Source organism: Lolium perenne, chromosome 6 (genome assembly GCF_019359855.2).
Source record: "Lolium perenne isolate Kyuss_39 chromosome 6, Kyuss_2.0, whole genome shotgun sequence".
Taxonomy (NCBI): Eukaryota; Viridiplantae; Streptophyta; class Magnoliopsida; order Poales; family Poaceae; genus Lolium; species Lolium perenne.
The window spans coordinates 63,547,067-63,690,033 of record NC_067249.2 but is presented as its reverse complement, the minus strand read 5'-3'; the positions used below and the strand labels follow the sequence as shown (position 1 = coordinate 63,690,033).

The window sequence follows — 142,967 nt, the reverse complement described above, 5'->3', positions numbered from 1 at the left end:
TGTATTCTTGGAGAGGTCCATACTCAGATATTGGCACCCCACTCGGTGGTGCATTGTTCAACGTATAAACGACCCCGGTGACATAGGCATACCCAATGGGCCTGCCGAAGATGGTACCCGGGGTTTACTGAAGGTCCACGACCCGAAGAATAAGAAGATTCGGAAGCCCAAGATACTATTAAGGAAGGCTAGAGTTGTAATAGGAGTCATCGTTTGTAATCTTGCGGGACGGGTCAGAAACCCTCCCGGACTCTATAAACTTGTGTATCACGAATCCCTCGGCTCCGCCTCCGGTATAAGGGGGAGTCGAGGGACAAAGAAAGAATCGAATCATTATCTCACAAACCCTAGTTTTTACATCGTCGAGTACTTTTCGGCTGAAACTTTCGAGATCTACTTGCCCTCTACATCCAACGAAACCCTAGTCTACTACTTGTAGGCGTTGACAAGTTGATACCTTGTCAATTGGCGCCGTCTGTGGGATCTAGAGGCGACAAGGAGCTGATCTCGATGGCACGTTCAAGATCGTCGACTTCATCGGTGGCAAGCAACATCATGGACAGAGGTAAACAGATCGAAACTGGTCTAGTTAATTTTGTACCTCACCCGCCCTCCCATTTGGATGCATATGCGTATCTGGAGGAGCCCATGGAGATGACGTTTGGAAAGTTCCACTTCCGCGTCGAGAAAGAAGGAGCGTATCGTCTCGAAGTTCCGATCTCGTCGGGATTATCGGCGGTTGATCCTGACTTCTCAAGCTCAGCATCTTCCATTGAGTTAGGCGACGAGGAGATTTCGTCGCCACGCTTCATCGGCACCAAGGCAAGCGAAAAACTCGCCAAGATCTTCAGCGACATGTCCTTCGAGTCATCCGCGGACTCCTATATAAGCGATGATTCGAGTGACACCGACAGCTTCGACTTCATCGACAAATCCATCTCTATTGGAAAGGTCTTCACCAATCTCTATGATGGTGTCACCAAACCAAGCGAAGTTCAGAACTCAAAATATCATCAGATCTACGCCATCGGAGAAACAAGTCGCAATCAGGAGGAGACATCAGAGGCTTTCAACGAATTGGGAAATCCATATGTCGATCCCTCTGACCTAAGGCGAGGCTTGGGCACTAAATATGTCGGGCCTACACCACGTGTTAGAATTCAACTTCCACAAGCAGCATGGGATTGAGCAGCAAGAGCTATGGATGGTTCTGAACCAATGGAAACAACTGCTACGGTCGAAGAATTGCAGGCCTACCAATACAGGCTTGCTCGAGCTGGAAGAGAATTGGAAAAAAGAGACAGCTGCTCTGAATAGAAGAAAGGAGGCAGCTTCCGCGTCAAGCAGGCGAAGAGCGGAGTTAAGTCGACAATCAGGAACTTCGGGAGATAGTCATAGAGAAGCTCAGAGGAGAGCAAGATCTCGGTTGCAAAATATACCGGAGGCTGAAAGAGAGAATCTAATCCAAAACCTCGACATGTCCTTCATGTCAATCGACACGAGGGGGAATATTATCCCAAAAACACCGGAAGCAGGGTACATGGCGACACAAGCTTTCATCCTAGCGTCCAGGCCACCTCCCGGAGATCCAAGAGAAGCGTTGTATAACATGGCCATGGCAGGATGTGGAGCCATGGGAGCAGCGTTCGCAGCTACACCTCCCGAAGGAACTGCAAGGCAAAATAGTCCGAGACCTACAGCAGCAGTGCAAGATCCACCGAAAGCAAGTGGAGCCAGAGACACAACAACTCAGGCCAGAGTAGATAGAGCGCGACAAGAAAGGAGGGAACGTCGGCATTCACCAGAACTTGCAAAAGAAGATATGTGTGGACTCTCGTGTTTCACACGACGAGTCTGAAAAACTCGAGTTCCATCAGGATTCAAGCTACCCGATAGTTTCAAGAAATTCGATGGACTGCAAGATCCCGAGGATTGGCTAGTCGATTACCTCGAGACAGTAAAATTGATAGGCGGAACCAGAGCAACAGCCATGCAGAGCATTCAAATACATCTGAGCGGAGCCGCCAGATCATGGATAAAGAAGCTTCCCCCAGGCTCCATCGACAGCTGGGAGAGTTTTGAGGATGTGTTTATCAAGAATTTCCGATCAACCTGCAAGAAACCTGCGACACTAGAGGAGCTGAGGTCATGTCGACAAAAGCATGATGAATCAATGAGGAAGTACATCCAAAGGTGGAACATCATCAAAAACTCGGCAGAAAATATATCTGACGAGAGAGCGATAGATGCGTTTGTAGCAGGAGTTCGACGAGGAGATTTCGTGGAGGACTTGGGGAGGACAAACCCAAGGACAGTATCAGCATTAATGGAAATAGCAAACAGATGGGCAGATGGTGAAGATGGGGTACATAACAAACGACATAGGTCCCCAGAGGAGGACCGCAGTCGAAATTTTCAAAATAGACGCCGATTTCCTCGACAATTCTCGAGTTACGATGCACCTGGCCAAATATCGGCTGGTTTTCGGGGAAACAATGGAGGAAACAATAGAGATGACTACCAAAGAAGTAATGCACAGCAAGGCGACAATAGAGATAACAGGCAAAATAGCGGGTCAAGGTTTCAGAGATCTTTCGTAACTCCCGAAGATATGATGAACGGGCCGTGCCAGATGCATTTTTATCTCGATAGCAACGGGAAAAGGCAGTCAGGACACCTGCAGAAGGACTGTCGCAATTTTCAGGCAATGTTGCGAGTCGCAGGAATGGCCAATGCTCAAGCAGCAAACAGAAACCCCCAGGGGCCCAGGAGTGAGATCCACTTACCACCTCCTCCTGCAATCACGGACGAAAATCGACATCAGCTCAGAATAGCGGCAGCACCGCAACCACCTCCATATGTTGATCCTAACAACAATGGCGCGGTCTCGATGATTTAGAAAGCTAGGCCATCTAACAGGGCTCAAAAGGTAATCTCGCGGCAAGTGTTTATGGCAGAAAAGATGCCTCCACCAACGGTTGAGTACTTAAATTGGTCAGGGCAAGACATCGGCTTCACAATAGCGGATCACCCGCAGCAAGTTCCTCGACCAGGGCAATCAGCACTTATCTTACCAGCAGTAATTGCAGGATTCGACGTATCTCGAGTGTTTATAGATGGCGGCAGCAGTTTAAACCTTATGTACGCAGATACGCTAAGGAAGATGAACATCTCCCTAGCAAATTTGAAACCAACCGACACACGTATCCGCATCACACCAGAGAAGCCAAGTTGCCCACTGGGGAGGATCAATCTCGACGTTCAGTTTGGGACCCGAGAAAATTACAGGATAGAAAGGTTGGAATTCGAAGTTGTAGATTTCCCGTCGCAGTATCACGCTTTGTTGGGACGACCAGCATATGCCAGATTTATGGCGGTACCACATTACACGTACCTGCTTTGGAGGTTACCTGGACCTAAGGGACCAATCACAGTCAAAGGAAGCTTTGCGCTGGCCGATAAATGTGACAAAGATTTTCATCGACTATCAGAAACTTTCGGGATGCAGGCAGAGTACGCAGCGTCAAGGCTCACTACTGATTATGATGTGCTGCCAGATGTAGGGAGGCCCAACAAGGAATCAACTTTCAATACCGCCAAAGATTCTAAGGAAGTGCAGATCCACCCGACAGATCCGAAGAAAACGACGTCCATCGCAACAAACATGGACCTCGCATAGGAAAGCGCGCTCGTCGAGTTCCTCCGTGAGCACTGGAAAATCTTCGCATGGTGTCCAGCTGACATGCCAGGAGTACCCAGGGAACTTGCCGAGCACCACCTAAACTTGGATCCAATAGCGAGACCAATCAAACAACCTTTGCGGCGTTTTTCGGAACCAAACCGCAAAGCTATGCTGTCGGAGATTGATCGACTGAGAGAAGCTGGTTTCATCAAGGAGCTGCATACAGAGGCCACGTGGGTCGCAAACCCAGTGTTGGTCCCGAAGAAAAACACTAAAGTCCTTCGCATGTGTGTCAACTTTACGTGTCTCAACAAACATTGTCCAAAGGATCACTTTCCCCTCCCGAGGATCGATCAAATTATCGATTCCACGGCAGGATGTGAACGTCTTTCTTTCCTGGATGCTTATTCTGGTTATAACCAGATCAGATTGAAAGAAGAGGACGAGGTCAAAACAGCGTTCATCACACCTTACAGCGTGTTTTGCTATAGAACAATGCCTTTTGGTCTGAAAAACGCGGGAGCAACATATCAGCGGATGATGCAGAAATGCTTAGCAACACAGATTGGGAAAAACGTACAAGTATACATCGATGATGTCGTCATAACATCAAAAAAGGGGGCAACATTAATCGAGGACCTAAAGGAAACTTTCGACAACCTCAATAAATTTTGCCTCAAGTTGAATCCGACGAAGTGTTCTTTCGGCGTCCCTGCAGGAGAACTTCTCGGGTTCCTAGTCTCAGCAAGAGGGATCGAAGCTAATCCCGAAAAAATCCAGGCTATCGTAACAATGAGGAAGCCAACAAAGTTGAAAGAAATACAACAGCTAACTGGGCGAGTCGCAGCTTTAAGCAGATTTGTCGCCAGGCTGGGAGAAAAGGCGTTACCGTTCTACGCCCTAATCAAACAAGGAGATAAGTTCCAGTGGAACGAAGAGGCCGATAGAGCTTTTGAGGATCTCAAACGCGCAATCTCGACACCCCCAATCTTGGTGGCGCCAAAAGAGAAGGAACCCCTCCTGCTATACATTGCGGCTACACCCCAGGTAGTCAGCACGGCGCTAGTTGTCGAAAGAGAAGAAGAAGGGAAACTCCATGGAGTGCAGAGGCCATTATATTTCATTAGTGAAGTATTATCGCCTTCAAAACAGAGGTACCCGCAGTATCAAAAACTAGCATATGGAGTATTCACAACCGCAAGAAAATTGCGGCACTATTTTTCGGCGCATCCGATAATAGTGGCCAATGAGGCGCCTTTATCCAATATACTCAACAATCCAGAAGCTACAGGCTGTGTCTCCCTTTGGGGAATAGAACTTTCTCCTCGGGACATCACGTATGAAAAAAGAAAGGCAATAAAGTCGCAAATTCTACCAGACTTCATCGCAGAGTGGATGGAGTTGCAAAACACAGGACCTCCGGATTTATCGAGAACCTGGACTATGAACTTTGACGGGTCCAAAAGGTTAGAAGGAGCTGGAGCAGGCGTGATACTCATATCACCTGAAGGCGACAAATTGAAATATGTCTTACGGATGACGTTCCCAAATGCATCTAACAATGAGGCAGAATATGAAGCTCTTATACATGGGATGAAGATGGCGAAAGCCTGCGGTGCAACTCGATTAAAAATATTTGGCGACTCACAATTGGTGGCTCAGCAAGTCATGAACCAATGTGATGCAGTCAATGATAGCATGGTGGCGTACAAAGAAATGTATAACGAACTGGAGAAGCTGTTTGATGGATGCGAGGTAAACCACATCAGTAGGTTGAGCAATGATGAAGCCGACGTTCTTGCAAACATCGGATCGCAGTGCCTTGCAATCCCTCCAGGCGTGTTCTGGGAGGAGATAACAGAGAGATCCACAAAGCCGAAGAAATCAACAAAGAAGGAGAAGAACGAGAAACCCTCGGGGGCTGCGAAAGAAACATTGGAAGAAGAAGAAGAGGAACATGATCTAGTACTGATGGTGCAAATCCCATGGATGCAGGCGTACATATCATATATCCTAAGGAAAACAATACCCGACGATCCAGTTGAAGCAAGGCGAGTTATCAGACGATCCAAAACTTTCACGGTGGTTAAAAGGGAGTTGTACAAACGAAGTATTTCGGGTGTGTTACAAAGGTGCGTCACACCCGAAGAAGGAAGGATAATTCTGAAGGACGTGCACGAAGGAGTATGTGGTCATCACGCAAGCAGTCGAGCTATTGCAGCCAAGGTTTTTCGAGCTGGATTTTACTAGTTGACAGCAATTGAGGACGCGAAAGAGATAGTGCGCACTTGCGACGCGTGCCAGAGATTTGCCGCAAAACCTCACTCTCCGGCAGCGGAATTGATGCCCATACCCTTATCTTGGCCCTTTGCTCAGTGGGGTCTCGATATGGTGGGAAAGTTACACAAAGCTTCGCCAGGAGGATAAGAGTATATGCTCGTTGCGGTCGACAAATTTACCAAGTGGATAGAAGCGAAGCCGATAAATTCACCGGATGCAGCGTCAGCAATAAAATTTGTGAAGAACATTGTTTTTCGGTTTGGAGTACCTCATAGCATCGTCACGGACAACGGCAGTAACTTCACATCCAAGGAATTCAAGGCGTACTGTGCAGAGGTAGGCATCAAATTGCACTTCGCGTCAGTTGCGCATCCTCAAATCAATGGCCAAGTCGAGAAAGCCAATGGTATCATCTGCAATGGTATCAAGAAACGCTTGTTAGGGCCATTGGAAAAAGCTCAACATACTTGGCCAGAGGAGCTGCCGAGTGTGTTATGGAGCATCCGAACAACACCAAATACAGCGACACAGGAGACTCCGTTCTTCCTGGTCCATGGAGCAGAGGCGATCGCCGATAGAAATAGAGCACGACTCTCCCAGAGTCACGGAGTACAATGAAGAAGTTTCCAGGAGAGCATTGGAAGACGACGTCGACGCACTCGACGAAGCTCGAGACGAAGTATTGTCAAGGGTAACTAAATATCAGCAGGACCTGAAAAACTACCACAATCGACGTTTGCGACCAAGATCCTTTCAGGTTGGAGACCTAGTTTTGCGACTCAATCAAGAGCGTACTGAAAAACTCGAGTCGCCATGGCTTGGCCCTTACGTCGTCACAGAAGTCATCGAAGGAGGAGCGTACATGATCAAGGACAAGAAGACAGGGAATCCCGAGAAGAACCCCTGGAACGTGGCACAGATAAGCGTTTTTACGCTTAGTGTCGAAATATAGTCCTCCTTGTACAATGTACTGAAACGCCCGCGAGTTTTCAGACGCACTCTTTTCCTTTTTCGGGGCACCGAGTGGGGTCGGGAAAGGTTTTTAATGAGGCGGGCTCGCGGTGCTGCAATATAATAAAGATAGTGGAAATATATATCTTTTCTTCGACACGATCAGGGGCTTACGCCTCGAAGTTACAATATAGATGAATTTAACTGATAAAATTATCTCGCCTTGGTACTGAATACCTCGCCAGATAAAACGAAGTTACAAAATAGCAATCAAAGACAAAACACTCGAGGGCTAGTACCCGCAAATATAGTATAAAAACTTGGTTGCTTTGGTTTAATACCTCGCATACACAATAAAGAGATTTACCACCGAAACACTCGGGGGCTTGAGAAGGAAAAATAGAAATATCTACTAACTTTACAATATAGAATATGTGTACAACATACAAGACGCAATTCCTGAGGAAACTCGACAGGACTAGAAGGAATGTCAATGACGGCTCAATATATTATCTATGGTCATTCGTCCAGTATTGGAAGTACGAGTACTATGTTCAGCATAGCTACCCCTTACGAAAAACTCAGCATCCATCCGAAGAAGTTCATCCATCATATCTTCGGCAACAGGGGTCACATGATCCTCAAGCTTGCTAACATCCCTTTTTCTTTTCGCCATCTTGGCTAAGCACTTGGTAACAATCTGGCTCATGTCAAATTTGGGATAGCAGATTTTGATCATCATCATAGCAAACCTGGCACCGGTAGAAAGTTGAGCTCGCACGAAGTGATGGATACGAGGAGCATCTTGAAATTTCTCCAACAAACCAAGAAGAGTATTGGGCGCCTCGTTCTGAGGAAATAGCGTCTTGTAAACCAGGGTCAATGTTCTGGCGCAGAAATCAAGGAAATCGCGAACCTGACAGGCGCGGTCTTGAAATCTGACAATTTGTCGGGTACGTTCTGGAGTGGCCCAGAAAAGAGAACCATGGTCAAGAGAAAGGTTAAGAAGGAGATTTGTCCTCGTGTTCACCCTTTCGTCTTCAGGAGCAGCGTCGAGAAAGGAACCTATTTGGCGACAGCATAAGAATCTCGGAAAATAAATAACGGGCAAACAGAAGGAGTCTTGGTTTGCAAAAGCATACCTGACATATCCGCACTGGCTTCATTCATCAACTCAAGCATAAAATTTTCTCGAGTGGTCGCTTTTTCAGCTTCAGAAACAGCGGCTTCTTTGGCAGCTATGGCATCTCGAGCCTGTTGAAGTGCAATTTTCTCCCTTTCGGATGATTTTTGAGATTGCTCCATCATCATAGGTGATTGTTTCTTCAAAGATTGGAGTTGTTGGCGAAGTTCTTCCAAATCCTCTGCTGAATTTCTACTCGAAGAATTTTCAACACGTCCGACAGCAACAGGAATTTTCTTCGAACGGGACGACGTAGGTAACACATCAGAAGGACGAGGAGTTGCAGAATAGTTGTCAAAAATCAACTGAAAGAAAAGGCTCGACATCAATCATCAAGCAAAGATAGATTTCCATTGATTTTCAAAGTATGTACATTGCTATTACAAAATAAGGGCCCCTAATGGACTATTGAAGCAGCTGTCGCTAAAACTAACTAGGGTGACAACGTCAAAAGATAGAAAAAACTAAAAAAGAGGACAGGATGGTCTACTTGACCTTCGGCTTGGACGTGCTTGGAGCAGGAGTTAGTTTAACACCAAGGAAAGATAGAATTGGTTTGGAGGGAGGCTTGGCAGCTTTAATCAGAGATTGCCACTCTTTCGTTTCCATCTCCCTTATGTCGCCAACTTTGGTCCAGTCGACGTTTTGTTGGCTATCCGCAATCAGCGCAATGGTGCCCTCAACGCCAATCTTCAGGCCCTCTTGGCGAAGTTTAAGCCCAAGATCTTCTGGCACATTGAACGCCTTGGCAAGAGTGACGAAGGTGTTGGGCTCCTCTTTCTTCGGGAAGAAATAGGGGAAAAGCTTCGACAGACCTGCTTCAGCGTCAGCAAGGCCTTCGCGCGCTTCATCCCCATGAATTTCAAGAAGAGTCAGCGCGTCGAGCAGCTCGTCGCCTACAGGACCATCCACCTCATAGTCTTGATGAGTTCTCCCTGAAGACAAAACAAAGGATAGCTCGTAAATAACATGCTTGGAAAATGTGAAGTAACTCGAGAAAAACAGCAGGGATCAAAGTACTTACTAACAAAACGTCGGCACTGCTATTCCAGGCGACTGAGGATCTCTGTCTCTCGAGCAGATTGCTGTTGAATATTCTCGCTCAGAGAGGTTTCCGCGTCATGAAGTCTTTTTCGAAGATCTTCGACAGCGGCAGCATCGGCTTCAGCTTTCTTACGGGCCTTTTCGCTCTGCTCCAACTTGGTAGCAAGAGCGTTAGCATGCTTATTGGCTTCCGCAAGTTCTCCTGGCAAAATAAGCGACAATCAAATATTTATGACAAAATAGTGGAGTGCATGCAACAAAGGAGGCGGATGAAGATAATACCTTCTAGCTTTTTGGTGTGATCACGATACCCGACGAATTGGGTACCGAGACGGATAAATTCCTTCATTAAAGGCTGAAGAAAGGACCAGAAGAAGAAGAAGTCAATATAACTAGTCTCGATTAGACGACGTATTGCAAGACACAAAGAAGAGATGAAGAGCTCGGAACATGAACAAAAAATAAAAGGTTGAAACACTTATGTCATCTAATGAAGGTGTCGAAGAGTGGCCAGGGAACAGGATGGGTTCCTTGGATGGCTCGACCCTTGCCGTTTTCGGCGAAGGGGCACGGGGGCTTGCAGGTGGAGGCGAATGCTCAACGTTTTGCTGAGGAGGCGAAGTTTCATCCTCATCACACTGAGTTTCGGACACAATTAAAGTACGCGACGTACTCGTTCGAGCAGCCGCGTCAATAGGTTGTTCTTCTTCCTCGTCATCACTACAATAAAAATGGCGACAGTGTAAGAAGCAAAACATTAAAGAGCAAAGAAGTAAGAAGTACGGAGTAACTTACGAGCTGACGAGGGCATCGGTGTATGGATTGAAAGCTGCCTTCCTATCGGAAGGATCAGTTTCTTCGGCATTGGAGGTGCCGGAATCTTTGACTTCACTCCTTTTCCTCTTGTTCTTTGGGGAAGCAGGAGGAGGGGAGTGTGTTGAAGCAGTGGCTTCAGATTCAGCAGAAGCCGCGGATTTGTGAGAACCCGCAACTTCACTGGCAGGGCGCGAGGTGCCTTGGTTGTCATCATCGATGACAGTACGGTCTTCAACTTCTCCACCTTCAGGAAGAGGAGGAAGAGAAGCAAGGACGGGGTGGTTCTGAGATAAAGAAAAGGTGTCGACAAAAAGGCGTTAACAAGATAGCAGTCGACAAATAATAAAGTTCGAATAGACAATATAGCACTTAAAAAGAAAAATTACCTCGGGAAGAGGATTGGCGCTACTGTATGGCGTAATGCGGCAAGAGGATGGAACTGGATCCTTCTTTTTGAGCGATGAGATTTTGCGGATAAGCTTTTCAAAATCCTTCAAAGGAAGATCTTTTGAAAGCATATCGACATCTTTTTCACCAGTATACTTCCAGAAGGGATTTTTGCGAGCCTGGAGAGGCTGCACTCTAGTCCTCAGGAAGTAGGCAGTAATCTCAATACCCGAAAGTTCCTTGCCGCGAGTGTTCTGAAGCTCGTGGATACGAGTCATCAGCGCTTCTGTCACCAACTTCTCATCTTCAGTAGCTTCAGCATCCCAGGAACGGTGGCGAAGGATTTTGGCCTCTCCGTCAAAGGGGGCGATATTTTCCTCCACTGGATTGGAGCTTTCTTCATGGATATATAACCACTTCTTCTGCCAACCTTGGATGGAGTTGGGGAATTTGACGTCAAAATATTCGACGTCAGAACGAACACAAATAACAACGCCGCCAATATTGTAGGCGACGTTGTGGGAGCCATTACGGCGGAGACAGAAGATACGCTTCCACAGAGCCCAATTAGGTTGGACCCCGAGGAAGCACTCACACAGTGTGATAAAAATCGACACGTGGAGGATGGAATTGGGCGTCAGTTGATGCAGCTGAAGCCCATAGACAAAAAGGAGACCGCGGAGAAACTCGTGGATTGGGGGAGAAAGACCTCGGATGAGGTGGTCAACGAAACTGACCCGATAATCGATTGGAGGCCTTGGGTAGCTCTCCTCCTTGGGGAACTGGAGCAAGTTCTCCTTCTTGCTGAATCCCATCTTCTTCAGCATATTGATGTCTTGGGCAGAGATCTTGGATCTCTCCCACTCGGAGCTTCCCAGATCCGTTGTCGCCATCTTTGACTCTGGCGTGCTGTGCCTAGTCAAACGGATGCGAGGCGGCATCAACGGGCTTGGCGGCGAAGGGTGTGAATGTGTTTGAGCGCTTGAAGCAGGGAGAGCAATGGAGGATTTTTGCAGCGGAGCAGCAGAGATGCGGCGTGAGCGAAAGGATTAGAGGAGGAAGACGATGATCTTAAATAGAGGTGCGGTGAACCGTCGCGCCGTTGGATCGAGAGAGTGCGGGACAGATGGTGTACACGTGGACAAGGGGTAAAACATAATTTCATATAGATAAGAAAGTACAGCAGCTACAGTACGTGCGCCAGGAAAAGCGGAGGACGTGTGTCCCCCACTTGCACAACGTGTCAAATTGACAGGACTTCTGGGTCCACAAGGCAGAGAGATAGCAGTTCTCGCGTTTTCCCGATACATTGGTCGTGGCTGTCATCAGCGGTGATGTCACCTTGGTAAAAGAAAATCTCGGCTATGAAGCTTTGCAAGAACGGCGACAACATAAGATTGTTTCGAGAGCTTTTGAACAAATACAAGTTTTTGCCCAAATGCTCGGGGGCTACTTCGGAAAAAATGAAAAAGTTGAGCAAGTCAAAATAGAAATGGCGAGAGTCTATGATCAAATACAAGTATTTGCTCATAGCCTCGGGGGCTACTCCCATCGGGAGCGCTGTTCGCGCACCCGATAGATTTGAAAAATTATGCGACAGGACAAAAATATAGCGACATAAGGTGTGGAGCCTACACTCAAGCACAAGTTCTTGACTGTAGCCTCGGGGGCTACTCCCATTGGGAACGCTGTTCGCGTGCCCGATGAAATTATACAAAAAAGAGAGAAAAAAAAGAAAAAGAAAGAGGAAGTGAGTATATTTCGAGTTATGCAAATAACTCTGCATATACTCCCATCGGGAGAGCAATATAAGTCATCCGTTGACTCAATAAAATGTGCTATTCCAACAGCCGAATAAGCACTCGACAATATATTCTCAGAGCGCCAAAGTTGCGAATAAATCTCTGAATGCCGCAAAAATTTGTGAAGGTAAGACCCCAGATCCGTTCTGTGCGGCGTGGCACCGTCTCTGACGTCGGTTTGCTACTTTTTTCCGTATCAACAGATACGAAGAAAAATCCTAACGGACGCGTTAGGTACCCGATAAAATATGACTGGGGCTCGACAGAATGGTAAGACCTTAAGCGGCACTTGTCGAAGTTTACACCAGTATCCCGAGATCATGTCCAAGGACGTGATCTTGAAGTAGGTTTTTGCGGATTGCCACTAGAGTAGTTAACTAGTACCTGATCCGTCAGATGAACTAGCCCCAATTACCATTATCCCTGTACAATATAGAAATTCGTATGTAAAGATATATGGTAAAGCTTAGAGCTATTGAGAAAATATAAAGGTGGAGATTTTCCCTGACTCTGCGATTCAAGCAAAATCTCGGGGGGCTACTGACATAGGCATACCCAATGGGCCTGCCGAAGATGGTACCCGTGGTTTACTGAAGGTCCACGACCCGAAGAATAAGAAGATTCGGAAGCCCAAGATACTATTAAGGAAGGCTAGAGTTGTAATAGGAGTCATCGTTTGTAATCTTGCGGGACGGGTCAGAAACCCTCCCGGACTCTGTAAACTTGTGTATCACAAATCCCTCGGCTCCGCCTCCGATATAAGGGGGAGTCGAGGGACAAAGAAAGAATCGAATCATTATCTCACAAACCCTAGTTTTTACATCGTCGAGTACTTTTCGGCTGAAACTTTCGAGATCTACTTGCCCTCTACATCCAACGAAACCCTAGTCTACTACTTGTAGGCATTGACAAGTTGATACCTTGTCACCCGGGCCATCGGTTGCAATGCTCAAGTATTGTGCCCCAACGATGATCAAGTGAGCCTTGGGTTCAGTTTGATGGAACGTCGATGGTCTTGTGGTAGTGCTCCTCAATTCTCTTCCAAAACTTATCCTTTGATGCATCAAGTGACACGTTCATCCAAGCATAACATGATACAACATCTTCCTCCTCATTGTAGTTCCTTGACCTTTGGCTCTTGGCGCCTACACGTGGGGTTTTTGTTGATGCCTCCACCTCGGTCACCTCTCCTCATCATCATTCACGTCGGCCACCTCTTCCTTGACAACAAAATACTTTTCCACCTCTTCCTTAGCCATCTCTTCATCCATACCACTAAAATGGATATCATCGATCCCTTGCGGGGATGAGGAATCCAATTGTGACATGAGTTTGGTGATGCCAATCTCGGCCACACTCGGTTGAGAATGGCCGGGCACTTCATCGATCACCTCGCGGGCGAAGACTCGAGCGCAAGCTGCGACAGATGGGCACCCCACCATCCTGGGCATGGAAGAGACGGACGACGGCTTGGCCTTGCAAGTATCCATCGTGATTGACATCACAACCTTCATCTTGTTCTTCTTCTCCGTCAGTGAGCCTTCGTGGCTGATGTCTACGGGTGCTTCTATTCTTGTAGACAGTGTTGGGCCTCCAAGAGCAGAGGTTTGTAGAACAGCAGCAAGTTTCCCTTAAGTGGATAACCCAAGGTTTATCGAACTCAGGGAGGAAGAGGTCAAAGATATTCCTCTCAAGCAGCCCTGCAATCACGATACAAGAAGTCTCTTGTGTCCCCAACACACCTAATACACTTGTCAGATGTATAGGTGCACTAGTTCGGCGAAGAGATAGTGAAATACAAGTGGTATGAATGAATATGAGCAGTAGTAACGGCGCCAGAAAAGTGCTTGCTGGCGTGCAGTTGATGGTAGTAATATTGCAGGAAGTAAAGATGCAAGAAAACAAGAAACAAGCGATGATTGCAGTATTTGGAAACAAGGCCTAGGGATCATACTTTCACTAGTGGACACTCTCAACATTGATCACATAAATAAATAAGTTCTCTTCCTTTGTGCTACATATACTCTTGTTTGATAATGAACACCATTCGTTGTGTAGGGCTACAAGAGCTCCCTCAAGCCGGAGTTAACAAGCACCACAACATTCGGCATTCATATTTAAGTAACCTTTAGAGCATAATAGATATTTGCAAATTAAACCGAGTACTAACATAGCATGCACACTGTCACCATCACATTATGAAGGGGGAATAAATCACATCAATACTATCATAGTAATAATTAACTCCATAACCTACAAGAGATTATGATCATAACCTACGCCAAGTACTACATGATGCACACACTGTCACCATTACACCGTGAAGGAGGAATAGACTACTTTAATAACATCACAAGAGTAGCACATAGACTAATAGTGATACAAAACTCATATGAATCTCAATCATGTAAGGCAGCTCATGAGATCATTGTATTGAAGTACATGGGAGAGAGATTAACCACATAGCTACCGGTACAGCCCTTAGTCTCAAGGGAGAACTACTCCCTCCTCATGGGAGACAGCAGCGTAGATGAAGATGGCGGTGGTGTTGATGGAGAAGCCTTCCGGGGGCACTTCCCCGTCCCGGTGGCGTGCCGCGCGGCGAGGCTGCGGCGGACACGGCGGCGACGGCCGTGGCCGTGGCGTGCGGGTGAAGCAGCTCGAGCGGCCGCGTCGATCGGCGTTGGAGCGCGATCGGGTGCGCGAGCTGAGGGCGTGCGGATCCTGGACAAGAAGATCGGCGTGCGGGGAGGTGACCGCGTCGCCGCACTGGAGACGGCCGCGTCGTTCGCGTCGGAGCGCGACGGGTGCGCTGGCCGGGGAGTGCGGAGCGTGGTGAATGCCGCGGAGGAGCAAGGCGTCAAGACCGCGGCGAGGACACGCAGGGCCGCCGTGCCGATCGCGTTGGTGCGCGAGGTGGACACGAGCTGGGGCGTGCTGGAGCGCGACGACGAACGCCGAGGAAGAAGATGGTGGCATCGTCAAGCGAAGGTGGAGGCCGTTGCAGCGGTGAAGCCGACGTCGACGACGAGCCCTGAGCATGGCTTAGGGCGTGAATGTTAGCAATAAGCCATGTGCGCCATTGCCGTGCGATCGGTGTCAGTGCACCGGGTCGAGGTCCGTGGCGGGCATGGCGTGTGCGTGAGTGTGTTGCGCGTCAGTGCGCGTGTGTGTGCGTAGAGTGCGTGCAGTTAGAGGTAGCGAGGAAGGAGGAGAGGCGACCCAATCCTGGTGCGCGCAGGGCCGGCCCCGTTGATCGCGTCAGAGCGCGATCACCGCGCGAGCTGGGGCGTGTTGGACGTGGGCGTCGTGGGTGCGTGTGTGCGCGGCGTGGCGACGTTTGTGCGAGCCAGCGCCTATAAGAACCCCTCCCTGTACTCGTCAATGTACTGTGAGCTGAAGAGAAAAGTAATTAGGGCGTCTGTGCGCCCACGGCGGCGCCCTGTGCGCCGGCCGGTGACATCCTGTGTCTCCTCTCCGGTCCTCTCTTCCACCTCCTGTCTATGTTCAGATCGAGCTCGAGCGAGGAGAGAGGTTGCAGGGATCAGCTGCAACGACAAGATCTTGGCTTCGCGATGGCGGCGGCTCTGGAAGGTTTCTCGTACCGTGGCTTTTCCGTGTCGAAGATTTAGGTCAGGGAGCTTCTTATAGGCGAAGAGGCGGAGTCGGAAGGGCTACGGAGGGGACACACACCAGGGTGGCGCACCCCCCTCTGGCCGCGCCGCCATATTGTGTGGGGGCCCAGGGCCTCCCCTCTGGTCCCTCTCCGGTGTTCTGGAAGCTTCGTGCAATTATAAGATGCTGGGCGTTGATTTCGTCCAATTCCGAGAATATTTCCTTACTAGGATTTCTGAAACCAAAAACAGCAGAAAACAGGAACTGGCACTTCGGCATCTTGTCAATAGGTTAGTTTCGGAAAATGCATCAAAACGATATAAAGTGTGAACAAAACATGTAGGTATTGTCATAAAACTAGCATGGAACATAAGAAATTATAGATACGTTTGAGACGTATCAAGCATCCCCAAGCTTAGTTCCTACTCGCCCTCGAGTAGGTAAACGATAACAATGATAATTTCTTAAGTGACATGCTACCAACATAATCTTGATCAACATTATTGTAAAGCATATGAAATGAATGCAGCGATTCGAAGCAATGATGAAGACAATGAGTAAACAACTGAATCATATAGCAAAGACTTTTCATGAATAGTACTTTCAAGACAAGCATCAATAAGACTTGCATAAGAGTTAACTCATAAAGCAATAGATTCAAAGTAAAAGGCATTGAAGCAACACAAAGGATGATTAAGTTTCAGCGGTTGCTTTCAACTTCAACATGTATATCTCTTGGATAATTGTCAACATAAAGCAATATAACAAGTGCAATAGGTAAACATGTAAGAATCAATGCACACAGTTTACACAAGTGTTTGCTTCTAAGATAGAAATAAGTAGGTAAACTGACTCAACAAAAAGTAAAAGAAAGGCCCTTCGCAGAGGGAAGTGATACGTCTCCGACGTATCGATAATTTCTTATGTTCCATGCCACATTATTGATGATATCTACATGTTTTATGCATACTTTATGTCATATTTATGCGTTTTCCGGAACTAACCTATTGACGAGATGCCGAAGGGCTAGTTGTTGTTTTCTGCTATTTTTGGTTTCAGAAATCCTAGTAAGGAAATATTCTCGGAATTGGACGAAATCAACGCCCAGCATCTTAGAATCCCCGGGAGCTTCCAGAACACCCGAGAGCCGCCAGAGAGGGGCCACAGGGGGCCCACACATGGTGGCGGCGCGGCCCGTGAGGGCGCGCCGCCCTAGTGTCTGGTGGCCCCAGACCCCTTCTGACGCTGCCCTTCCGCCTATTTAAGGTCTCCGTCGCGAAAACCCTACCACGTTCGATGAAACCAGAGAAAACCTTCCAGAGCCGCCGCCATCGCGAAGCCAAGATCTAGGGGACAGGAGTCTCTGTTCCGGCACGCCGCCGGGATGGGGAAGTGCCCCCGGAAGGCTTCTCCATCAACACCACCACCATCTTCATCAACGCTGCTGTCTCCCATGAGGAGGGAGTAGTTCTCCATCGAGGCTCGGGGCTGTCCCGGTAGCTATGTGGTTCATCTCTCTCCTATGTACTTCAATACAATAATCTCATGAGCTGCCTTACATGATTGAGATTCATATGATGATGCTTGTAATCTAGATGTCATTATGCTAGTCAAGTGGATTTTACTTATGTGATCTCCGGAGACTCCTTGTCCCACGTGTGTAAAGGTGACAGTGTGTGCACCGTGTGGGTCTCTTAGGCTATATTTCACAGAATACTTATTCACTGTTATGAATGGCATAGTGAAGTGCTTATTTATATCTCTTTATGATTGCAATGTGTTTTGTATCACAATTTATCTGTGTGCTACTCTAGTGATGTTATTAAATTAGTTTATTCCTCCTGCACGGTGTAATGGTGACCGTGTGTGCGTCGTGTAGTACTTGGCGTAGGCTATGATTGTGATCTCTTGTAGATTATGAAGTTAACTATTGCTATGATGGTATTGATGTGATCTATGCCTCCTTTCGTAGTGTGAAGGTGACAGTGTGCATGCTATGTTAGTACTTGGTTTGGTTATGTTGATCTGTCATGCACTCTAAGGTTATTTAAATATGAACATTGAATATTGTGGAGCTTGTTAACTCCGGCATTGAGGGTTCGTGTAATCCTACACAGTTAGTGGTGTTCATCATCCAACAAAAGGGTGTAGAGTCTAGCATCTATTTATTTATTCTGTTATGTGATCAATGTTGAGAGTGTCCACTAGTGAAAGTATGATCCCTAGGCCTTGTTCCTAAATACTGCTATCGCTGCTTGTTTACTGTTTTACTGCATCTTTACTTCCTGCAATATTACTACCATCAATCGCACGCCAAAGCACTTTTCTGGCGCCGTTACTACTGCTCATATTCATTCATACCACTTGTATTTCACTATCTCTTCGCCGAACTAGTGCACCTATTAGGTGTGTTGGGGACACAAGAGACTTCTTGCTTTGTGGTTGCAGGGTTGCATGAGAGGGATATCTTTGACCTCTTCCTCCCTGAGTTCGATAAACCTTGGGTGATCCACTTAAGGGAAACTTGCTGCTGTTCTACAAACCTCTGCTCTTGGAGGCCCAACACTGTCTACAAGAATAGAAGCACCCGTAGACATCAAGCTATTTTCTGGCGCCGTTGCCGGGGAGGAAAGGTAAACGGCACTCACACACCGGATCCCGACATCAAGCACTTTTCTGGCGCCGTTGTGTGTGTGCTCGAAGCTATTTCCTTTAGATCCTGCAATTGCATCTTTTTGTTTCTTGTTTACACTAGTTAGGCATAATGGACAACAATGAGCTTCTTATTCTATTTCCTGATTTAAGACATGGATGGTTTGATGCGAAAATTAAAAAAACCTATGGAACATATTAGTATGAACGCTTTGAACACCATTGTTGCTAATGATATGGAAAATTTTAAGCTTGGGGAGGTCGGTTTTGATGAAAATGATCTCTTTAGTCCTCCGGGTATTGAGGAGAAAGTTTATGTTGATTATGATATGCCTCCCATATATGATGATTATAATGATAGTGGTCTTTTGGTGCCGCCTACTATGGAGGATAAGTTTAATTATGATTACAATATGCCTCCTATATTTGATGATGAGAATAATAATGATAGCTACTTTGTTGAATTTGCTCCCACTACAACTAATAAAATTGATTATGCTTATGTGGAGAGTAATAATTTTATGCATATAGATCATGATAAGAATGCTTTATGTGATAGTTATATTGTTGAGTTTGCTCATGTTGCTACTGAAAGTTATTATGAGAGAGGAAAATATGGTTGTAGAAATTTTCATGTTACTAAAACACCTCTCTATGTGCTGAAATTTTTCAAGCTACACTTGTTCTATTTTCCTATGCTTGTTACTTTGCTCTTCATGAACTTGTTTATTTACAAGATTTCTTTTCATAGGAAGCATGTTAGACTTAAATTTGTTTTGAATTTGCCTCTTGATGCTCTCTTTTGCTTCAACTACTAATTCTTGCGAGTGCATCATTAAAACTGCTGAGCCCATCTTAATGGCTATAAAGAAATAACTTCTTGGGAGATAACCCATGTGTTTATTTATATTTGTGTCTTGGAAGTTGTTACTACTGTAGCAACCTCTCCTTATCTTATTTTATTGCATTGTTGTGCCAAGTAAAGTCTTTGATAGTAAGGTTCATACTAGATTTGGATTACTGCGCAGAAACAGATTTCTGTCTGTCACGAATCTGGGCAGAATTATCTGTAGGTAACTCAGAAAAATCTGCCAATTTACGTGCGTGATCCTCAGATATGTACGCAACTTTCATTCAATTTGGGCATTTTCATCTGAGCAAGTCTGGTGCCATTTTAAAATTCGTCTTTACGGACTGTTCTGTTTTGACAGATTCTGCCTTTTATTTCGCATTGCTTCTTTCGCTGTGTTGGTGGATTTCTTTGTTCCATTACCTTCCAGTAGCTTTGGGCAATGTCCAGAAGTGTTAAGAATGATTGTGTCACCTCTGAACATGTGAATTTTTGATTATGCACTAACCCTCTAATGAGTTGTTTTGAGTTTGGTGTGGAGGAAGTTTTCAAGGGTCAAGAGAGGAGCATGATACAATGTGATCAAGGAGAGTGAAAGCTCTAAGCTTGGGGATGCCCCGGTGGTTCATCCCTGCATATTTCAAGAAGACTCAAGCATCTAAGCTTGGGGATGCCCAAGGCATCCCCTTCTTCATCAACAATTTATCAGGTTTCTTCTCTTGAAACTATATTTTTATTCGGTCACATCTTATGTACTTTACTTGGAGCGTCTGTTTGTTTTTGTTTTTGTTTGAATAAATGCTTGTGTGGGAGAGAGACACGCTCCGCTGGTTCATATGAACACATGTGTTCTTAGCTTTTAATGTTCATGGCGAAGGTTGAAACTGCTTCGTTAATTGTTATATGGTTGGAAACGGGAAATGCTACATGTAGTAATTGATAAAATGTCTTGAATAATTTGATACTTGGCAATTGTTGTGCTCATGTTTAAGCTCTTGCATCATATACTTTGCACCCATTAATGAAGAAATACATAGAGCTTGCTAAAATTTGGTTTGCATAATTGGTCTCTCTAAGGTCTAGATAATTTCTACTAAAGAGTTTGAACAACAAGGAAGACGGTGTAGAGTCTTATAATGTTTACAATATGTCTTTTATGTGAGTTTTGCTGCACCGGTTCATCCTTGTGTTTGTTTCAAATAACCTTGCTGGCCTAAACCTTGTATCGAGAGGGAATACTTCTCATGCATCCAAAATCCTTGAGCCAACCACTATGCCATTTGTGTCCACCATACCTACCTACTACATGGTATTTCTCCGCCATTCCAAAGTAAATTGCTTGAGTGCTACCTTTAAATTTCCATCATTCGCCTTTGCAATATATAGCTCATGGGACAAAATAGCCTTAAAAACTATTGTGGTATTGAATATGTAATTATGCACTTTATCTCTTATTAAGTTGCTTGTTGTGCGATAACCATGCTCCTGGGGACGCCATCAACTCTTTGTTGAATATCATGTGAGTTGCTATGCATGTTCGTCTTGTCTGAAGTAAGGGCGGTTTTCACCATCAAATGGTTTGAGTATGCATAATGTTAGAGAAGAACATTGGGCCGCTAACTAAAGCCATGAATCATGGTGGAAGTTTCAGTTTGGACATAAAACCTCAATCTCTTATGAGAATATTATCTGTTGTTGAATGCTTAAGCATTAAAAGAGGAGTCCATTATCTGTTGTCTATGTTATCCCGGTATGGGTGTCTAAGTTGAAGAATGATCAAAAGCGAGAAATCCAATGCGAACTTTCTACTTAGACCCTTGTACAGGCGGCATAGAGGTACCCATTTGTGACACTTGGTTGAAACATATGTTATGCAATGATAATCCGTGTTAACCCAAGCTAATTAGGACAAGGTGCGGGCACTACTAGTATACTATGCATGAGGCTTGCAACTTGTAAGATATAATTTACATGATACATATGCTTTATTACTACCGTTGACAAAATTGTTCCATGTTTTCAAAACCAAAGCTCTAGCACAAATATAGCAATCAATGCTTCCCTCTGCGAAGGGCCTTTCTTTTACTTTTATGTTGAGTCAGTTCACCTATTTCTCTCCACCTCAAGAAGCAAACACTTGTGTGAACTGTGCATTGATTCCTACATACTTGCATATTGCACTTGTTATATTACTTTGCATTGACAACTATCCATGAGATATACATGTTATAAGTTGAAAGCAACCGCTGAAACTTAATCTTCCTTTATGTTGTTTCAATACCTTTTACTTTGAATTATTGCTTTATGAGTTAACTCTTATGCAAGACTTATTGATGCTTGTCTTGAAAGTACTATTCATGAAAAGTCTTTGCTTTATGATTCATTTGTTTACTCATGTCATTACCATTGTTTTGATCGCTGCATTCATTACATATGCTTACAATAGTATGATCAAGGTTATGATGGCATGTCACTCCAGAAATTATCTTTGTTATCGTTATTCGCTCGGGACGAGCAGGAACTAAGCTTGGGGATGCTGATACGTCTCCGACGTATCGATAATTTCTTATGTTCCATGCCACATTATTGATGATATCTACATGTTTTATGCATACTTTATGTCACATTTATGCGTTTTCCGGAACTAACCTATTGATGAGATGCCGAAGGGCCAGTTGATGTTTTCTGCTGTTTTTGGTTTCAGAAATCCTAGTAAGGAAATATTCTCGGAATTGGACGAAATCAACGCCCAGCATCTTAGAATCCCCGGGAGCTTCCAGAACACCCGAGAGCCGCCAGAGAGGGGCTACAGGGGGCCCACACATGGTGGCGGCGCGGCCCAGGAGGGGGGCGCGCCGCCCTAGTGTCTGGTGGCCCTAGACCCCTTCTGACGCTGCCCTTCCGCCTATTTAAGGTCTCCGTCGCGAAAACCCTACCACGTTCGACGAAACCGAAGAAAACCTTCCAGAGCCGCCGCCATCGCGAAGCCAAGATCTGGGGGACAGGAGTCTCTGTTCCGGCACGCCGCCGGGATGGGGAAGTGCCCCCGGAAGGCTTCTCCATCAACACCACCGCCATCTTCATCAACGCTGCTGTCTCCCATGAGGAGGGAGTAGTTCTCCATCGAGGCTCGGGGCTGTACCGGTAGCTATGTGGTTCATCTCTCTCCTATGTATTTCAATACAATAATCTCATGAGCTGCCTTACATGATTGAGATTCATATGATGATGCTTGTAATCTAGATGTCATTATGCTAGTCAAGTGGATTTTACTTATGTGATCTCCGGAGACTCCTTGTCCCACGTGTGTAAAGGTGACAGTGTGTGCACCGTGTGGGTCTCTTAGGCTATATTTCACAGAATACTTATTCACTGTTATGAATGGCATAATGAAGTGCTTATTTATATCTCTTTATGATTGCAATGTGTTTTGTATCACAATTTATCTGTGTGCTACTCTAGTGATGTTATTAAAGTAGTTTATTCCTCCTGCACGGTGTAATGGTGACAGTGTGTGCGTAGTGTAGTACTTGGCGTAGGCTATGATTGTGATCTCTTGTAGATTATGAAGTTAACTATTGCTATGATGGTATTGATGTGATCTATGCCTCCTTTCATAGTGTGAAGGTGACAGTGTGCATGCTATGTTAGTACTTGGTTTGGTTATGTTGATCTGTCATGCACTCTAAGGTTATTTAAATATGAACATTGAATATTGTGGAGCTTGTTAACTCCGGCATTGAGGGTTCGTGTAATCCTACACAGTTAGTGGTGTTCATCATCCAACAAAAGGGTGTAGAGTCTAGCATCTATTTATTTATTCTGTTATGTGATCAATGTTGAGAGTGTCCACTAGTGAAAGTATGATCCCTAGGCCTTGTTCCTAAATACTGCTATCGCTGCTTGTTTACTGTTTTACTGCATCTTTACTTCCTACAATATTACTACCATCAACTGCACGCCAGCAAGCACTTTTCTGGCGCCGTTACTACTGCTCATATTCATTCATACCACTTGTATTTCACTATCTCTTCGCCGAACTAGTGCACCTATTAGGTGTGTTGGGGACACAAGAGACTTCTTGCTTTGTGGTTGCAGGGTTGCATGAGAGGGATATCTTTGACCTCTTCCTCCCTGAGTTCGATAAACCTTGGGTGATCCACTTAAGGGAAACTTGCTGCTGTTCTACAAACCTCTGCTCTTGGAGGCCCAACACTGTCTACAAGAATAGAAGCACCCGTAGACATCAGGAAGCAGGGATTAAATCATGTGCTAGAGCTTTTTAAGTTTTGAAATCATATAGAGAGCATAAAAGTAAAGTTTTGAGAGGTGTTTGTTGTTGTCAACGAATGGTAATGGGCACTCTAACTACTTTATCAACCAGACTTTCAAGAGCGGCTCCCATGAAGGACGTTATCTCTACCAGCAAGGTAGATCATCCCTCTTCTCTTTTATTTACACATGTATTTTAGTTTCATTATTTATAGATGACACTCCTCCCAACCTTTTGCTTACACAAGCCATGGCTAACCGAATCCTCGGGTGCCTTCCAACAATCACATACCATGAAGGAGTGTCTATTTGCAAAATTAAGTTGCTTACTGATAGATCAGGGCAAAGCATGTGAAGAGAATTATTAATGCAAGTTAATTAATTGGGGCTGGGCACCCCATTGCCAGCTCTTTTTGCAAAATTATTGGATAAGCGGATGAAGCCACTAGTCCATTGTGAAAGTCTGTCAAAAGTAAATGACAAGATCGAAAGATAAAACACCACATACTTCCTCATGAGCTATAAAACATTGACACAAATAAGAGATAATAGCTTTTGAATTGTTTAAAGGTAGCACATGAAGTATTTGCTTGGAATGGCAGAGAAATACCATGTAGTAGGTAGGTATGGTGGACACAAATGGTATAGTTTTTGGCTCAAGGATTTGGATGCACAAGAAGAATTCCTCTCAATACAAGGCTAGGCTAGCAAGGTTGTTTGAAGCAAACTCAAGTATAAAACGGTGCAGCAAGACTCACATATGAACATATTGTAAGCATTATAAGACTTTACATCGTCTTCCTTGTTGTTCAAACACCTTAACCAGAAAATATCTAGACTCTAGAGAAACTAATCATGCAAACCAAATTTTAACAAGCTCTATGTAGTTCTTCATTAATGGGTGCAAAGTACATGATGCAAGAGCTTAAACATGATCTATATGAGCACAACAATTGCCAAGTATCAAATTATTCAAGACATTATACCAATTACCACATGCAGCATTTTCCGTTTCCAACCATATAGAAATGAACGAAGCGGTTTTCAACTCCGCCATGAACATTAAAGATAGAACTAAGAACATCAGTGTTCATATGAAAAAGCGGAGCGTGTCTCTCTCCCACACAAGCATGAATTTATTCAAACAAAACAAAAACAAACAGATGCTCCAAGTAAAGTACATAAGATGTGACCGAATAAAAATATAGTTTCAAGAGAAGAAACCTGATAAATTGTCGATGAAGAAGGGGATGCCTTGGGCATCCACAATATTAGATGCTTGAGTCTTCTTGAAATATGCAGGGATGAACCACGGGGGCATCCCCAAGCTTAGACTTTTCACTCTTCTTGATCATAGTATATCATCCTCCTCTCTTGACCCTTGAAAACTTCCTCCACACCAAACTCGAAACAAACTCATTAGAGGGTTAGTGCATAATCAAAAATTTCACATGTTCAGAGGTGACACAATCATTCTTAACACTTCTGGACATTGCACAAAGCTACTGGAAGTCAATGGAACAAAGAAATCCATCCAACTCAGCAAAAGAGGCAATGCGAAATAAAAGGCAGAATCTGTCAAAACAGAACAGTCCGTAAAGACGAATTTTTTAGAGGCACTTAACTTCCTCAGATGAAAATGATCAAATTGAATGAAAGTTGCGTACATATCTGAGGATCGCGCACGTAAATTGGCAGATTTTTCTGAGTTACCTACAGAGAACCCTGCCCAAATTCGTGACAGACAGAAATCTGTTTCTGCGCAGTAATCCAAATCTAGTATCAACCTTGCTATCAAAGACTTTACTTGGCACAATAATGCAATAAAATAAGATAAGGAGAGGTTGCTACGGTAGTAAACAACTTCCAAGACTCAAATATAAAACAAAAGTACTGTAGCAAAATAAAAACATGGGTTATCTCCCAAGAAGTGTTTTCTTTATAGCCATTAAGCTGGGCTCAGCAGTTTTAATGATGCACTCCCAAGAAATAAGAGTTGAAGCAAAAGAGAGCATCAAAAAGCAAATTCAAAACACATTTAAGTCTAACATGCTTCCTATGCATAGGAATCTTGTAAATAAACAAGTTCATGAAGAGCAAAGTAACAAGCATAGGAAGATAAAACCAGTGTAACTTCAAAAATTTCAGCATATAGAGAGGTGTTTTAGTAACATGAAAATTTCTACAACCATATTTTCCTCTCTCATAATAACTTTCAGAGGCATCATGAACAAACTCAACAATATAAGTATCACATAAAGCATTCTTATTCACATGCATAAAAGTATCATTACTCTCCACATAAGCATAATCAATTTTATTAGTTGTAGTGGGAGCAAATTCAACAAAGTAGCTATCATTATTATTCTCATCATCAAATATAGGAGGCATATTGTAATCATAATTAAACTTATCCTCCATAGTAGGCGGCACCAAAAGACCACTATCATTATAATCATCATATATGGGAGGCATATCATAATCAACATAAACTTTCTCCTCAATACCCGGAGGACTAAAGAGATCATTTTCATCAAAACCGACCTCCCCAAGCTTAGAATTTTCTATAGCATTAGAAACAATGGTGTTCAAAGCATTCATACTAATAACATTCCCATTAGCATGCATATAAAGTTCCATGGGTTTTTTAATTCTCTCTTCAAACACATCATGTCCTAATTCAAGATAAAGTTCATAAAGATCTCTCATTGTGTTGTTGTTTTCCATTATGCCTTACTAGTGTAAAACAAGAGACAAAAAGAAGCAATTGCAGGATCTAAAGGAAATAGCTTCGAGCACACACACAACGGCAACAGAAAAGTACTTAGTTACCTGGGACCGGAGTATGAGTGCCTTTTACCTTACCTCCCCGGCAACGGCGCCAGAAAAGTGCTTGATGTCCACGGGTGCTTCTATTCTTGTAGACAGTGTTGGGCCTCCAAGAGCAGAGGTTTGTAGAACAGCAACAAGTTTCTCTTAAGTGGATCACCCAAGGTTTATCGAACTCAGGGAGGAAGAGGTCAAAGATATTCCTCTCAAGCAACCCTGCAATCACGATACAAGAAGTCTCTTGTGTCCCCAACACACCTAATACACTTGTCAGATGTATAGGTGCACTAGTTCGGCGAAGATATAGTGAAATACAAGTGGTATGAATGAATATGAGCAGTAGTAACGGCGCCAGAAAAGTGCTTGTCAAGTGCGATTGATGGTAGTAATATTGCAGAAGTAAAGATGCAAGAAACAAGAAACAAGCGATGATTGCAGTATTTGGAAACAAGGCCTAGGGATCATACTTTCACTAGTGGACACTCTCAACATTGATCACATAAATAAATAAGTTCTCTTCCTTTGTGCTACATATACTATTGTTTGATAATGAACACCATTCGTTGTGTAGGGCTACAAGAGCTCCCTCAAGCCGAAGTTAACAAGCGCCACAACATTCGGCATTCATATTTAAGTAACCTTTAGAGCATAATAGATCTTTGCAAATTAAACCGAGTACTAACATAGCATGCACACTGTCACCATCACACTATGAAGGGGGAATAAATCACATCAATACTATCATAGTAATAATTAACTCCATAACCTACAAGAGATTATGATCATAACCTACGCCAAGTACTACATGATGCACACACTGTCACCATTACACCGTGAAGGAGGAATAGACTACTTTAATAACATCACAAGAGTAGCACATAGACTAATAGTGATACAAAACTCATATGAATCTCAATCATGTAAGGCGGCTCATGAGATCATTGTATTGAAGTACATGGGAGAGAGATTAACCACATAGCTACCGGTATAGCCCTTAGTCTCGAGGGAGAACTACTCACTCCTCATGGGAGACAGCAGCGTTGATGAAGATGGCGGTGGTGTTGATGGAGAAGCCTTCCGGGGGCATTTCCCCGTCCCGGCGGCGTGCTGGAACAGAGACTCCTGTCCCCCAGATCTTGACTTCGCGATGGCGGCGGCTCTGGAAGGTTTCTCGTACCGTGGCTTTTCCGTGTCGAAGATTTAGGTCAGGGAGCTTCTTATAGGCGAAGAGGCGGAGTCGGAAGGGCTACGGAGGGGCCACACACCAGGGTGGCGCGCCCCCCCTCTAGCCGCGCCGCCATATTGTGTGGGGGCCCAGGGCCTCCCCTCTGGTCCCTCTCCGGTGTTCTGGAAGCTTCGTGCAATTATAAGATGCTGGGCGTTGATTTCGTCCAATTCCGAGAATATTTCCTTACTAGGATTTCTGAAACCAAAAACAGCAGAAAACAGAACTGGCACTTCGGCATCTTGTCAATAGGTTAGTTTCGGAAAATGCATCAAAACGATATAAAGTGTGAACAAAACATGTAGGTATTGTCATAAAACTAGCATGGAACATAAGAAATTATAGATACGTTTGAGACGTATCAGTGGCCTCCATCGGCTTACGCGTTCGTGTGCCACACAACAACGGGTGGCCGACACACCTTCTCCTCTATTGCTAATGACTTGCCGGCGGGCAGTCGATTTTCGTAGCATCGCATCAGCAGGAATCTCCAGCAGGGGTGCAAAATCAGGCTCCGGTGCCATTCTGGCCTGGGAAAGGGAGAATGGTGGCAACGGTGATGAGTGGCAGTGAGATTGGAAGGGTCGGATGGAGAAAGTGGCCGGAGGGGAATTTTTGCTCACCAGTTTGTGCGCTGAGCATAAATGGGAGAGTGGGCTCCTAATTTAGGGGGAGCTCTCACATATTTGCTCCTCTAAAGCCAAATAGGAGTTAGGTTAGGTGCGGTTTAGAATTATTGGGTATCGGTTAGAGATGTTCTATAGTCTATCTGTGCCATGGACAGTTCATTAGAACACCATAGCTCCATGAATAGTTCAAAATGTATAATATATATGAGGTATGATACGAAAATCTTCAACTCACCAAAAGGGCTATTTATTTCTTTTCATGTTCGTGACCAGGTGTAAACTATGCGAGATTTTTAGATATTCTGGATTTAATTGAAGTACTTCAACAATTAGAAATTGGATAAAATATGGGAGCTAGCCGTCGTCACAACCGCACCGCAGGTCTGCAACAACAGCCAAAGGAGAGAAACTAGAGAAGGGGATGCGGGCTTGGCACCTCCGCCATGGGCCCCAACGAGAGTCCGACGGTCAAGCCCCTGCGTAACGCGGAGGGTATGGGAGTAAGAGACCCGACCATCGACGAGGACACAACTCGAGGGGTTTTACCTTGCGTCGAGGGAATTGGGGTCTTGGGGAATGGTGACGGGTCGCAACGGAAAAAGTTGCATCTCACTAAAAGAGTAATCTTTTTTTAGAGACACGAAAGCATTAAACTTGGGGATTAATCTCTGGTGATCTGGGTGCCATGACGTATGAGATTTGTAAATGAAAAGAAAAGAAAAAATTTCATTTATTCCCTTTTTCCTAGGGCATTTGCATTTATTCCCAGTTGCGACCCAATTCTACCAGGCCGAGCCTCCGTTTGGCAGTTCGTGAGGCCCAACCAGGCCCAGCCGCCCAGCCGGAGATCCCAAAACTCAACTACTCAGATCTGATTGTCCGGGCCCCACATTGTCTGAGACTAGAACCCCCATCCACGCCGCCGAACTCTCCCTGACTCCGTCCATGGGAGAATACAGCGACGGCGAGGGTTTCTACGACGACGCCACCGACGGCGATGGCTCCTGCGGCGAGGAAGAAGACGTCGACGGATGCCTAGGCTTATCCAGAGGTCCCTCCGACGAGGAGGACGACGACGACAGCAACGGCGAGGGGATGTGCGAAGTCGCTTGCTGCCTCGACGAAGACGACGATATCGACGATATCGAGGAAGAGGACGACGTCGAGGGCGAGGAGGAGTTATGCGACGAGGAGGGAAATGACGAGGAGCTGGTCGACGACCCGTGCGATGAAGACGACTACGAGGGGGACGTGGAGGCCGAGGATCTGTGCGACGACCCCTCCTCCAACGACGGCGAAGAGGGGGAGCGGGAGGTGGTCACCGTCTCCGGCTTCTCTATCGCCGATGGTTCCCACATCTCTGAACCCGTCCTGGATGATTCCTCCTCCTCCTCCTCCTACTCCTCCTCCGACGAGGATGATGATGGCACTGGCTCCGAGGGGTTCATGCCGATCGCGTTGCCGCTGCGACGGACACCATCACCCTGGACCACCGCCCATTTGTTGGAAGCAGTTGCACAACACACCGATTCTGACGACGACATTGGTTACGACACCGATTACGACGACGACGAATATGAGCAACACAGGCTGCCGGCGTCGCGCGCGGCGGTGGAAAGCCTACCCGAATGAACTACTGGAGGCTTTCCACCGCCGCGCGCGACTCCTGCACCGCCTTCTTCCACGCCTACGCCAACGGGAGGCGTAGGAAGTGCCTCATCCCTCGCCTGGTGACTGACGAGGGCGAGATCTCAGAACAGGCTGAGCTGATGGGGCACGTTTACCAGTTCTACCAAGGCTTAATGGGCGCTGAGGGGGAGGAAAGGGCTTTCTCTCTTGCTCAGGGCCTATGGCCACCTAACAAGAGAATTTCTGATGAGGAGAACCGGAGCCTTGAGCTTACCTTTACCCCGGCTGAGTTGGATGAGGTGCTCGCGGGCATGAAACCTGACTCAGCTCCAGGCCCGGATGGGCTTCCGGTCCTCTTCTTCAAGAAATTTTGGGATCTTTTGAAGGGTCCGATCCTCCAGATCCTGAACGACTTCGCCCTAGGGAGGGTGGACATCGCGCGCCTCAATTTTGGAGTCATCAGTCTTATTCCGAAAGTTCAGGGGGCAGACACCATCAAACAGTTTAGACCCATCGCTTTAATCAACGTTATTTTTAAATTCATTGCCAAGGCTTACGCTACCCGCCTTGCCCCGCTTGCGCATAGGACGATTGACCGCAGCCAATCGGCATTCATCAAAGGGAGATGCCTGCACGAGGGCGTGCTTGCACTCCATGAGATCGCCCACGAGTTGGGTTAAGAAACTCAAGGGCCTCCTTCTCAAACTCGACTTTGAGAAGGCCTTCGATCGGGTAAGTTGGGACTTCCTGAGAGAAGTTCTGTTGAGAAAGGGCTTCTCCCCTATGATCGTTCACCGCTTGATGCAACTGGTCTCGGGTGGCCAGACCGCGATCAACGTGAACGGTGTCATCGGGGATAACTTCAGAAACGCGCGCGGAGTGCGACAAGGGGACCCTCTTTCCCCGATCTTGTTCGACTTCATGGTGGATTCCCTGGCTGCTATCATCGTCAGGGCTACCGATTCTGGGCACCTCAAGGGTGTGGTGCCCCACCTGATCCCCGGCGGGATCACCCACCTCCAATATGCGGATGACACCCTGATTATGATCGAACCATCCGACTTGGGGTTGGCCAACCTTAAGCTCCTGTTACTATGCTTCGAGAACATGTCCAGGCTTAAGATTAACTTCGCTAAGAGCGAAGCGGTCGTGACAGGGGTCCCTGACCTGGAACGTCAGCGGGTGGCTGACGCCCTCAACTACAAGCTGGGGAGCCTGCCGTTACACTACCTCGGCTTACCGGTCAGCGATCGCCCCCTCTCTGTTGCGGATCGGAACTTCCTCACGTAAAAGGTTGGCCATAGGGTGGAGCCGTGGCAGGTGGTCTGCTCCTTGCATCCGCCGGCAGGCTAGAGCTCACCAACTCCTGCCTCTCTAGCTTGCCGATGTTTGCAATGGGCCTATATCTGCTACATGACACGACGCATGCGGCAATGGATAGACACCGGTCCCGCTTCTTTTGGGAGGGAGTTGGGACCCAAACGTAAGTACCATATGGTTGACTGGGCTTCGGTGTGCAAACCACGCGAGGTTGGAGGGTTGGGAATCCTCAACACCAAGTTCATGAACATCGCCCTCATGCTTAAATGGATCTGGAAGATCTACCAGAATGAGGAGGGCCTGTGGGCGGTCCTTCTTAGGGCCAAATACCTGGGGGACCACGATTTGTTCTCTCGGCGGTGCCCACCAAAGGATCGCACCGGGAACGCCATCCGTAAGATCAAATGGTACTTCAAAATGGGTGCGAAGCATCAGTTAACAATGGGCGGCGGACCTACTTCTGGTTAGATCGGTGGACGGGCACGGGGCCCCTTCGCTTTACTTTTCCGAGGTTGTTCGCTCGTTGCGATAACCACTTCGCAACTGTTCAGGGGGTTAGATCCAGCGGGGGCTGGAGTATTCGCTTTCGGCGCTCCTTCGGCCTTGCAGAGAGAGTGGAATGGGACAACCTCTGTAGGATCTTTGACCTATCGCCGGTCTCGGAGGGCGATGATGTGGTTCGATGGGCGCTTGAGCAATCTGGGGAGTACTCCACCGGTTTGATGTACTCCAAATTGTCCCGGGGTGGGACGGTCACGCACTTCAAGGAAATTTGGCGCACTAGAGTCCCGCCAAAGATCCGGGTCTTCCTTTGGCAACTCATCCGAGGAAGACTCCCGTCAGGGGACCAATTAGTTAAGCGACACGGGCCATCGAACGGGCGGTGTCCCCTTTGTGGCGAATGGGAAACTTGCGACCACATCTTTTTCACTTGCCACATCGCGAAGTTTATGTGGGCAGGGATAAGGGACCTTCTCTCCTGCTCATGGAACCCGGCAGGCTGCGGACTTCATCGCCATTGCCAACGGCTTGTCGGGTAGACTCCGTAGGATAGCTTGGTTTACTTTCGCAGCGCAATGCGGACGCCTGTGGAACATCCGTAACAAGTTAGCTATCGAGGGCTCTCTCATCTCCAGCCCGGCTGATGCTATCTTCAAAATGTCTATCTACATGCAGAGCTGGAGGGTTCTGGTCAGACCGAGGGACAGAGCACTGCTGGACGTGGCGCTGGACGAGGTTAGGAGGCTACACGCGAGGACCCGGGCTGGAGGACAATGACGCCATCGACGATCGCTTGTTGCCACTAGCACCCGCTCCTCGTGCTTCACCTTCCCTGTCTATCATTTGTGTTGTTCTTGGTATCAGACTTGGCTTATTTGTATTATGGCATCGATCAGTAGAGGCATCGGACTTATGTGGGGTGTGTGTTGTATCGCTACTATGTGGTTGCCGTGATGGCTTTATATATAAAGCCGGGCCAAGGGCCTTCTGTTTAAAAACAAACCAACAAGGAAGAGGCCTGTCTTTGGTACTTGCACGCAACGACAAGTTTCAGCATGCGTTTTAACTCAAACGGACTAACTGTCGCTGCTATCCATGAACAAATTGGTGGTACCAACATTAGGCAATGTGGTTTAATCACCTTTTGTTACCAAGTTATATCTGTGTCGTCAGATTTTTAGTATATATCAATAGCACGTACATCTTTATGTAGTCTTTAGGAATAGAATGCACAGGAGCATACCTATAATGAATGAACTTTTAGTGTACAGGGTTGAACATTGACCAACCAGTCAATATCGATCTATCTATCCAGATTTATGAATTTTTTAGATCCTCGATGCTCTAATATCTCGACAAACTGTGGGCATATGATGATGTCCTATTCTACTGTGCTTGTGTTTGAGATGGGGTAAATTTTGATCCTGCGGTTTATTCCATATAACAATCAGTACCCTCTTTGTCATATATTTACCAATTTTCATCTATTCCCCATCTTTAGCTTCTATTGGACTCGCAACACAATTTTCGTGAAGGCTTAGGGTGTTTGGCTGGTACCCTATCCAGCCCTGTTAAATGTTGGCAAGAATTGGCTTGCCAATTTTTTAGCGAGAGGATTTTTGCGCCTCACTTTGCCAACTATTTGTTAAAATCCTGTGAGAAAGGTGGGTGTGTCTCCATTGGCAGCCAAAATTTTGGCAACAAACCAAACAAGTGGCATAGAATCATAGGCTGCCAATTTTTTGGCATTGCAAATTTTGGCACCAACCAAATTTTGGCACCAACCAATGGTTGATAGTTCTACCATTTGGAGTGAGTTTATCTGTCGGCCATATCCAGGAAGCCTGCTTGGATAGTTTCTCGTATGTAAACGATGTTTGGATCTGATAACTCTTTACATTTCGACAGAGCGGAGACAGAGATGGAGGCGACGGCTAGCCAAGCCACCACAGGTGGTGGGGACATGGATGTGGCCAAGTGGCCACGGCGATACGTAGAGGATTCTGTCGTCCGATGACAGCGTTGCGACCAGGTTAGCGCATAGTAGAATGTACGGTTATTCAAAAACTGTCCGTTCATGACCTCTGTAAAATTCTATGGTGTGCAATGGGATGCTCGTTTTCAGCACCCTGGAGGGTGGAGCTGGTTGATCGAAACCTGACTAGTCCTAATCCGTCTATTCTTCTCAGCCACCTGTAATCAAAAGTAGAGATGATGTTGTACTAGGACTGTTGTTTCCTCAGATTTCAAATTTCAGGCAATTGTGAATAGCAAAACCGAACAATTTATCTGTCTCATAATAATATGTTATATGCTCTATTTCAACATAGGAGGAAAAAAATAATAGGTCGCCACATTAGTAGTACAAGAGTATTATATGTCCATCGGCTCACGAGCCATACGAATGACACGGTGCATTTCTATACCTAAGAGCTATATCTCTGGTCTCTCCTCTGTACACTCGCAGCAGCTAATTCAGCCTCATCCACTCCCATGCCATCGAGCTTCCTCTCGCAGCTCCGACGCTTCCTGCCGGAGCTGGGCGCTCTCGCGGGCCACGCGGCCGTGCTCCGCGATCACACGGTTGAGCTCGACGAGGAGCTTACGGTTCGCCGCACGGAGCCGCGCTGCCCGGGACGAGAGCTCGTCCAGCCGCCTCTGCTTCCTCACCCGCGATCGCTTCGCTTCGCTTCGCTTCGTCAATTCACGTGCGTGCACGCCGCACCAAGAGTCGGACAACTCACTGCTGCGGTGCTGCCTTTTCGATTCCACCCGCCCCCGCTAGCTGCATTCAATGACGCACTTCATTCGCTCGCTCCGCCGCCGAGGTACGTACGTGTCTCTCTTGGCTTAATTTCCTGCACCTCTTTACTCCTTGGCTCCATTATTAATTAATCCAATCCAATCCAATCCTTCCTTGCAAACCCAATCACAACCATGTTCTTCTTTCTTTTGCCCCTCCGTATGGAACACGGAGGTGCCAACCGAATTACCACCATTTCCCTTCGTTTCTGTAAGAAAAATAAAGATGGCCTCGTTTCAGTGGCCTGCCTGCCTGCCTGCCCTGCGTGACTACATCCGCCCAATTAAAACACCACTAGCTTAATTGAGCAACTACATTTTTTTTTCCAAACCATGTTTGTGAAAATGAATAAATATACAGTACGTGCCTCAACAGAGAAGAAATGCAGCATGCCTCTCTCCATCTCCCTTTCAGCAGCACAGAATAAATACATTCCATCACATGAGAAATTTCCTTGCACATCATCCTGTCTCGCTACATCACAATTTTCACAAATCTACGACTTACTAATATTTACAGCCAAAGGAACAGAAATGCAACAATCATTAATTACATGATCAACTTTGAGGACTTCAAAACCACGCACGCAATCAATCTCCGCCAGAGGTATAATCAAACAGAGATACCAAACTGTAAACATCAACCAAATCTGGGACAACAGTTACATACGCAACACATTCATGAGGAGTTACAAGATTCTTAAACCTCCGCTGCTCATGACAGCTAGAAACAAAGCAAAAGCTGCATACAGATTCTTCAAACAACCAAGGCGTATATATATCATCACATCCATTGCCTATTCCCCCCAGGTCTTCCAACTTCCATCCAAGCAATCCGCGTATGCTTCAGCTAAGGCAATACTGATGCCCAATAGCAACAAAAAGCTCCAGCAATCCCATCCTACAAATACCACAAACGTGGCATACGAAACCTGCTGATCATCCCTACAAATATTATCTCGACTACTACTCACCATTATCACAGCAAAATGACCTAGCTACTAGCTATCTGGTCCTTTCCTCTGTCTTCTTCATCTACTTTCTTTCTCATTTTACCTATACCTGAAACGCAAAAACACGGTTCCAAAGTCAGCTAAACCAAGCCCTCAACATATAACATTCCTTTCTTTCTTACTAAGCTATTAACATTTCCAACAAGTAGCACACAACACGGCTCCATCTTTCAATGTGCATCAATGACGAGGCAAAAACAGAGTTCATCCATCTTATCTTATCTTAGGCAGCAGCAAACAACACTTTTAACACAGCTTCTTAACTACAGCCAGCCACATTGATGATCTAGCCTAATTATATAATATCGGCAAAGCAAAGCATGATCCCGGATCTCTTAACACTGCATGCAGGGGTATAAGGCCATCAAGTCCAAAACAGGAGCTGCTTTGCTCGTGAAATAGAAAAACACACAGAGGAGCAAATATGTTTGCCCAAAATAATAACAGCTCATCACAGTCAACGGAGCATCTTAGCATGAACAGCAACCATGGTATCACGGGGCATGCAGACCAGGGAAAGGAGAACCAAAACTCACCCAACCACCTTGGAGTCGAAGAAGATGCCCATCGCTCTCGTTTAGTGCTCCTTGTTATCCTGGAGCAAGAACAAACATATTGGTCAGCAAAGCAACCAATTTGTAAGAAGATACAACCTAAGAGAATACCAGCAGCTTGTTACCCAGATCAAATGCATGCTCAACCATTTTGAAAGGAATTTTTAATGCAACAGCAATCTAGCATTACCAAGAGCAAAAAGTAATACCAGGACATCCCTAGCATCAGCAAAACTAATCCCAGGAAACAAATAATCAGTAAATGAAAACTACAACCATCAGCAACAGCATAAAATATGCCAGGCCGTGGACACCACCATACATATAACATATTCAAATCACATTGAATAAATTGATTCCAAGCATCGAACTCAAGGAAAATTTGCACTAGATGTCAAATCTCTCGGCAAAATAATCCTCGATACAATAATCAACACTCACAGCAGCAAATAAACCAACAAATGCCCCAGCACTATTTTCTGACTCGGGCCATCACTCATGCTATTCAAAAACTGCATGTGAAATACATGCCTCAATACATACCTACCAGGCTCTTGACGGAGGCCTCGTAGTCAATCCGCAGCAACCAGAGCGCCTCCCCACGGCACTCGTGGATGTTGCCTATGACGTCCGCTCCCGCGCCTCCTCCTCCTGGTTCCCCACCGATAGCGCATCCCGGTACACCCACTTCTCACCTTTCAGCTCCTTCTCCAAAATGATTTAAACCTGGAAAAAATGCAAGATTTCATTCAGTGCTGTCTATGGATGATGAGCAGGAAACAATAAACAAAACTGAGCACATACTATTGCCCATGCATCTATTGCCTAAGCGCACAACTAGTTTTCATTGACTGAAACAAGTTCCATCCATACCTGCATGCATACTCTACTGCCTAAAGATCCAATCAGCAGGAAAGGAAACATTTTTTAAAGATGCATGGAAGAGGAGATCGCTCACCAGGCAGAAGCAGCAGGTCAGTGACGTGGACGCCGGCAGCAGCTTCACCACCGGAACAGCAACCTGACATGAGTAAAATCGAATCACAATTGAGAACAAATTCTCACATCTATAGGTTTCTACACTATATACGAAAACAAATGCAGCAACCGACTCGAGTGCAGGGCAAAGAAAGTACCGTTGGATGCCAATATCGAGGAGCTCCTGACAGCGGCGCCGAGGTAAATTCCTTGTCATATGAACACCTGCAGGCGACATAACCAGCTGAGAACAAAGGTTGTTCTAACTCCTAGCGATGAGAAGTCAACAAGAAAATCAACCCAGCTGAGACACAAGTAACTAACATATGACACAGCAGAGCACTTGCCTGCCTTGTTGAGACAAGGACCGAGGAGACAGGGAATCTGCTTCATAATAGCCTCCGAGGCTAAGAAAGCATGATACTTCTTGACAAGCTTCTTGTTCTTGTTCATCTTTGTAAGAGCTTCAACATCCATGGAATCAAAAGAACTGCCTTCTCAGACTGCATTAAGGTGAATAAGCAAATGTAAACATCAAAAAATCCCACTCAAATAAATCTGAAGAAACTCTTTTGGAATAGCAATCCAAAACCTGACATCATAACAAAAACTCTTCCAGAAACTCACATACACGTATTGTACTAATGGATTTATACCACATTCCATTGAATTCACAGGTTCTATCTTTCTATAGTGTAAGAAATTAATATATATCATAACTAAATGCATTACTCTACAGTTTTCGCTTTCAAACAAGTCGGACTTCCTACAGTTTCAATAAACGGTTCAATTTTCACCACAAAATAACACCTCAGAATCTCAAGATTTATATTTTTGCTTACTGCAATGTAAAGAACAGCACCACCAAAGTGAGCTGCTGTAATCACCTAAGTACACAACAGAATTTCCAAACAATACAGAACTACTACATCGATCTGCCTTGCCTACAATTAACAAAGATGCATTTTTTTCAATAGGATAGACGCAGGAAGTGGAAGCAACCTTTGGGACTAGAATCCTTGATGGCGGCTCGGGACGAGCAGCCCCACCCGACCTCCGTTGCTCGCGTCGGCGCCGTGGCGCCCTGGTGGCCGGCAGGGTGTCGCCAGCGTGCAGGCATCTGCACCGCGATGCCTCGGCCCCGCAAGCGACGCGGGCATGCGAACTCGACGGGGCGCCGAGCGCCGGCGAGGAAGCAAGCATGCCGCGCCGGAATAGCTTCTGGGCTGAGGCGCCCTCGCATCTGCAAGGATGTGCCGGCGGCGTAGATCCTAAGCGGGAGAGCGGCGGCCTTGGAACTGGGAGTGGAGGGAAGAGGGGACGTCCAGGTCCGGCGCAGCGCCGAAGCCGTTCCGTCGGAGCGTCGTCGCCTTCCACGCGTTGCAGAAGGTGAGTCGCCTATTGCTTCGTCGATGCACGAATGGAGGCGCGGGGAAGGAGGGTCCTGCGGCTGGGAGGAATGCCGGCGGCGGCGGAGGGGCAGTCGGCGGGATTGGATTGGGTTCAAGGTGGGTGGGGCGAGAGATAAGTGAGATTGGGGATACGACGGGGTGGCGCTGCGTTTTTCTCACTTCTTTTTCTTTTTTTGTTTTCCTTTCCCTTTTTTTCTTTTTGCATTGCGCTACGTTTTGGCCAGCCTGCGTTTTTTCCTCGGATTGTCAAAGTCAAACTTTGTAAATTTTGATCAAATATTTACCAAAATATATTAATACTTAGAGTATAAAGTCTATTGTATAGAATTGCCATAAAGAATGTTTATTTATTTATTATATGTAGTTGGTATTATGGATATTTATATTTTCTTATTACTCTTGGTCAAACTTTTCAAAGGTTGACTTTTCACTCAACCTAGAACGCAAACTTAATAGAAAAGGAGGAAGTATTGCATGCACTATAAGTAGGGTTTTGCATGCACTATAACTTTGTAAGTTTGAAGTCTTCCTATGAGGTAATCATGCTTATGAAGGAGGTGCCACCTCGAGTTGTGTGTATCCGATCTTCCTCTTCGCACAAGCACACCACACCTATATACCACAATAAGACATCATTCAACAGGAGGGCTTATGACCCCCTCTCTCGGTTTAAGTGCGAAACCTTACGTGGGGATAGCGACGTCTACCAACTAGCTTTTGATCCTTAATGGTGATTCCATGTGAATCTTCTTTTTTGTTTGTGTTGTTGTAGCTAGGTACAAGGAACATAGAACCTCCAAAACGAAGCCAAATGCTTACAAGAGTTGGGTCGGTAGCCACGAAGTGGAAATTTTGTACCATATAAGTTTGAAATCTTATGGTTGGGTTCTCATGTTTGCAAGGAGGTGCCACTTCATAGGTGTGTATTGTCTTTAAACCTTCACACCAACTTTATATTCCTTTTGCAAGGAGGTGCCACTTCGTAAATGTCTATTGGCTTTTAACCTCCACACCACCATTATATATCCATAATAGGATCCCACGCAAGACATATGCGGATTTTGACCTTTCCTCTCTCGGTTTCAAGCGAACCCTGTTTCATGGGACCCGCGCCTTTCCTTCCAAAGTGGTAATTCAATGCTACTCTTCTCTTTGGTTGTGTAAGTTTGGGTCCAAGGAACATGAAAACCCTCTTGTAAGATTTGGGCCGATGACCTCGGAGTGACGATTTTGTACTATCATATGAAATCTTCCTTTGAGCTAGTCATGGTTGTGAAGAAGGTGCGACTTTAGAGCTGTGTATTGGATTTTCCTCTTCACACCACCCTTATATATCCATACTAAGACCCCATGCAATATAGGGGGCTTTACGACCCTTCTTCTTCAGGTATTAGGTGAAATCTTGTTCCACAAGCCCCATGACATCTCTACTCCCTGTATTTCATTCCGAAGTAGTGATTCCATGTGAATCTTCTCTTCTTTTTTGTGTTAGAGTAGGTTCGAGTAACATTACAAACCCCCAAAGAGGTTAAGCTTTGCTAGATTTGGTTTGGTGGCCGCGAAGTGGGAGTTTTGCTCTATAAGTACAATTTTTTCCTCAAAGGTAGGCATTCTTGCGAACAATGTTCAAGAAATCGTTAATCTTAACTTATCGGCCATCCTCAAAATGAAGATTAATCGCTTATCGTCCGATTAATCGATTTTATCGGTTGCCCATTTATCAGCTTAATTTTTTGTATATTCTAATTTGCAGCACTCAATTTTGTATAATATGCTATGTAAAAATAATATTGGAGCATTAAGAAGAAGTATTACCTTGATTATTTGCATTTGAATCAATCAAAATGAAAATTTTGAGCTAATGCATAGTTGTACAAGACCATAGGAAGAAAATAACGACTGCCATACAAAATTTCAGTGAAATTTCACGGACAATCACCAAATATATCTGTCACTAGAGTGAAAATCGTGCGAAATATCGGCCCTCGATCGGAAAATCGGCCGAAATATCGGTGCAACGATAAATTAAACGAGATATGATGAAATCTTATCGGTTACCACCGATTCACGATAAATCGGTGATAAATCGGTATCTCGACCGATTTTTTGAACAGTGCTTGCGAATGAAGGCTAATCCAAAGTTGTGTGTTGGTATTTGCCGTTCAAACCACCCATAATAGGATCCCATGAAACAAGGGGAATCAGGTGGTGGTGATAGCGGTCGGGGTAGGGCTTATAACCCTTCCTCTCTGGTTTCGTGCGAAACCTTGTTTCGTGGGATCCGCGACGCATACCCCGTAGTGGTTACAAGAGTTGGGTCGTGGCCACGAAGTGGGAGTTTTGTACTATATGTCGAAAATCTTTATCATGGGTACTCATGTTTGCGAAAGAGGTGCCACTTCATAGTTTGCGAGGGAGGTCGCCGCAACCCTGCCCACCTCACCGTCGCTTGGAGAGGAGGAGACACCCGTTGCCGTCGCGCCCCCACATGGGCTTCGCACAGCGACGGCCCGTCAACGGGTAGGAGGGGTGATGCGGTCGGGAAGGGCTCATGGAGTAGGCGGAGGATGCCCGGTGCGGCGAGGCGGATGCGGGGTAGTTTGATATTAAGCATCTGACTTATACTCCGCCGTATGTAAAACAATGTCTTAGATTTATCTAACTGCGGATGCATGTAAATACTATATAGTGTGTAGATATATATTTAGATTTTGATTTTAAGACATGTTATTCATGGACAGAGGTAGAGGCCATGTAGCATCCGATTACACTATCCTATGCTACTGCTACGTGTTCAGTACAAATGAACTATGAACTACTGTAGTAAAAACAAAATTCCTAGAGAGAAGCAAACATGTTGATGCGAGGGATCATGGTCAAAAGAAGGAGGAGTAGATGCCTGAGATATACACTATAAACGAGGAGTTGCTGCGGGAAGTGGAATGGTTAATTAATTACTACCCGCCTTTGATTGAAGGCACAATTTCCATGGTTAGTTCTGGCAGGTAATTAAGGATTGTGTGATCAGCCAAAAAAAAACTTCTTCGCGTTTTGATCTGAGCAGATCAACAGCTTGCACCCAAAAAGAAACACAAAGCGCATGTCCAGGAAAAAAGTCCCTCTCCTCTCGCCGCCGGCCAGCGAACCCAACTCCCACACGGGCCACACCTCCCCCGGCTACCCATGCCGCCGCCGCTCGCCGGCCAAACTCCGGCGCGCTCTCCCCGCTCCAGTTCCTACGTACGCGTCCCTCCAGCGCCACAAATCGCGCCCTCCGGCGGCGGCGCGACCGCGGCTCTCCACGACGGCGGCCGGCGCAGGAAGACGGGGACGCGCGGAGGACGTGCTGCTGGTCGCCTCCCCGACATTTTGCCTCCTCGCCCTGCTGTGAAACCCTAGCGGCTGGGCTGCCGCCCGGCATACAGGACGACGACTCCCTGCCCCGCGCCATGCGGCTGTCCCTCATCGCCCATTCACCGGCCGTGGGAGAAGCTGCTCGTCCACCGGAACCTCCAAGGTCGCCGCCGTGCGCGAGCTCCGCCAACCGCCTCGCCGGCGTCTTTGCGGGGTCGCCGGACGCCATGGACGCGGCAGCTAGCGCCTAATGGGGTGCGTCCACGACCTGCAGGACTAATCCCCACCTCCACGCGGCCGTCCAACAACACCTCTCGTCTCGCCACCCAAAGGTCGAAAATTCATTCCCCTTTTTTTCGTGCTGGAATCGGCTCTATACTCACTTACCCATTTTTGTATGACCGCGTATTTGCTGAGCTGCTAATGCAAACTGCCTTGCTCTAGACCGCCCTCGGTTTTAATACTAGCATTACGTGATTCAAATTTACCTTGTATGCATCCATATAAATTTCCCAACCAACCGGAAATTGAACTAGTTTTGCATGTATGTTCGTTGTAGCTGTTGTTGTCTAGACAACCCACCTCGTGAGTTCACCGCGGTAGCGTGCGATGGCATCGGGTGGCCTTCTTCTTTGAGTCTGTGGTTTTTGGTAATTTTCTTGTTCCTATCCTTTGTCCTCTACCCTCTCCATGGTAGCATGGCCATCTTGCTCTTCCTATGTGCGTTTGGGATGTTGTGTGTTTGATATTGGAAATTCAGGAAAAATATGATGGTTTGATCATAGTGGGTTTTGTTGGAATTGTTGGAATACCCCCTTCATATTTTGGTGAAGAACGCTGCGGCTAAATGAAAGCTTTAGCTAGTCTCTGTTTGCATTCTGTGTTAGTTTCTTATGTGCGGTAACTCGCTTGAGCAGCATATCACGCTGACACCCCATTCTGCTCTGTCATTGCATTTCCTGATGATATTCATCTGGGGTAGTTCATAGGATCACATCAATGGAGCAGCCTATATTTTCTTCCTCTCAATTGATTTTTGTCCAATGTTGCTTTGCATCTTATAAGCCTTAAGCATTTTTTTTTTTGCTTGTAGATGGCAATTGATTTCACAACTGACATCCAAAACAGCATAGAAAAAGCAAGCGGAACATAGCAGCAATTCAAGATTTGTTCATATTTGAATTGCTGCAGTTGGTGAAAAGCTTATATCTACAATGATGGCTTAGTAACCTAATTATTGATTATATTTTGGTAATTGCACAACTCTGTATATGTATACTTGATCATTAACTTTATTTCCTATGCATACTAACCCTCGTTTCTTTTTTCTAACATGTGAGGTGCACATGTGTATGCGGTCATGTCACCCAGCTGCTGCTACTGGCGATGGCTCTGGTGGCTCAGCTGCTGTTGGGCTGGCCATAGCCTCCGCTGCCCAGAAGCGTGGTATGAACAGAGAAAGACTAACACTGGATTAGTAGACTCGCGTCCATGTGTTTAAATACAGCAAATGCTGCATTTCTTGGTGATTCTTAGTGCTTGCGAAATAATGTCTCAATAACATGCTCTTCTTAATTAGTGGCTTCTATTTGTGTGTGGTAATGAAGTTCTTGTGTTGCTGATATTCATGTATAATTTCTTATGTCATTTCCCATTAGAGGGATGCCATGTGCCAAGCAAAGACAGGATGGGGAAGGCTGCTGGTTGTATTGCGTCACACAAGAGAACTGTCTTACAAGGTTCGTAAATCTGGTCGTTTGCACTTTTGTGTTGTGCACATGTACATTTATCACCCTTTTCTTGATTTGCTCATTGCTTTTGTGTTTTGAATTGAAGGTTGCTCTATTCTATGGATTTATTTGCGGCCCTCATTGTGGTGGGCACACCTGGAAGGATTCTAGCTCTAGCTACCGATAAGGATATTTCTTGTAAGAATGTGAGGTATATATGGTTATGATGTATGCTCTAGATAGCGAGAGCGACATTTATTTGAAGAATGTTCAGTCAAGTACATAATTTGCATTTCATATTGCCATTCAATATACCGTGGTTTTTAGTTAGTTTTTAGTTAGTTCATACTAAAAAACACGGTATATTGAATGGCAATATGAAGTTATATTTATGTCTTTGATATCTATTATTATAAGGAATGTGCATATGTATGCAGGGACGACCAAATCTTCTGGAGTGTCCTCATGCTGCTATCTGGCATGGTTTAGCGCCTATTTGGAGTGTCTGGGTGCGTCTTTTGACCCTGCCGGCGGACAAGACAGGGTGATCTTGCCAAGCAGGGCCTCATCGAGGGCATCACCAAGAAGCTCTAGGAGGCCGTTGATTTTGCAGGTTCTTCTCTGTAATTTTGCAGTACTCTTTCTAATCCGCAATTGCGGTGTCTAGCAACTCAATTATTTTTGTTCTCAGCCAATTCAATTCACTGTAGCAAGCTGTTGATCTGCTGGTTTAGATTTTAGCTTCTAGATTTTTGGGTGCTTCCATCTTGTGTGGGTTAAGTTGGAACCCTACTCCAGTTTGACTTTTGATAAATTTGCTTGAGAGCTGACCATGTTTTGTTCTTGCTCAGTTGTTTCTGCATTATTGTGTAGTAAATCTCTAGCAGTGCAGGTAGATGCTTCAGTTGGAGAGCATCTCATACTGAGCTGAAATTAATAGAGCTGTATGGTGATTTATGTTCTGCTGTTATTTTAAGAGAATGGAAGACATCATTAATAGTAATGTGTGGGCTGTTGGGTGCCCTTTGTAGATATAACTTTTGACATTTGGTATAGTTATCTCAGTGCTTGATGCATGCCCAAGTTTCTTTTTATGGCTGATTGGCATTATTATGCACATGATGTAGCTCTTGATTTGGCCTGTTCAGGTTTATTTCATTCTGGTTGTATGCCTGACTTTCAATCCGGTTTTCCTAGAAGGTGGAGCACTGCTTCAGTAGCTATGCTAAATCTCTATGTATGTGAACTGATCCTTATATGATTGTGATGTCGGTGATCTTGCAGGTGGAGCCGAATGCACAAAAGATTGTGGAGCATCGCAGGAGTTAAGACATGTTGCGGTAAATGGAAGAAGATAAATTTTGGCGTGTCTCGCTTCGTTGTCGTGCAGAGTCACAGGTGATTTTCATACTTCCCACTCCTGGTAAGGGCTTTCTAGGGCTGCCATTTTTCGTGGTTAGATCTGAATTCATGCGGTGTTCTTTCAACAATCTGATTATGAAAAGGCCAAGAAAGAGCAATTGCCAAGCCAATCATATGGAGATGCATCTTGCAGGGGCTTCCCAGGAGGCATGCCTGGATTTGCTGGAGGGGTCCGGTGGTGGTATGCCTGCAGCAATGGTTGGTTCTATGCCTTGAGGAAGGGGCGGTGGTATGCCTGCAACAATTATTGGTGCTATGCTATATATGCCTGCAGGAATGGGTGGTGCTATGCCTCGATGCATGGGTTGTGGTATGCCTGATATCATCCTGAATGTAAGTGCTTGGCCACTACCTATCTTTCTTTATCTTCCTTCTAACCTATTGATAGTGGAGAAACCTCCTTTATACAACTAGTTGACTTTTTTTTTATTTTGTTGTACAGGACCGTGACCTGATGACAACCTTTGGTGACCCTGAGGACATGGTGGCACTTCAAGATGGTACAATTTTCCAACTCAATGGGGTCCCCCGCTTGCTTTATGGGTGCAATTTCATTGTTATTGTTAATAATATGGTGTGCATGACCAGGGGTTTCTTCATTTTTATGGATGATTTGGTTTTGTCATTATGAACATGATTGAGCTTGTAATTTAACCCACCCTGTATGGAATTGTGAGAATGCGCTCTAGCAATGCACATATATGTTTGAGTTGCCAGAATGTGCTCTAATAATCTGCTCGGCTGCAATTGCTTTATTATGGCTGCTATGGCTGTTGAGAAAACCTTTTGTTATTAGTAATAATATGATCCGGATTGAACTGCATGATAAGCATTTGATGTGCAATGCCATAAGAGTAAAACAATCACATGTGTTTTTACTTACGTGTAGAATGCGTTTATTGATATGTAGTACATGTGTCTAAAGTTTTGTTTCTGTTATCTTCCATGGTGCTGCTTAGAAAAGGCCATCGGTCTAAAGTCAGGCAACTTCTAGATTTGGAATTTACGAGTTGGTAATTTTATTTTGCTGTGAACATAATTGTGTTCTATTTGCAAACCCAGGATCTACAAGGGATGCATCGTCGCATCCAGCGGTAGCGAGAGAAGCAACTCTCCTTCTCCCAGGCGCAAGTAGAACTCGTGACATGTGTGCCGCTGGCAGGTAAAACTTCTTTTTCTCTCGACTATAACTATTTATTGCCGATGATGGTGTGTCGCTGTGATCTCATGAAGTGTGACAGGAGCACAAGCCCACTTGACCGCTGTGTTGCATGGGCAAAAGGCGCTATCATATTGCATCGCTATGAGCTTATCCTGTTTTGTCTCTACCCTGACAAAAAAAGAAACTGTGTTGAGCATACAAGGGACCGTTTAGTAGAGATGTGGCAAAATGAATCGAAACAAAAAATGATGTTATGATGTTGTCATCGGGATTAGATGTGGTTGATGGTGATGGTTATTTTTTTTAAATGGTTGAATGAATTCTCGTGGTTTTCGTGGATGATGCTTTCAGTGGTTGTTTTTGTTACTCCTGTTTGGATTGTGTTTTCGGCTTGAATGCAAGAGATCTAGTTACTAGACCGATTGTCGTCTCTTGTAGATGGTTGTTTTGAAATGCCATTTTTGTTTTCTATGGATTTTGCTTTTTGGAACGTTTGGATTCCTACTTGCGGATGACTTCTTTTTTATCGACTCACCATATTGAAATCAATATTTCCTTTGTGTCATAGTCTCATAGATGTGTGGTCGCCTTCATTCATTCAACTATATCTATAGTTACCTTGTGGGAACAGATTCTAGTTTTGTTGACTGGCAGTAACACTGAAACCTATATTTTATTGCGATTTTGAAAAAAGGGAACGAAAGGGAAATTGGTGAAACAAGTTGTGTTGGCATATGATCAACTGCGGTAATGTTCTTGGGTACTTCTCACATTCCACATTAAATTTTATTTCTGCACTTATTATCATTATGAATCTTCCAAAATCCTGGTCCACAAGGAAATTGAAAGTTCTTCCTGAAATAGAGGATAGAAACTTGGAGATTTTGATGTAGCCTATGTTAGTTTAATACTCCCTCCATCCATGAAATGATGTTGGAGATTTGTCTGAATTCGGATGTATCTATACACTAAAGAGTGTCTAGATACACCTAAATTTAGACAAACTTGCCACATCCTTTTTTGCACAGAGGTAGTCGATGCACTTCACGGACTGTGTTCGCATGACTCTATTTTCTATTCATGATTGTCTGCTCGTATCACTTTTGGACGATGTTGTTCTTAGGATTTATTTGGTGCTTCTTCTTTTTAGGGACGATGGATGGATTCTTCTCTTTGAGTTTCATTTAGGGGAAAAGATAAAAACTTTCTGATGTCTCGTCAAAATTTGAGTTATTATGTTGTGTTTGGTTGCAATGAATTGAGCTCTGAATTGAATTGGCAATGGAAAATCAAATCAACCAATTCAATGGAATACCACAAAGAGTGTTTGGATGCGCGTGGTATTCAGCTACAGAATTCAGATTTCAATGGAATACCAAATCCTGTTTGGATGTCACATGTGTGAAATTGAGAGTATTTTTTACTTTGAACAATATAACATATGTAATATGAATGAATATAGCACAAATAGCAGAAAGTGGACAATTATGCTTACAAATAGTAGAAAGTGGATACATTCTGTCTTACAAATAGTTTGTGGGCACCTAAGCCAGCTGAAAATAAAATTGTTGTCAATAGACTCGACACAATGATTCGTTTGTGGGCACCTAAGCCAGCTGAAAATAATAGTAGACCGAGACACCTAAATTCATCAATCATGATAGCACCTGAATGGCTTAGATTAGCTCTGAATCATGCACTGAGATCCCTTGATACAGCTTTCTTTCGGTGAAAGACAGTAAACAGCTAAGTACAGAACAGGCATGAGCGCGTCTGCACAAGGCAGGCTCTCGCTCGTCCACGCAGGGGAGGCCGCCAGGGGACACCGGCGCTCGTCCGCGCCAGGGAAGGCCGGCGCTCGTCCACACCAGGGAAGGCCGGCGCGCGTCCGCGCGAGGGGAGGTCGGCGCTCGTCCGCGCGAGGGGAGGCCGCCACTCGTCCGTGAGAGGGGACGCCGCCGCGCGTCCGCCGCCCGTCGCCTCTCTACCACCGGCGGACCTAGGGCTCGGGTCGCAGTGGGCAACAGTGGGGGAAGGGGACCAAGGGGGAGAGGGAGGGGAGGGGCGGAGGAGGGCGGAGGAGGTCGGCCGGAGAGGGGACGGAGGGAGAGAGGGGCGGCGATGTACCTGGCGGCCGGCGATGCGAACGAAGGCGACGGGAGGATGACGGCCTCGTACTTTTTCGGGAGATTGAGCGAGCCCGTCGCTCGATTCAGAGGCAATACAGAGGTCGGGAGCTCTGAATTGGGCTACGGGTTAAGTTGCCCCGTGCGGGCCTCTCCTTAGAATTGGGCAACAATTCCACACATCAATACCTAGCACATCCAAACAGCAGAATTGGGCCCTCAATTCTAGATTCCCCAATTCAGAGTCCAATTCCTTGCAACCAAACACAGCATTAGAGTACAAGTTAGTATATCTGATTGAACAATATTTGGGATTTAAATATAACATTCTATGTCGCATAAGAGAAGTGAGTTAGCATTTATCACAATTTTGGTAAAGCGTAGGGAGCAATCTCTATAATACTTTGGTAATGCATGTTGACAAAAACATAGAAATTTTCTAACTGTTTCAGCAGCATCACCTCTATTGACAAAAATAAAATCACCAGCTGAACAATATGGCACGAAATTCAAGTTGAGTATGTACCTATCAAAGGATAATCATTCACACTTGAAGACAAATTAACTTACTGTGTGCCATTTGTAATTCTAATAAGACTTTATTTTATTCTTGACCCTTCAACACATAATTCTTGCCCAAGTTCTATCTCCTGAACTATTTAATTTTGTCAGAAGTGAGAATGGAAGGTCGTGCCTATATGACCACATTGTTTGCCTTTGCATGGTCTATATTATTTGATGCTCCTCATTCATATGCCTATCTGCCATTCATTTACTCCAGGGTAGCACTTGTTTGAGATGTGATCCAGAACTGGGTTGTCCCCTGCTTTTCTCTAGTCATATGCTTTGTGATCTCTGATGCATATTTTGTACAGATTATGACAAAAAATTGAAGTAGTTTTGTTCACACAAATGTGCCATCACTCCATCTAGGGTATCTTACTGCTGAATTGTCCGGTGGATTGGTCAAATAGAAGTTGTCCAGCAGTTTTGCTACATTTTATATTTTTGTACTTCAGAAGTCTCTTTAGACTTTGGCTGTAGTTTTGTCCAGGGTGTCTCTGCTGAACTTTTTGGTGGATTGTTCAAACTTGTTCAAACTGAAGTTGTCCAGTAGGTTTGCTACAATGTTGATTTTCGTACTTGAGAAATTTTGTAAATTTTGGGTTCAAGCGCTTTGGGATTCGGCTGTATCTAGACTTAATCTTTGTGAGATTTAAGAGATTGTTCAATATGGTTTGATCTGTCTTTCCTTTCAGTATGCAGGGGATCTTCTAATTTACCCTTGTTTACTACCTTAGTTATCATGCACCTACATGTTATCTTCTCTACAAAGTTAAGACCAATGATGTTGCTTTACATTACAGTTAAATTGTGATAGCAGTTTGATTCTTTTTTCTACCGGCGTTTTAAAGTTCATCCTGCTAGATATTACATTTTATATGGAGGCCCCAAATAGAGCACTTGTGTGACCTTAAACCATTACACTCCCAGACTTCTCACTTCTTGCAACCCTAGGCGGCGGTGGCGGCGGCAGGTTCAGGAACGATGACTTGCTCCACTTGGAGGGCTCTGGGGATAAGAACAACTACGATGACTCATAGTAAGGTGCATCCTGCTATCTTTTATGATAACTTTGTGCTTTTTTGGTGTTGTGTGTAACACAATATTTGGTGCACAGAAAGTTGTAGCTGATTTGGACAAAATACTTGCAAATATAGCTTGTGTGTAGCTGTTGTATCGTGATTGGCTTTGGTAACCTTAAGTTTGACTAATCATTTCCATTTATTTGTATCGATGAAGTGCAATTCCCTTATAGCAAGAAGCTGGATTCTCAGTTGGTTAGTACATAGGCGATTAACGGAAATGTATATTGATGATGAATGAAAATTTTGCGTGAAATGTCACTTGCAGACATGCAAAGTTGTCATATTAGATTTAAGCATTTCTAGTGAAGTTTGCATCTAAATTATTCTAACATTGGCTCATAATTTCAGGGTTACTAGAGGCCTGATTCCTTAAGGATTTTAGTTCCTTTTATACTCTGTTCCAGGTTATTGTCATGTATCTAATGTTCTGCTCATTTCTTTAGCATTAGGCCATGGAGCACCTCCTCCACCTCCAATGTTACCGCGGGCAGCAGATCGTGGTGCTAGTAGTGCAGCCGGCTGGCTGGCCGCCATGAAGAAAATGGCAAGATTCCCAAGCAGCCGCAGCTGTCAAGGCACTAGAGATGGAGGCCCTCCTCCATGGCTTCAATATGCCTGTGTCAAGCTCGGACGCCATGGTAAGCTACCCATCTATGGTCCTCTCTGAGTCTAGACCCAAAAAGGCAAAGATTTTTTCTTGCTCATCTCAAGCCAAGAAGAACCCCTCAATTCCAGGTGCTCGTACAATTTTTTTGTATTGCTATGAGAGTTTGTATATATTGATGTATCTGATAAGATTAATCAATTGGTGGCACTCATCTGGAAATGTTGGCATTGCATACAGGTGGTGCGCTCTCTGGATTGTTTGAGATGGGCCATTTCTGGTGGATGAGGCGCTAGAGCATCATGACTTGTACGCCGCCAGGGAGGAGACGACAGGTAAGCTTTGCCTTTGCACTTGCTTTGCTCCATGAAAGAGATGTTGCATATATGGCTGATTCGCTGCACTCGCTTATATATTTGATGAGTTTGCAAATTGTGCTTTGTGTTTGATGCAATAGATTGTCTTGTTGAGTTTGTGGCATGCTCTTTTGTGGTACAAAAACTTGAAGTTGCTGTAACCGCTATGTTTTTTTTGCATTCATCAAGGTTTTACTTGTTTGTGATGCTTAATTTATTTTCGGGCTTCTTTGATCTGGATAATGAAACCTCAAGAGCGACCTCAAGGACCTCTACATCAACACTGTAATGTAAGTCCTCGGAGGACCAACAGTTCAAACTTTGAAGTCCTCGATTTGTCCCAGGTCACTTGCTGTAGAAAACTGATGTCCGGTGTTTTACCGTACTTTGTATTCACAAGAGTTTCTGAAACTGTGAAAGATAGTGAAATAGTGAACTGATACCGTGCTTCACTTGCTGTCACTTGAGGATTGTATTCATATATATTTTTACATGTAGCAATGATATATCCTGACTATGAGGTTCGAGTTGATGGCTTGTGGCATGTTTGAGGTTACTGTTTTATGGCAGGGGGTCATGTTGAAATCACTCCCTTACTTAGACACACCTGGTATAACTGCATATGTATCAGTTTTTTCTGTTTTCCATTGCTGCTAATTAACATGTAGTACTACATGAGAAAGAATAGATTTATTAGTTGTTTCCTCGCATGATTAATTTGTTCTCGCATTTCCATGTGTCTGTAACTCATCCTTGTAACTTAAAAATACTGTTATGTTTTAGAGTCAGAGAAGTCGATATGTCATTACACCAACTTAGTTCAGAACTTCATATGTTTATATCTTGCAGCCAAGTATCCCCTTAATGCTATCAAGCTACTTCAAATTCCTATTGAACGGAAAGGTGGTATTTTCATGCCATGAGATTCATCTAGTGAAATTATAGTGTTTGATTTGGCTACATATTGAGCTATTTAGTGATTCTCCGGTTGAGCTATTTTTGTGCTAATGTAAAAAAAATTACAAGTCATGCTTAAGTGATATTGTCCTTTCTCTTGACCGTGGATTCCTGACCCCTTCGTGATTCTTGAAACAAAATTGGGTGCCATGTCCTAAGTGTCAAGGAGATGGGCTATAATATTTGCATCTAGAGATTTGTCAAATCACTCTGGAGTATGGCCAAAGTTGCTCTGGCATTAAGCATGTTTTCTAGTAAACTGATGAATGTATTTTTCATGAGCATGACTCTTCATGGTTTAAATATTTCCTTGGGTGTATCATGCCTAGGGAAACTTGATATGTTTTTCTGTTTAAGACATATTTCAAATGCTTCTCTTTAATACATCACGTACAAATACTCAGAGTTGCTAGCTGACTTTTCTATGATTTACATGGAGCCTAGGCATTGGATACTGTCGTCAAATCTGCTTCGTTTGCATTGTACTTCTGCTGCCTGTAGGTCTCACTCCGAGGCAGTGATTTGATTTATTATTGTCATCCAATGCTTCTGCGTAGTGGGGCATGTGGTCCTGTTTCCCTACATGGTCTTTTCTCTTTGTCATCAATCCATGTTTGTTAGTCGTATACCTTTCTATATCTCTGATATTGCCTTGTTTAATGAGAGTAGATATCCAAGTTGAAGAAAATAAATAATGTGATAAATAGCTTAGTAGTATATGACATTTTCGACTCCTTGGACTAATGTTAAGAAAAGGGGTTCTAGGCTAATTAACTAATAAAATAAAAGAGATCATATGTTCATGTTTTTTATTGGTCAATATGCCAATGGAAACAGACATGTTTCTTATATTTTCACATGTGAATATGAAAATTCGTTTTGTTTTGCCTCAAATGATTTTGTGTTGTTCTGTGGTCGTGCAGGTGACGGATGAACAGGATGTGCGAGCTTCTTTAACTGGTGGTAGTCGGACGCGATGGTGGAGCAGTATGCCTCGTAGCAGATTTGTTGTCTTTCCCTCTCGTGAAGGGGAGAAGTGGAGGGGAGGTAGCCAGGAGTGAGGGAGCCATGGATGCAGGTTCCGGCCGGCCAGGCATGCTTTTTGTTTGTTTATTTATTCCACAGATGTTGGAACCAGTTAGGTACTATGCGATGTGGGTCGATACAGTGGGTTGATGCTCTCTTGGCTATAGCATCTTCAACTATTCTTTTCCCGTGCTAGATCAATTGGCCTGTAACATCTTATTTTACCTGTTAGATTCTGCTGTGTGAGGTTGTTTACTTAAGACAAACTACTTTGTAACCTTTAGTCCTGAAGGTGTCGAGTACATTTAAATATCACAATTTGCACATCATTCCTCTCTTTTATCCATTATTTTGCCATGTGATAAAACTGTCTAGAAAAACAGCATATTTGCTGTCAAATTGGTAACATCAGGTCTAGTGGTCTAAGCAATGTTGTACTCCCTTCGATGTTGGGGCATTTTCTTTGGTCACTCATTTTAGTTTGTATTTAGTCTATTTTAGTGTGTAGGTTCACCCACTTTAGTTTAGATCTAGTCTACTTCAAAAGTACCTTTTTCGAAATGGGTTTCCCCAAAGCATCTGCATCAAAATAATGCATACGGCCGTTTTATTAAGATATAAAGCGAATCCAGTTGTACACACGAAAGACTTCAAAAGTACCTAAAATATCTTTGGTAAGTCCACACGACATGCAAATGAGACCCGAGACAACAAGGGAGGCACCCGGGTTTTGGTGTTGATGGTGCTGCATGTGTCCCACGTGTTGCAGTTCGAAGTAGTGGGAAAGATGAAAAACATTATCCGACTTGTAAGTTGAGATGTGGGTGTGATATTTGCAAGGATATTGGTCCCCTATAAATGATATTGTTTTCTTCCATAAAAATATGGTGTGTCACTGGCGCACTCTCTGGAAAAAACTTGTTACAAGTTGGAGGCGAGAGAAAGGTGAAAGATCAAACCGGTGTGGTGTCTAGATAACTGAGTGAAACCATAGTGCTAGCTAAAATCAGTTCTTCCGGCTACGCCTTTGGCTAAACTACTGAGTGAAAGCAAAGAGCTAGATAACATTAGTTGAAGGGTCCAAACGAAAAAAGTAATCCATCAAGTCTGCATGCTTTCTAAGGCTAACTTTTCCACTTCCCCATGCTATGATTAGTCCACCAGCATTTAATATTCAGTCTGGATCAATTCAAGCGTTGGCGTGCCAGGAAGCAATTGAAGAGGTCATCTCGTCTTCCGAAAGAAATTAAAAGACCCAACGCCATGTCACTGATCCGTGGCATTTTTCATCTCTGCACCGTCCATCCCCTAGATGCCTTTCCTACAACAAGCAACTCATCATCTCTCTTCTTCAACCTCCCTCACCTCTATATATACAAGCCACTACCACTCACCGCGTGCGGGTTACGCGTGTGACTTAGACTTTGACTTTTACTTGTCGAGGAGAAGGAGAAGGAGAAGGAGAAGGTATCCTCTTGTCGTGGAGTTCGTCTCTAATCCCAAACGCTTGGTCAGGCGTGGAGTTCTTCCCTACATCCATCAGGTAATTCAACATGCGTGTCTTTTTTCTTGTCATGAGAACCTTGATTCAGCTGATATTCGTCTTCTCCTCCTGATGTTTTTATTCTGGGTGTATTTGTACATCAAGTTTTAGAACACTGATGCGACTGTTGGCATTTGGCTCTATTGCTTCTGCCCATGTCACAACAAGAAGGAAATACAATCTGATAAATAAGTTGATTTGGTAGGTGGATGTGTTTACTCCTACTCCGTCTGTGTGTGCAAACTTCCAAGATCAAACGTAATTGTATTTGGAGTATATGGAAAAAGGCCAGGTCTAGCATGAAAAGTGATTGCTATTTTCATCATTCTTCCTTTCTCATCTTGAGAACATGTCAGGTCATGCATCGGGGTTTTACTTCAAATTTAGACGGAGGGAGTACAATTTTAGAACGAATCGTAAGTTAGGTGAAATGAATACTTCCACTAGATCCTCATTTTTGCCAACTACGCCCCCTATAATCGGGGTGAGATTAGTAAATTGGTTAAATGAATCCAACGGGAGAGGAAATAAAAATCCAAAAGAACGGAGCTAGGTATGCGGCTGCTCAAGAACGGATCTTTATCTTACCTGCTGGAGGGCAGTCTTTCCAGTTTTTCAACAGAGTATCTATCTCTTCGCCGCTTCGCCTAGGTGGAGGTCCCTCGACCTCATCCTTCCCATTGAACAGGTCTCCACGCTTCCTCCACGGGTCATTCTTGGGAAGCCACATTCGATGCCTCATGTAGACGTTTTTGAAGACGCGGGATCCTTACCCAGCTGTAAAAACGGCGTATTTTCCATGCACCTCATGGAACCCAGCAGGGGCTGCGGACTTCATCGCCATTGCCAACGGCTTGTCGGGTAGACTCCGTAGGATAGCTTGGTTTACTTTCGCAGCGCAATGCTGGACGCTGTGGAACATCCGTAACAAGTTAGCTATCGAGGGCTCTCTCATCTCCAGCCCGGCTGATGCTATCTTCAAAATGTCTATCTACATGCAGAGCTGGAGGGTTCTGGTCAGACCGAGGGACAGAGCACTGCTGGACGTGGCGCTGGACGAGGTTAGGAGGCTACACGCGAGGACCCGGGCTGGAGGACAATGACGCCATCGACGATCGCTTGTTGCCGCTAGCACCCGCTCCTCGTGCTTCACCTTCCCTGTCTATCATTTGTGTTGTTCTTGGTATCAGACTTGGCTTATTAGTATTATGGCATCAGTACTGTAGAGGCATCAGACTTATGTGGGGTGTGTGTTGTATCGCTACTATGTGGTTGCCGTGATGGCTTTATATATAAAGCCGGGCCAAGGGCCTTCTGTTTAAAAACAAACCAACAAGGAAGAGGCCTGTGCTGGGTACTTGCCTGCAACGACAAGTTTCAGCATGCGTTTTAACTCAAACGGACTAACTGGTCGCTGCTATCCATGAACAAATTGGTGGTACCAGTCTGTTAGGCAATGTGGTTTAATCACCTTTTGTTACCAAGTTATATCTGTGTCGTCAGATTTTTAGTATATATCAATAGCACGTACATCTTTATGTAGTCTTTAGGAATAGAATGCACAGGAGCATACCTATAATGAATGAACTTTTAGTGTACAGGGTTGAACATTGACCAACCAGTCAATATCGATCTATCTATCCAGATTTATGAATTTTTTAGATCCTCGATGCTCTAATATCTGACAAAACTGTGGGCATATGATGATGTCCTATTCTACTGTGCTTGTGTTTGAGATGGGGTAAATTTTGATCCTGCGGTTTATTCCATATAACAATCAGTACCCTACTGTCATATATTTACCAATTTTCATCTATTCCCCATCTTTAGCTTCTATTGGACTCTGCAACACAATTTTCAGGAAGGCTTAGGGTGTTTGGCTGGTACCCTATCCAGCCCTGTTAAATGTTGGCAAGAATTGGCTTGCCAATTTTTTAGCAGAGGATTTTTGCGCCCTCACTTTGCCAACTATTTGTTAAAATCCTGTGAGAAAGGTGGGTGTGTCTCCATTGGCAGCCAAAATTTTGGCAACAAACCAAACAAGTGGCATAGAATCATAGGCTGCCAATTTTTTGGCATTGCAAATTTTGGCACCAACCAAATTTTGGCACCAACCAATGGTTGATAGTTCTACCATTTGGAGTGAGTTTATCTGTCGGCCATATCCAGAAGCCTGCTTGGATAGTTTCTCGTATGTAAACGATGTTTGGATCTGATAACTCTTTACATTTCGACAGAGCGGAGACAGAGATGGAGGCGACGGCAGCCAAGCCACCACAGGTGGTGGGGACATGGATGTGGCCAAGGCCACGGCAGTACGTAGAGGATTCTCTGTCGTCCGATGACAGCGTTATCGACCAGGTTAGCGCATAGTAGAATGTACGGTTATTCAAAAACTGTCCGTTCATGACCTCTCGTAAAATTCTATGGTGTGCAATGGGATGCTCGTTTTCAGCACCCTGGAGGGTGGAGCTGGTTGATCGAAACCTGACTAGTCCTAATCCGTCTATTCTTCTCAGCCACCAGTAATCAAAAGTAGAGCTGAAGTTGTACTAGGACTGTTGTTTCCTCAGATTTCAAATTTCAGGCAATTGTGAATAGCAAAACCGAACAATTTATCTGTCTCATAATAATATGTTATATGCTCTATTTCAACATAGGAGGAAAATAATAGGTCGCCACATTAGTAGTACAAAGTAGTATTATATGTCCATCTCTGCTACGAGCCATACGAATGACACGGTGCATTTCTATACCTAAGAGCTATATCTCTGGTCTCTCCTCTCGTACACTCTGCAGCAGCTAATTCAGCCTCATCCACTCCCATGCCATCGAGCTTCCTCTCGCAGCTCCGACGCTTCCTGCCGGAGCTGGGCGCTCTCGCGGGCCACGCGGCCGTGCTCCGCGATCACACGGTTGAGCTCGACGAGGAGCTTCACGGTTCGCCGCACGGAGCCGCGCTGCCCGGGACGAGAGCTCGTCCAGCCGCCTCTCGCTTCCTCACCCGCGATCGCTTCGCCGCTTCGCTTCGTCAATTCACGTGCGTGCACGCCGCACCAAGAGTCGGACAACTCACTGCTGCGGTGCTGCCTTTTCGATTCCACCCGCCCCCGCTAGCTGCATTCAATGACGCACTTCATTCGCTCGCTCCGCCGCCGAGGTACGTACGTGTCTCTCTTGGCTTAATTTCCTGCACCTCTTTACTCCTTGGCTCCATTATTAATTAATCCAATCCAATCCAATCCTTCCTTGCAAACCCAATCACAACCATGTTCTTCTTTCTTTTGCCCCTCCGTATGGAACACGGAGGTGCCAACCGAATTACCACCATTTCCCTTCGTTTCTGTAAGAAAAATAAAGATGGCCTCGTTTCAGTGGCCTGCCTGCCTGCCTGCCCTGCGTGACTACATCCGCCCAATTAAAACACCACTAGCTTAATTGAGCAACTACATTTTTTTTCCAAACCATGTTTGTGAAAATGAATAAATATACAGTACGTGCCTCAACAGAGAAGAAATGCAGCATGCCTCTCTCCATCTCCCTTTCAGCAGCACAGAATAAATACATTCCATCACATGAGAAATTTCCTTGCACATCATCCTGTCTCGCTACATCACAATTTTCACAAATCTACGACTTACTAATATTTACAGCCAAAGGAACAGAAATGCAACAATCATTAATTACATGATCAACTTTGAGGACTTCAAAACCACGCACGCAATCAATCTCCGCCAGAGGTATAATCAAACAGAGATACCAAACTGTAAACATCAACCAAATCTGGGACAACAGTTACATACGCAACACATTCATGAGGAGTTACAAGATTCTTAAACCTCCGCTGCTCATGACAGCTAGAAACAAAGCAAAAGCTGCATACAGATTCTTCAAACAACCAAGGCGTATATATATCATCACATCCATTGCCTATTCCCCCCAGGTCTTCCAACTTCCATCCAAGCAATCCGCGTATGCTTCAGCTAAGGCAATACTGATGCCCAATAGCAACAAAAAGCTCCAGCAATCCCATCCTACAAATACCACAAACGTGGCATACGAAACCTGCTGATCATCCCTACAAATATTATCTCGACTACTACTCACCATTATCACAGCAAAATGACCTAGCTACTAGCTATCTGGTCCTTTCCTCTGTCTTCTTCATCTACTTTCTTTCTCACTTTACCTATACCTGAAACGCAAAAACACGGTTCCAAAGTCAGCTAAACCAAGCCCTCAACATATAACATTCCTTTCTTTCTTACTAAGCTATTAACATTTCCAACAAGTAGCACACAACACGGCTCCATCTTTCAATGTGCATCAATGACGAGGCAAAAACAGAGTTCATCCATCTTATCTTATCTTAGGCAGCAGCAAACAACACTTTTAACACAGCTTCTTAACTACAGCCAGCCACATTGATGATCTAGCCTAATTATATAATATCGGCAAAGCAAAGCATGATCCCGGATCTCTTAACACTGCATGCAGGGGTATAAGGCCATCAAGTCCAAAACAGGAGCTGCTTTGCTCGTGAAATAGAAAAACACACAGAGGAGCAAATATGTTTGCCCAAAATAATAACAGCTCATCACAGTCAACGGAGCATCTTAGCATGAACAGCAACCATGGTATCACGGGGCATGCAGACCAGGGAAAGGAGAACCAAAACTCACCCAACCACCTTGGAGTCGAAGAAGATGCCCATCGCTCTCGTTTAGTGCTCCTTGTTATCCTGGAGCAAGAACAAACATATTGGTCAGCAAAGCAACCAATTTGTAAGAAGATACAACCTAAGAGAATACCAGCAGCTTGTTACCCAGATCAAATGCATGCTCAACCATTTTGAAAGGAATTTTTAATGCAACAGCAATCTAGCATTACCAAGAGCAAAAAGTAATACCAGGACATCCCTAGCATCAGCAAAACTAATCCCAGGAAACAAATAATCAGTAAATGAAAACTACAACCATCAGCAACAGCATAAAATATGCCAGGCCGTGGACACCACCATACATATAACATATTCAAATCACATTGAATAAATTGATTCCAAGCATCGAACTCAAGGAAAATTTGCACTAGATGTCAAATCTCTCGGCAAAATAATCCTCGATACAATAATCAACACTCACAGCAGCAAATAAACCAACAAATGCCCCAGCACTATTTTCTGACTCGGGCCATCACTCATGCTATTCAAAAACTGCATGTGAAATACATGCCTCAATACATACCTACCAGGCTCTTGACGGAGGCCTCGTAGTCAATCCGCAGCAACCAGAGCGCCTCCCCACGGCACTCGTGGATGTTGCCTATGACGTCCGCTCCCGCGCCTCCTCCTCCTGGTTCCCCACCGATAGCGCATCCCGGTACACCCACTTCTCACCTTTCAGCTCCTTCTCCAAAATGATTTAAACCTGGAAAAAATGCAAGATTTCATTCAGTGCTGTCTATGGATGATGAGCAGGAAACAATAAACAAAACTGAGCACATACTATTGCCCATGCATCTATTGCCTAAGCGCACAACTAGTTTTCATTGACTGAAACAAGTTCCATCCATACCTGCATGCATACTCTACTGCCTAAAGATCCAATCAGCAGGAAAGGAAACATTTTTTAAAGATGCATGGAAGAGGAGATCGCTCACCAGGCAGAAGCAGCAGGTCAGTGACGTGGACGCCGGCAGCAGCTTCACCACCGGAACAGCAACCTGACATGAGTAAAATCGAATCACAATTGAGAACAAATTCTCACATCTATAGGTTTCTACACTATATACGAAAACAAATGCAGCAACCGACTCGAGTGCAGGGCAAAGAAAGTACCGTTGGATGCCAATATCGAGGAGCTCCTGACAGCGGCGCCGAGGTAAATTCCTTGTCATATGAACACCTGCAGGCGACATAACCAGCTGAGAACAAAGGTTGTTCTAACTCCTAGCGATGAGAAGTCAACAAGAAAATCAACCCAGCTGAGACACAAGTAACTAACATATGACACAGCAGAGCACTTGCCTGCCTTGTTGAGACAAGGACCGAGGAGACAGGGAATCTGCTTCATAATAGCCTCCGAGGCTAAGAAAGCATGATACTTCTTGACAAGCTTCTTGTTCTTGTTCATCTTTGTAAGAGCTTCAACATCCATGGAATCAAAAGAACTGCCTTCTCAGACTGCATTAAGGTGAATAAGCAAATGTAAACATCAAAAAATCCCACTCAAATAAATCTGAAGAAACTCTTTTGGAATAGCAATCCAAAACCTGACATCATAACAAAAACTCTTCCAGAAACTCACATACACGTATTGTACTAATGGATTTATACCACATTCCATTGAATTCACAGGTTCTATCTTTCTATAGTGTAAGAAATTAATATATATCATAACTAAATGCATTACTCTACAGTTTTCGCTTTCAAACAAGTCGGACTTCCTACAGTTTCAATAAACGGTTCAATTTTCACCACAAAATAACACCTCAGAATCTCAAGATTTATATTTTTGCTTACTGCAATGTAAAGAACAGCACCACCAAAGTGAGCTGCTGTAATCACCTAAGTACACAACAGAATTTCCAAACAATACAGAACTACTACATCGATCTGCCTTGCCTACAATTAACAAAGATGCATTTTTTTTCAATAGGATAGACGCAGGAAGTGGAAGCAACCTTTGGGACTAGAATCCTTGATGGCGGCTCGGGACGAGCAGCCCCACCCGACCTCCGTTGCTCGCGTCGGCGCCGTGGCGCCCTGGTGGCCGGCAGGGTGTCGCCAGCGTGCAGGCATCTGCACCGCGATGCCTCGGCCCCGCAAGCGACGCGGGCATGCGAACTCGACGGGGCGCCGAGCGCCGGCGAGGAAGCAAGCATGCCGCGCCGGAATAGCTTCTGGGCTGAGGCGCCCTCGCATCTGCAAGGATGTGCCGGCGGCGTAGATCCTAAGCGGGAGAGCGGCGGCCTTGGAACTGGGAGTGGAGGGAAGAGGGGACGTCCAGGTCCGGCGCAGCGCCGAAGCCGTTCCGTCGGAGCGTCGTCGCCTTCCACGCGTTGCAGAAGGTGAGTCGCCTATTGCTTCGTCGATGCACGAATGGAGGCGCGGGGAAGGAGGGTCCTGCGGCTGGGAGGAATGCCGGCGGCGGCGGAGGGGCAGTCGGCGGGATTGGATTGGGTTCAAGGTGGGTGGGGCGAGAGATAAGTGAGATTGGGGATACGACGGGGTGGCGCTGCGTTTTTCTCACTTCTTTTTTCTTTTTTGTTTTCCTTTCCCTTTTTTCTTTTTGCATTGCGCTACGTTTTGGCCAGCCTGCGTTTTTTCCTCGGATTGTCAAAGTCAAACTTTGTAAATTTTGATCAAATATTTACCAAAATATATTAATACTTAGAGTATAAAGTCTATTGTATAGAATTGCCATAAAGAATGTTTATTTATTTATTATATGTAGTTGGTATTATGGATATTTATATTTTCTTATTACTCTTGGTCAAACTTTTCAAAGGTTGACTTTTCACTCAACCTAGAACGCAAACTTAATAGAAAAGGAGGAAGTATTGCATGCACTATAAGTAGGGTTTTGCATGCACTATAACTTTGTAAGTTTGAAGTCTTCCTATGAGGTAATCATGCTTATGAAGGAGGTGCCACCTCGGAGTTGTGTATCCGATCTTCCTCTTCGCACAAGCACGCCACACCTATATACCACAATAAGACATCATTCAACAGGGGAGGGCTTATGACCCCTCTCTCGGTTTCGAGTGAAACCTTCCGTGGGGCTAGCGACGTCTACCAACTAGCTTTTGATCCTAATGGTGATTCCATGTGAATCTTCTTTTTGTTTGTGTTGTTGTAGCTAGGTACAAGGAACATAGAACCTCCAAAACGAAGCCAAATGCTTACAAGAGTTGGGTCGGTAGCCACGAAGTGGAAATTTTGTACCATATAAGTTTGAAATCTTATGGTTGGGTTCTCATGTTTGCAAGGAGGTGCCACTTCATAGGTGTGTATTGTCTTTAAACCTTCACACCAACTTTATATTCCTTTTGCAAGGAGGTGCCACTTCGTAAATGTCTATTGGCTTTTAACCTCCACACCACCATTATATATCCATAATAGGATCCCACGCAAGACATATGCGGATTTTGACCTTTCCTCTCTCGGTTTCAAGCGAACCCTGTTTCATGGGACCCGCGCCTTTCCTTCCAAAGTGGTAATTCAATGCTACTCTTCTCTTTGGTTGTGTAAGTTTGGGTCCAAGGAACATGAAAACCCTCTTGTAAGATTTGGGCCGATGACCTCGGAGTGACGATTTTGTACTATCATATGAAATCTTCCTTTGAGCTAGTCATGGTTGTGAAGAAGGTGCGACTTTAGAGCTGTGTATTGGATTTTCCTCTTCACACCACCCTTATATATCCATACTAAGACCCCATGCAATATAGGGGGCTTTACGACCCTTCTTCTTCAGGTATTAGGTGAAATCTTGTTCCACAAGCCCCATGACATCTCTACTCCCTGTATTTCATTCCGAAGTAGTGATTCCATGTGAATCTTCTCTTCTTTTTTGTGTTAGAGTAGGTTCGAGTAACATTACAAACCCCCAAAGAGGTTAAGCTTTGCTAGATTTGGTTTGGTGGCCGCGAAGTGGGAGTTTTGCTCTATAAGTACAATTTTTTCCTCAAAGGTAGGCATTCTTGCGAACAATGTTCAAGAAATCGTTAATCTTAACTTATCGGCCATCCTCAAAATGAAGATTAATCGCTTATCGTCCGATTAATCGATTTTATCGGTTGCCCATTTATCAGCTTAATTTTTTGTATATTCTAATTTTAGCACTCAATTTTGTATAATATGCTATGTAAAAATAATATTGGAGCATTAAGAAGAAGTATTACCTTGATTATTTGCATTTGAATCAATCAAAATGAAAATTTTGAGCTAATGCATAGTTGTACAAGACCATAGGAAGAAAATAACGACTGCCATACAAAATTTCAGTGAAATTTCACGGACAATCAGCCGAAATATCTGTCACTAGAGTGAAAATCGTGCGAAATATCGGCCCTCAGACGGAAAATCGGCCGAAATATCGGTGCAACGATAAATTAGCAGATATGATGAAATCTTATCGGTTACCACCTGATTCACGATAAATTGGCTGATAAATCGGTATCTCGACCGATTTTTTGAACAGTGCTTGCGAATGAAGGCTAATCCAAAGTTGTGTGTTGGTATTTGCCGTTCAAACCACCCATAATAGGATCCCATGAAACAAGGGGAATCAGGTGGTGGTGATAGCGGTCGGGGTAGGGCTTATAACCCTTCCTCTCTGGTTTCGTGCGAAACCTTGTTTCGTGGGATCCGCGACGCATACCCCGTAGTGGTTACAAGAGTTGGGTCGTGGCCACGAAGTGGGAGTTTTGTACTATATGTCGAAAATCTTTATCATGGGTACTCATGTTTGCGAAAGAGGTGCCACTTCATAGTTTGCGAGGGAGGTCGCCGCAACCCTGCCCACCTCACCGTCGCTTGGAGAGGAGGAGACACCCGTTGCCGTCGCGCCCCCACATGGGCTTCGCACAGCGACGGCCCCACAACGGGTAGGAGGGGTGATGCGGTCGGGGAAGGGCTCATGGAGTAGGCGGAGGATGCCCGGTGCGGCGAGGCGGATGCGGGGTAGTTTGATATTAAGCATCTGACTTATACTCCGCCGTATGTAAAACAATGTCTTAGATTTATCTAACTGCGGATGCATGTAAATACTATATAGTGTGTAGATATATATTTAGATTTTGATTTTAAGACATGTTATTCATGGACAGAGGTAGAGGCCATGTAGCATCCGATTACACTATCCTATGCTACTGCTACGTGTTCAGTACAAATGAACTATGAACTACTGTAGTAAAAACAAAATTCCTAGAGAGAAGCAAACATGTTGATGCGAGGGATCATGGTCAAAAGAAGGAGGAGTAGATGCCTGAGATATACACTATAAACGAGGAGTTGCTGCGGGAAGTGGAATGGTTAATTAATTACTACCCGCCTTTGATTGAAGGCACAATTTCCATGGTTAGTTCTGGCAGGTAATTAAGGATTGTGTGATCAGCCAAAAAAAAACTTCTTCGCGTTTTGATCTGAGCAGATCAACAGCTTGCACCCAAAAAGAAACACAAAGCGCATGTCCAGGAAAAAAGTCCCTCTCCTCTCGCCGCCGGCCAGCGAACCCAACTCCCACACGGGCCACACCTCCCCCGGCTACCCATGCCGCCGCCGCTCGCCGGCCAAACTCCGGCGCGCTCTCCCCGCTCAGTTCCTACGTACGCGTCCCTCCAGCGCCACAAATCGCGCCCTCCGGCGGCGGCGCGACCGCGGCTCTCCACGACGGCGGCCGGCGCAGGAAGACGGGGACGCGCGGAGGACGTGCTGCTGGTCGCCTCCCCGACATTTTGCCTCCTCGCCCTGCTGTGAAACCCTAGCGGCTGGGCTGCCGCCCGGCATACAGGACGACGACTCCCTGCCCCGCGCCATGCGGCTGTCCCTCATCGCCCATTCACCGGCCGTGGGAGAAGCTGCTCGTCCACCGGAACCTCCAAGGTCGCCGCCGTGCGCGAGCTCCGCCAACCGCCTCGCCGGCGTCTTTGCGGGGTCGCCGGACGCCATGGACGCGGCAGCTAGCGCCTAATGGGGTGCGTCCACGACCTGCAGGACTAATCCCCACCTCCACGCGGCCGTCCAACAACACCTCTCGTCTCGCCACCCAAAGGTCGAAAATTCATTCCCCTTTTTTTCGTGCTGGAATCGGCTCTATACTCACTTACCCATTTTTGTATGACCGCGTATTTGCTGAGCTGCTAATGCAAACTGCCTTGCTCTAGACCGCCCTCGGTTTTAATACTAGCATTACGTGATTCAAATTTACCTTGTATGCATCCATATAAATTTCCCAACCAACCGGAAATTGAACTAGTTTTGCATGTATGTTCGTTGTAGCTGTTGTTGTCTAGACAACCCACCTCGTGAGTTCACCGCGGTAGCGTGCGATGGCATCGGGTGGCCTTCTTCTTTGAGTCTGTGGTTTTTGGTAATTTTCTTGTTCCTATCCTTTGTCCTCTACCCTCTCCATGGTAGCATGGCCATCTTGCTCTTCCTATGTGCGTTTGGGATGTTGTGTGTTTGATATTGGAAATTCAGGAAAAATATGATGGTTTGATCATAGTGGGTTTTGTTGGAATTGTTGGAATACCCCTTCATATTTTGGTGAAGAACGCTGCGGCTAAATGAAAGCTTTAGCTAGTCTCTGTTTGCATTCTGTGTTAGTTTCTTATGTGCGGTAACTCGCTTGAGCAGCATATCACGCTGACACCCCATTCTGCTCTGTCATTGCATTTCCTGATGATATTCATCTGGGGTAGTTCATAGGATCACATCAATGGAGCAGCCTATATTTTCTTCCTCTCAATTGATTTTTGTCCAATGTTGCTTTGCATCTTATAAGCCTTAAGCATTTTTTTTGCTTGTAGATGGCAATTGATTTCACAACTGACATCCAAAACAGCATAGAAAAAGCAAGCGGAACATAGCAGCAATTCAAGATTTGTTCATATTTGAATTGCTGCAGTTGGTGAAAAGCTTATATCTACAATGATGGCTTAGTAACCTAATTATTGATTATATTTTGGTAATTGCACAACTCTGTATATGTATACTTGATCATTAACTTTATTTCCTATGCATACTAACCCTCGTTTCTTTTTTCTAACATGTGAGGTGCACATGTGTATGCGGTCATGTCACCCAGCTGCTGCTACTGGCGATGGCTCTGGTGGCTCAGCTGCTGTTGGGCTGGCCATAGCCTCCGCTGCCCAGAAGCGTGGTATGAACAGAGAAAGACTAACACTGGATTAGTAGACTCGCGTCCATGTGTTTAAATACAGCAAATGCTGCATTTCTTGGTGATTCTTAGTGCTTGCGAAATAATGTCTCAATAACATGCTCTTCTTAATTAGTGGCTTCTATTTGTGTGTGGTAATGAAGTTCTTGTGTTGCTGATATTCATGTATAATTTCTTATGTCATTTCCCATTAGAGGGATGCCATGTGCCAAGCAAAGACAGGATGGGGAAGGCTGCTGGTTGTATTGCGTCACACAAGAGAACTGTCTTACAAGGTTCGTAAATCTGGTCGTTTGCACTTTTGTGTTGTGCACATGTACATTTATCACCCTTTTCTTGATTTGCTCATTGCTTTTGTGTTTTGAATTGAAGGTTGCTCTATTCTATGGATTTATTTGCGGCCCTCATTGTGGTGGGCACACCTGGAAGGATTCTAGCTCTAGCTACCGATAAGGATATTTCTTGTAAGAATGTGAGGTATATATGGTTATGATGTATGCTCTAGATAGCGAGAGCGACATTTATTTGAAGAATGTTCAGTCAAGTACATAATTTGCATTTCATATTGCCATTCAATATACCGTGGTTTTTAGTTAGTTTTTAGTTAGTTCATACTAAAAAACACGGTATATTGAATGGCAATATGAAGTTATATTTATGTCTTTGATATCTATTATTATAAGGAATGTGCATATGTATGCAGGGACGACCAAATCTTCTGGAGTGTCCTCATGCTGCTATCTGGCATGGTTTAGCGCCTATTTGGAGTGTCTGGGTGCGTCTTTTGACCCTGCCGGCGGACAAGACAGGGTGATCTTGCCAAGCAGGGCCTCATCGAGGGCATCACCAAGAAGCTCTAGGAGGCCGTTGATTTTGCAGGTTCTTCTCTGTAATTTTGCAGTACTCTTTCTAATCCGCAATTGCGGTGTCTAGCAACTCAATTATTTTTGTTCTCAGCCAATTCAATTCACTGTAGCAAGCTGTTGATCTGCTGGTTTAGATTTTAGCTTCTAGATTTTTGGGTGCTTCCATCTTGTGTGGGTTAAGTTGGAACCCTACTCCAGTTTGACTTTTGATAAATTTGCTTGAGAGCTGACCATGTTTTGTTCTTGCTCAGTTGTTTCTGCATTATTGTGTAGTAAATCTCTAGCAGTGCAGGTAGATGCTTCAGTTGGAGAGCATCTCATACTGAGCTGAAATTAATAGAGCTGTATGGTGATTTATGTTCTGCTGTTATTTTAAGAGAATGGAAGACATCATTAATAGTAATGTGTGGGCTGTTGGGTGCCCTTTGTAGATATAACTTTTGACATTTGGTATAGTTATCTCAGTGCTTGATGCATGCCCAAGTTTCTTTTTTTATGGCTGATTGGCATTATTATGCACATGATGTAGCTCTTGATTTGGCCTGTTCAGGTTTATTTCATTCTGGTTGTATGCCTGACTTTCAATCCGGTTTTCCTAGAAGGTGGAGCACTGCTTCAGTAGCTATGCTAAATCTCTATGTATGTGAACTGATCCTTATATGATTGTGATGTCAGTGATCTTGCAGGTGGAGCCGAATGCACAAAAGATTGTGGAGCATCGCAGGAGTTAAGACATGTTGCGGTAAATGGAAGAAGATAAATTTTGGCGTGTCTCGCTTCGTTGTCGTGCAGAGTCACAGGTGATTTTCATACTTCCCACTCCTGGTAAGGGCTTTCTAGGGCTGCCATTTTTCGTGGTTAGATCTGAATTCATGCGGTGTTCTTTCAACAATCTGATTATGAAAAGGCCAAGAAAGAGCAATTGCCAAGCCAATCATATGGAGATGCATCTTGCAGGGGCTTCCCAGGAGGCATGCCTGGATTTGCTGGGGGGGTCCGGTGGTGGTATGCCTGCAGCAATGGTTGGTTCTATGCCTTGAGGAAGGGGCGGTGGTATGCCTGCAACAATTATTGGTGCTATGCTATATATGCCTGCAGGAATGGGTGGTGCTATGCCTCGATGCATGGGTTGTGGTATGCCTGATATCATCCTGAATGTAAGTGCTTGGCCACTACCTATCTTTCTTTATCTTCCTTCTAACCTATTGATAGTGGAGAAACCTCCTTTATACAACTAGTTGACTTTTTTTTATTTTGTTGTACAGGACCGTGACCTGATGACAACCTTTGGTGACCCTGAGGACATGGTGGCACTTCAAGATGGTACAATTTTCCAACTCAATGGGGTCCCCCGCTTGCTTTATGGGTGCAATTTCATTGTTATTGTTAATAATATGGTGTGCATGACCAGGGGTTTCTTCATTTTTATGGATGATTTGGTTTTGTCATTATGAACATGATTGAGCTTGTAATTTAACCCACCCTGTATGGAATTGTGAGAATGCGCTCTAGCAATGCACATATATGTTTGAGTTGCCAGAATGTGCTCTAATAATCTGCTCGGCTGCAATTGCTTTATTATGGCTGCTATGGCTGTTGAGAAAACCTTTTGTTATTAGTAATAATATGATCCGGATTGAACTGCATGATAAGCATTTGATGTGCAATGCCATAAGAGTAAAATAATCACATGTGTTTTTACTTACGTGTAGAATGCGTTTATTGATATGTAGTACATGTGTCTAAAGTTTTGTTTCTGTTATCTTCCATGGTGCTGCTTAGAAAAGGCCATCGGTCTAAAGTCAGGCAACTTCTAGATTTGGAATTTACGAGTTGGTAATTTTATTTTGCTGTGAACATAATTGTGTTCTATTTGCAAACCCAGGATCTACAAGGGATGCATCGTCGCATCCAGCGGTAGCGAGAGAAGCAACTCTCCTTCTCCCAGGCGCAAGTAGAACTCGTGACATGTGTGCCGCTGGCAGGTAAAACTTCTTTTTCTCTTTAATACATCACGTACAAATACTCAGAGTTGCTAGCTGACTTTTCTATGATTTACATGGAGCCTAGGCATTGGATACTGTCGTCAAATCTGCTTCGTTTGCATTGTACTTCTGCTGCCTGTAGGTCTCACTCCGAGGCAGTGATTTGATTTATTATTGTCATCCAATGCTTCTGCGTAGTGGGGCATGTGGTCCTGTTTCCCTACATGGTCTTTTCTCTTTGTCATCAATCCATGTTTGTTAGTCGTATACCTTTCTATATCTCTGATATTGCCTTGTTTAATGAGAGTAGATATCCAAGTTGAAGAAAATAAATAATGTGATAAATAGCTTAGTAGTATATGACATTTTCGACTCCTTGGACTAATGTTAAGAAAAGGGGTTCTAGGCTAATTAACTAATAAAATAAAAGAGATCATATGTTCATGTTTTTTATTGGTCAATATGCCAATGGAAACGGACATGTTTCTTATATTTTCACATGTGAATATGAAAATTCGTTTTGTTTTGCCTCAAATGATTTTGTGTTGTTCTGTGGTCGTGCAGGTGACGGATGAACAGGATGTGCGAGCTTCTTTAACTGGTGGTAGTCGGACGCGATGGTGGAGCAGTATGCCTCGTAGCAGATTTGTTATCTTTCCCTCTCGTGAAGGGGAGAAGTGGAGGGGAGGTAGCCAGGAGTGAGGGAGCCATGGATGCAGGTTCCGGCCGGCCAGGCATGCTTTTTGTTTGTTTATTTATTCCACAGATGTTGGAACCAGTTAGGTACTATGTGATGTGGGTCGATACAGTGGGTTGATGCTCTCTTGGCTATAGCATCTTCAACTATTCTTTTCCCGTGCTAGATCAATTGGCCTGTAACATCTTATTTTACCTGTTAGATTCTGCTGTGTGAGGTTGTTTACTTAAGACAAACTACTTTGTAACCTTTAGTCCTGAAGGTGTCGAGTACATTTAAATATCACAATTTGCACATCATTCCTCTCTTTTATCCATTATTTTGCCATGTGATAAAACTGTCTAGAAAAACAGCATATTTGCTATCAAATTGGTAACATCAGGTCTAGTGGTCTAAGCAATGTTGTACTCCCTTCGATGTTGGGGCATTTTCTTTGGTCACTCATTTTAGTTTGTATTTAGTCTATTTTAGTGTGTAGGTTCACCCACTTTAGTTTAGATCTAGTCTACTTCAAAAGTACCTTTTTCGAAATGGGTTTCCCCAGCATCTGCATCAAAATAATGCATACGGCCGTTTTATTAAGATATAAAGCGAATCCAGTTGTACACACGAAAGACTTCAAAAGTACCTAAAATATCTTTGGTAAGTCCACACGACATGCAAATGAGACCCGAGACAACAAGGGAGGCACCCGGGTTTTGGTGTTGATGGTGCTGCATGTGTCCCACGTGTTGCAGTTCGAAGTAGTGGGAAAGATGAAAAACATTATCCGACTTGTAAGTTGAGATGTGGGTGTGATATTTGCAAGGATATTGGTCCCCTATAAATGATATTGTTTTCTTCCATAAAAATATGGTGTGTCACTGGCGCACTCTCTGGAAAAAACTTGTTACAAGTTGGAGGCGAGAGAAAGGTGAAAGATCAAACCGGTGTGGTGTCTAGATAACTGAGTGAAACCATAGTGCTAGCTAAAATCAGTTCTTCCGGCTACGCCTTTGGCTAAACTACTGAGTGAAAGCAAAGAGCTAGATAACATTAGTTGAAGGGTCCAAACGAAAAAAGTAATCCATCAAGTCTGCATGCTTTCTAAGGCTAACTTTTCCACTTCCCCATGCTATGATTAGTCCACCAGCATTTAATATTCAGTCTGGATCAATTCAAGCGTTGGCGTGCCAGGAAGCAATTGAAGAGGTCATCTCGTCTTCCGAAAGAAATTAAAAGACCCAACGCCATGTCACTGATCCGTGGCATTTTTCATCTGCACCGTCCATCCCCTAGATGCCTTTCCTACAACAAGCAACTCATCATCTCTCTTCTTCAACCTCCCTCACCTCTATATATACAAGCCACCAGTCACTCACCGCGTGCGGGTTACGCGTGTGACTTAGACTTTGACTTTTACTTGTCGAGGAGAAGGAGAAGGAGAAGGAGAAGGTATCCTCTTGTCGTGGAGTTCGTCTCTAATCCCAAACGCTTGGTCAGGCGTGGAGTTCTTCCCTACATCCATCAGGTAATTCAACATGCGTGTCTTTTTTCTTGTCATGAGAACCTTGATTCAGCTGATATTCGTCTTCTCCTCCTGATGTTTTTATTCTGGGTGTATTTGTACATCAAGTTTTAGAACACTGATGCGACTGTTGGCATTTGGCTCTATTGCTTCGCCCATGTCACAACAAGAAGGAAATACAATCTGATAAATAAGTTGATTTGGTAGGTGGATGTGTTTACTCCTACTCCGTCTGTGTGTGCAAACTTCCAAGATCAAACGTAATTGTATTTGGAGTATATGGAAAAAGGCCAGGTCTAGCATGAAAAGTGATTGCTATTTTCATCATTCTTCCTTTCTCATCTTGAGAACATGTCAGGTCATGCATCGGGGTTTTACTTCAAATTTAGACGGAGGGAGTACAATTTTAGAACGAATCGTAAGTTAGGTGAAATGAATACTTCCACTAGATCCTCATTTTTGCCAACTACGCCCCCTATAATCGGGGTGAGATTAGTAAATTGGTTAAATGAATCCAACGGGAGAGGAAATAAAAATCCAAAAGAACGGAGCTAGGTATGCGGCTGCTCAAGAACGGATCTTTATCTTACCTGCTGGAGGGCAGTCTTTCCAGTTTTTCAACAGAGTATCTATCTCTTCGCCGCTTCGCCTAGGTGGAGGTCCCTCGACCTCATCCTTCCCATTGAACAGGTCTCCACGCTTCCTCCACGGGTCATTCTTGGGAAGCCACATTCGATGCCTCATGTAGACGTTTTTGAAGACGCGGGATCCTTACCCAGCTGTAAAAACGGCGTATTTTCCATGCACCTCATGGAACCCAGCAGGGGCTGCGGACTTCATCGCCATTGCCAACGGCTTGTCGGGTAGACTCCGTAGGATAGCTTGGTTTACTTTCGCAGCGCAATGCTGGACGCTGTGGAACATCCGTAACAAGTTAGCTATCGAGGGCTCTCTCATCTCCAGCCCGGCTGATGCTATCTTCAAAATGTCTATCTACATGCAGAGCTGGAGGGTTCTGGTCAGACCGAGGGACAGAGCACTGCTGGACGTGGCGCTGGACGAGGTTAGGAGGCTACACGCGAGGACCCGGGCTGGAGGACAATGACGCCATCGACGATCGCTTGTTGCCGCTAGCACCCGCTCCTCGTGCTTCACCTTCCCTGTCTATCATTTGTGTTGTTCTTGGTATCAGACTTGGCTTATTAGTATTATGGCATCAGTACTGTAGAGGCATCAGACTTATGTGGGGTGTGTGTTGTATCGCTACTATGTGGTTGCCGTGATGGCTTTATATATAAAGCCGGGCCAAGGGCCTTCTGTTTAAAAACAAACCAACAAGGAAGAGGCCTGTGCTGGGTACTTGCCTGCAACGACAAGTTTCAGCATGCGTTTTAACTCAAACGGACTAACTGGTCGCTGCTATCCATGAACAAATTGGTGGTACCAGTCTGTTAGGCAATGTGGTTTAATCACCTTTTGTTACCAAGTTATATCTGTGTCGTCAGATTTTTAGTATATATCAATAGCACGTACATCTTTATGTAGTCTTTAGGAATAGAATGCACAGGAGCATACCTATAATGAATGAACTTTTAGTGTACAGGGTTGAACATTGACCAACCAGTCAATATCGATCTATCTATCCAGATTTATGAATTTTTTAGATCCTCGATGCTCTAATATCTGACAAAACTGTGGGCATATGATGATGTCCTATTCTACTGTGCTTGTGTTTGAGATGGGGTAAATTTTGATCCTGCGGTTTATTCCATATAACAATCAGTACCCTACTGTCATATATTTACCAATTTTCATCTATTCCCCATCTTTAGCTTCTATTGGACTCTGCAACACAATTTTCAGGAAGGCTTAGGGTGTTTGGCTGGTACCCTATCCAGCCCTGTTAAATGTTGGCAAGAATTGGCTTGCCAATTTTTTAGCAGAGGATTTTTGCGCCCTCACTTTGCCAACTATTTGTTAAAATCCTGTGAGAAAGGTGGGTGTGTCTCCATTGGCAGCCAAAATTTTGGCAACAAACCAAACAAGTGGCATAGAATCATAGGCTGCCAATTTTTTGGCATTGCAAATTTTGGCACCAACCAAATTTTGGCACCAACCAATGGTTGATAGTTCTACCATTTGGAGTGAGTTTATCTGTCGGCCATATCCAGGAAGCCTGCTTGGATAGTTTCTCGTATGTAAACGATGTTTGGATCTGATAACTCTTTACATTTCGACAGAGCGGAGACAGAGATGGAGGCGACGGCAGCCAAGCCACCACAGGTGGTGGGGACATGGATGTGGCCAGTGGCCACGGCAGTACGTAGAGGATTCTGTCGTCCGATGACAGCGTTACTGACCAGGTTAGCGCATAGTAGAATGTACGGTTATTCAAAAACTGTCCGTTCATGACCTCTGTAAAATTCTATGGTGTGCAATGGGATGCTCGTTTTCAGCACCCTGGAGGGTGGAGCTGGTTGATCGAAACCTGACTAGTCCTAATCCGTCTATTCTTCTCAGCCAGTCTGTAATCAAAAGTAGAGATGATGTTGTACTAGGACTGTTGTTTCCTCAGATTTCAAATTTCAGGCAATTGTGAATAGCAAAACCGAACAATTTATCTGTCTCATAATAATATGTTATATGCTCTATTTCAACATAGGAGGAAAAAAATAATAGGTCGCCACATTAGTAGTACAGTAGTATTATATGTCCATCTGGCTACGAGCCATACGAATGACACGGTGCATTTCTATACCTAAGAGCTATATCTCTGGTCTCTCCTCTGTACACTCTGCAGCAGCTAATTCAGCCTCATCCACTCCCATGCCATCGAGCTTCCTCTGCAGCTCCGACGCTTCCTGCCGGAGCTGGGCGCTCTCGCGGGCCACGCGGCCGTGCTCCGCGATCACACGGTTGAGCTCGACGAGGAGCTTCTGGTTCGCCGCACGGAGCCGCGCTGCCCGGGACGAGAGCTCGTCCAGCCGCCTCTGCTTCCTCACCCGCGATCGCTTCGCTTCGCTTCGCTTCGTCAATTCACGTGCGTGCACGCCGCACCAAGAGTCGGACAACTCACTGCTGCGGTGCTGCCTTTTCGATTCCACCCGCCCCCGCTAGCTGCATTCAATGACGCACTTCATTCGCTCGCTCCGCCGCCGAGGTACGTACGTGTCTCTCTTGGCTTAATTTCCTGCACCTCTTTACTCCTTGGCTCCATTATTAATTAATCCAATCCAATCCAATCCTTCCTTGCAAACCCAATCACAACCATGTTCTTCTTTCTTTTGCCCCTCCGTATGGAACACGGAGGTGCCAACCGAATTACCACCATTTCCCTTCGTTTCTGTAAGAAAAATAAAGATGGCCTCGTTTCAGTGGCCTGCCTGCCTGCCTGCCCTGCGTGACTACATCCGCCCAATTAAAACACCACTAGCTTAATTGAGCAACTACATTTTTTTTTCCAAACCATGTTTGTGAAAATGAATAAATATACAGTACGTGCCTCAACAGAGAAGAAATGCAGCATGCCTCTCTCCATCTCCCTTTCAGCAGCACAGAATAAATACATTCCATCACATGAGAAATTTCCTTGCACATCATCCTGTCTCGCTACATCACAATTTTCACAAATCTACGACTTACTAATATTTACAGCCAAAGGAACAGAAATGCAACAATCATTAATTACATGATCAACTTTGAGGACTTCAAAACCACGCACGCAATCAATCTCCGCCAGAGGTATAATCAAACAGAGATACCAAACTGTAAACATCAACCAAATCTGGGACAACAGTTACATACGCAACACATTCATGAGGAGTTACAAGATTCTTAAACCTCCGCTGCTCATGACAGCTAGAAACAAAGCAAAAGCTGCATACAGATTCTTCAAACAACCAAGGCGTATATATATCATCACATCCATTGCCTATTCCCCCAGGTCTTCCAACTTCCATCCAAGCAATCCGCGTATGCTTCAGCTAAGGCAATACTGATGCCCAATAGCAACAAAAAGCTCCAGCAATCCCATCCTACAAATACCACAAACGTGGCATACGAAACCTGCTGATCATCCCTACAAATATTATCTCGACTACTACTCACCATTATCACAGCAAAATGACCTAGCTACTAGCTATCTGGTCCTTTCCTCTGTCTTCTTCATCTACTTTCTTTCTCACTTTACCTATACCTGAAACGCAAAAACACGGTTCCAAAGTCAGCTAAACCAAGCCCTCAACATATAACATTCCTTTCTTTCTTACTAAGCTATTAACATTTCCAACAAGTAGCACACAACACGGCTCCATCTTTCAATGTGCATCAATGACGAGGCAAAAACAGAGTTCATCCATCTTATCTTATCTTAGGCAGCAGCAAACAACACTTTTAACACAGCTTCTTAACTACAGCCAGCCACATTGATGATCTAGCCTAATTATATAATATCGGCAAAGCAAAGCATGATCCCGGATCTCTTAACACTGCATGCAGGGGTATAAGGCCATCAAGTCCAAAACAGGAGCTGCTTTGCTCGTGAAATAGAAAAACACACAGAGGAGCAAATATGTTTGCCCAAAATAATAACAGCTCATCACAGTCAACGGAGCATCTTAGCATGAACAGCAACCATGGTATCACGGGGCATGCAGACCAGGGAAAGGAGAACCAAAACTCACCCAACCACCTTGGAGTCGAAGAAGATGCCCATCGCTCTCGTTTAGTGCTCCTTGTTATCCTGGAGCAAGAACAAACATATTGGTCAGCAAAGCAACCAATTTGTAAGAAGATACAACCTAAGAGAATACCAGCAGCTTGTTACCCAGATCAAATGCATGCTCAACCATTTTGAAAGGAATTTTTAATGCAACAGCAATCTAGCATTACCAAGAGCAAAAAGTAATACCAGGACATCCCTAGCATCAGCAAAACTAATCCCAGGAAACAAATAATCAGTAAATGAAAACTACAACCATCAGCAACAGCATAAAATATGCCAGGCCGTGGACACCACCATACATATAACATATTCAAATCACATTGAATAAATTGATTCCAAGCATCGAACTCAAGGAAAATTTGCACTAGATGTCAAATCTCTCGGCAAAATAATCCTCGATACAATAATCAACACTCACAGCAGCAAATAAACCAACAAATGCCCCAGCACTATTTTCTGACTCGGGCCATCACTCATGCTATTCAAAAACTGCATGTGAAATACATGCCTCAATACATACCTACCAGGCTCTTGACGGAGGCCTCGTAGTCAATCCGCAGCAACCAGAGCGCCTCCCCACGGCACTCGTGGATGTTGCCTATGACGTCCGCTCCCGCGCCTCCTCCTCCTGGTTCCCCACCGATAGCGCATCCCGGTACACCCACTTCTCACCTTTCAGCTCCTTCTCCAAAATGATTTAAACCTGGAAAAAATGCAAGATTTCATTCAGTGCTGTCTATGGATGATGAGCAGGAAACAATAAACAAAACTGAGCACATACTATTGCCCATGCATCTATTGCCTAAGCGCACAACTAGTTTTCATTGACTGAAACAAGTTCCATCCATACCTGCATGCATACTCTACTGCCTAAAGATCCAATCAGCAGGAAAGGAAACATTTTTTTTAAAGATGCATGGAAGAGGAGATCGCTCACCAGGCAGAAGCAGCAGGTCAGTGACGTGGACGCCGGCAGCAGCTTCACCACCGGAACAGCAACCTGACATGAGTAAAATCGAATCACAATTGAGAACAAATTCTCACATCTATAGGTTTCTACACTATATACGAAAACAAATGCAGCAACCGACTCGAGTGCAGGGCAAAGAAAGTACCGTTGGATGCCAATATCGAGGAGCTCCTGACAGCGGCGCCGAGGTAAATTCCTTGTCATATGAACACCTGCAGGCGACATAACCAGCTGAGAACAAAGGTTGTTCTAACTCCTAGCGATGAGAAGTCAACAAGAAAATCAACCCAGCTGAGACACAAGTAACTAACATATGACACAGCAGAGCACTTGCCTGCCTTGTTGAGACAAGGACCGAGGAGACAGGGAATCTGCTTCATAATAGCCTCCGAGGCTAAGAAAGCATGATACTTCTTGACAAGCTTCTTGTTCTTGTTCATCTTTGTAAGAGCTTCAACATCCATGGAATCAAAAGAACTGCCTTCTCAGACTGCATTAAGGTGAATAAGCAAATGTAAACATCAAAAAATCCCACTCAAATAAATCTGAAGAAACTCTTTTGGAATAGCAATCCAAAACCTGACATCATAACAAAAACTCTTCCAGAAACTCACATACACGTATTGTACTAATGGATTTATACCACATTCCATTGAATTCACAGGTTCTATCTTTCTATAGTGTAAGAAATTAATATATATCATAACTAAATGCATTACTCTACAGTTTTCGCTTTCAAACAAGTCGGACTTCCTACAGTTTCAATAAACGGTTCAATTTTCACCACAAAATAACACCTCAGAATCTCAAGATTTATATTTTTGCTTACTGCAATGTAAAGAACAGCACCACCAAAGTGAGCTGCTGTAATCACCTAAGTACACAACAGAATTTCCAAACAATACAGAACTACTACATCGATCTGCCTTGCCTACAATTAACAAAGATGCATTTTTTTCAATAGGATAGACGCAGGAAGTGGAAGCAACCTTTGGGACTAGAATCCTTGATGGCGGCTCGGGACGAGCAGCCCCACCCGACCTCCGTTGCTCGCGTCGGCGCCGTGGCGCCCTGGTGGCCGGCAGGGTGTCGCCAGCGTGCAGGCATCTGCACCGCGATGCCTCGGCCCCGCAAGCGACGCGGGCATGCGAACTCGACGGGGCGCCGAGCGCCGGCGAGGAAGCAAGCATGCCGCGCCGGAATAGCTTCTGGGCTGAGGCGCCCTCGCATCTGCAAGGATGTGCCGGCGGCGTAGATCCTAAGCGGGAGAGCGGCGGCCTTGGAACTGGGAGTGGAGGGAAGAGGGGACGTCCAGGTCCGGCGCAGCGCCGAAGCCGTTCCGTCGGAGCGTCGTCGCCTTCCACGCGTTGCAGAAGGTGAGTCGCCTATTGCTTCGTCGATGCACGAATGGAGGCGCGGGGAAGGAGGGTCCTGCGGCTGGGAGGAATGCCGGCGGCGGCGGAGGGGCAGTCGGCGGGATTGGATTGGGTTCAAGGTGGGTGGGGCGAGAGATAAGTGAGATTGGGGATACGACGGGGTGGCGCTGCGTTTTTCTCACTTCTTTTTTCTTTTTTTGTTTTCCTTTCCCTTTTTTCTTTTTGCATTGCGCTACGTTTTGGCCAGCCTGCGTTTTTTCCTCGGATTGTCAAAGTCAAACTTTGTAAATTTTGATCAAATATTTACCAAAATATATTAATACTTAGAGTATAAAGTCTATTGTATAGAATTGCCATAAAGAATGTTTATTTATTTATTATATGTAGTTGGTATTATGGATATTTATATTTTCTTATTACTCTTGGTCAAACTTTTCAAAGGTTGACTTTTCACTCAACCTAGAACGCAAACTTAATAGAAAAGGAGGAAGTATTGCATGCACTATAAGTAGGGTTTTGCATGCACTATAACTTTGTAAGTTTGAAGTCTTCCTATGAGGTAATCATGCTTATGAAGGAGGTGCCACCTCGGAGTTGTGTATCCGATCTTCCTCTTCGCACAAGCACACCACACCTATATACCACAATAAGACATCATTCAACAGGGGAGGGCTTATGACCCCCTCTCTCGGTTTCAGGCGAAACCTTCCGTGGGGCTAGCGACGTCTACCAACTAGCTTTTGATCCGGAATGGTGATTCCATGTGAATCTTCTTTTTTGTTTGTGTTGTTGTAGCTAGGTACAAGGAACATAGAACCTCCAAAACGAAGCCAAATGCTTACAAGAGTTGGGTCGGTAGCCACGAAGTGGAAATTTTGTACCATATAAGTTTGAAATCTTATGGTTGGGTTCTCATGTTTGCAAGGAGGTGCCACTTCATAGGTGTGTATTGTCTTTAAACCTTCACACCAACTTTATATTCCTTTTGCAAGGAGGTGCCACTTCGTAAATGTCTATTGGCTTTTAACCTCCACACCACCATTATATATCCATAATAGGATCCCACGCAAGACATATGCGGATTTTGACCTTTCCTCTCTCGGTTTCAAGCGAACCCTGTTTCATGGGACCCGCGCCTTTCCTTCCAAAGTGGTAATTCAATGCTACTCTTCTCTTTGGTTGTGTAAGTTTGGGTCCAAGGAACATGAAAACCCTCTTGTAAGATTTGGGCCGATGACCTCGGAGTGACGATTTTGTACTATCATATGAAATCTTCCTTTGAGCTAGTCATGGTTGTGAAGAAGGTGCGACTTTAGAGCTGTGTATTGGATTTTCCTCTTCACACCACCCTTATATATCCATACTAAGACCCCATGCAATATAGGGGGCTTTACGACCCTTCTTCTTCAGGTATTAGGTGAAATCTTGTTCCACAAGCCCCATGACATCTCTACTCCCTGTATTTCATTCCGAAGTAGTGATTCCATGTGAATCTTCTCTTCTTTTTGTGTTAGAGTAGGTTCGAGTAACATTACAAACCCCCAAAGAGGTTAAGCTTTGCTAGATTTGGTTTGGTGGCCGCGAAGTGGGAGTTTTGCTCTATAAGTACAATTTTTTCCTCAAAGGTAGGCATTCTTGCGAACAATGTTCAAGAAATCGTTAATCTTAACTTATCGGCCATCCTCAAAATGAAGATTAATCGCTTATCGTCCGATTAATCGATTTTATCGGTTGCCCATTTATCAGCTTAATTTTTTGTATATTCTAATTTGCAGCACTCAATTTTGTATAATATGCTATGTAAAAATAATATTGGAGCATTAAGAAGAAGTATTACCTTGATTATTTGCATTTGAATCAATCAAAATGAAAATTTTGAGCTAATGCATAGTTGTACAAGACCATAGGAAGAAAATAACGATCGCCATACAAAATTTCAGTGAAATTTCACGGACAATCACCGAAATATCTGTCACTAGAGTGAAAATCGTGCGAAATATCGGCCCTCGGACGGAAAATCGGCCGAAATATCGGTGCAACGATAAATTAGCGAGATATGATGAAATCTTATCGGTTACCACCTGATTCACGATAAATCGGCTGATAAATCGGTATCTCGACCGATTTTTTGAACAGTGCTTGCGAATGAAGGCTAATCCAAAGTTGTGTGTTGGTATTTGCCGTTCAAACCACCCATAATAGGATCCCATGAAACAAGGGGAATCAGGTGGTGGTGATAGCGGTCGGGGTAGGGCTTATAACCCTTCCTCTCTGGTTTCGTGCGAAACCTTGTTTCGTGGGATCCGCGACGCATACCCCGTAGTGGTTACAAGAGTTGGGTCGTGGCCACGAAGTGGGAGTTTTGTACTATATGTCGAAAATCTTTATCATGGGTACTCATGTTTGCGAAAGAGGTGCCACTTCATAGTTTGCGAGGGAGGTCGCCGCAACCCTGCCCACCTCACCGTCGCTTGGAGAGGAGGAGACACCCGTTGCCGTCGCGCCCCCACATGGGCTTCGCCTGGCGACGGCCCCGTCAACGGGTAGGAGGGGTGATGCGGTCGGGGAAGGGCTCATGGAGTAGGCGGAGGATGCCCGGTGCGGCGAGGCGGATGCGGGGTAGTTTGATATTAAGCATCTGACTTATACTCCGCCGTATGTAAAACAATGTCTTAGATTTATCTAACTGCGGATGCATGTAAATACTATATAGTGTGTAGATATATATTTAGATTTTGATTTTAAGACATGTTATTCATGGACAGAGGTAGAGGCCATGTAGCATCCGATTACACTATCCTATGCTACTGCTACGTGTTCAGTACAAATGAACTATGAACTACTGTAGTAAAAACAAAATTCCTAGAGAGAAGCAAACATGTTGATGCGAGGGATCATGGTCAAAAGAAGGAGGAGTAGATGCCTGAGATATACACTATAAACGAGGAGTTGCTGCGGGAAGTGGAATGGTTAATTAATTACTACCCGCCTTTGATTGAAGGCACAATTTCCATGGTTAGTTCTGGCAGGTAATTAAGGATTGTGTGATCAGCCAAAAAAAAACTTCTTCGCGTTTTGATCTGAGCAGATCAACAGCTTGCACCCAAAAAGAAACACAAAGCGCATGTCCAGGAAAAAAGTCCCTCTCCTCTCGCCGCCGGCCAGCGAACCCAACTCCCACACGGGCCACACCTCCCCCGGCTACCCATGCCGCCGCCGCTCGCCGGCCAAACTCCGGCGCGCTCTCCCCGCTCAGTTCCTACGTACGCGTCCCTCCAGCGCCACAAATCGCGCCCTCCGGCGGCGGCGCGACCGCGGCTCTCCACGACGGCGGCCGGCGCAGGAAGACGGGGACGCGCGGAGGACGTGCTGCTGGTCGCCTCCCCGACATTTTGCCTCCTCGCCCTGCTGTGAAACCCTAGCGGCTGGGCTGCCGCCCGGCATACAGGACGACGACTCCCTGCCCCGCGCCATGCGGCTGTCCCTCATCGCCCATTCACCGGCCGTGGGAGAAGCTGCTCGTCCACCGGAACCTCCAAGGTCGCCGCCGTGCGCGAGCTCCGCCAACCGCCTCGCCGGCGTCTTTGCGGGGTCGCCGGACGCCATGGACGCGGCAGCTAGCGCCTAATGGGGTGCGTCCACGACCTGCAGGACTAATCCCCACCTCCACGCGGCCGTCCAACAACACCTCTCGTCTCGCCACCCAAAGGTCGAAAATTCATTCCCCTTTTTTTCGTGCTGGAATCGGCTCTATACTCACTTACCCATTTTTGTATGACCGCGTATTTGCTGAGCTGCTAATGCAAACTGCCTTGCTCTAGACCGCCCTCGGTTTTAATACTAGCATTACGTGATTCAAATTTACCTTGTATGCATCCATATAAATTTCCCAACCAACCGGAAATTGAACTAGTTTTGCATGTATGTTCGTTGTAGCTGTTGTTGTCTAGACAACCCACCTCGTGAGTTCACCGCGGTAGCGTGCGATGGCATCGGGTGGCCTTCTTCTTTGAGTCTGTGGTTTTTGGTAATTTTCTTGTTCCTATCCTTTGTCCTCTACCCTCTCCATGGTAGCATGGCCATCTTGCTCTTCCTATGTGCGTTTGGGATGTTGTGTGTTTGATATTGGAAATTCAGGAAAAATATGATGGTTTGATCATAGTGGGTTTTGTTGGAATTGTTGGAATACCCCTTCATATTTTGGTGAAGAACGCTGCGGCTAAATGAAAGCTTTAGCTAGTCTCTGTTTGCATTCTGTGTTAGTTTCTTATGTGCGGTAACTCGCTTGAGCAGCATATCACGCTGACACCCCATTCTGCTCTGTCATTGCATTTCCTGATGATATTCATCTGGGGTAGTTCATAGGATCACATCAATGGAGCAGCCTATATTTTCTTCCTCTCAATTGATTTTTGTCCAATGTTGCTTTGCATCTTATAAGCCTTAAGCATTTTTTTTTGCTTGTAGATGGCAATTGATTTCACAACTGACATCCAAAACAGCATAGAAAAAGCAAGCGGAACATAGCAGCAATTCAAGATTTGTTCATATTTGAATTGCTGCAGTTGGTGAAAAGCTTATATCTACAATGATGGCTTAGTAACCTAATTATTGATTATATTTTGGTAATTGCACAACTCTGTATATGTATACTTGATCATTAACTTTATTTCCTATGCATACTAACCCTCGTTTCTTTTTTCTAACATGTGAGGTGCACATGTGTATGCGGTCATGTCACCCAGCTGCTGCTACTGGCGATGGCTCTGGTGGCTCAGCTGCTGTTGGGCTGGCCATAGCCTCCGCTGCCCAGAAGCGTGGTATGAACAGAGAAAGACTAACACTGGATTAGTAGACTCGCGTCCATGTGTTTAAATACAGCAAATGCTGCATTTCTTGGTGATTCTTAGTGCTTGCGAAATAATGTCTCAATAACATGCTCTTCTTAATTAGTGGCTTCTATTTGTGTGTGGTAATGAAGTTCTTGTGTTGCTGATATTCATGTATAATTTCTTATGTCATTTCCCATTAGAGGGATGCCATGTGCCAAGCAAAGACAGGATGGGGAAGGCTGCTGGTTGTATTGCGTCACACAAGAGAACTGTCTTACAAGGTTCGTAAATCTGGTCGTTTGCACTTTTGTGTTGTGCACATGTACATTTATCACCCTTTTCTTGATTTGCTCATTGCTTTTGTGTTTTGAATTGAAGGTTGCTCTATTCTATGGATTTATTTGCGGCCCTCATTGTGGTGGGCACACCTGGAAGGATTCTAGCTCTAGCTACCGATAAGGATATTTCTTGTAAGAATGTGAGGTATATATGGTTATGATGTATGCTCTAGATAGCGAGAGCGACATTTATTTGAAGAATGTTCAGTCAAGTACATAATTTGCATTTCATATTGCCATTCAATATACCGTGGTTTTTAGTTAGTTTTTAGTTAGTTCATACTAAAAAACACGGTATATTGAATGGCAATATGAAGTTATATTTATGTCTTTGATATCTATTATTATAAGGAATGTGCATATGTATGCAGGGACGACCAAATCTTCTGGAGTGTCCTCATGCTGCTATCTGGCATGGTTTAGCGCCTATTTGGAGTGTCTGGGTGCGTCTTTTGACCCTGCCGGCGGACAAGACAGGGTGATCTTGCCAAGCAGGGCCTCATCGAGGGCATCACCAAGAAGCTCTAGGAGGCCGTTGATTTTGCAGGTTCTTCTCTGTAATTTTGCAGTACTCTTTCTAATCCGCAATTGCGGTGTCTAGCAACTCAATTATTTTTGTTCTCAGCCAATTCAATTCACTGTAGCAAGCTGTTGATCTGCTGGTTTAGATTTTAGCTTCTAGATTTTTGGGTGCTTCCATCTTGTGTGGGTTAAGTTGGAACCCTACTCCAGTTTGACTTTTGATAAATTTGCTTGAGAGCTGACCATGTTTTGTTCTTGCTCAGTTGTTTCTGCATTATTGTGTAGTAAATCTCTAGCAGTGCAGGTAGATGCTTCAGTTGGAGAGCATCTCATACTGAGCTGAAATTAATAGAGCTGTATGGTGATTTATGTTCTGCTGTTATTTTAAGAGAATGGAAGACATCATTAATAGTAATGTGTGGGCTGTTGGGTGCCCTTTGTAGATATAACTTTTGACATTTGGTATAGTTATCTCAGTGCTTGATGCATGCCCAAGTTTCTTTTTTTATGGCTGATTGGCATTATTATGCACATGATGTAGCTCTTGATTTGGCCTGTTCAGGTTTATTTCATTCTGGTTGTATGCCTGACTTTCAATCCGGTTTTCCTAGAAGGTGGAGCACTGCTTCAGTAGCTATGCTAAATCTCTATGTATGTGAACTGATCCTTATATGATTGTGATGTCGGTGATCTTGCAGGTGGAGCCGAATGCACAAAAGATTGTGGAGCATCGCAGGAGTTAAGACATGTTGCGGTAAATGGAAGAAGATAAATTTTGGCGTGTCTCGCTTCGTTGTCGTGCAGAGTCACAGGTGATTTTCATACTTCCCACTCCTGGTAAGGGCTTTCTAGGGCTGCCATTTTTCGTGGTTAGATCTGAATTCATGCGGTGTTCTTTCAACAATCTGATTATGAAAAGGCCAAGAAAGAGCAATTGCCAAGCCAATCATATGGAGATGCATCTTGCAGGGGCTTCCCAGGAGGCATGCCTGGATTTGCTGGGGGGGTCCGGTGGTGGTATGCCTGCAGCAATGGTTGGTTCTATGCCTTGAGGAAGGGGCGGTGGTATGCCTGCAACAATTATTGGTGCTATGCTATATATGCCTGCAGGAATGGGTGGTGCTATGCCTCGATGCATGGGTTGTGGTATTCCTGATATCATCCTAAATGTAAGTGCTTGGCCACTACCTATCTTTCTTTATCTTCCTTCTAACCTATTGATAGTGGAGAAACCTCCTTTATACAACTAGTTGACTTTTTTTTTATTTTGTTGTACAGGACCGTGACCTGATGACAACCTTTGGTGACCCTGAGGACATGGTGGCACTTCAAGATGGTACAATTTTCCAACTCAATGGGGTCCCCCGCTTGCTTTATGGGTGCAATTTCATTGTTATTGTTAATAATATGGTGTGCATGACCAGGGGTTTCTTCATTTTTATGGATGATTTGGTTTTGTCATTATGAACATGATTGAGCTTGTAATTTAACCCACCCTGTATGGAATTGTGAGAATGCGCTCTAGCAATGCACATATATGTTTGAGTTGCCAGAATGTGCTCTAATAATCTGCTCGGCTGCAATTGCTTTATTATGGCTGCTATGGCTGTTGAGAAAACCTTTTGTTGTTAGTAATAATATGATCCGGATTGAACTGCATGATAAGCATTTGATGTGCAATGCCATAAGAGTAAAACAATCACATGTGTTTTTACTTACGTGTAGAATGCGTTTATTGATATGTAGTACATGTGTCTAAAGTTTTGTTTCTGTTATCTTCCATGGTGCTGCTTAGAAAAGGCCATCGGTCTAAAGTCAGGCAACTTCTAGATTTGGAATTTACGAGTTGGTAATTTTATTTTGCTGTGAACATAATTGTGTTCTATTTGCAAACCCAGGATCTACAAGGGATGCATCGTCGCATCCAGCGGTAGCGAGAGAAGCAACTCTCCTTCTCCCAGGCGCAAGTAGAACTCGTGACATGTGTGCCGCTGGCAGGTAAAACTTCTTTTTCTCTCGACTATAACTATTTATTGCCGATGATGGTGTGTCGCTGTGATCTCATGAAGTGTGACAGGAGCACAAGCCCACTTGACCGCTGTGTTGCATGGGCAAAAGGCGCTATCATATTGCATCGCTATGAGCTTATCCTGTTTTGTCTCTACCCTGACAAAAAAAGAAACTGTGTTGAGCATACAAGGGACCGTTTAGTAGAGATGTGGCAAAATGAATCGAAACAAAAAATGATGTTATGATGTTGTCATCGGGATTAGATGTGGTTGATGGTGATGGTTATTTTTTTTAAATGGTTGAATGAATTCTCGTGGTTTTCGTGGATGATGCTTTCAGTGGTTGTTTTTGTTACTCCTGTTTGGATTGTGTTTTCGGCTTGAATGCAAGAGATCTAGTTACTAGACCGATTGTCGTCTCTTGTAGATGGTTGTTTTGAAATGCCATTTTTGTTTTCTATGGATTTTGCTTTTTGGAACGTTTGGATTCCTACTTGCGGATGACTTCTTTTTTATCGACTCACCATATTGAAATCAATATTTCCTTTGTGTCATAGTCTCATAGATGTGTGGTCGCCTTCATTCATTCAACTATATCTATAGTTACCTTGTGGGAACAGATTCTAGTTTTGTTGACTGGCAGTAACACTGAAACCTATATTTTATTGCGATTTTGAAAAAAGGGAACGAAAGGGAAATTGGTGAAACAAGTTGTGTTGGCATATGATCAACTGCGGTAATGTTCTTGGGTACTTCTCACATTCCACATTAAATTTTATTTCTGCACTTATTATCATTATGAATCTTCCAAAATCCTGGTCCACAAGGAAATTGGAAGTTCTTCCTGAAATAGAGGATAGAAACTTGGAGATTTTGATGTAGCCTATGTTAGTTTAATACTCCCTCCATCCATGAAATGATGTTGGAGATTTGTCTGAATTCGGATGTATCTATACACTAAAGAGTGTCTAGATACACCTAAATTTAGACAAACTTGCCACATCCTTTTTTGCACAGAGGTAGTCAATGCACTTCACGGACTGTGTTCGCATGACTCTATTTTCTATTCATGATTGTCTGCTCGTATCACTTTTGGACGATGTTGTTCTTAGGATTTATTTGGTGCTTCTTCTTTTTAGGGACGATGGATGGATTCTTCTCTTTGAGTTTCATTTAGGGGAAAAGATAAAAACTTTCTGATGTCTCGTCAAAATTTGAGTTATTATGTTGTGTTTGGTTGCAATGAATTGAGCTCTGAATTGAATTGGCAATGGAAAATCAAATCAACCAATTCAATGGAATACCACAAAGAGTGTTTGGATGCGCGTGGTATTCAGCTACAGAATTCAGATTTCAATGGAATACCAAATCCTGTTTGGATGTCACATGTGTGAAATTGAGAGTATTTTTTACTTTGAACAATATAACATATGTAATATGAATGAATATAGCACAAATAGCAGAAAGTGGACAATTATGCTTACAAATAGTAGAAAGTGGATACATTCTGTCTTACAAATAGTTTGTGGGCACCTAAGCCAGCTGAAAATAAAATTGTTGTCAATAGACTCGACACAATGATTCGTTTGTGGGCACCTAAGCCAGCTGAAAATAATAGTAGACCGAGACACCTAAATTCATCAATCATGATAGCACCTGAATGGCTTAGATTAGCTCTGAATCATGCACTGAGATCCCTTGATACAGCTTTCTTTCGGTGAAAGACAGTAAACAGCTAAGTACAGAACAGGCATGAGCGCGTCTGCACAAGGCAGGCTCTCGCTCGTCCACGCAGGGGAGGCCGCCAGGGGACACCGGCGCTCGTCCGCGCCAGGGAAGGCCGGCGCTCGTCCACACCAGGGAAGGCCGGCGCGCGTCCGCGCGAGGGGAAGTCGGCGCTCGTCCGCGCGAGGGGAGGCCGCCGCTCATCCGTGAGAGGGGACGCCGCCGCGCGTCCGCCGCCCGTCGCCTCTCTACCACCGGCGGACCTAGGGCTCGGGTCGCAGTGGGCAACAGTGGGGGAAGGGGACCAAGGGGGAGAGGGAGGGGAGGGGCGGAGGAGGGCGGAGGAGGTCGGCCGGAGAGGGGACGGAGGGAGAGAGGGGCGGCGATGTACCTGGCGGCCGGCGATGCGAACGAAGGCGACGGGAGGATGACGGCCTCGTACTTTTTCGGGAGATTGAGCGAGCCCGTCGCTCGATTCAGAGGCAATACAGAGGTCGGGAGCTCTGAATTGGGCTACGGGTTAAGTTGCCCCGTGCGGGCCTCTCCTTAGAATTGGGCAACAATTCCACACATCAATACCTAGCACATCCAAACAGCAGAATTGGGCCCTCAATTCTAGATTCCCCAATTCAGAGTCCAATTCCTTGCAACCAAACACAGCATTAGAGTACAAGTTAGTATATCTGATTGAACAATATTTGGGATTTAAATATAACATTCTATGTCGCATAAGAGAAGTGAGTTAGCATTTATCACAATTTTGGTAAAGCGTAGGGAGCAATCTCTATAATACTTTGGTAATGCATGTTGACAAAAACATAGAAATTTTCTAACTGTTTCAGCAGCATCACCTCTATTGACAAAAATAAAATCACCAGCTGAACAATATGGCACGAAATTCAAGTTGAGTATGTACCTATCAAAGGATAATCATTCACACTTGAAGACAAATTAACTTACTGTGTGCCATTTGTAATTCTAATAAGACTTTATTTTATTCTTGACCCTTCAACACATAATTCTTGCCCAAGTTCTATCTCCTGAACTATTTAATTTTGTCAGAAGTGAGAATGGAAGGTCGTGCCTATATGACCACATTGTTTGCCTTTGCATGGTCTATATTATTTGATGCTCCTCATTCATATGCCTATCTGCCATTCATTTACTCCAGGGTAGCACTTGTTTGAGATGTGATCCAGAACTGGGTTGTCCCCTGCTTTTCTCTAGTCATATGCTTTGTGATCTCTGATGCATATTTTGTACAGATTATGACAAAAAATTGAAGTAGTTTTGTTCACACAAATGTGCCATCACTCCATCTAGGGTATCTTACTGCTGAATTGTCCGGTGGATTGGTCAAATAGAAGTTGTTCAGCAGTTTTGCTACATTTTATATTTTTGTACTTCAGAAGTCTCTTTAGACTTTGGCTGTAGTTTTGTCCAGGGTGTCTCTGCTGAACTTTTTGGTGGATTGTTCAAACTTGTTCAAACTGAAGTTGTCCAGTAGGTTTGCTACAATGTTGATTTTCGTACTTGAGAAATTTTGTAAATTTTGGGTTCAAGCGCTTTGGGATTCGGCTGTATCTAGACTTAATCTTTGTGAGATTTAAGAGATTGTTCAATATGGTTTGATCTGTCTTTCCTTTCAGTATGCAGGGGATCTTCTAATTTACCCTTGTTTACTACCTTAGTTATCATGCACCTACATGTTATCTTCTCTACAAAGTTAAGACCAATGATGTTGCTTTACATTACAGTTAAATTGTGATAGCAGTTTGATTCTTTTTTCTACCGGCGTTTTAAAGTTCATCCTGCTAGATATTACATTTTATATGGAGGCCCCAAATAGAGCACTTGTGTGACCTTAAACCATTACACTCCCAGACTTCTCACTTCTTGCAACCCTAGGCGGCGGTGGCGGCGGCAGGTTCAGGAACGATGACTTGCTCCACTTGGAGGGCTCTGGGGATAAGAACAACTACGATGACTCATAGTAAGGTGCATCCTGCTATCTTTTATGATAACTTTGTGGTTTGGTGGTGTTGTGTGTAACACAATATTTGGTGCACAGAAAGTTGTAGCTGATTTGGACAAAATACTTGCAAATATAGCTTGTGTGTAGCTGTTGTATCGTGATTGGCTTTGGTAACCTTAAGTTTGACTAATCATTTCCATTTATTTGTATCGATGAAGTGCAATTCCCTTATAGCAAGAAGCTGGATTCTCAGTTGGTTAGTACATAGGCGATTAACGGAAATGTATATTGATGATGAATGAAAATTTTGCGTGAAATGTCACTTGCAGACATGCAAAGTTGTCATATTAGATTTAAGCATTTCTAGTGAAGTTTGCATCTAAATTATTCTAACATTGGCTCATAATTTCAGGGTTACTAGAGGCCTGATTCCTTAAGGATTTTAGTTCCTTTTATACTCTGTTCCAGGTTATTGTCATGTATCTAATGTTCTGCTCATTTCTTTAGCATTAGGCCATGGAGCACCTCCTCCACCTCCAATGTTACCGCGGGCAGCAGATCGTGGTGCTAGTAGTGCAGCCGGCTGGCTGGCCGCCATGAAGAAAATGGCAAGATTCCCAAGCAGCCGCAGCTGTCAAGGCACTAGAGATGGAGGCCCTCCTCCATGGCTTCAATATGCCTGTGTCAAGCTCGGACGCCATGGTAAGCTACCCATCTATGGTCCTCTCTGAGTCTAGACCCAAAAAGGCAAAGATTTTTTTCTTGCTCATCTCTTGCAAAGAAGAACCCCTCAATTCCATGTGCTCGTACAATTTTTTTTTGTATTGCTATGAGAGTTTGTATATATTGATGTATCTGATAAGATTAATCAATTGGTGGCACTCATCTGGAAATGTTGGCATTGCATACAGGTGGTGCGCTCTCTGGATTGTTTGAGATGGGCCATTTCTGGTGGATGAGGCGCTAGAGCATCATGACTTGTACGCCGCCAGGGAGGAGACGACAGGTAAGCTTTGCCTTTGCACTTGCTTTGCTCCATGAAAGAGATGTTGCATATATGGCTGATTCGCTGCACTCGCTTATATATTTGATGAGTTTGCAAATTGTGCTTTGTGTTTGATGCAATAGATTGTCTTGTTGAGTTTGTGGCATGCTCTTTTGTGGTACAAAAACTTGAAGTTGCTGTAACCGCTATGTTTTTTTTGCATCCATCAAGGTTTTACTTGTTTGTGATGCTTAATTTATTTTCGGGCTTCTTTGATCTGGATAATGAAACCTCAAGAGCGACCTCAAGGACCTCTACATCAACACTGTAATGTAAGTCCTCGGAGGACCAACAGTTCAAACTTTGAAGTCCTCGATTTGTCCCAGGTCACTTGCTGTAGAAAACTGATGTCCGGTGTTTTACCGTACTTTGTATTCACAAGAGTTTCTGAAACTGTGAAAGATAGTGAAATAGTGAACTGATACCGTGCTTCACTTGCTGTCACTTGAGGATTGTATTCATACATATTTTTACTTGTAGCAATGATATATCCTGACTATGAGGTTCGAGTTGATGGCTTGTGGCATGTTTGAGGTTACTGTTTTATGGCAGGGGGTCATGTTGAAATCACTCCTTACTTAGACACACCTGGTATAACTGCATATGTATCAGTTTTTTCTGTTTTCCATTGCTGCTAATTAACATGTAGTACTACATGAGAAAGAATAGATTTATTAGTTGTTTCCTCGCATGATTAATTTGTTCTCGCATTTCCATGTGTCTGTAACTCATCCTTGTAACTTAAAAATACTGTTATGTTTTAGAGTCAGAGAAGTCGATATGTCATTACACCAACTTAGTTCAGAACTTCATATGTTTATATCTTGCAGCCAAGTATCCCCTTAATGCTATCAAGCTACTTCAAATTCCTATTGAACGGAAAGGTGGTATTTTCATGCCATGAGATTCATCTAGTGAAATTATAGTGTTTGATTTGGCTACATATTGAGCTATTTAGTGATTCTCCGGTTGAGCTATTTTTGTGCTAATGTAAAAAAAATTACAAGTCATGCTTAAGTGATATTGTCCTTTCTCTTGACCGTGGATTCCTGACCCCTTCGTGATTCTTGAAACAAAATTGGGTGCCATGTCCTAAGTGTCAAGGAGATGGGCTATAATATTTGCATCTAGAGATTTGTCAAATCACTCTGGAGTATGGCCAAAGTTGCTCTGGCATTAAGCATGTTTTCTAGTAAACTGATGAATGTATTTTTCATGAGCATGACTCTTCATGGTTTAAATATTTCCTTGGGTGTATCATGCCTAGGGAAACTTGATATGTTTTCTGTTTAAGACATATTTCAAATGCTTCTCTTTAATACATCACGTACAAATACTCAGAGTTGCTAGCTGACTTTTCTATGATTTACATGGAGCCTAGGCATTGGATACTGTCGTCAAATCTGCTTCGTTTGCATTGTACTTCTGCTGCCTGTAGGTCTCACTCCGAGGCAGTGATTTGATTTATTATTGTCATCCAATGCTTCTGCGTAGTGGGGCATGTGGTCCTGTTTCCCTACATGGTCTTTTCTCTTTGTCATCAATCCATGTTTGTTAGTCGTATACCTTTCTATATCTCTGATATTGCCTTGTTTAATGAGAGTAGATATCCAAGTTGAAGAAAATAAATAATGTGATAAATAGCTTAGTAGTATATGACATTTTCGACTCCTTGGACTAATGTTAAGAAAAGGGGTTCTAGGCTAATTAACTAATAAAATAAAAGAGATCATATGTTCATGTTTTTTATTGGTCAATATGCCAATGGAAACAGACATGTTTCTTATATTTTCACATGTGAATATGAAAATTCGTTTTGTTTTGCCTCAAATGATTTTGTGTTGTTCTGTGGTCGTGCAGGTGACGGATGAACAGGATGTGCGAGCTTCTTTAACTGGTGGTAGTCGGATGCGATGGTGGAGCAGTATGCCTCGTAGCAGATTTGTTGTCTTTCCCTCTCGTGAAGGGGAGAAGTGGAGGGGAGGTAGCCAGGAGTGAGGGAGCCATGGATGCAGGTTCCGGCCGGCCAGGCATGCTTTTTGTTTGTTTATTTATTCCACAGATGTTGGAACCAGTTAGGTACTATGCGATGTGGGTCGATACAGTGGGTTGATGCTCTCTTGGCTATAGCATCTTCAACTATTCTTTTCCCGTGCTAGATCAATTGGCCTGTAACATCTTATTTTACCTGTTAGATTCTGCTGTGTGAGGTTGTTTACTTAAGACAAACTACTTTGTAACCTTTAGTCCTGAAGGTGTCGAGTACATTTAAATATCACAATTTGCACATCATTCCTCTCTTTTATCCATTATTTTGCCAGGTGATAAAACTGTCTAGAAAAACAGCATATTTGCTGTCAAATTGGTAACATCAGGTCTAGTGGTCTAAGCAATGTTGTACTCCCTTCGATGTTGGGGCATTTTCTTTGGTCACTCATTTTAGTTTGTATTTAGTCTATTTTAGTGTGTAGGTTCACCCACTTTAGTTTAGATCTAGTCTACTTCAAAAGTACCTTTTTCGAAATGGGTTTCCCCAGCATCTGCATCAAAATAATGCATACGGCCGTTTTATTAAGATATAAAGCGAATCCAGTTGTACACACGAAAGACTTCAAAAGTACCTAAAATATCTTTGGTAAGTCCACACGACATGCAAATGAGACCCGAGACAACAAGGGAGGCACCCGGGTTTTGGTGTTGATGGTGCTGCATGTGTCCCACGTGTTGCAGTTCGAAGTAGTGGGAAAGATGAAAAACATTATCCGACTTGTAAGTTGAGATGTGGGTGTGATATTTGCAAGGATATTGGTCCCCTATAAATGATATTGTTTTCTTCCATAAAAATATGGTGTGTCACTGGCGCACTCTCTGGAAAAAACATGTTACAAGTTGGAGGCGAGAGAAAGGTGAAAGATCAAACCGGTGTGGTGTCTAGATAACTGAGTGAAACCATAGTGCTAGCTAAAATCAGTTCTTCTGGCTACGCCTTTGGCTAAACTACTGAGTGAAAGCAAAGAGCTAGATAACATTAGTTGAAGGGTCCAAACGAAAAAAGTAATCCATCAAGTCTGCATGCTTTCTAAGGCTAACTTTTCCACTTCCCCATGCTATGATTAGTCCACCAGCATTTAATATTCAGTCTGGATCAATTCAAGCGTTGGCGTGCCAGGAAGCAATTGAAGAGGTCATCTCGTCTTCCGAAAGAAATTAAAAGACCCAACGCCATGTCACTGATCCGTGGCATTTTTCATCTGCACCGTCCATCCCCTAGATGCCTTTCCTACAACAAGCAACTCATCATCTCTCTTCTTCAACCTCCCTCACCTCTATATATACAAGCCACCAGTCACTCACCGCGTGCGGGTTACGCGTGTGACTTAGACTTTGACTTTTACTTGTCGAGGAGAAGGAGAAGGAGAAGGAGAAGGTATCCTCTTGTCGTGGAGTTCGTCTCTAATCCCAAACGCTTGGTCAGGCGTGGAGTTCTTCCCTACATCCATCAGGTAATTCAACATGCGTGTCTTTTTTCTTGTCATGAGAACCTTGATTCAGCTGATATTCGTCTTCTCCTCCTGATGTTTTTATTCTGGGTGTATTTGTACATCAAGTTTTAGAACACTGATGCGACTGTTGGCATTTGGCTCTATTGCTTCTGCCCATGTCACAACAAGAAGGAAATACAATCTGATAAATAAGTTGATTTGGTAGGTGGATGTGTTTACTCCTACTCCGTCTGTGTGTGCAAACTTCCAAGATCAAACGTAATTGTATTTGGAGTATATGGAAAAAGGCCAGGTCTAGCATGAAAAGTGATTGCTATTTTCATCATTCTTCCTTTCTCATCTTGAGAACATGTCAGGTCATGCATCGGGGTTTTACTTCAAATTTAGACGGAGGGAGTACAATTTTAGAACGAATCGTAAGTTAGGTGAAATGAATACTTCCACTAGATCCTCATTTTTGCCAACTACGCCCCCTATAATCGGGGTGAGATTAGTAAATTGGTTAAATGAATCCAATGGGAGAGGAAATAAAAATCCAAAAGAACGGAGCTAGGTATGCGGCTGCTCAAGAACGGATCTTTATCTTACCTGCTGGAGGGCAGTCTTTCCAGTTTTTCAACAGAGTATCTATCTCTTCGCCGCTTCGCCTAGGTGGAGGTCCCTCGACCTCATCCTTCCCATTGAACAGGTCTCCACGCTTCCTCCACGGGTCATTCTTGGGAAGCCACATTCGATGCCTCATGTAGACGTTTTTGAAGACGCGGGATCCTTACCCAGCTGTAAAAACGGCGTATTTTCCATGCACCTCACACATGCTTTGTGTCCGTGGCACACCTGGCACGCGATATATCCGTATCCAAGATAGTCCTGCACCGTCGTCAACAGTGCGGCTTTCATACGGAAAGTTTCTTGTTCGTAGACGTCCCAAGTTTCTATCCCTTCCTCCCACAGAGTGACTAGCTCCTCCTTCAATAGCTCCAGATACAGGTTGATATCGCTCCCTGGCTGCGTCGGCGGCTCGATCTGTTGGGCAGCCGAGTTCATCGTAGATCAGATCCCGTGCGCGAAGAGGATCGGAGGGATCCAATAGTAGGTAATCCACCAATCTCATGGATCCATGGTTTCTGCTGATGATATGTCACCTTTTTTTTTCTTTTTCCCATCTATCTTTGGTTGCTCTAGCTTGTTTGCTGAGAAATACCGGGGACTGTTTTTCAGCAGTTAAGTAATTCAAGTCGACACCTTGTTTATTTTCGTCAGCGCGGCTGATTAGTTGGAGTGCCGTGGATATGCATTTTATTCATCCGTTGGTCGTGTGAGAAAAGAAGGAGAAAAAGAAGACATTTTAATCCATAGATCTGCGCATTATACGCTTTTAATTAGCGCTAGTTTTGTTTGGATCTGTACGTCTCACCTGCAACTGCAAACAAACATACACACGCGCACGTCGTGAATTGCTCTCGCGCGCGCCATCCACGGAACGGTGCGGTGCGGTGTGTTTGCTCCCCTCCCGATGCTCCGTGCACGCAGCCATGAGGGTACACTTCTGCCTTCAGTTTGGCAACACGATGTTAGAATTCAGACGCTCTTGCCGCTGAGGCGGACGATGTCGCGGAAGCACGAAGCGAAGGCTTCCATGGCTTACTGATGGTGATGTAGTATTCCACTTGATTTGTTTGGCCAGCATTGCCAGACCAAGAAACCACATCAATTTCAGCTTATATATATGGGGCTTTTAAACATTAGGAATTTCCGAGTAAAACCATATGTAGTTTATTTTTGTGAGCATATTGATATCTTATTTGTATTTTTCTGATTGGAAATGGATTTTACATATATTTGCAAAGTCTCAGCATTTTTCTGGATTTTTGGAAATAAACTAGAATCACTAAACTTACCCGGACAGGACTACCCTCAGGCACTGACTGGTGGACCATCGTCCACGTCAGATATCACGTTGGCGTGGACCGGTCGAAATCGTTGACTGGTCAGCGAACGACTCTCTCGCTGCCAGTGACCATCGGAGGCGAGCCCGGGGCTTGCGTGTGGATGGCCTAGTGGTTTCTTTCGACGCAGTCGGGGAAGGGCTCAGGGAAGTAGGCGGAGGATGCCCGGTGCGGCGAGGCGGACGCGGGGTAGTTTGATATTAAGCGGAAGTATCTGACTTATACTCCGCCGTATGTAAAACAATGTCTTAGATTTATTTAAGTGCGGAGTGCGGATGCATGTAAATACTATATAGTGTGTAGATATATATTTAGATTTTGATTTTAAGACATGTTTTCATGGACAGAGGGAGTAGTAGAGGCCATGTAGCATCCGATTACAATATCCTATGCTACTGCGTGTTCAGTACAAATGAACTATGAACTACTGTACTAAAAAGAAAATTCCTAGAGAGAAGCAAACATGTCGATGCGAGGGATCATGGTCAAAAGAAGGAGGAGTAGATGTTTGAGATACACTATAAACGAGGAGTTGCTGCGGGAAGTGGAATGGTTAATTAATTACTACCTATGCGCCTTCCAGAGCCTCTACCCTAGGGACAAATCAGCATGGTGGCATATTTGTCGTAAATATCGGGAAGGATAGAGCCAAAGAGATATACTTTTTCGTTCTTAAGTGAAGAAGTTAGGACCGCGGGTTAATTTCTCAAAAACTAAGGACCAAAATGCTAAACTACGCCACTGTTTGTTCTGGACGTTAGATCCATCGGAAGCAAGGTTTTAAATAGCGCGCTATTTCATTTAGCGAGGACCTTCTCCAAATGCTATGCACGTTATAGCGCGTGGCTGCGCGGTGTGCAAGGATGTCTTTGCGCCAGGGCAGCGCGTCGTCCGGCTCCCCTGCAAGCACTACTTCCATGGCGACTGCATCTGCCCGTGGCTCGCCATCAGGAGCACATGCCCCATGTGCCGGTATCAACTCCCCACGGACGATGCTGAATCTCCACAGGCACCGCAATTGGGGGCTCTAGTAGTACCGGTGGCGCTTCACGGTGAAGCACAGCAGGTATGATCTTGGACACTGTGGTACTAGTAAATTCTTCGCTGCAATGTCGTGGTATGCTGCAGGGATTTTTGAAGGGTTGGAATATGACTGTTTGTTTTGGAATTCAGTGGCTGGTATAGCTTAATTTGTCAATGGCATACGGTTAGGAGATTCGTGTAGTTCCAGTATGCAATAGTCATGCAATTCTTAGTATATGCTCTAGTGACTGTTCTTTGTTTGCTTTCCTTATCGAAAATGGGCATTTGTCATTCAGGAAATTAAAGCTACCAGTGGTCTTTATATATTTGAAATCTTATTCAACTCGAGCATTGTCTTTTCTAGAATGCATCTAAGACCAGCAGAAGTCTCACATATGAATTGTAGGAAGCATAACAGAAGTATTTAGGAAACCAGAATTTTAGAAGCCTGAAATCACATCAAACCACTGTGTTTATCCAACCAACCAACAAGAGGCCTGTGCTGGGAAATTGCCTGCAACGACAAGTTTCAGCTTGCGTTGTAACTCAAATGGGCTAACTGGCCACTGCTATCCTTGAACAAACTGGTATCAATCTGTTAGGCAATGTGGTTTAACCACCTTTTGTTACCAAGTTATATCTGTGTCGTCAGATTTTTAGTACTATATATCAACGCACATCTTTATGTAGTCTTTAGGAATAGAATGCACAGGAGCATACCTATGATGAATGACCTTTTAGTGTCCAGGGTTGAACATTTACCGACCAGTCAATATCGATCTATCTATCCAGATTTATGAATTGTTTAGATCCTCGATGCTCTAATATCTGACAAAACTGTGGGCATATGATGATGTCCTATTCTACTGTGCTTATGTTTGAGATGGGGTAAATTTTGATCCTGCGGTTTATTCCATATAACAATCAGTACCCTACTGTCATATATTTACCAATTTTCATCTATTCCCCATCTTTAGCTTCTATTGGACTCTGCAACACAATTTTCAGGAAGGCTTAGGGTGTTTGGCTGGTACCCTATCCAGCCCTGTTAAATGTTGGCAAGAATTGGCTTGCCAATTTTTTAGCAGAGGATTTTTGCGCCCTCACTTTGCCAACTATTTGTTAAAATCCTGTGAGAAAGGTGGGTGTGTCTCCATTGGCAGCCAAAATTTTGGCAACAAACCAAACAAGTGGCATAGAATCATAGGCTGCCAATTTTTTGGCATTGCAAATTTTGGCACCAACCAAATTTTGGCACCAACCAATGGTTGATAGTTCTACCATTTGGAGTGAGTTTATCTGTCGGCCATATCCAGGAAGCCTGCTTGGATAGTTTCTCGTATGTAAACGATGTTTGGATCTGATAACTCTTTACATTTCGACAGAGCGGAGACAGAGATGGAGGCGACGGCAGCCAAGCCACCACAGGTGGTGGGGACATGGATGTGGCCAGTGGCCACGGCAGTACGTAGAGGATTCTGTCGTCCGATGACAGCGTTACTGACCAGGTTAGCGCATAGTAGAATGTACGGTTATTCAAAAACTGTCCGTTCATGACCTCTGTAAAATTCTATGGTGTGCAATGGGATGCTCGTTTTCAGCACCCTGGAGGGTGGAGCTGGTTGATCGAAACCTGACTAGTCCTAATCCGTCTATTCTTCTCAGCCACCAGTAATCAAAAGTAGAGATGATGTTGTACTAGGACTGTTGTTTCCTCAGATTTCAAATTTCAGGCAATTGTGAATAGCAAAACCGAACAATTTATCTGTCTCATAATAATATGTTATATGCTCTATTTCAACATAGGAGGAAAAAAATAATAGGTCGCCACATTAGTAGTACAGTAGTATTATATGTCCATCTGGCTACGAGCCATACGAATGACACGGTGCATTTCTATACCTAAGAGCTATATCTCTGGTCTCTCCTCTGTACACTCTGCAGCAGCTAATTCAGCCTCATCCACTCCCATGCCATCGAGCTTCCTCTGCAGCTCCGACGCTTCCTGCCGGAGCTGGGCGCTCTCGCGGGCCACGCGGCCGTGCTCCGCGATCACACGGTTGAGCTCGACGAGGAGCTTCTGGTTCGCCGCACGGAGCCGCGCTGCCCGGGACGAGAGCTCGTCCAGCCGCCTCTGCTTCCTCACCCGCGATCGCTTCGCTTCGCTTCGCTTCGTCAATTCACGTGCGTGCACGCCGCACCAAGAGTCGGACAACTCACTGCTGCGGTGCTGCCTTTTCGATTCCACCCGCCCCCGCTAGCTGCATTCAATGACGCACTTCATTCGCTCGCTCCGCCGCCGAGGTACGTACGTGTCTCTCTTGGCTTAATTTCCTGCACCTCTTTACTCCTTGGCTCCATTATTAATTAATCCAATCCAATCCAATCCTTCCTTGCAAACCCAATCACAACCATGTTCTTCTTTCTTTTGCCCCTCCGTATGGAACACGGAGGTGCCAACCGAATTACCACCATTTCCCTTCGTTTCTGTAAGAAAAATAAAGATGGCCTCGTTTCAGTGGCCTGCCTGCCTGCCTGCCCTGCGTGACTACATCCGCCCAATTAAAACACCACTAGCTTAATTGAGCAACTACATTTTTTTTTCCAAACCATGTTTGTGAAAATGAATAAATATACAGTACGTGCCTCAACAGAGAAGAAATGCAGCATGCCTCTCTCCATCTCCCTTTCAGCAGCACAGAATAAATACATTCCATCACATGAGAAATTTCCTTGCACATCATCCTGTCTCGCTACATCACAATTTTCACAAATCTACGACTTACTAATATTTACAGCCAAAGGAACAGAAATGCAACAATCATTAATTACATGATCAACTTTGAGGACTTCAAAACCACGCACGCAATCAATCTCCGCCAGAGGTATAATCAAACAGAGATACCAAACTGTAAACATCAACCAAATCTGGGACAACAGTTACATACACAACACATTCATGAGGAGTTACAAGATTCTTAAACCTCCGCTGCTCATGACAGCTAGAAACAAAGCAAAAGCTGCATACAGATTCTTCAAACAACCAAGGCGTATATATATCATCACATCCATTGCCTATTCCCCCCAGGTCTTCCAACTTCCATCCAAGCAATCCGCGTATGCTTCAGCTAAGGCAATACTGATGCCCAATAGCAACAAAAAGCTCCAGCAATCCCATCCTACAAATACCACAAACGTGGCATACGAAACCTGCTGATCATCCCTACAAATATTATCTCGACTACTACTCACCATTATCACAGCAAAATGACCTAGCTACTAGCTATCTGGTCCTTTCCTCTGTCTTCTTCATCTACTTTCTTTCTCACTTTACCTATACCTGAAACGCAAAAACACGGTTCCAAAGTCAGCTAAACCAAGCCCTCAACATATAACATTCCTTTCTTTCTTACTAAGCTATTAACATTTCCAACAAGTAGCACACAACACGGCTCCATCTTTCAATGTGCATCAATGACGAGGCAAAAACAGAGTTCATCCATCTTATCTTATCTTAGGCAGCAGCAAACAACACTTTTAACACAGCTTCTTAACTACAGCCAGCCACATTGATGATCTAGCCTAATTATATAATATCGGCAAAGCAAAGCATGATCCCGGATCTCTTAACACTGCATGCAGGGGTATAAGGCCATCAAGCCCAAAACAGGAGCTGCTTTGCTCGTGAAATAGAAAAACACACAGAGGAGCAAATATGTTTGCCCAAAATAATAACAGCTCATCACAGTCAACGGAGCATCTTAGCATGAACAGCAACCATGGTATCACGGGGCATGCAGACCAGGGAAAGGAGAACCAAAACTCACCCAACCACCTTGGAGTCGAAGAAGATGCCCATCGCTCTCGTTTAGTGCTCCTTGTTATCCTGGAGCAAGAACAAACATATTGGTCAGCAAAGCAACCAATTTGTAAGAAGATACAACCTAAGAGAATACCAGCAGCTTGTTACCCAGATCAAATGCATGCTCAACCATTTTGAAAGGAATTTTTAATGCAACAGCAATCTAGCATTACCAAGAGCAAAAAGTAATACCAGGACATCCCTAGCATCAGCAAAACTAATCCCAGGAAACAAATAATCAGTAAATGAAAACTACAACCATCAGCAACAGCATAAAATATGCCAGGCCGTGGACACCACCATACATATAACATATTCAAATCACATTGAATAAATTGATTCCAAGCATCGAACTCAAGGAAAATTTGCACTAGATGTCAAATCTCTCGGCAAAATAATCCTCGATACAATAATCAACACTCACAGCAGCAAATAAACCAACAAATGCCCCAGCACTATTTTCTGACTCGGGCCATCACTCATGCTATTCAAAAACTGCATGTGAAATACATGCCTCAATACATACCTACCAGGCTCTTGACGGAGGCCTCGTAGTCAATCCGCAGCAACCAGAGCGCCTCCCCACGGCACTCGTGGATGTTGCCTATGACGTCCGCTCCCGCGCCTCCTCCTCCTGGTTCCCCACCGATAGCGCATCCCGGTACACCCACTTCTCACCTTTCAGCTCCTTCTCCAAAATGATTTAAACCTGGAAAAAATGCAAGATTTCATTCAGTGCTGTCTATGGATGATGAGCAGGAAACAATAAACAAAACTGAGCACATACTATTGCCCATGCATCTATTGCCTAAGCGCACAACTAGTTTTCATTGACTGAAACAAGTTCCATCCATACCTGCATGCATACTCTACTGCCTAAAGATCCAATCAGCAGGAAAGGAAACATTTTTTTAAAGATGCATGGAAGAGGAGATCGCTCACCAGGCAGAAGCAGCAGGTCAGTGACGTGGACGCCGGCAGCAGCTTCACCACCGGAACAGCAACCTGACATGAGTAAAATCGAATCACAATTGAGAACAAATTCTCACATCTATAGGTTTCTACACTATATACGAAAACAAATGCAGCAACCGACTCGAGTGCAGGGCAAAGAAAGTACCGTTGGATGCCAATATCGAGGAGCTCCTGACAGCGGCGCCGAGGTAAATTCCTTGTCATATGAACACCTGCAGGCGACATAACCAGCTGAGAACAAAGGTTGTTCTAACTCCTAGCGATGAGAAGTCAACAAGAAAATCAACCCAGCTGAGACACAAGTAACTAACATATGACACAGCAGAGCACTTGCCTGCCTTGTTGAGACAAGGACCGAGGAGACAGGGAATCTGCTTCATAATAGCCTCCGAGGCTAAGAAAGCATGATACTTCTTGACAAGCTTCTTGTTCTTGTTCATCTTTGTAAGAGCTTCAACATCCATGGAATCAAAAGAACTGCCTTCTCAGACTGCATTAAGGTGAATAAGCAAATGTAAACATCAAAAAATCCCACTCAAATAAATCTGAAGAAACTCTTTTGGAATAGCAATCCAAAACCTGACATCATAACAAAAACTCTTCCAGAAACTCACATACACGTATTGTACTAATGGATTTATACCACATTCCATTGAATTCACAGGTTCTATCTTTCTATAGTGTAAGAAATTAATATATATCATAACTAAATGCATTACTCTACAGTTTTCGCTTTCAAACAAGTCGGACTTCCTACAGTTTCAATAAACGGTTCAATTTTCACCACAAAATAACACCTCAGAATCTCAAGATTTATATTTTTGCTTACTGCAATGTAAAGAACAGCACCACCAAAGTGAGCTGCTGTAATCACCTAAGTACACAACAGAATTTCCAAACAATACAGAACTACTACATCGATCTGCCTTGCCTACAATTAACAAAGATGCATTTTTTTTTTCAATAGGATAGACGCAGGAAGTGGAAGCAACCTTTGGGACTAGAATCCTTGATGGCGGCTCGGGACGAGCAGCCCCACCCGACCTCCGTTGCTCGCGTCGGCGCCGTGGCGCCCTGGTGGCCGGCAGGGTGTCGCCAGCGTGCAGGCATCTGCACCGCGATGCCTCGGCCCCGCAAGCGACGCGGGCATGCGAACTCGACGGGGCGCCGAGCGCCGGCGAGGAAGCAAGCATGCCGCGCCGGAATAGCTTCTGGGCTGAGGCGCCCTCGCATCTGCAAGGATGTGCCGGCGGCGTAGATCCTAAGCGGGAGAGCGGCGGCCTTGGAACTGGGAGTGGAGGGAAGAGGGGACGTCCAGGTCCGGCGCAGCGCCGAAGCCGTTCCGTCGGAGCGTCGTCGCCTTCCACGCGTTGCAGAAGGTGAGTCGCCTATTGCTTCGTCGATGCACGAATGGAGGCGCGGGGAAGGAGGGTCCTGCGGCTGGGAGGAATGCCGGCGGCGGCGGAGGGGCAGTCGGCGGGATTGGATTGGGTTCAAGGTGGGTGGGGCGAGAGATAAGTGAGATTGGGGATACGACGGGGTGGCGCTGCGTTTTTCTCACTTCTTTTTTCTTTTTTTGTTTTCCTTTCCCTTTTTTTCTTTTTGCATTGCGCTACGTTTTGGCCAGCCTGCGTTTTTTCCTCGGATTGTCAAAGTCAAACTTTGTAAATTTTGATCAAATATTTACCAAAATATATTAATACTTAGAGTATAAAGTCTATTGTATAGAATTGCCATAAAGAATGTTTATTTATTTATTATATGTAGTTGGTATTATGGATATTTATATTTTCTTATTACTCTTGGTCAAACTTTTCAAAGGTTGACTTTTCACTCAACCTAGAACGCAAACTTAATAGAAAAGGAGGAAGTATTGCATGCACTATAAGTAGGGTTTTGCATGCACTATAACTTTGTAAGTTTGAAGTCTTCCTATGAGGTAATCATGCTTATGAAGGAGGTGCCACCTCGGAGTTGTGTATCCGATCTTCCTCTTCGCACAAGCACACCACACCTATATACCACAATAAGACATCATTCAACAGGGGAGGGCTTATGACCCCCTCTCTCGGTTTCAGGCGAAACCTTCCGTGGGGCTAGCGACGTCTACCAACTAGCTTTTGATCCGGAATGGTGATTCCATGTGAATCTTCTTTTTTGTTTGTGTTGTTGTAGCTAGGTACAAGGAACATAGAACCTCCAAAACGAAGCCAAATGCTTACAAGAGTTGGGTCGGTAGCCACGAAGTGGAAATTTTGTACCATATAAGTTTGAAATCTTATGGTTGGGTTCTCATGTTTGCAAGGAGGTGCCACTTCATAGGTGTGTATTGTCTTTAAACCTTCACACCAACTTTATATTCCTTTTGCAAGGAGGTGCCACTTCGTAAATGTCTATTGGCTTTTAACCTCCACACCACCATTATATATCCATAATAGGATCCCACGCAAGACATATGCGGATTTTGACCTTTCCTCTCTCGGTTTCAAGCGAACCCTGTTTCATGGGACCCGCGCCTTTCCTTCCAAAGTGGTAATTCAATGCTACTCTTCTCTTTGGTTGTGTAAGTTTGGGTCCAAGGAACATGAAAACCCTCTTGTAAGATTTGGGCCGATGACCTCGGAGTGACGATTTTGTACTATCATATGAAATCTTCCTTTGAGCTAGTCATGGTTGTGAAGAAGGTGCGACTTTAGAGCTGTGTATTGGATTTTCCTCTTCACACCACCCTTATATATCCATACTAAGACCCCATGCAATATAGGGGGCTTTACGACCCTTCTTCTTCAGGTATTAGGTGAAATCTTGTTCCACAAGCCCCATGACATCTCTACTCCCTGTATTTCATTCCGAAGTAGTGATTCCATGTGAATCTTCTCTTCTTTTTTGTGTTAGAGTAGGTTCGAGTAACATTACAAACCCCCAAAGAGGTTAAGCTTTGCTAGATTTGGTTTGGTGGCCGCGAAGTGGGAGTTTTGCTCTATAAGTACAATTTTTTCCTCAAAGGTAGGCATTCTTGCGAACAATGTTCAAGAAATCGTTAATCTTAACTTATCGGCCATCCTCAAAATGAAGATTAATCGCTTATCGTCCGATTAATCGATTTTATCGGTTGCCCATTTATCAGCTTAATTTTTTGTATATTCTAATTTGCAGCACTCAATTTTGTATAATATGCTATGTAAAAATAATATTGGAGCATTAAGAAGAAGTATTACCTTGATTATTTGCATTTGAATCAATCAAAATGAAAATTTTGAGCTAATGCATAGTTGTACAAGACCATAGGAAGAAAATAACGACTGCCATACAAAATTTCAGTGAAATTTCACGGACAATCAGCCGAAATATCTGTCACTAGAGTGAAAATCGTGCGAAATATCGGCCCTCAGACGGAAAATCGGCCGAAATATCGGTGCAACGATAAATTAGCAGATATGATGAAATCTTATCGGTTACCACCTGATTCACGATAAATCGGCTGATAAATCGGTATCTCGACCGATTTTTTGAACAGTGCTTGCGAATGAAGGCTAATCCAAAGTTGTGTGTTGGTATTTGCCGTTCAAACCACCCATAATAGGATCCCATGAAACAAGGGGAATCAGGTGGTGGTGATAGCGGTCGGGGTAGGGCTTATAACCCTTCCTCTCTGGTTTCGTGCGAAACCTTGTTTCGTGGGATCCGCGACGCATACCCCGTAGTGGTTACAAGAGTTGGGTCGTGGCCACGAAGTGGGAGTTTTGTACTATATGTCGAAAATCTTTATCATGGGTACTCATGTTTGCGAAAGAGGTGCCACTTCATAGTTTGCGAGGGAGGTCGCCGCAACCCTGCCCACCTCACCGTCGCTTGGAGAGGAGGAGACACCCGTTGCCGTCGCGCCCCCACATGGGCTTCGCCTGGCGACGGCCCCGTCAACGGGTAGGAGGGGTGATGCGGTCGGGGAAGGGCTCATGGAGTAGGCGGAGGATGCCCGGTGCGGCGAGGCGGATGCGGGGTAGTTTGATATTAAGCATCTGACTTATACTCCGCCGTATGTAAAACAATGTCTTAGATTTATCTAACTGCGGATGCATGTAAATACTATATAGTGTGTAGATATATATTTAGATTTTGATTTTAAGACATGTTATTCATGGACAGAGGTAGAGGCCATGTAGCATCCGATTACACTATCCTATGCTACTGCTACGTGTTCAGTACAAATGAACTATGAACTACTGTAGTAAAAACAAAATTCCTAGAGAGAAGCAAACATGTTGATGCGAGGGATCATGGTCAAAAGAAGGAGGAGTAGATGCCTGAGATATACACTATAAACGAGGAGTTGCTGCGGGAAGTGGAATGGTTAATTAATTACTACCCGCCTTTGATTGAAGGCACAATTTCCATGGTTAGTTCTGGCAGGTAATTAAGGATTGTGTGATCAGCCAAAAAAAAAACTTCTTCGCGTTTTGATCTGAGCAGATCAACAGCTTGCACCCAAAAAGAAACACAAAGCGCATGTCCAGGAAAAAAGTCCCTCTCCTCTCGCCGCCGGCCAGCGAACCCAACTCCCACACGGGCCACACCTCCCCCGGCTACCCATGCCGCCGCCGCTCGCCGGCCAAACTCCGGCGCGCTCTCCCCGCTCAGTTCCTACGTACGCGTCCCTCCAGCGCCACAAATCGCGCCCTCCGGCGGCGGCGCGACCGCGGCTCTCCACGACGGCGGCCGGCGCAGGAAGACGGGGACGCGCGGAGGACGTGCTGCTGGTCGCCTCCCCGACATTTTGCCTCCTCGCCCTGCTGTGAAACCCTAGCGGCTGGGCTGCCGCCCGGCATACAGGACGACGACTCCCTGCCCCGCGCCATGCGGCTGTCCCTCATCGCCCATTCACCGGCCGTGGGAGAAGCTGCTCGTCCACCGGAACCTCCAAGGTCGCCGCCGTGCGCGAGCTCCGCCAACCGCCTCGCCGGCGTCTTTGCGGGGTCGCCGGACGCCATGGACGCGGCAGCTAGCGCCTAATGGGGTGCGTCCACGACCTGCAGGACTAATCCCCACCTCCACGCGGCCGTCCAACAACACCTCTCGTCTCGCCACCCAAAGGTCGAAAATTCATTCCCCTTTTTTTCGTGCTGGAATCGGCTCTATACTCACTTACCCATTTTTGTATGACCGCGTATTTGCTGAGCTGCTAATGCAAACTGCCTTGCTCTAGACCGCCCTCGGTTTTAATACTAGCATTACGTGATTCAAATTTACCTTGTATGCATCCATATAAATTTCCCAACCAACCGGAAATTGAACTAGTTTTGCATGTATGTTCGTTGTAGCTGTTGTTGTCTAGACAACCCACCTCGTGAGTTCACCGCGGTAGCGTGCGATGGCATCGGGTGGCCTTCTTCTTTGAGTCTGTGGTTTTTGGTAATTTTCTTGTTCCTATCCTTTGTCCTCTACCCTCTCCATGGTAGCATGGCCATCTTGCTCTTCCTATGTGCGTTTGGGATGTTGTGTGTTTGATATTGGAAATTCAGGAAAAATATGATGGTTTGATCATAGTGGGTTTTGTTGGAATTGTTGGAATACCCCCTTCATATTTTGGTGAAGAACGCTGCGGCTAAATGAAAGCTTTAGCTAGTCTCTGTTTGCATTCTGTGTTAGTTTCTTATGTGCGGTAACTCGCTTGAGCAGCATATCACGCTGACACCCCATTCTGCTCTGTCATTGCATTTCCTGATGATATTCATCTGGGGTAGTTCATAGGATCACATCAATGGAGCAGCCTATATTTTCTTCCTCTCAATTGATTTTTGTCCAATGTTGCTTTGCATCTTATAAGCCTTAAGCATTTTTTTTTTTGCTTGTAGATGGCAATTGATTTCACAACTGACATCCAAAACAGCATAGAAAAAGCAAGCGGAACATAGCAGCAATTCAAGATTTGTTCATATTTGAATTGCTGCAGTTGGTGAAAAGCTTATATCTACAATGATGGCTTAGTAACCTAATTATTGATTATATTTTGGTAATTGCACAACTCTGTATATGTATACTTGATCATTAACTTTATTTCCTATGCATACTAACCCTCGTTTCTTTTTTCTAACATGTGAGGTGCACATGTGTATGCGGTCATGTCACCCAGCTGCTGCTACTGGCGATGGCTCTGGTGGCTCAGCTGCTGTTGGGCTGGCCATAGCCTCCGCTGCCCAGAAGCGTGGTATGAACAGAGAAAGACTAACACTGGATTAGTAGACTCGCGTCCATGTGTTTAAATACAGCAAATGCTGCATTTCTTGGTGATTCTTAGTGCTTGCGAAATAATGTCTCAATAACATGCTCTTCTTAATTAGTGGCTTCTATTTGTGTGTGGTAATGAAGTTCTTGTGTTGCTGATATTCATGTATAATTTCTTATGTCATTTCCCATTAGAGGGATGCCATGTGCCAAGCAAAGACAGGATGGGGAAGGCTGCTGGTTGTATTGCGTCACACAAGAGAACTGTCTTACAAGGTTCGTAAATCTGGTCGTTTGCACTTTTGTGTTGTGCACATGTACATTTATCACCCTTTTCTTGATTTGCTCATTGCTTTTGTGTTTTGAATTGAAGGTTGCTCTATTCTATGGATTTATTTGCGGCCCTCATTGTGGTGGGCACACCTGGAAGGATTCTAGCTCTAGCTACCGATAAGGATATTTCTTGTAAGAATGTGAGGTATATATGGTTATGATGTATGCTCTAGATAGCGAGAGCGACATTTATTTGAAGAATGTTCAGTCAAGTACATAATTTGCATTTCATATTGCCATTCAATATACCGTGGTTTTTAGTTAGTTTTTAGTTAGTTCATACTAAAAAACACGGTATATTGAATGGCAATATGAAGTTATATTTATGTCTTTGATATCTATTATTATAAGGAATGTGCATATGTATGCAGGGACGACCAAATCTTCTGGAGTGTCCTCATGCTGCTATCTGGCATGGTTTAGCGCCTATTTGGAGTGTCTGGGTGCGTCTTTTGACCCTGCCGGCGGACAAGACAGGGTGATCTTGCCAAGCAGGGCCTCATCGAGGGCATCACCAAGAAGCTCTAGGAGGCCGTTGATTTTGCAGGTTCTTCTCTGTAATTTTGCAGTACTCTTTCTAATCCGCAATTGCGGTGTCTAGCAACTCAATTATTTTTGTTCTCAGCCAATTCAATTCACTGTAGCAAGCTGTTGATCTGCTGGTTTAGATTTTAGCTTCTAAATTTTTGGGTGCTTCCATCTTGTGTGGGTTAAGTTGGAACCCTACTCCAGTTTGACTTTTGATAAATTTGCTTGAGAGCTGACCATGTTTTGTTCTTGCTCAGTTGTTTCTGCATTATTGTGTAGTAAATCTCTAGCAATGCAGGTAGATGCTTCAGTTGGAGAGCATCTCATACTGAGCTGAAATTAATAGAGCTGTATGGTGATTTATGTTCTGCTGTTATTTTAAGAGAATGGAAGACATCATTAATAGTAATGTGTGGGCTGTTGGGTGCCCTTTGTAGATATAACTTTTGACATTTGGTATAGTTATCTCAGTGCTTGATGCATGCCCAAGTTTCTTTTTTTATGGCTGATTGGCATTATTATGCACATGATGTAGCTCTTGATTTGGCCTGTTCAGGTTTATTTCATTCTGGTTGTATGCCTGACTTTCAATCCGGTTTTCCTAGAAGGTGGAGCACTGCTTCAGTAGCTATGCTAAATCTCTATGTATGTGAACTGATCCTTATATGATTGTGATGTCGGTGATCTTGCAGGTGGAGCCGAATGCACAAAAGATTGTGGAGCATCGCAGGAGTTAAGACATGTTGCGGTAAATGGAAGAAGATAAATTTTGGCGTGTCTCGCTTCGTTGTCGTGCAGAGTCACAGGTGATTTTCATACTTCCCACTCCTGGTAAGGGCTTTCTAGGGCTGCCATTTTTCGTGGTTAGATCTGAATTCATGCGGTGTTCTTTCAACAATCTGATTATGAAAAGGCCAAGAAAGAGCAATTGCCAAGCCAATCATATGGAGATGCATCTTGCAGGGGCTTCCCAGGAGGCATGCCTGGATTTGCTGGAGGGGTCCGGTGGTGGTATGCCTGCAGCAATGGTTGGTTCTATGCCTTGAGGAAGGGGCGGTGGTATGCCTGCAACAATTATTGGTGCTATGCTATATATGCCTGCAGGAATGGGTGGTGCTATGCCTCGATGCATGGGTTGTGGTATGCCTGATATCATCCTGAATGTAAGTGCTTGGCCACTACCTATCTTTCTTTATCTTCCTTCTAACCTATTGATAGTGGAGAAACCTCCTTTATACAACTAGTTGACTTTTTTTTTATTTTGTTGTACAGGACCGTGACCTGATGACAACCTTTGGTGACCCTGAGGACATGGTGGCACTTCAAGATGGTACAATTTTCCAACTCAATGGGGTCCCCCGCTTGCTTTATGGGTGCAATTTCATTGTTATTGTTAATAATATGGTGTGCATGACCAGGGGTTTCTTCATTTTTATGGATGATTTGGTTTTGTCATTATGAACATGATTGAGCTTGTAATTTAACCCACCCTGTATGGAATTGTGAGAATGCGCTCTAGCAATGCACATATATGTTTGAGTTGCCAGAATGTGCTCTAATAATCTGCTCGGCTGCAATTGCTTTATTATGGCTGCTATGGCTGTTGAGAAAACCTTTTGTTATTAGTAATAATATGATCCGGATTGAACTGCATGATAAGCATTTGATGTGCAATGCCATAAGAGTAAAACAATCACATGTGTTTTTACTTACGTGTAGAATGCGTTTATTGATATGTAGTACATGTGTCTAAAGTTTTGTTTCTGTTATCTTCCATGGTGCTGCTTAGAAAAGGCCATCGGTCTAAAGTCAGGCAACTTCTAGATTTGGAATTTACGAGTTGGTAATTTTATTTTGCTGTGAACATAATTGTGTTCTATTTGCAAACCCAGGATCTACAAGGGATGCATCGTCGCATCCAGCGGTAGCGAGAGAAGCAACTCTCCTTCTCCCAGGTGCAAGTAGAACTCGTGACATGTAAAGCCGCTGGCAGGTAAAACTTCTTTTTCTCTCGACTATAACTATTTATTGCCGATGATGGTGTGTCGCTGTGATCTCATGAAGTGTGACAGGAGCACAAGCCCACTTGACCGCTGTGTTGCATGGGCAAAAGGCGCTATCATATTGCATCGCTATGAGCTTATCCTGTTTTGTCTCTACCCTGACAAAAAAAGAAACTGTGTTGAGCATACAAGGGACCGTTTAGTAGAGATGTGGCAAAATGAATCGAAACAAAAAATGATGTTATGATGTTGTCATCGGGATTAGATGTGGTTGATGGTGATGGTTATTTTTTTTAAATGGTTGAATGAATTCTCGTGGTTTTCGTGGATGATGCTTTCAGTGGTTGTTTTTGTTACTCCTGTTTGGATTGTGTTTTCGGCTTGAATGCAAGAGATCTAGTTACTAGACCGATTGTCGTCTCTTGTAGATGGTTGTTTTGAAATGCCATTTTTGTTTTCTATGGATTTTGCTTTTTGGAACGTTTGGATTCCTACTTGCGGATGACTTCTTTTTTATCGACTCACCATATTGAAATCAATATTTCCTTTGTGTCATAGTCTCATAGATGTGTGGTCGCCTTCATTCATTCAACTATATCTATAGTTACCTTGTGGGAACAGATTCTAGTTTTGTTGACTGGCAGTAACACTGAAACCTGTATTTTATTGCGATTTTGAAAAAGGGAACGAAAGGGAAATTGGTGAAACAAGTTGTGTTGGCATATGATCAACTGCGGTAATGTTCTTGGGTACTTCTCACATTCCACATTAAATTTTATTTCTGCACTTATTATCATTATGAATCTTCCAAAATCCTGGTCCACAAGGAAATTGGAAGTTCTTCCTGAAATAGAGGATAGAAACTTGGAGATTTTGATGTAGCCTATGTTAGTTTAATACTCCCTCCATCCATGAAATGATGTTGGAGATTTGTCTGAATTCGGATGTATCTATACACTAAAGAGTGTCTAGATACACCTAAATTTAGACAAACTTGCCACATCCTTTTTTGCACAGAGGTAGTCGATGCACTTCACGGACTGTGTTCGCATGACTCTATTTTCTATTCATGATTGTCTGCTCGTATCACTTTTGGACGATGTTGTTCTTAGGATTTATTTGGTGCTTCTTCTTTTTAGGGACGATGGATGGATTCTTCTCTTTGAGTTTCATTTAGGGGAAAAGATAAAAACTTTCTGATGTCTCGTCAAAATTTGAGTTATTATGTTGTGTTTGGTTGCAATGAATTGAGCTCTGAATTGAATTGGCAATGGAAAATCAAATCAACCAATTCAATGGAATACCACAAAGAGTGTTTGGATGCGCGTGGTATTCAGCTACAGAATTCAGATTTCAATGGAATACCAAATCCTGTTTGGATGTCACATGTGTGAAATTGAGAGTATTTTTTACTTTGAACAATATAACATATGTAATATGAATGAATATAGCACAAATAGCAGAAAGTGGACAATTATGCTTACAAATAGTAGAAAGTGGATACATTCTGTCTTACAAATAGTTTGTGGGCACCTAAGCCAGCTGAAAATAAAATTGTTGTCAATAGACTCGACACAATGATTCGTTTGTGGGCACCTAAGCCAGCTGAAAATAATAGTAGACCGAGACACCTAAATTCATCAATCATGATAGCACCTGAATGGCTTAGATTAGCTCTGAATCATGCACTGAGATCCCTTGATACAGCTTTCTTTCGGTGAAAGACAGTAAACAGCTAAGTACAGAACAGGCATGAGCGCGTCTGCACAAGGCAGGCTCTCGCTCGTCCACGCAGGGGAGGCCGCCAGGGGACACCGGCGCTCGTCCGCGCCAGGGAAGGCCGGCGCTCGTCCACACCAGGGAAGGCCGAGCGCGCGTCCGCGCGAGGGGAGGTCGGCGCTCGTCCGCGCGAGGGGAGGCCGCCGCTCGTCCGTGAGAGGGGACGCCGCCGCGCGTCCGCCGCCCGTCGCCTCTCTACCACCGGCGGACCTAGGGCTCGGGTCGCAGTGGGCAACAGTGGGGGAAGGGGACCAAGGGGGAGAGGGAGGGAGGGGCGGAGGAGGGCGGAGGAGGTCGGCCGGAGAGGGGACGGAGGGAGAGAGGGGCGGCGATGTACCTGGCGGCCGGCGATGCGAACGAAGGCGATGGGAGGATGACGGCCTCGTACTTTTTCGGGAGATTGAGCGAGCCCGTCGCTCGATTCAGAGGCAATACAGAGGTCGGGAGCTCTGAATTGGGCTACGGGTTAAGTTGCCCCGTGCGGGCCTCTCCTTAGAATTGGGCAACAATTCCACACATCAATACCTAGCACATCCAAACAGCAGAATTGGGCCCTCAATTCTAGATTCCCCAATTCAGAGTCCAATTCCTTGCAACCAAACACAGCATTAGAGTACAAGTTAGTATATCTGATTGAACAATATTTGGGATTTAAATATAACATTCTATGTCGCATAAGAGAAGTGAGTTAGCATTTATCACAATTTTGGTAAAGCGTAGGGAGCAATCTCTATAATACTTTGGTAATGCATGTTGACAAAAACATAGAAATTTTCTAACTGTTTCAGCAGCATCACCTCTATTGACAAAAATAAAATCACCAGCTGAACAATATGGCACGAAATTCAAGTTGAGTATGTACCTATCAAAGGATAATCATTCACACTTGAAGACAAATTAACTTACTGTGTGCCATTTGTAATTCTAATAAGACTTTATTTTATTCTTGACCCTTCAACACATAATTCTTGCCCAAGTTCTATCTCCTGAACTATTTAATTTTGTCAGAAGTGAGAATGGAAGGTCGTGCCTATATGACCACATTGTTTGCCTTTGCATGGTCTATATTATTTGATGCTCCTCATTCATATGCCTATCTGCCATTCATTTACTCCAGGGTAGCACTTGTTTGAGATGTGATCCAGAACTGGGTTGTCCCCTGCTTTTCTCTAGTCATATGCTTTGTGATCTCTGATGCATATTTTGTACAGATTATGACAAAAAATTGAAGTAGTTTTGTTCACACAAATGTGCCATCACTCCATCTAGGGTATCTTACTGCTGAATTGTCCGGTGGATTGGTCAAATAGAAGTTGTCCAGCAGTTTTGCTACATTTTATATTTTTGTACTTCAGAAGTCTCTTTAGACTTTGGCTGTAGTTTTGTCCAGGGTGTCTCTGCTGAACTTTTTGGTGGATTGTTCAAACTTGTTCAAACTGAAGTTGTCCAGTAGGTTTGCTACAATGTTGATTTTCGTACTTGAGAAATTTTGTAAATTTTGGGTTCAAGCGCTTTGGGATTCGGCTGTATCTAGACTTAATCTTTGTGAGATTTAAGAGATTGTTCAATATGGTTTGATCTGTCTTTCCTTTCAGTATGCAGGGGATCTTCTAATTTACCCTTGTTTACTACCTTAGTTATCATGCACCTACATGTTATCTTCTCTACAAAGTTAAGACCAATGATGTTGCTTTACATTACAGTTAAATTGTGATAGCAGTTTGATTCTTTTTTCTACCGGCGTTTTAAAGTTCATCCTGCTAGATATTACATTTTATATGGAGGCCCCAAATAGAGCACTTGTGTGACCTTAAACCATTACACTCCCAGACTTCTCACTTCTTGCAACCCTAGGCGGCGGTGGCGGCGGCAGGTTCAGGAACGATGACTTGCTCCACTTGGAGGGCTCTGGGGATAAGAACAACTACGATGACTCATAGTAAGGTGCATCCTGCTATCTTTTATGATAACTTTGTGCTTTTTTGGTGTTGTGTGTAACACAATATTTGGTGCACAGAAAGTTGTAGCTGATTTGGACAAAATACTTGCAAATATAGCTTGTGTGTAGCTGTTGTATCGTGATTGGCTTTGGTAGCCTTAAGTTTGACTAATCATTTCCATTTATTTGTATCGATGAAGTGCAATTCCCTTATAGCAAGAAGCTGGATTCTCAGTTGGTTAGTACATAGGCGATTAACGGAAATGTATATTGATGATGAATGAAAATTTTGCGTGAAATGTCACTTGCAGACATGCAAAGTTGTCATATTAGATTTAAGCATTTCTAGTGAAGTTTGCATCTAAATTATTCTAACATTGGCTCATAATTTCAGGGTTACTAGAGGCCTGATTCCTTAAGGATTTTAGTTCCTTTTATACTCTGTTCCAGGTTATTGTCATGTATCTAATGTTCTGCTCATTTCTTTAGCATTAGGCCATGGAGCACCTCCTCCACCTCCAATGTTACCGCGGGCAGCAGATCGTGGTGCTAGTAGTGCAGCCGGCTGGCTGGCCGCCATGAAGAAAATGGCAAGATTCCCAAGCAGCCGCAGCTGTCAAGGCACTAGAGATGGAGGCCCTCCTCCATGGCTTCAATATGCCTGTGTCAAGCTCGGACGCCATGGTAAGCTACCCATCTATGGTCCTCTCTGAGTCTAGACCCAAAAAGGCAAAGATTTTTTTCTTGCTCATCTCATGCAAAGAAGAACCCCTCAATTCCATGTGCTCGTACAATTTTTTTTTGTATTGCTATGAGAGTTTGTATATATTGATGTATCTGATAAGATTAATCAATTGGTGGCACTCATCTGGAAATGTTGGCATTGCATACAGGTGGTGCGCTCTCTGGATTGTTTGAGATGGGCCATTTCTGGTGGATGAGGCGCTAGAGCATCATGACTTGTACGCCGCCAGGGAGGAGACGACAGGTAAGCTTTGCCTTTGCACTTGCTTTGCTCCATGAAAGAGATGTTGCATATATGGCTGATTCGCTGCACTCGCTTATATATTTGATGAGTTTGCAAATTGTGCTTTGTGTTTGATGCAATAGATTGTCTTGTTGAGTTTGTGGCATGCTCTTTTGTGGTACAAAAACTTGAAGTTGCTGTAACCGCTATGTTTTTTTTGCATCCATCAAGGTTTTACTTGTTTGTGATGCTTAATTTATTTTCGGGCTTCTTTGATCTGGATAATGAAACCTCAAGAGCGACCTCAAGGACCTCTACATCAACACTGTAATGTAAGTCCTCGGAGGACCAACAGTTCAAACTTTGAAGTCCTCGATTTGTCCCAGGTCACTTGCTGTAGAAAACTGATGTCCGGTGTTTTACCGTACTTTGTATTCACAAGAGTTTCTGAAACTGTGAAAGATAGTGAAATAGTGAACTGATACCGTGCTTCACTTGCTGTCACTTGAGGATTGTATTCATATATATTTTTACATGTAGCAATGATATATCCTGACTATGAGGTTCGAGTTGATGGCTTGTGGCATGTTTGAGGTTACTGTTTTATGGCAGGGGGTCATGTTGAAATCACTCCCTTACTTAGACACACCTGGTATAACTGCATATGTATCAGTTTTTTCTGTTTTCCATTGCTGCTAATTAACATGTAGTACTACATGAGAAAGAATAGATTTATTAGTTGTTTCCTCGCATGATTAATTTGTTCTCGCATTTCCATGTGTCTGTAACTCATCCTTGTAACTTAAAAATACTGTTATGTTTTAGAGTCAGAGAAGTCGATATGTCATTACACCAACTTAGTTCAGAACTTCATATGTTTATATCTTGCAGCCAAGTATCCCCTTAATGCTATCAAGCTACTTCAAATTCCTATTGAACGGAAAGGTGGTATTTTCATGCCATGAGATTCATCTAGTGAAATTATAGTGTTTGATTTGGCTACATATTGAGCTATTTAGTGATTCTCCGGTTGAGCTATTTTTGTGCTAATGTAAAAAAAATTACAAGTCATGCTTAAGTGATATTGTCCTTTCTCTTGACCGTGGATTCCTGACCCCTTCGTGATTCTTGAAACAAAATTGGGTGCCATGTCCTAAGTGTCAAGGAGATGGGCTATAATATTTGCATCTAGAGATTTGTCAAATCACTCTGGAGTATGGCCAAAGTTGCTCTGGCATTAAGCATGTTTTCTAGTAAACTGATGAATGTATTTTTCATGAGCATGACTCTTCATGGTTTAAATATTTCCTTGGGTGTATCATGCCTAGGGAAACTTGATATGTTTTCTGTTTAAGACATATTTCAAATGCTTCTCTTTAATACATCACGTACAAATACTCAGAGTTGCTAGCTGACTTTTCTATGATTTACATGGAGCCTAGGCATTGGATACTGTCGTCAAATCTGCTTCGTTTGCATTGTACTTCTGCTGCCTGTAGGTCTCACTCCGAGGCAGTGATTTGATTTATTATTGTCATCCAATGCTTCTGCGTAGTGGGGCATGTGGTCCTGTTTCCCTACATGGTCTTTTCTCTTTGTCATCAATCCATGTTTGTTAGTCGTATACCTTTCTATATCTCTGATATTGCCTTGTTTAATGAGAGTAGATATCCAAGTTGAAGAAAATAAATAATGTGATAAATAGCTTAGTAGTATATGACATTTTCGACTCCTTGGACTAATGTTAAGAAAAGGGGTTCTAGGCTAATTAACTAATAAAATAAAAGAGATCATATGTTCATGTTTTTTATTGGTCAATATGCCAATGGAAACAGACATGTTTCTTATATTTTCACATGTGAATATGAAAATTCGTTTTGTTTTGCCTCAAATGATTTTGTGTTGTTCTGTGGTCGTGCAGGTGACGGATGAACAGGATGTGCGAGCTTCTTTAACTGGTGGTAGTCGGATGCGATGGTGGAGCAGTATGCCTCGTAGCAGATTTGTTGTCTTTCCCTCTCGTGAAGGGGAGAAGTGGAGGGAGGTAGCCAGGAGTGAGGGAGCCATGGATGCAGGTTCCGGCCGGCCAGGCATGCTTTTTGTTTGTTTATTTATTCCACAGATGTTGGAACCAGTTAGGTACTATGCGATGTGGGTCGATACAGTGGGTTGATGCTCTCTTGGCTATAGCATCTTCAACTATTCTTTTCCCGTGCTAGATCAATTGGCCTGTAACATCTTATTTTACCTGTTAGATTCTGCTGTGTGAGGTTGTTTACTTAAGACAAACTACTTTGTAACCTTTAGTCCTGAAGGTGTCGAGTACATTTAAATATCACAATTTGCACATCATTCCTCTCTTTTATCCATTATTTTGCCAGGTGATAAAACTGTCTAGAAAAACAGCATATTTGTTGTCAAATTGGTAACATCAGGTCTAGTGGTCTAAGCAATGTTGTACTCCCTTCGATGTTGGGGCATTTTCTTTGGTCACTCATTTTAGTTTGTATTTAGTCTATTTTAGTGTGTAGGTTCACCCACTTTAGTTTAGATCTAGTCTACTTCAAAAGTACCTTTTTCGAAATGGGTTTCCCCAGCATCTGCATCAAAATAATGCATACGGCCGTTTTATTAAGATATAAAGCGAATCCAGTTGTACACACGAAAGACTTCAAAAGTACCTAAAATATCTTTGGTAAGTCCACACGACATGCAAATGAGACCCGAGACAACAAGGGAGGCACCCGGGTTTTGGTGTTGATGGTGCTGCATGTGTCCCACGTGTTGCAGTTCGAAGTAGTGGGAAAGATGAAAAACATTATCCGACTTGTAAGTTGAGATGTGGGTGTGATATTTGCAAGGATATTGGTCCCCTATAAATGATATTGTTTTCTTCCATAAAAATATGGTGTGTCACTGGCGCACTCTCTGGAAAAAACTTGTTACAAGTTGGAGGCGAGAGAAAGGTGAAAGATCAAACCGGTGTGGTGTCTAGATAACTGAGTGAAACCATAGTGCTAGCTAAAATCAGTTCTTCCGGCTACGCCTTTGGCTAAACTACTGAGTGAAAGCAAAGAGCTAGATAACATTAGTTGAAGGGTCCAAACGAAAAAAGTAATCCATCAAGTCTGCATGCTTTCTAAGGCTAACTTTTCCACTTCCCCATGCTATGATTAGTCCACCAGCATTTAATATTCAGTCTGGATCAATTCAAGCGTTGGCGTGCCAGGAAGCAATTGAAGAGGTCATCTCGTCTTCCGAAAGAAATTAAAAGACCCAACGCCATGTCACTGATCCGTGGCATTTTTCATCTGCACCGTCCATCCCCTAGATGCCTTTCCTACAACAAGCAACTCATCATCTCTCTTCTTCAACCTCCCTCACCTCTATATATACAAGCCACCAGTCACTCACCGCGTGCGGGTTACGCGTGTGACTTAGACTTTGACTTTTACTTGTCGAGGAGAAGGAGAAGGAGAAGGAGAAGGTATCCTCTTGTCGTGGAGTTCGTCTCTAATCCCAAACGCTTGGTCAGGCGTGGAGTTCTTCCCTACATCCATCAGGTAATTCAACATGCGTGTCTTTTTTCTTGTCATGAGAACCTTGATTCAGCTGATATTCGTCTTCTCCTCCTGATGTTTTTATTCTGGGTGTATTTGTACATCAAGTTTTAGAACACTGATGCGACTGTTGGCATTTGGCTCTATTGCTTCTGCCCATGTCACAACAAGAAGGAAATACAATCTGATAAATAAGTTGATTTGGTAGGTGGATGTGTTTACTCCTACTCCGTCTGTGTGTGCAAACTTCCAAGATCAAACGTAATTGTATTTGGAGTATATGGAAAAAGGCCAGGTCTAGCAAGAAAAGTGATTGCTATTTTCATCATTCTTCCTTTCTCATCTTGAGAACATGTCAGGTCATGCATCGGGGTTTTACTTCAAATTTAGACGGAGGGAGTACAATTTTAGAACGAATCGTAAGTTAGGTGAAATGAATACTTCCACTAGATCCTCATTTTTGCCAACTACGCCCCCTATAATCGGGGTGAGATTAGTAAATTGGTTAAATGAATCCAACGGGAGAGGAAATAAAAATCCAAAAGAACGGAGCTAGGTATGCGGCTGCTCAAGAACGGATCTTTATCTTACCTGCTGGAGGGCAGTCTTTCCAGTTTTTCAACAGAGTATCTATCTCTTCGCCGCTTCGCCTAGGTGGAGGTCCCTCGACCTCATCCTTCCCATTGAACAGGTCTCCACGCTTCCTCCACGGGTCATTCTTGGGAAGCCACATTCGATGCCTCATGTAGACGTTTTTGAAGACGCGGGATCCTTACCCAGCTGTAAAAACGGCGTATTTTCCATGCACCTCACACATGCTTTGTGTCCGTGGCACACCTGGCACGCGATATATCCGTATCCAAGATAGTCCTGCACCGTCGTCAACAGTGCGGCTTTCATACGGAAAGTTTCTTGTTCGTAGACGTCCCAAGTTTCTATCCCTTCCTCCCACAGAGTGACTAGCTCCTCCTTCAATAGCTCCAGATACAGGTTGATATCGCTCCCTGGCTGCGTCGGCCCTTGGATTAGCATATTCATGTGTATGTACTTGTTCTTCAGGCATAGCCATGGAGGGAGGTTGTACATCCATACAAACACGGGCCAGGTGCTGTGCTTGCTGCTTTGGTTCCCAAACGGATTGAGTCCGTCGGTGCTCGCACCCAACCTGATGTTCCTTGGTTCTTTCCCGAATTCTTCGTAATACTCATCGTCTAATGTTTTCCATTGGCTTGCACGTTAGCACTGAGTTTTCAACCCGTTCTACATCACGCATCACCGCCTCCTTTTCTTTCCGCGTGCCAGCGCATGAGCTTTGCTTCCTTGGGGTCCACGAAGTACCGCTGCAGACGGGGCGTGAGCGGGAAGTACCACACAACTTTTCGAGGAGATTTTCTTGTCCCTCTCTTGTATCGAGATTCTCCACACTGTGGGCTTGTATCGAGATTGGCATGCTCGTTCCGATATATTACGCAGTCACTGATGCAGGCGTGGTATTTCTGGTGCGGTAAATCGAGAGGGCACACGATTTTCTTGGCCTCCTGTAGGCTACCGGCACACGTGTTATCTTTAGGAAAGTGGATCTTCAAGTATCCGAAGAGTTCGTCCACGCTTGTGTCCGTCCATTTGTGCTTTGCCTTCATCTCCATAATATCGAGAGCTACTCTCAGACGGCTCTCCTCCGTCCCACGAGCTGCATCGTACAACAGAGTTCTCGAGTCTACCTCGAGTTGATCCAGCTTAGACTTTGGTGCCGCTAAACTATAATTTACACGCAAACAAACCAAAAGAGACCAACATAATTTACACGCATGCACTGGCAAAGACGTGTAACCGAGCAGCAACTTTGGTGCCGCTAAACTATACAACAAATAGACCAAGGGAAACTAGACAAAAAAACAACCAGATAAACACTAGCACAAACGAAAACTCTAGAAAAGAAACAAATTGTACAAGTCTATACTGCACGGCGCCGACCAATATGAATTTATCAGTGCACAATTACAATACAAGTCGGTGCTCAAGTACAAGTACAAGTTATATAGGTGCACAAGTTCAAGAGATATAGGTGCACAAGTACAAGTTATATAGGAGCACAAGTACAAGAGATATAGGTGCACAAGTACAAGAGATATAGGTGCACAACTACAAGAGATACAGGTGCACAACTACAAGAGATATAGGTGCACAAGTACAGAACAAATTGTCACACGAGTACCAAGGACAAACACGAACAAGTACCATACACAAAGGACAGCAAGTACCCGACAGAAATGGCTGGACACACAGGAGTACAAAACCATCTTATGAACAAGCACTGGACAAACCCTAGAACTTGTTCAGGTACGATGTGTGATAAAACTAGACCAAACAATACAACAGAATACACAGATATAAACCACAAGAACCACCAGAGTCGTCGCATCTGCATGTCAACACGACACGGGAAACTCAGCGGCTCCTCCAGGGCGGGTAAATCGACAAGAAAAAAGACCAAGAAACCCTAAATAATAACATGCATGTCATCACGAATTGTGGAATTATCCGGCTACTACGACAAAGGGAAACCCTAACTAATGTTCCTCAGAAAGTGTGTAACCAAGAAGCAGCGGAAGAAATCGATGAAAAAAGCACGACTTTACTGAGGGAAAACGCATTTGCATCCGCCTTCCGCATATTTTCCATTTGAAAGTGCTACCTCCCTCCCATTAATTCCCCAGAAAACTCACTGCCCGGAAATACAAAGGGAAAAAACTGATTCGATCTAATCGAATCAAAGGGAAAAACCAAGATCTTAGAAACCCTAAGCAGCCAGAAAAACGCGACGGCGCTTACCTCTGGAGCAGGAAAAACGTCCGCCGACGATGAGTTGCGAGAGGTTCTCGACAGCAACGGAGGAGAAGGAAAAATAGCAGCGCCGCCGATGAGACGATGAGCCGAAAGAACCAGAACCCACGAACCTCCCAGACGACAGAAGAAAAATAAGGGAAAAAACGGAGATAAAGCCACGGCGAAACGGATCTGCGTAAACCTGATAAGTGCGAAGCGGACCCATTACGAGAAGTGGACGGTTCGCAAAATCACCAGAAAGCAACACGTGTCAAACGCGGAGGGAGTCCACCGGCAAATTCCGCGTCCCACGTTCAACCACGTGTCCCGCGCGGACCGAGTCTCTTCCCTTCCCAGAGGTCGGCCTTTTTCTAGAATTTTCGCATTTGCATTTATTCCCAGTTGCGACCCAATGCGAGCAGGCCAAGCCTCCGTTTGGCAGTTTGGCAGTTCGCGAGGCCCAACCAGGCCCAGCCGGAGATCCCAAAGCTCATCTACTCAGATCTGATTGTCCGGGCCCCACATTGTCTGAGACTAGAACCCCCATCCACGCCGCCGCCCTCTCCGTGACTCCGTCCATGGGAGAATACAGCGACGGTGACCCTTTCGAGGACGCCAGCGACGGCGATGGCTCCTGCGGCGAGGAAGAGGACGACGACGGATGCCTAGGCTTATCCAGAGGTCCCTCCGACGACGACAGCAATGGCGAGGGGATGTGCGAAGTCCCTTGCTGCTTCGACGACGACGACGACGACGATATCGAGGAAGAGGAGTTATGCGGCGAGGAGGGAAATGGCGAGGAGCTCGTCGACGACCCGTGCGATGAAGATGACTACGAGGGGGACGTGGAGGCCGAGGATCTGTGCGAGGACCCCTCCTCCAACGACGGCGAACACGGGGAGCGGGAGGTGGTCACCGTCTCCGGCTTCTCTATTGCCAATGATCCCCACATCTCTGAATCCGTCCTGGATGATTCCCCCTCCTCCTCCTATTCCTCCTCCTCCTCCTACTCCTCCTCCTCCGACGACGAGGACGACGTCACCGGCTCCGAGAGGTTCATGCCGATCGCGTTGCCGCTACGACCTCCGCCATCACCCTGGACCACCGCCCATTTTTTGGAAGCAGTTGCAGAACACACCGACTCTGACGACGACATTGGTTACGACACCGACTACGACGACGACGACGAATACGAGCAACACAGGCAGCCGGCGTCGCGCGCGGCGGTGGAAAGCTTGCCCGAGGCGGCACTCGACGAGGAGGAGGCCGCGCGTGGCTGCGCGGTGTGCAAGGATGTCTTTGCGCCAGGGCAGCGCGTCGTCCGGCTCCCCTGCAAGCACTACTTCCATGGCGACTGCATCTGCCCGTGGCTCGCCATCAGGAGCACATGCCCCATGTGCCGGTATCAGCTCCCCACAGACGATGCTGAATCTCGACAGGCACCGCAATTGGGGGCTCTAGTACCGGCGGCTCGTCACGGTGGAGCACAGCAGGTATGATCTTGGACACTGTGGTGGTAAATTCTTCGATGCAATGTCGTGGTATGCTGCAGGGATTTTTGAAGGGTTGGAATATGACTGTTTGTTTTGGAATTCAGTGGCTGGTATAGCTTAATTTGTCAATGGCATACGGTTAGGAGATTCGTGTAGTTCCAGTATGCAATAGTCATGCAATTCTTAGTATATGCTCTAGTGACTGTTCTTTGTTTGCTTTCCTTATCGAAAATGGGCATTTGTCATTCAGGAAATTAAAGCTACCAGTGGTCTTTATATATTTGAAATCTTATTCAACTCGAGCATTGTCTTTTCTAGAATGCATCTAAGACCAGCAGAAGTCTCACATATGAACTGTAGGAAGCATAACAGAAGTATTTAGGAAACCAGAATTTTAGAAGCCTGAAATCACATCAAACCACTGTGTTTATCCAACCAACCAACAAGAGGCCTGTGCTGGGAAATTGCCTGCAACGACAAGTTTCAGCTTGCGTTGTAACTCAAATGGGCTAACTGGCCACTGCTATCCTTGAACAAACTGGTATCAATCTGTTAGGCAATGTGGTTTAACCACCTTTTGTTACCAAGTTATATCTGTGTCGTCAGATTTTTAGTACTATATATCAACGCACATCTTTATGTAGTCTTTAGGAATAGAATGCACAGGAGCATACCTATGATGAATGACCTTTTAGTGTCCAGGGTTGAACATTTACCGACCAGTCAATATCGATCTATCTATCCAGATTTATGAATTGTTTAGATCCTCGATGCTCTAATATCTGACAAAACTGTGGGCATATGATGATGTCCTATTCTACTGTGCTTATGTTTGAGATGGGGTAAATTTTGATCCTGCGGTTTATTCCATATAACAATCAGTACCCTACTGTCATATATTTACCAATTTTCATCTACTCCCCATCTTTAGCTTCTATTGGACTCTGCAACACAATTTTCAGGAAGGCTTAGGGTGTTTGGCTGGTACCCTATCCAGCCCTGTTAAATGTTGGCAAGAATTGGCTTGCCAATTTTTTAGCAGAGGATTCTTGCGCCCTCACTTTGCCAACTATTTGTTAAAATCCTGTGAGAGAGGTGTGTGTGTCTCCATTGGCAGCCAAAATTTTGGCAACAAACCAAACAAGTGACATAGAATCATAGGCTGCCAATTTTTTGGTATTGCAAATTTTGGCACCAACCAAATGTACCCTTAATAGTTAGTATATGTGGCCATCCAATATGACATATTATGATACCATAGAAAAATGTTTAAAATCATGTCTTTTTGTATACACTTAAGAATTGCTGAACTTGGTTATCTGTGGCGCTCTTGCAACATTTGAGTTGACTTCTACAATTTATTTATTCTTCAGAATATCCTGCGCATAGCACGACCGTCAGAACCAAACTGCTGCCGTCTTCTTTTTTCTCTCCTGTGCTCTGTTCTGTACCAATGGTTGATAGTTCTACCATTTGGAGTGAGTTTATCTGTCGGCCATATCCAGGAAGCCTGCTTGGATAGTTTCTCGTATGTAAACGATGTTTGGATCTGCTAACTCTTTACATTTCAACAGAGTGGAGACAGAGATGGAGGCGACGGCAGCCAAGCCACCACAGGTGGAGGGGACATTGATGTGGCCAGTGGCCACGGCAGTACGTAGAGGATTCTGTCGTCCGATGACAGCGTTACTGACCAGGTTAGCGCGTAGTAGAATGTAAGGTCATTCAATAACAGTCCGTCCATGACCTCCGTAAAACTCTATGGTGTGCAATGGGATGCTCGTTTTCAGCACCCTGGAGGGTGGAGCACTGGAGCTGGTTGATCGAAACCTGACTAGTCCTAATCCGTCTATTCTTCTCAGCCAGTATGTAATCAAAAGTAGAGATCATGTTGTACTAGGACTGTTCTTTCCTCAGATTTCAAATTTCGGGCAATTGTGAATAGCAAAACCGAACGATTTATCTGTCTCATAATAATATGTTATATGCTCTATTTCAACATAGGAGGAAAAATAATAGGTCGCCACATTAGTAGTACAGTAGTATTATATGTCCATCTGGCTACGAGCCATACGAATGACACGGTGCATTTCTATACCTAAGCTATATCTCTGGTCTCTCCTCTGTACACTCTGCAGCAGCTAATTCAGCCTCGTCCACTCCCATGCCATCGAGCTTCCTCTGCAGCTCGGAGGCTTCCTCCCGGAGCTGGGCACTCTCGCGGGCCACGCGGCCATGCTCAGCGATCACACGGTTGAGCTCGACGAGGAGCTTCTGGTTCGCTGCACAGAGCCGCGCTGCCCGGGATGAGAGCTCGTCCAGACGCCTCTGCTTCCTCACCCGCGATCGCTTCGCCGACTCACGATTTGACTACGACACCGACTACGACGACGACGACGAATACGAGCAGCACAGGCTGCCGGCGTCGCGCGCGGCGGTGGAAAGCTTGCCCGAGGCGGCACTGGACGAAGAGGAGGCCGCGCGTGGCTGCGCGGTGTGCAATGATGTGATCTTTGCGCCAGGGCAGCGCGTCGTCCGGCTCCCCTGCAAGCACTACTTCCATGGCGACTGCATCTGGCCGTGGCTCGCCATCAGGAGCACATGCCCCATGTGCCGGTATCAGCTCCCCACAGATGATGCTGAATCTCCACAGGCACCGCAATTGGGGGCTCTAGTAGTACCTGTGGCTCGTCACGGTGGAGCACAGCAGGTATGATCTTGGACACTGTAGTGGTAAATTCTTCGCTGCAATGTCATGGTAGTGGTGTACTGCAGGAATTTTTGAAGGGTTGGAATATGACTGTTTGTTTTGGAACTCAATGGCTGGTATAGCTTAATTTGTCAATGGCATACGGTGAGGAGATTTGTGTAGTTCCAGTATGCAATAGTCATGCAATTCTTAGTATATGCTCTAGTGACTGTTCTTTGTTTGCTTTCCTTATCGAAAATGGGCATTTGACATTCAGGAAATGGAAGCTACCAGTGGTCTTTATATATTTGAAATCTGAATCAACTCGAGCATTGGCTTTTCTAGAATGCATCTAAGACCAGCAGAAATCTCACATATGAACTGTAGGAAGCATAACAGAAGTATTTAGGAAACCAGAATTTTAGAAGCCTGAAATCACATCAAACCACGGTGTTTATCCAACCAACCAACCAACCAACAAGAGGCCTGTGCTGGGAAATTGCCTGCAACGACAAGTTTCAGCTTGCGTTGTAACTCAAACTGACTAACTGGCCACTGCTATCCTTGAACAAACTGGTGTCAATCTGTTAGGCAATGTGGTTTAACCACCTTTTGTTACCAAGTTATATCTGCGTCGTCAGATTTTTAGTATACATCATTATCATGTACTACATATTTATGTAGCCTTTAGGAAAAGAATGTACTGAAGCGTACCTATGAATTTTAGTGTCCAGGGTTGAGCATTTACCAACCAATCAATATCGATATATCTATCCAGATTCTTGATTCTTTTTTTTCGAGAATGCTTGATTCTTTTAGATCCTCAATGCTCTAGTATCTGACAAAATTGTGGTCACATGATGTTCTATTGTACTGTACTTTTGTTTGAGATGGGCTAAATTTTGATCTTGCGGTTTATTCCATATAAAAATCAGTACCCTACTGTCATATATTTACCACTATTCATCTACTGTGTGGACTCGCCATCTTTAGCTTCTATTAGATTCCGCGACACACTTTTCAGGAAGGCTTAGGGGCCGTGTTTGGTTGGTACCCTAGCCCTGTGAAATGTTGGCAAGAAATGGCTTGCCATTTTTTTGGCAGAGGAGTCTTGCGCCCTCACTTTGTGGACTGTTTGTTAAAATTCCATAGAACATGTTTAAATCATGTCTTTTTGTGATACCATAGAAAATGTTTAAAATCATGTCTTTTTATGCACACGTAAGAATTGCTGAAGCCGATTATCTGTGGCGCTCCTGCAACATATGAGTTGACTTCTACAATTTATTTATTCTTCAGAATATCCTGCGCACAGCACGACCGTCAGAACCAAACTGCTGCCGTGTTCTTTTTTCTCTCCTGTGCTCTGTTCTGTACCAATGGTTGATAGTTCTACCATTTGGAGTGAGTTTATCTGTCGGCCATATCCACGAAGCCTGCTTGGATAGTTTCGTATGTAAACGATGTTTGGATCTGATAACTCTTTACATTTCGACAGAGCGGAGGCGGAGATGGAGGCGACGGCAGCCAAGCCACCACAGGTGGAGGGGACATTGATGTGGCCAGTGGCCACGGCAGTACGTACGTAGAGGATTCTGTCGTCCGATGACAGCGTTACTGACCAGGTTAGCGCGTAGTAGAATGTACGGTCATTCAAAAACAGTCCGTTCATGACCTCTGTAAAACTCTATGGTGTGCAATGGGATGCTCGTTTTCAGCACCCTGGAGGGTGGAGCACTGGAGCTGGTTGATCGAAACCTGACTAGTCCTAATCCGTATATTCTTCTCAGCCAGTCTGTAATCAAAAGTAGAGATGATGTTGTACTAGGACTGTTCTTTCTTCAGATTTCAAATTTCAGGCAATCGTGAAATAGCAAAAACGAACAATTTATCTGTCTCGTAATAATATGTTATATGCTCCATTTCAACATAGAGGGAAAATAATCGGTCGCCACATTAGTAGTAGTATTATGTCCACCTGGCTACGAGCCATACTAATGGCGACACGGTGCATTTCTACACCTAAGCTATATTTCTGGTCTCTCCTCTGTACACTCTGCAGCAGCTAATTCAGCCTCATCTACTCCCATGCCATCGAGCTTCCTCCGCAGCTCCGAGGCTTCCTGCCGGAGCTGGGCGCTCTCGCGGGCCACGCGGCCATGCTCCGCGATCACACGGTTGAGCTCGACGAGGAGCTTCTGGTTCGCCGCACGGAGCCGCGCTGCCCGGGACGAGAGCTCGTCCAGCCGCCTCTGCTTCCTCACCCGCGATCGCTTCGCCGACTCGCGGTTTGACGCCAGCCGCCTCGTCTTCCGCTCGTCGCCGTTGCCGCAGCCCGTGGTTTGACCGTGCACCTCGCCGTCCCCTGGGGACGACCAGCTGACGGCGGGGTCGCTGTCGCCGCCATTGCAGCTAGTGTATGGAGCTACCATGTCCGCTAACGAAGCGAAACCGTACTGCCCATGCGTGATGCGAGGATCGTAGTCCTGTGGCAGGAGCACGCCGGCGGCTCCGAAGCCGCCGGAGTGGTGGTACGCAATGCCACAGGCGGCGGCGCCGCGGGTGCCGTGGCGTTGCATGCTTGGAAGGGGAGGAGAAGGCCGGAAGGTCTGCGATTGCATTGGTGGATTCTACTAGTTTCTTTGCTAAAATGAATGGAGCGGGAGATCGAGCAGAGATGCGCTGCTTATAAATTGGGAGGAAAGCAGAGCAGCCTCTAAAGTTGAGGAGACTGTGCATACATAGCTGGTGATGTGAGCAAATTTGTCTTCCTTTTCTCTCAACTTTGTGCTTGTGGGTGTTTGAGAATTACAATCCTCTTGATTTGTAGTTTTGTCGTGAACATGTCGGCGTCTCAGCGAAAGGTGGACTTTGTTGAAATGTTCTTTTCTGCGTGGAAATTCTGTCGAAAGTAACAGCTAGCTATCTGCTCTGTTCTAGGTGCAACCTGCACAGCACACAAAATGCTTAGTTTCTCATATGGTATTGCATAGTTCAGTTGCATGATCATGAGCATAGAGGCCACCCGAAATAGAAGAACAGTTAAAATTAGGTGAGAAACATTGTGAACTCATGTGCATGCATCTTTTTTGAACTTAAACTTCAGTGAAAAATTAGTGCAATGTTTATTTTCAAACCATGCAAAATGAGTGGTCCTTGGGGGAACCCAGGACCAAACTTAACTAGATATAAGTCAGGCTTGAACCATGGCTGGACATCCCGCCACATCATGGCACTCACCAGTAAAACCCCTGGCCTGTTTTTAGTTTGTAGGTTTTATATATGCACTACATATTATTGATGTTTGGATGTTGATCCAAGGACTTACAAAACTGTATGACAATAAAGAAAATTTCAAGCAACTGATGAGTAGAACCCCAATGTTTTATTGCTGTTTCCCGCAAGAAAGTTGTTTTATTGCCATTTTTAGATGATATAGAGAAAACCGGAGCAGCTTTTTCCCCTAGGACTGGGAGTGCATATGCTCTTACAGTCTTAGGTCAAGTTAGGTACTTAGTTATCTCTGAAGCTAATACTGTATAAGAGATATACACAAGGTGGAGAAGTCACCGGTGGATTGATCAAACAGCTCCCAAGCTATACGCCAATGCCTGGCCACAGATGACGCTGTCACATCTTTACATAGATGGCCAAAAGGCATGGCTTTACTTGGTCGCAATGAACAGTTTGGACAAATTGCCTGGTACATAGCTACTCATATAATTGTTGAAGCATTATTAATTGTAATGGTGACAAGCATATTGAGCTGTCTGTTCTGTCAGCTACAACAAGCACACTATATGTTTACAAGCATACATCATTTACTAGGCGATATGTTTGCTAGATTTAGATTCATTTACACCAAATAACGTTCCGGTTTAGATGACGTCTCCATGATAGACTTCTCCTTCTTTAGAGTTGTTATTTCGGACATGCCGCACCTGATTTTTTGTTGGATTTGTTGGGCTTCCCCTCTTTTGGTCAGACTTTGTTTTTCATAATTTTGTAATATATTCTGTAATAATCTAGGCTGCATGCATAGATGATGCAGATGCTGTGGTGTTAAGCTTGCATTATCCAAATAATTTTTTTTCGTGTAGCTGAACGTAGGTGTCAAAACCGTGAACAGTCAAAATACTAGTGTATTTCTTATCTCCAGAACATAGGTGGCGAAAGATGAGCGGATAACTATTGAATCACACATTTTTATCTGTATTTAATATGATTTACCTTGCAGAATAATATAAGTTCATTACCTTTTCCACAACAGACAATCATTCACATGTGACATCATTCTTACTTTACACATGGTATGGATCTGACGGCTTGGTAGTGACTGGTGGGAGATTTTGTTTCTTTACCTACATAATAGTGCAATGATTGTTTTACCCTGATTTATCCATTAGACAACGAAGTTAGCATATGCATCTGTGACTATATCTGAAGTAACTCTTGTTACTGAGACAGGAAAAAAAAACTTATGTTGCTGTCGATCAAAAGGCAATGATTGTATTCGGAAAAAAAGGCAATGTTTGTATAGGCGACTCTTGTTGACTTCCACTTTTTAGCATCAGCCATATTCTTGTTGTGCATACTACGCACCCTTGATCCTTTCCCCTGTATGCTCCACACGAAAATAGGCATAGATCCCATGGTTGGCTGGACTTACGATCTAGACCACCAATGTCGTAAATAATAATAATAAAGATAGTTCTCACTGCACAATATTTTGTTTATAGGTCTTAGTACAGAGATTGAATTAACACTTACACATGTAAACTTCCGTCAAAACCCTGCTCCTCTTAGGAAGGCGGTCTCTCTCCATGGCACCCGTCGTTTTTCGTTCATTGTCTCTTCTGTAGTTCAGTTAACTTGTAACTCTCTTTTTCTACATATCAATGAAAAGATGCACTCCTAGCCTTTTTCTCAAGAAAAAAGGTATGCTACTATGTTTCTAAAACAAGAAGAAAAAATAGATTTTAAATCGTACGCTAATTTTTCTAAGTTTTTTAGGTATCTTTTGTAACCTGGCCCTGGTGTGATGTAAGTTTAAAGTTTGACATATGTTAGACTCCCTCCAGTAATCAGAAATGGTCGCCGCCACCCCTCCACCTCCACCCTTCCAGCGCCGCCGCTGCCCATCCACCCTTCACCACCGCCCCCTCCCATGCCCTCTCCTCCCTTCCCACCTTCGCCCCAAGTCGTCTTGCGCGAGGCGGCTCCGGGCGACGACCCGAACCCAAGAAGAGGCGGCCCATCTTCCTCCTCCTGGCCGCTACCTCCGTCGGGGTCGGCGGTGCCAGCCACGTTCGGCTGCCAAAGGTAGGGGCGGTGGTGGCGCGTCCATGGACTCCCCTTCGCGCGGAGGCGGGGTCCTCCAGGGGCGGCGACAGTGAACAGCGGGTCGGGTGGTGGTGGCCTTCGGCTACTTCACCTAGATCATGCCGGGAGACGCAGTGGTGGTGTGGCAGAACTCGGCGCGGAAAGGGCGGCAGCGGGATCGCTGCTGACCTCCATCGGCCGGGTTGGAGGAGGAAGATGGACCGCGGATCCCAGCCATGGCGGCGGCGTAGGCCCCGGCCATTCCGGCTTTCATGGTGGTGATCCTAGGGTTCTTCTTTCGCGAAGATGAAGACATTCCGGTTGCCGATCTTTCTTCATCTAACCGGAGTGATGAGTTCTGAAAGGCTCCGACAGCGAATGGAACAGTGCATCTTTTGCCTGGAGTTCACGTGATCGGGTGGTATTCGGTCGCGCGCACCCATGCTTCTATTGCGACCGTTTGGTTCCGGAGGGAGCGGCGCGAAGCTCTCTTGACATCAAGAGCCTTTTGGTCCATGGTGAAGTCATAAATAGAGAATTTCATGAAGGTGGGATTGGGGGATTAGCTAAAGAAGGTTCAAGTCTCCGCGATATTGAGAAACTTATTTTGGTGTTCCGGGATTCGCAGCAGTGATATAAAAGTGGGGGCGGCAGCACATGTGAAGTTCAGAGTCCTACCTTTCAGAGTGAAAACCCAAGGTCTGACCTTAACTGGTTGTGCCTGACAATGACTTTGTTGGAGGCATTATTTTAAGAGCGGGGACTATCTTCATGGTGAAAACCTAAGATCTTTGTTTGGGCGGCGACGACGCTAGTGCACTGTTCCCTTCTTGGAGGCGTCGCTTTTGGAGAGTCTGTATTTCAGGTGTTATCTAGGGGGTGGATGTATTACTATTGCTAAGCCTAGGATACTATAGCTGGACTTTTCTTTCTTAGTTTTCTTTTATCTTTTTTGGCAATGTGCATCTATACTGCCATTAGGGTGTTGCGTTCTTGCAGAGGTTGAGTGTAATTGATATCTTTTGATATTAATATATTTCTTTTATCAAAAAAATCACGCACATACCACAACTGAGATTTTGGTGCGGCCGGGTTCTGAAAATTGGCTCTAATGCTCCACATCCATTGGCCATTAGGCATTCAGGTAATGAGTATATAAGTCACTTTTATGGCTTATTTGGACAGAGAAAACTTATGATCAATTATAGTATCGATTTTAGTATGAGTACCGAGCTGTTTCTATGAAGTTCCTATTTTTATTAGATAGAACTTCTTAATTTTACCTCTTTATGGCATTTCGTTGAAATATATTTGAAAATATTTAATGTATTATTGGCATTTCAGTTTCCTTCTCTATTACTCCCTCCGACACTTGTGGATCAGAGGCAGTAGAAACTTACTTGTAGAAAAGTTCTTAGAAATTTTCTTGACATTTGGAAAGTAATTTTTTTTTCTACCATTACCATTGCATCTTCCTGGCAAAGAAAGGATTAACCGTTGGATTAGCTGGCCAGGTCCTAGTTGGCAAGTTTACATCTTCTATCTTCTCCTACACGGCTAAGTATCTTGCGTGAGGCAACTAGAGACCATTAATTAGCACCCGTAAGGTCCTTTAGGATAAAAGCTTGACCAAAAGCGCTTTTCCCTCTTGTCTGATGACGCCAGTGTCTGTGCTACCGAGCAATCAGAACAATCATTTAGCTATATACTATTGTTAATAGAGGATAGGGATGTGATTTTGTGTGCTAAGTAAGTGCCTTTTGATTTATCACAATAACAGGTAGTAGTGGTTTGGACTTTACATGAACCTATCTATGTATGCCTTTGCTAGAATTGCAAGTTGAGTAGTATTTAACACGTTTGTGCAACATCAAGTTAATTAGTTGTGTGGTGCCAAGCAAGAGTCCCAACGGAGAAGAAAGCTTTACACTGGTGTGCAGTGCGATAAGAACTGCTCCTGCCGACTGCCGAGAAGCGTCATGCATGATATTATGTTTTTTTTCGAGAATGACAGGAGGAGAAAATCCCCACCATTTGTTGCATGTCATTCGAAAGATAACAATATAATCACAGGAGTGCACACAAAGTGTGGATACCAAGAAGCAACCTAATAAGCATATTAGGCTGTCGAAAACAACAGTCGCACTAAACACAAGTGCAAATAAGAACGGAAACACTAAGCTCCCAAATTGAAGGCATGACACACAAATGTACCACCTGACATTTTGGCTGGTTTGAATTTACGAATTGTAAGGATGGATGAAGAATCACTTTTCCCAGACAACACAGAATAGCTGCATATCTATGAGTCGAAAGAAAAAGGAGTTATTAAAACCAATCATGTGCACCGTGTAGGTCTGGTCCTTTTGATTAATGTAAAGCTAAGCAATTGGCAAAGAAATCGGCCTTTCTATTCATTTTTATGGCTGGCGTTTTGCTGTTATTATTCTCCTGTTCATGGACGCGCTTAATTTTATATGGTATCGTTGCTTACTCTCCACCGTTGTAGGAAAGATGATTGAGCGCTCGATTGCTTCTTTTTGCTCTTTTATTTTGCTTCAAAAGATGGCCAGGAGCACGTCACAGCACAGCACACCCTTCTTTTATTTTTCTTTCTGGAGTCAATCATTGGTGCATCAAGGAAAGCAAAGGCATGATCATACCCAAGGTAAGCTCGGTAGCCCAGCCACTCAGGCCAGTGTCCTTGTCTCCTCTGTCTCTCTCCCTCAAAATGCACTGCAAGTATGCAAAGAGATATGTCTACATACAAATTGCCTTGTCTGATCTGAAAAAAACTTTAATTTATTTATTAATTAATTAAAGCAAAAGAAGGTGTTAGTTAAGCAGCCCTTTGATGCAAATCCCCCGTATCTGAAAAAATAAAACTGGTGAGAGTATCAGTTGATTTGCCTACTGCTGGTGTCACTGCTTTTGTCAATACCATAGAAAAGATTTGCCACTTGGCCGTACTATCTTTCTGCACAAATGCACATCAAGGCGGCAAAAAAATGTTCACATTATCCCTCGATTGTATATATGATCTCGGTATCAAGATCCAATGCCAGTATACATACAGTACTGGTCTGGCAAGTTCAAACCTTAAGAAATTACGTATTACAACAATAACAAATAAATCCTGTGCAATATATGTTTCAAAGATTGAAAACAAAACTGTGCAGTACAACTCATTTGTTCATGTAACTACAAACTAAGCGTAGATATACAAGAGTGAAGGTCTTCTTGATGAGGGCGACCTTATTGAAAAAAGATAACATATGTCTGACTAACACTGTATAGAGGTAAGTTGTGGTTCCAGCCAGAGCCAATGCACAATCCGAACATATATGGTGATTGCATCGTCTATCTGAAAACATGCAATTCCTTGTTTGCCAGGGCTTCAGATTAATCACAAGGTGCCCTACAACAGTTTGCTTCCATGAATAACACTTGAGCAAATTACAGAAGCAAATACATGGCCAAACCCATGGGAACATGAAAGCAGCTGCCCTTGAAATTCACTGTCACGAATCAAAACTGACACTCTGCAGCAAACTGGATGGAAGTATATCTGTTTCTAGACTTGGATTAGCACTTCTCAGCAAACTACGCCAAATTTTAGATGATGACAAAAAATGCACAACTGCCTTCGCTGTAGATTCTGTAGAGACAAGATATCAAATAGTTGCTCAATACTTCACCATAACCCATTTCATTTCAATATTATTAGGGAGGTATGTTAATGCTCTGTTTGGTGTTGCCACACTCCTTAGCCCCTTCAATTTAGAAAGGAGACTCAAGCGACTCATCCCACACATCTCCGCTTGCATTTGAAGCATCTTCACCGTCTTCTTCCATCGCCAATCTTATATATTCTCTCCGAGCGAAACGATCCCAGTCAGTCAAGGATGGCTCTTCACGCATCTGCGCTTACATTAGGATAAGACATATTGTTAGCATCATGAAAGACCATTAATATCAGTGTCGTTGACGGATGTAGAATACTTGTGGGAAATTGACTCACTTGGCGGATGAGAAAGGGATCTCTAGATTCGAAAGCCATAAACTTGTTGAGATTGAAGAGAACATTGAAGAAATGGCCAGATAATTTGCACCTCCGGTAGTCTTTTATTGTAAAAAAGGTGTCATCCTGAAAAAGCAACATACAAATCAGGTTAAAAATGTTCAGGATCTCAGGGACTGCATAAAAATAGGTTAAATATGCTGACCTCAGGTCCAATCATATCAACTAGTTGACACAAGATGTCCTCAAATAGTACAGGTTCCTGGGCCATGCATTCCATGCGATGAAGTTGCTCCTCAAAAAAGTATTGTAGTTCATTGTGTGTGAGTATGTTGTTGCCATCCAAATCTATACATTTAAACCTGAAGAGAGGATAGTGGAGGCATAAGTATGAGCAATCTGTAAAATATTCAACATTAAAAGAAGCTCAAATTAGTTCACATAACCACTTGAGGTAAGCTATCATGACGAAGGGATATCTGCAAGACAAGTCTCTTTGAAGAACTACCCAGGAAGTTTTTCCCCAGTGAGACTTCTTATGATCTTAGAGTAGATTTGTTTTTCCCTATACACATGTTCTACAGATTTTTAATGAAACATCTCCCAAGTCACACATTCATCTTTTGAAACCTTGTTTGATATGTAGCCAAAGTAAAATTTAACCAAGGAGCAATTATAAATAATTCTACATAGCTTAGATTGATACTTAAAATGGTTAGTGGTGGACCCCGGAAATAGATACAGGGGGCGCCCAATCAAACATGGGTGCATTTTTCATACCATACACTTCATACAAAATGGCTCAGTTGACAGATTATTTGCCCGTTATACAAGATAAGTGCTAATATCATAGAGTATCAAATTACAACTGAAAGTTAACAAAACAACATACAAGAATGCAAGAAGACACATGCATGTATCAGGTCTTTTGCCATGAATGCAATGGGTGGTGAAAAATCATGGCATTATGGTGGAGCAAAGGCTCCTGCTGGTCTTGCCTCATGATTTTGCACAATTCTTGTCACAAAACGCAAGATATAATAGTGCTGAAGAGTAATATGTTTATAAAAGAAAAGGCATACACATGGAAGTGATGGATAAACTCACAAATGGCTTAGAATTTAGGTGATGCACAATAGAATGTGGGGCAATACAAAGAGTACTGCTAAAAATAGTTGGAGCGTTGCTTAAACTGAAGAATAAAAGTAAGTGTCAGGAAAACCACAAGATGGACCTACCAATAATCTTGGCTCGGTACTGATGATTTGTCCTCCTCCGACAAAATAAAATGAACAAAATCTTCATAACACATTTTTCCGGCAACTTTGCTTGTAAATTTCCTAGGAACCTTTTGTGCATGAATTAAAAATTATCAGTGTGAACTTAATTTCAAAGAACTTCTGCATACAAAAAAAATACTAAACTGAAGAAACTTAAACAATCTGAAATTGGTAGGGCAAAAAAGAATACCAACCTCTGAGAAAATTCTATCTACAATCCTATATGTCAACGCATGGTTTCCGTACTTGATAAGATTTTCTTTATCAATAAAGAAATCGTGGTCCGTGTCAAGCTCCCAGAACTTGCAGTATATGACGTAAAAATGTTCATACGAGAAATACCTACATAAAAATGGTAAAAGTTTGGTGTCACACAAAGTTCTAGAGAAAGGAAACTTTTGCATAAATGAGAAACAGAAGCAAGAGGGGGTGCAAAATTTTGATTTGAATGTGCCACCTTAAAACTTTATTGATATCCTCTTCATCATCAGCATGCCGCAACGCATCAAGCAGATTTCCACGCTTGAGCTCCCTAAGAGTGAGAAGGCCACTTCCAATTCGACTCAAGCAATAAAATATCCTATATACGACAGTCTCAGCTGACAAACAATGTTGTATAAGTAGAAGAAATTACAGTATGATATCCAATATTGCATTCAAATGATCACAGAATGGCATAGCTGGTTTTACCATATCTTTCCTGAAATTCCGGCGTGCTCTTCAAGAACTCCAGGCCAGGATGGTTGTCCAATAGGTCTCGAAGAAGTGGTTTGAAGTCTTCCTAAATTATTCAAAAAGGACATCAATCATGAAACAGTATCAGCACCCGTTTACGAAGTCTTCCGCTGTGGTTAGCAAAGCACACATACCTTTGTGAGGTAATCATGATTATGTTGCTTCAAAATCGTAAATACTTGGGTTTCAGTGTCCATATTCATCATATTGCTATTCACCCAGAAATCCATAAAGGCTTCCCTGGAAGAAATATCACAATGCAAAATTTAAAAATTCTGTGTGCCCTGTGCATCCAAAGCGGTCAAGTGGTAAGTTACCTTGTGACAAATCCAGTGTTATCCTTATCGATCTTTGCGAAAAGAACTGTGGTAAAGAAGGACGGTATTTTGCAGAGCTCCCTGGTAACCATCCGAAATTCTGTAGCAACAAAAGCAGAGAAAAAAAGAAGATTAGAGAGCCTCACGGATAATCTAATATGATTATGGTAGTTGACAATTTAACTCTGATCAAAACAACAAGGATCAAATGACACGAGCCGCTAGTAATCAGAACTTCTCCCAAAGGATTCAATCCGTTTCTATGAAATCATACTATATTAGAAGGAAGACATTTGACGCACCTTGAATCCGAAGACCATTGGAGTGCCCGGTGAATAGCTGCTCAACTCCGGATATGCATTGCCTCTTCTGCTCATATGGCGGCGGGCGGCCATCCCGGAAGTAGAACTGTCAAACGGCATGGACAATTCGGTTAGCTTACTCGATATAACGGTGATGATCGGTCGACGGGACGGGGGAAAGTGTTTGTACCTGCGGAATGATCTCCTTGGCGGCGCGGGCGGTGGATGGCCTGAGCGGGGACGCGGAGCGGTGGGAATGCCCGCCGCCCACCCCGCTGGGCCTCCTGGCGAGGCGCGGCGACCTGGGCGAGAGCGGCGGCACGTTGGCGCCGCCCTGCATCATCATGGACGGCAGCATCCCGCAGCCCGCGAGGCCGCCGCTGGTCTTGGCCTTCTGCGCCAGGCAGCCGACGAGCGCGACGGTGTCGGGGAGCGAGAGCCAGTGCGTGAAGAGGCGGTCGAGGACGCCGCGCAGCGCGGGGGCGCCCGGGGCCGGGATCTCCGGCGGCAGCTGCAGGAGGTCCACCTGCAGCGTCAGCGCCGACACGGCGCTCAGATCCGGCGCCGCCTCCATTTCCGCCGGCCTCGATCGCTCGCCGCCGGTCGCCGATCCGATCCGATCAGCTGGTTGGAACGGGTAAGTGAATCAGGCGCGTGGCGCGACGTGGGCGGCGAGCGAGCGGCGGTGGGGAAGACCGGCTGGCTGCTAACGGCTTGCCTCCACCATCCTCGCGCCATCCTGGCCGTCCATCTGGTAGATCTGCATAACGACGTAGCGCGGGTCAACGGCCTGGGGTGGTGAGATGGAATTGCCGGCTGATCTGCAACAGATGCACATGGCGCCACTCGAGTTCTAAAGAAGACATGGTTCTATTCTAAGATTCGTCTGGTTAATTTGCACAAATTTCATTCCAAGAACCGACGAAAATTCGTTGAAAGCAGCTAAATTTCACCAGATCAACACCGACAGACATGGGCTAAGGCGAGGGAAAAAAGAAGGCACATTATGGAGCTCACGAGGGAAGAAGTAAATCATGCTCTCGATGTGGCTAAAACATAATGCAGCGTTCATGGAAAATCAATGGCATAGCTGCATACCGTCTCGAGATGAACCAGGCCAGATGCAGTGATTGCTCACTAGTGGAATTGAAAGATGCAACGAACCGGATGGGATCTGCTAATGGTACTTCTGGTTAGAGAAAAAGGAGAAGTGGAGAATGGCAAGAACCTAAGCCAAAAATAGAGCGGATGCGAGGAAGAGGAGGGTGGATACAAGGGACGAGAGGGGAAGTAGGCCTAGAGACCACCTATAAACTCGCACCAAATGCATGCTTGGGACACATCTTTGTTCACCTCTAATTTAACTTGCATGAAAGAGATGGAAGGCTCCAAGTGAGCTCGTCTTTGAATTAACGAAGTCATCAACCGGTTAACAGTTACACCAAGGTTGCAACACACACGCAAAACACACATCGAAACCAACAAACATAAGAGAACACAAAAAGAACGCCAAGTCGAGGCACCAGCTTGGTCGAGGTTGAGGGAGCTTTGTCTTTTGTTGCACCGGAGTCAACACGACCATGTCCGCACCAACTAACCACCACCACGATAGAACTAGGGCCCAGAGAGCACTCGACGACGGGCCCAACAACCTGGCATAACTTGAGGATCCAAATAAGAGGGGGTCTTGCGCTAACGCTTCCAAGAAGGTGCATGGCGCGAGGGCGCGTCATCGTCATCGGCACAGATCGAGGTTCTGCAAATTTTTCACCCAGACCCCAAAACACCACCCCTAGGGCTCGGGCTAGGTCTAGATCAAAAACACAACATCTTGCAATGGCGTTGGGATAAGAACACCAACATCTGCTATGGCCTGACGCCGCCCTGACAGAGCTCCCTAAGGCGCTAGGAAGGCCGTCAGCAACCGCAGCACAATCGTGTAAAAGAAGCTAGGCCGATGTTGTGGGAGGGTTGCGATACCAGCGAGAGCACAAAGGGTAATCCACAAGACACTATAAGAGAAGCTTGCCCGAAGCGAGGCCACCAATAGATGCAATTTGAGGCAGAGAGATGGAGTCCATCAAATCGGACCGGAGTATCAACATCAGGACGCCTTCAACAAAGGAACGACACCCGGATGTGACGCCGTCACCGGAACTGGCCAAGACCATTCGCAGCTTTCGTCGAGATCCAACCTAATCAAACCGCTCGGTCGCCATCGCAAGGATGCAGAGCGGACATAGGAGAAATCGCTGCCGCACCACCAACCCAAGCCACACTATGACCTAGCCCCAACTAGAATCACCCGCGGGATGAACGCAGGAGCTAGCAGGCTAGGCATGTCCTGTCCCGAATCTAGGCGCCACTAGCGCTAGATCGGCGGCACCATGACAGCCATGCCATCCTAGCACACAACAACCTGCACTAGCACGACCCCCGAAGGTACGAGGGAAAACCACATCCACAGAAGAAGCTGCAGTACGAGACATGTTGCCACCCTTGGAGAGCATGCGCCGGCTCGGGAACCCAATCCTGGAATATGGCGGCCAAAACGTCAGCTACGACGTTAGAAAACCGGAAGCCCCCGAGAACCAACAAGATTCCGATACGAAGAAGCAGCGAAGTCGTGGGATCTAGGCCGGCCAGGCCCAACCCGAGCTTGAAACGTAGGCATCAATCCACATCAGGGCGGAGGGTGTCGACAACGAGCACACCGCACCCGCAGACCACACCCGTGGATCTCCCAGATCCCTACCGGGCCCACCTAGCCCAGATCTAGGCCCTCAGGGCCAAATGCGGCCGCCCCCATACGCACTAGTTGCCGGCGGCCAGAGGCACGACGAGGCGCCACCGCCGCGTCCGAGATGCCGGGCCAGATCCAGGACCGCTACGCACCACCACCACCAGGTCGAGATCCACCCCGTCGGGCCGCCTAGCGCGCAGGGGGAGAGAGGATCTGCCGCTGGCGGGGGCCACTGTGCAAAACCGGCACCGCGCGTGCTTTGCCCGGCAACTCTTGTCGGTGGGGGAGGGGGAGGGTTTTGGCTGGGGAGGAGGTGGGACGCCCCGGACGCCTCAGGGGGCGACGGGAGCGAGGGAGACCGGTTTGAGCCACCAAACATTTATCACAGTACAACGATTTTTAGCTGGCAACGTCGATCCATGGAATTACTCTCTCTGATGCAATGAATAAGGAGTATTTTTAAAAAGAAGTTAAGCTAAGTAAAATTTGACTAAACTTTTAGAATAAACTCTCAAAATCTATAATATTATAGAAAATATATTTTATAATGTATCTGACAATATTGATTTTGTATTTAAAGATGTTAATGAATTTTTTATAAGAACTTGGTTAAATTTTACATATTTTAACTTCGACAAGAGTACACCTTAGAGCATCTGTAGCAGATACCGCACAACGCTGGTGCGCTGGTGCGGTGTACTGCATCGCCTTTTTGTTGTTCGAAAAACATCACGGCAGGTCCCGTGTACCCGTAGCACAAAACCGAATATTTTGTTTTGTGGGATCTCTTCTGCCGGATGTGCATATCATGCCGCATTTGTAGATAACAAAATTTAGACAATAAAACTAGATAATAATTCTAAGATACTAGGGAAAATATAAACTACCTACATACTATGAATCTAAACTAGAGGATTCTAAGATTCATCGAAGCAATGAAGACCTCCCGGGCACTCCTGGTTTGCAAGATATCCCTGTGAATGTTATCCTAATACTCGCGACCAATTGCATCCAATCCAGTCGGATCCACAAGTAGCAATTCGTCCCCATGGTTGCACACCTGCTCCTCCATGAGCAAGAAAGCCACCTTCTTTTCGTCGTTCTCCGAAGGAAGAATTGAGAAATTGAAGGCTCAAATCAGCAGAGTTTAACCGATGGACATATGTTTTGAAAAGAGATTCATTTTTTATAAGAATTATATATTAATATCGCAAAGATATTAAGTATACCGAGCCTCTGCAACAATGCAGTGCCCTAGCGGCATTACCGATGCACATGGCAAAAAAAAAATTACACATCTTTAACAAGAACAAGAAGAGGGGGGAAGAAATAGCACAATCTCTTACACATCGATGGCGCATAATCAATGAGTGGTCCAACAGGAACAAGATAGACTGTACATGTATAAATTAGACTAGCAAAGGACTGGCGCGGCGGCACGCCGCGCCCAAAATGTGGCTAGTTAGAGAATAATAAGTGGCATTTTTAGAGTGGCATTCATATATTGATTGAATGCTAGTTCATCGGTTTTGGTCGTAGTTGTCAGATAAACCATCTATCAAGTAACCATGTAGATGTATGTGGTATATGCATGGGATCTCGTCACATATTTATTATATACCATCGAAGGTAAAGCTGAATATGCCATCCCTGGAAGTCATCGTATCCAATCACACATGGTAACCGGAGCCTAAAATCATAGAACACAATTGTTGGAAAATCTTCTGGATTATTTCTAATTGGAGGTCAATCAGTATTTAGCAAAGTCGCCTCT

The 142,967-nt window shown here is 44.5% G+C and overlaps 4 protein-coding genes and 8 long non-coding RNA genes across 32 annotated transcripts in view; 5 read left to right on the top strand and 7 right to left on the bottom strand.

Annotated features, from left to right (window-relative positions):
• Positions 1-34,964: 34,964 nt before the first annotated feature.
• Positions 34,965-38,532, bottom strand: LOC127308191 (uncharacterized). The gene is made up of 7 exons (XR_007856339.2): positions 38,017-38,532; positions 37,362-37,517; positions 37,173-37,239; positions 36,995-37,057; positions 36,580-36,762; positions 36,019-36,077; positions 34,965-35,531 (listed from the first exon to the last, which is right to left on the bottom strand). It is a non-coding gene; the product is annotated as an uncharacterized lncRNA (long non-coding RNA).
• A 3,164-nt stretch (positions 38,533-41,696) lies between these two features.
• LOC139832191 (uncharacterized) lies at positions 41,697-53,130 on the top strand. Of its 5 annotated transcripts, XM_071821833.1 has the most exons (14): positions 41,697-42,112; positions 42,874-43,031; positions 43,121-43,226; positions 43,439-43,519; positions 43,617-43,721; positions 43,948-44,123; positions 44,795-44,908; positions 45,066-45,265; positions 45,375-45,432; positions 45,995-46,094; positions 49,715-49,828; positions 50,313-50,507; positions 50,714-50,808; positions 52,710-53,130. In XM_071821833.1, the coding sequence occupies exons 8-11, from the start codon at positions 45,164-45,166 to the stop codon at positions 49,770-49,772; spliced, it is 318 nt and encodes a 105-aa protein (XP_071677934.1). In that variant the 5' UTR covers positions 41,697-42,112; positions 42,874-43,031; positions 43,121-43,226; positions 43,439-43,519; positions 43,617-43,721; positions 43,948-44,123; positions 44,795-44,908; positions 45,066-45,163; the 3' UTR covers positions 49,773-49,828; positions 50,313-50,507; positions 50,714-50,808; positions 52,710-53,130. The 5 variants fall into 5 exon arrangements, 4 of the variants coding, with proteins under 4 accessions (XP_071677934.1, XP_071677937.1, XP_071677936.1 ...); XR_011746869.1 differs by lacking the exon at positions 42,874-43,031 and having other exon boundaries at positions 41,697-42,430; XM_071821836.1 differs by having other exon boundaries at positions 41,697-43,031; positions 49,739-49,823.
• Positions 53,131-57,967: 4,837 nt separating this feature from the next.
• Positions 57,968-61,552, bottom strand: LOC127308190 (uncharacterized). Of its 2 annotated transcripts, none has more exons than XR_007856338.2 (7): positions 61,037-61,552; positions 60,381-60,536; positions 60,192-60,258; positions 60,014-60,076; positions 59,603-59,781; positions 59,038-59,096; positions 57,968-58,550 (listed from the first exon to the last, which is right to left on the bottom strand). It is a non-coding gene; the product is annotated as an uncharacterized lncRNA (long non-coding RNA). The 2 variants fall into 2 exon arrangements; XR_007856337.2 differs by having other exon boundaries at positions 57,971-58,550; positions 59,599-59,781.
• Positions 61,553-64,515: 2,963 nt separating this feature from the next.
• Positions 64,516-70,089, top strand: LOC127310540 (uncharacterized). Of its 5 annotated transcripts, none has more exons than XR_011746877.1 (10): positions 64,516-65,445; positions 66,132-66,237; positions 66,450-66,530; positions 66,628-66,732; positions 66,959-67,134; positions 67,808-67,921; positions 68,079-68,278; positions 68,387-68,444; positions 69,007-69,106; positions 69,671-70,089. It is a non-coding gene; the product is annotated as an uncharacterized lncRNA (long non-coding RNA). The 5 variants fall into 5 exon arrangements; XR_011746876.1 differs by lacking the exon at positions 69,671-70,089 and adding an exon at positions 65,885-66,042 and having other exon boundaries at positions 64,516-65,127; positions 69,007-69,120; XR_011746875.1 differs by lacking the exon at positions 69,671-70,089 and adding an exon at positions 65,885-66,042 and having other exon boundaries at positions 69,007-69,120.
• A 5,157-nt stretch (positions 70,090-75,246) lies between these two features.
• LOC127308192 (uncharacterized) lies at positions 75,247-78,508 on the bottom strand. Of its 2 annotated transcripts, none has more exons than XR_007856340.2 (7): positions 77,993-78,508; positions 77,338-77,493; positions 77,149-77,215; positions 76,971-77,033; positions 76,554-76,736; positions 75,993-76,051; positions 75,247-75,505 (listed from the first exon to the last, which is right to left on the bottom strand). It is a non-coding gene; the product is annotated as an uncharacterized lncRNA (long non-coding RNA). The 2 variants fall into 2 exon arrangements; XR_007856341.2 differs by having other exon boundaries at positions 76,558-76,736.
• A 2,968-nt stretch (positions 78,509-81,476) lies between these two features.
• On the top strand, positions 81,477-93,106 carry LOC127322151 (uncharacterized). Of its 4 annotated transcripts, XR_011746871.1 has the most exons (10): positions 81,477-82,406; positions 82,847-83,004; positions 83,094-83,199; positions 83,412-83,492; positions 83,590-83,694; positions 83,921-84,096; positions 89,690-89,803; positions 90,288-90,482; positions 90,692-90,786; positions 92,686-93,106. It is a non-coding gene; the product is annotated as an uncharacterized lncRNA (long non-coding RNA). The 4 variants fall into 4 exon arrangements; XR_011746873.1 differs by lacking the exon at positions 82,847-83,004 and having other exon boundaries at positions 89,690-89,798; XR_011746872.1 differs by lacking the exon at positions 82,847-83,004 and having other exon boundaries at positions 81,478-82,406; positions 89,714-89,803.
• Positions 93,107-100,147: 7,041 nt separating this feature from the next.
• Positions 100,148-103,672, bottom strand: LOC127308189 (uncharacterized). 2 transcript variants are annotated; one of them, XR_011746332.1, is made up of 7 exons: positions 103,127-103,672; positions 102,469-102,624; positions 102,280-102,346; positions 102,102-102,164; positions 101,690-101,868; positions 101,125-101,183; positions 100,148-100,637 (listed from the first exon to the last, which is right to left on the bottom strand). It is a non-coding gene; the product is annotated as an uncharacterized lncRNA (long non-coding RNA). The 2 variants fall into 2 exon arrangements; XR_007856336.2 differs by having other exon boundaries at positions 101,686-101,868; positions 103,127-103,671.
• Positions 103,673-106,613: 2,941 nt separating this feature from the next.
• LOC127310537 (uncharacterized) lies at positions 106,614-117,941 on the top strand. Of its 2 annotated transcripts, XR_011746868.1 has the most exons (10): positions 106,614-107,225; positions 107,987-108,144; positions 108,234-108,339; positions 108,552-108,632; positions 108,730-108,834; positions 109,061-109,236; positions 114,830-114,943; positions 115,428-115,622; positions 115,832-115,926; positions 117,827-117,941. It is a non-coding gene; the product is annotated as an uncharacterized lncRNA (long non-coding RNA). The 2 variants fall into 2 exon arrangements; XR_011746867.1 differs by lacking the exon at positions 107,987-108,144 and having other exon boundaries at positions 106,614-107,543.
• A 4,928-nt stretch (positions 117,942-122,869) lies between these two features.
• Positions 122,870-125,568, top strand: LOC127310536 (uncharacterized). The gene is made up of 3 exons (XM_051341204.2): positions 122,870-123,215; positions 123,417-123,784; positions 125,359-125,568. The coding sequence occupies exons 1-3, from the start codon at positions 122,870-122,872 to the stop codon at positions 125,443-125,445; spliced, it is 801 nt and encodes a 266-aa protein (XP_051197164.1). The 3' UTR covers positions 125,446-125,568.
• Positions 125,569-128,360: 2,792 nt separating this feature from the next.
• LOC127308188 (uncharacterized) lies at positions 128,361-129,281 on the bottom strand. Its single transcript, XM_051338949.2, has one exon. The coding sequence runs from the start codon at positions 129,092-129,094 to the stop codon at positions 128,501-128,503; it is 594 nt and encodes a 197-aa protein (XP_051194909.1). The 5' UTR covers positions 129,095-129,281; the 3' UTR covers positions 128,361-128,500.
• A 5,512-nt stretch (positions 129,282-134,793) lies between these two features.
• Positions 134,794-139,154, bottom strand: LOC127308187 (serine/threonine protein phosphatase 2A regulatory subunit B''beta). The gene is made up of 11 exons (XM_051338948.2): positions 138,641-139,154; positions 138,451-138,556; positions 138,149-138,248; positions 137,966-138,071; positions 137,787-137,877; positions 137,554-137,695; positions 137,291-137,438; positions 137,055-137,164; positions 136,022-136,178; positions 135,817-135,942; positions 134,794-135,716 (listed from the first exon to the last, which is right to left on the bottom strand). Exons 1-11 carry the CDS (start codon positions 139,022-139,024, stop codon positions 135,576-135,578), a joined length of 1,611 nt encoding a protein of 536 aa, XP_051194908.1. The 5' UTR covers positions 139,025-139,154; the 3' UTR covers positions 134,794-135,575.
• A 3,625-nt stretch (positions 139,155-142,779) lies between these two features.
• LOC127308185 (uncharacterized) overlaps positions 142,780-142,967 on the bottom strand; it is a 4,492-nt gene continuing 4,304 nt past the window's right edge. For all 6 annotated transcript variants that reach the window (XR_007856333.2, XR_007856331.2, XR_007856332.2 and 3 more), the window contains one exon: positions 142,780-142,967. This exon is cut by the window's right edge and continues 259 nt beyond it. This is a non-coding gene — a long non-coding RNA (uncharacterized lncRNA).

Coding starts and splice junctions, on each gene's coding strand:
- LOC139832191 (XM_071821833.1), top strand. CDS start 45,164: ATGCCTGCAACAATTATTGGTGCTATGCTATATATGCCTGCAGGAATG. Junction 45,433..45,994: donor CATGGTGGCACTTCAAGATG/GTACAATTTTCC, acceptor TTGCAAACCCAG/GATCTACAAGGGATGCATCG. Junction 46,095..49,714: donor GACATGTGTGCCGCTGGCAG/GTAAAACTTCTT, acceptor TTACACTCCCAG/ACTTCTCACTTCTTGCAACC.
- LOC127310536 (XM_051341204.2), top strand. CDS start 122,870: ATGGGAGAATACAGCGACGGTGACCCTTTCGAGGACGCCAGCGACGGC. Junction 123,216..123,416: donor GGAGGTGGTCACCGTCTCCG/GCTTCTCTATTG, acceptor TTTTGGAAGCAG/TTGCAGAACACACCGACTCT. Junction 123,785..125,358: donor GTCACGGTGGAGCACAGCAG/GTATGATCTTGG, acceptor ACATTTCAACAG/AGTGGAGACAGAGATGGAGG.
- LOC127308188 (XM_051338949.2), bottom strand. CDS start 129,094: ATGCAATCGCAGACCTTCCGGCCTTCTCCTCCCCTTCCAAGCATGCAA.
- LOC127308187 (XM_051338948.2), bottom strand. CDS start 139,024: ATGGAGGCGGCGCCGGATCTGAGCGCCGTGTCGGCGCTGACGCTGCAG. Junction 138,557..138,640: donor CCAAGGAGATCATTCCGCAG/GTACAAACACTT, acceptor GCCGTTTGACAG/TTCTACTTCCGGGATGGCCG. Junction 135,717..135,816: donor ATCCCTTTCTCATCCGCCAA/GTGAGTCAATTT, acceptor ATGTAAGCGCAG/ATGCGTGAAGAGCCATCCTT.